The 132,093-nt window shown below is 45.0% G+C and overlaps 2 protein-coding genes and 3 pseudogenes across 6 annotated transcripts in view; 4 read left to right on the top strand and 1 right to left on the bottom strand.

Annotated features, from left to right (window-relative positions):
- The first annotated feature begins 34,012 nt into the window (after positions 1–34,012).
- Positions 34,013–115,216, top strand: PTGFRN (prostaglandin F2 receptor inhibitor). The gene is made up of 9 exons (XM_032249617.1): positions 34,013–34,344; positions 69,796–70,164; positions 73,384–73,797; positions 78,193–78,573; positions 90,651–91,076; positions 96,014–96,433; positions 103,273–103,380; positions 109,837–110,142; positions 111,643–115,216. Exons 1-9 carry the CDS (start codon positions 34,296–34,298, stop codon positions 111,807–111,809), a joined length of 2,640 nt encoding a protein of 879 aa, XP_032105508.1. The 5' UTR covers positions 34,013–34,295; the 3' UTR covers positions 111,810–115,216.
- Positions 105,074–106,499, top strand: LOC116531020 (annotated as a pseudogene). Its single transcript, XR_004260221.1, has one exon. The product of XR_004260221.1 is annotated as an RNA-binding motif protein, X chromosome-like (transcript).
- Positions 115,217–118,177: 2,961 nt separating the features above from the next.
- Positions 118,178–119,759, top strand: LOC116531017 (annotated as a pseudogene). Its single transcript, XR_004260219.1, has one exon. The product of XR_004260219.1 is annotated as an L-lactate dehydrogenase A chain-like (transcript).
- A 3,158-nt stretch (positions 119,760–122,917) lies between these two features.
- Positions 122,918–123,571, bottom strand: LOC116531018 (annotated as a pseudogene). The gene has a single exon (XR_004260220.1). The product of XR_004260220.1 is annotated as a 60S ribosomal protein L12 pseudogene (transcript).
- Positions 123,572–127,411: 3,840 nt separating this feature from the next.
- Positions 127,412–132,093, top strand: part of CD101 (CD101 molecule) — a 38,704-nt gene continuing 34,022 nt past the window's right edge. For both annotated transcript variants that reach the window (XM_032249616.1, XM_032249615.1), the window contains exon 1: positions 127,412–129,350. In XM_032249616.1, the coding sequence (XP_032105507.1) occupies positions 129,308–129,350 (43 nt within the window). In that variant the 5' untranslated portion in view covers positions 127,412–129,307. The remainder of the gene's footprint in view (positions 129,351–132,093) is intronic.

Here is a 132,093-nt window from a genome sequence, read left to right as displayed (position 1 = left end):
TATATATATATATATATATATATATATATATATTTTTTTTTTTTCTTCCCCGCCGCTGTCCCTGACCTCATATATTTTGAGACAGTTTCACATTCTGTCATCCAGGCTGGAATGCAATGGTACAATATAGCTCACTATAACCTTGAACTCTTGGGTTCGAGAAATCTTCCCATTTCAGCCTCCTCAGTAGCTGGGACTACAGGCACACACCAGCACCTCTGGCTAATTAAAAAAAAATTTTTCTTGTAGAAACAGTTTTACTATGTTGCCCAGGCTAGGTTAGTCGATTTAGATGGCACGCCAAAGGCAGAGAGCATAGCCTGTACCACTTTGCTAATATTTTTTTCCTTTTTGAGACATTGTTAAGCTCTTGTTGCCCAGGCTGGAATGCAATGGTACAATCTCGGCTCACTGCAACCTCCACCTCCTGGGTTCAAGCGATTCTCTTGCCTCAGCCTCCTGAGTAGCTGGGATTACAGGCATGTGTCACTATGCCCAGCTAATTTTGTATTTTTAGTAGAGATGGGGTTTTGCCATGTTGTCCAGCATGGCCTTGATCTCCTGACCTTGTGATCTACCCGCTTTGGCCTCCCAAAGTGCTGGGATTACAGGCGTGAGCCACCACGACTGGCCCACTTCCCTAATATCTTAAAAATTGGACAGATTAGAAAAAAATGGACAGATTGGCCAGGCATGGTGGCTCGCACCTGTAATCCCAGCACTTTGGGAGGCCAAGGCAGGCAGATCACGAGGTCAGGAGTTCAAGACCAGCTTGGCCAACATGGTGAAACCCCATGTCTACTAAAGATACCAAAAAGTAACTGGGCGTGGTGGCACTTGCCTGTAATCACAGCTACTCAGGAGGCCAAGGCAGGATAATCGCTTGAACCCAGGAGGTGGAGGTTGCAGTGGGCCTAGATCACACTACTGAATTCCAGTCTGGGTAACAGGGTGAGACTCTGTCTCAAGAAAAAGAACAGACTTAGCCTGAGTTTTCTACACTTCTGCTGCTCATGGAATTGAGGATTTTGTAACAATAACCACCACCTCCCAACCCCACTCTTGGTACTGAAATGAGAAAAGGTCCCCTGTCCCCCTTGCAAGGCGTGCAGTGGGGGTGTGCCTTGCTTATTTAGTGCCCTGCTGCTCAAACCTCTAGGGGAGCATACAGACGGGCACACAGTGGCGGTCCGACCCCATGGCACTGTCTAGGGGTACATGTTTACAGCTCCTGAAGTCCCAGTGGGCGTGTGTTACAGGGTGCTCTTTTAGTTTTGCCGTTTTTAGGCAGCTTGTGTTAACTGGCTCAATTAGCCCCTCTTTCTACCTTGTTGCAAGGACAGAGGGCTTTCTGTAACCCGAGGTTCTTGCCATGGTGTACTGGAAGAATCAGATCACACGTGGGCTTGGGGAATGAGTGCAAGGTTTTATTGAGTGGAAGTAGCTTTCAGCAGATCGGGGAGCCAGAAGCAAGATGGTTTTCCCCTGGAGTGGAGCTGCTCAGCGGCCCAGGCTCTCCTCTAACTGCCGCAGCCGAACTCCGCCTCATTCTGCCTGTTGGTGGCCTGCTGGCATGCCAGTGCCCGCCTGTGTGCTCCTCTCGACCTCCAGCCACCACCTGAGTATTCCTTAGCCGATGTGCTCCTCTTGCCATCCAGCTGCCTGTGTATCTGCCTGCTAGGGCCTCTGCGGTTTTTATAGGCACAGGATGGGGGTGTGGCAGGCCAGGGTGGTCTAGGAAATGCAACATTTGGGCAGAAAAACAAAAATGCTCGTCTCACCTAGGTCCATGGGAGCGGAGCCCTAGCCAGGCACCACGCCCTCCTCTACCCAGCACATCCCTTCCTTCCGCCATATAATTTAAAGGGACCGCCCTCTTCCCTTCCCAGCACTCTCACATCAGTACCAATAGATGGTCTAGTTAGGGTAGGCTAAATTGCTTCCAGTGGTAGACCTAAGATTTTAATCACTCTAATGCAAAAAATACATTTTAGTGGTTTTCTTTTTTCTTTTTTTGAGACAGAGTCTGGTTCTGTCACTCAGGTTGGAGTGCAATGGCACAATCTGGCTCACTGCAACCTCTGCCTCCTGGGTTCAAGTGATTCTCCTGCCTCAGTCTCCCAAGAAGCTAGGATTACAGATGCACACCACCACGCCTGGCTAATTTTTTTTTTTTTTTTTTTTTTTTTTTTTTTTTTTTTTTTTTGGGACGGAGTTTCGCTCTTGTTACCCAGGCTGGAGTGCAATGGCGCGATCTCGGCTCACCGCAACCTCCGCCTCCTGGGTTCAGGCAATTCTCCTGCCTCAGCTTCCTGAGCAGCTGGGATTACAGGCACGCACCACCATGCCCAGCTAATTTTTTGTATTTTTAGTAGAGACGGGGTTTCACCATGTTGACCAGGATGGTCTCGATCTCTTGACCTCGTGATCCACCCGCCTCGGCCTCCCAAAGTGCTGGGATTACAGGCTTGAGCCACCGCGCCCGGCCTTAATTTTTTATATTTTTAGTAGAGACAGGGTGTCGCCATGTTGGCCAGGCTAGTCTTGAACTCCTGACCTCAGCCTGCCTCAGCCCCACCTGCCTCAGCCCCCCAAAGTGCTGGGATTATAGGCATGACCCACCACATATGCAACTGTCCAGGACAGTTGCTCCAGAGATTCAGGGACCCAGACTACATGAGTCTATGTCTTCGTAAGAAAAGTGCTCATATTAGTGAGTAGTCTGACTAAATGTTCTATCTTAGGCATTTTCCTATTAAGAGGTATAGATTTGCAATAAATTCTACTGGTTAGTCAAAACTCAGAATTTTCAGCCAATAGAGTTTAGTGTATGTGACCGTAGGGCATCTGCATTAGAGAACGCCCATTTAAGGCTCTCTCAATTGCCCAATCTGAACCCACAACCCTGTAGGGCTCTTATGAGCTTTGCACAAACCTGGACTCAAATATCTCCATTCCTATTACTTACTACGTGTGTGACTTTGGGCAAATTACTTAATCTTTCTGAACCTTCTAATGCAGATATTAAAACAACCTACCCATTGTATGGATTTGATTTGTTATAACATATACAAAATAGATAGATAAGTTTGGCATTTAGTAAGTATTCAATAAATGGTAGCTATACTTAATTGAGGAGCACATGGTTATGATATTGGAACTTGGGTTTCAATTTGGACGGATCTGTGTTTGGATTCTCATTCTTACTAGTTGTATGTATGACCTGGGCAACTCTCTCCTTGTCATGTTTCTCATCTGTTAAGTAGGGATTATAATACCTTTCTCTAAGTGTGGTTATAAGGATTATACATGTGGCTCACACCTGTAATCCCAGCACTTTGGGAGGCTGAGGTGGGTGGATCATCTGAGGTCGGGAGTTTGAGACCAGCCTGACTAACATGGAGACACCCCGTCTCTAATTAAATAAATAAATAAAATAAAGATTATACACAAAAGACTCCTAGTATAGTAATTAACACAAATAGTCATTCAATATAAGGCTTCAGTTCTTGTTTTTTTTTTTTATTACTTTCTTTTCAGATTAAAAACGCAAGATATGCTCAACTAATTTTGAAAAATATAAAAGATTATGAAGGAGAAAATAAAAATCTACTGAAGATCCACTACCTGGAAGACATTGTCCATGTTATACCTTGAGGACTTCACTCCAGTCTTTCTTTTTTCATTAGGCTATTGTTTTTAAAGCTCCGGACTGTGGAGTTCCCTTTGGTTCTATACACAGGGAGTTCCCCACTTTGTGTTATGAAAGGGGAGCCAGAAGTCCCTACCAGTGTGAAAATAACTTCCCCATTAAAACCAAAAGGCTCCAGTTAATAATAGAGACCTTCAAGTGAAGCGAGAATAGCCCTTCCTAAATTGGGTTAGATTTGCTGCCATCTTGGAAAGAGGAATGAAACCCTGTAGGAATAGGAAGGGCTGGGAAGATCCGGGGTGTGTGTGGGTCTGGGGCTGCTGAAGACACTTGACCAATTTACAGTCTTGCCTTGGGCTAGTTCTGCTAGGGGAACGTCTAGTGCTGAATCCCGTCAATAGGGTATTCTAGTCACAGAAGGACTGTGAGATTTGGCAAAGACCACAAAGCAAGACATGCAGACAGAAACACTCAAAAATTGCAGCTTGGGTTAGAGCACGAGTAAAACCCCAAATTCTGGATTCACATATGCTGACATACCCAGTTTATCTGGAACAAGGATCAAAAATTTAAATTCGACAATTACCAGTCAGGACTTATTTCTTCCCTAAAGGGCTCTGCAGTATGGGCACTCAAGGAATACAAAAAAAAAAAAAAAAAAAAATCAGTGATAATCTGATAACAAAGTAACAGTCGAGTTTGTCATTTTTAATCTCTGTACCCCGCTTCCTATTATCACTACCGAGACATTTTGCCTTAGTCTTTAAAATGTAAATGTACCTACAGCTATTCATTCCGCCTATTCTAACGCCTGTCAAACCAAAATGAAAGAAAGCTGTACCGAGGCAAGTCTGAGATCTTCGTCTCAATCAGTAAAATCTTCCTCGGAAGCTTGCACTACTCAAGCAAGACAGATCTAAGCTCTTGATACAGTTAGGAAATGTGACCTACTTTAAAACCAAGCAGCGTGTGTGTGTGTGTGTGTGTGTGTGTGTGTGTGTGTGTGTGTGTGATGAAATGAAAGTGAATTGTTTTGCTGAAATCTGACACTAAAAATAGGGCACCGGATCCTTCCCCTGCTGGAAAAAGAAGAAAAAAAAACGCATTAAAATGAGTGTGTGTCTGTATGTCTGGGAATATGTCTCCATGGCAACCATTGTCCCACCTCCCCTATCAACGGTATTACCCCTCTCCACGGAAAGAGGGCACATAAACGCCTTTCCCAGCACCCCTCCCAATGCCTTACTCCATGAAATCTAATTAAAGAGTGAAATGAATTTTAGCGCTGGTTCCAGAGTCTGGGAGAAGTCCACGATTGGGGGGCAGGGTAAAGAGAGGAGCACTGGAGGAGGGACAGGGAGACCTGCCCTTCCACACTGGAGCAGCAGCACGCGACTCTGTTCTCATTTTTAAAAAGAGCCACAGCTCCCACGCCGAGGAGCTGCAAGGGAGCGATAAAACTGCCATGCAACGATGCTATTACTTTAATGGATACAGGACTGGTTGAGCACTTTATTTCCACCAGGGCTTTTCACTTTGCATCTTCCCTTTCCACAACATCCAGTTTTCCTCAGACACTCCCCCCGTTACTAATGAACGTTGTCCCCATTTCTAATGCCGCCCAGGTGAGGGAGAAAGAAAGCATTATTTGAGATAATAGGTCTGCCTCTGGGGTGAGGCGTCTGAGTCAATCACACTTGTGAACAATTCAACCCCAACCTCAAACATCCTTTTTGTATAGATTAGAAGCCAGAGAAGAATAGAGGGGCATGGAGTGGTGAGGAAGACACTCTGGGGAGGTTGAAGCTGATTTGGGCAAATGAGCTTCAGGGTTTTTTTTAGCATCTGCCAGGGACCTCCCTCCCCCCTTTCCAGCAGCTGCCTGCCCTCCCTCCTCCTTCCCCCACCTTTAGTGTCCAGTCAGCAGCAGCTCAGGCACCTCCCTCTCCCTCCTCTCTGGCCATGCCTGCCCTTGGCTATCTGGGCATCTGTTCCTCATTCCTGCATCCAAACGTTTTCTCCAGGTTGGCTGTCAGTCGGCATTGTGCGGCGGGGTTCTCAGCTGGCGCAGAATTGCCCTCACATGAGCATGAGCATTCGGACAGGTCTGGGCTTGTTCCCCTGACAATGGGGAAGCGGTGGCAGGAAACCTGTGGGCCCTCCTGGGAGAGGGGGAGAGGTAGTTTTACACAGCCCCAACCGTGTGATGTTTCCACGACAAGAAGAAGGAAGAGCATGACGAGCAACTCAGAGCCTGTCACTCAGACTTGTGTCTTCTGTCCTGGTGGACTGAGTGTGGTGGGCTGCAAGCAAATGGAAAGTCAAAGATGTGCTTTCACCCACAACAGGGTGGCAGGGCTGAGAGTCGATTGGCATAGGGCAGCCGGCGTGCGACTGTGGGCACCAGCAGGGGACAGTGCCAGCTGTGGCATCTGCAGTAGCTGCCACCTTGACTGCCAGCCCTGCCTCTTCAGCAGCAGGCACCTCCGTGACCTTGGAAGGGATAACTGGCCTCTCCACCTGGACAATGGGCCTTGAGGGAGCCCTCCCTTCTTGCAGCCAGCTGAGGCAGCCGGCACCCTCGCTTGCCAGATTCCCTGAAGCGTTCTGGAAAAAGTCAGGGACCACCCGCAGGCATGGGTCACTGTCAAGCCAGAGAAATTCCTCTGACTTTAGTCTTTGTCCAGGTTGATGTGGCTTAGGGCAATGGCTTATCCACGGTATAATCATGAGAACCAATATTTATTGAGTGCTCACTCTGGACCAGGAATTTGAAGCATTTACCAGCTCATTTAGATGTACAAGAGCCTGTGAAACAGATGTCATTCTTATCTCCATTTGCAGGTGAGGTAAGAAAATTCTCAAGGTTATACAGTGAGAAAGTGGCAGTGGCCAGGCGCGGTGGCTCATCCCTGTAATCTCAGCACTTTGGAAGTCCAAGGCAGGGGTATTGCCTGAGCCCAGGAGTTTGAGACCAGCCTGGGCAACAGAGTGAGACCTCATCTCCACAAAACTTTTTAAAAAAATAAATAAAAAGTAAAAATACAGCTAGAAAGTGGCAAAGTCATGGTCTCCGATCAGACAGTTTGAACCCAGAGCCCACGTGTTGGCTTCTCAGATGGGGATTCTACTCAGTCACTGGATAACAGCAAATCTCCAGCCTTCACAGATTATCTTATTGTTTTCAAAGTGCTTAGAAATTCTTTAAACATGAAAAAATTCATTATATAATCACTATGTAAATAACATCATTAAAATCATGTTCAAATGAGAAAAAGAAGCCACTACTAAACTTACCACCCCAAAGCAACTGATTTTAGACGTGCATGTTTTTCCGATCCCTGCACTCACATGTTTTATATGGTGAAATATAATTCTGTATTATTTCCTGATTTTATAATATTGTATTATACGTGTATTTTCATAAGGTTATTTTCTGACATTTTAATTGCTGGGTAGCATTCCTTCAAGTTGATGTACCATAATTGACTTAAGCCGTTCCCTATTTTGAACAATTAGATTGTTTCCATTTAAAAATTTGAAGAATAAACAAACTCATTTTTTCCTTTTATCAAACGCCTGGACTCTGTCCAGACACAGGAGAGACGTTTCACCTGTGCAGTTGAAGCTATTTTGATAACCTTTAGCCTATCCTTAAGGTATACGCAAAGGTTAAAAGTGTATGAGCTGGAAGAATAGCATTCCGTACGGTTCATTGCTGAAGGACTTGGAAGGAATGAAACCGTGAATGGTATTGCACTCGAAGCACGGCTGCCAAGGTGCTAGAATAGTGCATGTAACAGAACACAGGCCAAGGAGGCCAGGCAGCAGACTTGCAGAGACAACATTTTTAACTTGGTAACAGATGGCCCACTGGTCAGAGCTCAAAAGGCTGGGGCTCCTTAAACCAACAGGACCCAGGCATATGATTCAAATGTTCTCAGTAACCAGAGGGACTGCGGTGACATGTGTGAATATGCAAGAGACAGAAACTATTTATCTTCCCCTAACCTTGCTATTTCATTTTCCTAGCCTCAGATAGAGACTTTTTTTTTTAAACAGAGTTTTGCTCTTGCCCAGGCTGGAGTGCAATGGCACGATCTTGGCTCACTGCAACCTCCACCTCCTGGGTTCAAGCGATTCTCCTGCCTCAGCCTCCCAAGTAGCTGGGATTACATGTGCCTGCCACCACACCCAGCTAATTTTGTATTTTTAGTAGAGATGGAGTTTCACTAGGCTGGCCAGGCTGGTCTCGAACTCCTGACCTCAGGTGATCCACCCACTCAACCTCCCAAAGTCTTGGGATTACAGGCGTGAGCCACCGTGCCTGGCTGAGACTTTTAAAATTCTGAATCACCACTGACTGCATTCCCAACTCTACCTGGACACAACCATTTTGAACTAATGAGAAAACCTCAGTATCTAGGATATGCTTAGATTAGATGAGACTCAGCTTAAACCCTGGTAAAAGTTAGCATTCTCCGCATTTCCTGAAAGCTCAGTCCTCAGTGCTAAGTCAATCTAGACAGGCAAAGGAGTTTAAGCAAAGCCAGGGTTGGACAAGTGAGGTGCCTAGTAGGCAAAATTGAAGGAGGCATCACTGGCAGATGCCAGCCCTGCACTGGTGTGACCCCGAGAGTGAGGCCCTCCTTATGCTTTCTGCCCTGAGAATCTCACTTGCTCACCCTGCTCCTGGCCCCTGCCCTAAGGTCACAGCAAAGTTCTGGCTTAGTCATTGCTGTCCTTATCAAGCCCCTGCCCCTGCTAGGCTTAGAGTAACTGGTTGAACCTAGGCCTTTGATATTGGCAGGTGAAGAAATGGGCCACATCCACTAAGGTGGCAGTAGTAGACGGGCATAGGCTGACATCCTTCCCCGGACCAGGTGGAAGTGGAAGCCCATGTTCTCCAACCAACTGTGGACAAACGAAAGGACCAGACAACTGGAACCGTAACTTCAATCCGCACTGGCACTTGTGTTTTTAAGCCTGCTGAGAGAATTAACGTTCAACAGCTGTGCGTATTCACACTGCTGAATGGTATTACACAATAATCTCAGACATTCTCCTACGCAGAGCAGCAGTATTGGCCCATCGGGTGATTCATGAGGTTTCAACACAAGCCGCCAGAGAAAGGGAGCTATCAAGATTTTGGTGATGAGAGAAACTGTAGCACATGGTGAAAGAGTAAAACCGCGTATCTTTTCAGGCTGGATCAAGAAAAAGCTTTGACAGAATGAGACATGATTTTCCTTTATTTGAAGTGTCGCAGGTCTACGGATCTCAGTGCAATTTGTTCAGTATATGGAACAATGCAATGAGTATTCCAACCCTGAACAGCTGGGAAAGGAGGACGTGAAAACTGAGGAGGGAGCCAGGTGGGTTCACACTTGAATAATAGATTCTCTTGGTAATAAAACCACACAGAGAGCCAGTGCTTGCCCAGGTCTAGAGCTATTAAGAACTCCATTGAAACTCCACAGACTTAGAGTTCCTTCTATGCCAAACTTGCGCACACCTCTTCTGAGAGCAAGGCCCTCCTTTTCTATTATCTGAGTCAGTGGCTGCCAACGTGGGAATGTGCACACAAATCTATTGGGGTACCAAAAAAAGAGAATTTTCTTTAATAATTATTTGTCTTCATCTTCCTAAATTTCTATTCTTGAATAGGTTTTAGGATGTACATTATATATTAGTGCAGCAGTGATGAGTATTCATTTTGACAGAAAGTGCTAAAAAAATTCATACTAATGGGTTACATGATCAAAAATGCTTGGAAGAAGGACTGGTGTGGTTGCTCCTTCCTATAATTCTAGCACTTTGGGAGGCGAAGGCAGGCGGATCACTTGAGGTCAGGACTTTGAGACCAGTTGGCCAACATGGCAAAACTCCGTCTCTACTAAAAATACAAAAGTTAGCCGATTGTGGTGGCGTGTGCTTGTAATCCCAGCTACTCGGGAGGCTGAGGCATGAGAATCACTTGAACCCAGGAGGCAGAGGTTACAGTGAGCCAAGATCACACCACTGCACTCCAGCTTGGGTGACACAGTGACTCCATCTCAAAAAAAACAAAATGCTTGAAAGTCACTAAGCAAGAAACTCCTGACTGGGCGTGGTGGCTCACGTATGTAATCCCAGCACTTTGGGAGGCTGAGGTGGGAGGATTGCTTGAGGCCAGGAGTTCAAGACTAGACTAGTCAACATAGTGGGACCCCCATCTCTATCAAAAATTTAAAAATTACTCGGATATTGTGGCACATACCTGTGGACTCAGCTACTCAGGAGGCTGAAGCAGGAGGATCACTTGAACCTGAGAAGTCAAGGCTGCAGCGAGCCATGATTGCACCCTGCACTCCAGCCTGGGTGACAGAGTGAGACCCTTAGCCTGATGTTCCGGGTCCTCTGCAACTTACTAATTCAACCTCCCCTTTCATCCCTGTGCCACCCACTGCAATAAAATGGATCTGGTCATCCAGTAATTCCTGGGTGTTTTTACACTTCCTTTATATTTTGGCTGGTGGAATACCAGCAAATGAGGAGAGCTAATGAAGTTTCCTGGATACACTGAGCCTGCAATCACTGTACTAGCAGAAATTTCAGCTCTGTCCAGGATACCCCTTCCTAGATAAGCTCTCCAGGGGCAGCTACCTTATTCATAATTCTCTGTGAAGCAACCTACTGCTTTCTGCCAGAGAGAAAAATGGTGGCTCAGACCTATTCAACTTTCTTTTTTTTTTTTGAGATGGAGTCTTGCTCTGCCTCCCAGACCGGAGTGCAGTGGCACGATCTTGGCTCACTGCAACCTCCACCTCCTGGCTTCAAGTGATTCTCCTGCCTCAGCCTCCGGAGTAGCTGGGACTACTGGCACCCACCACCACACCCAGCCAATTTTGTATTTTTAGTAGAGACAGGGTTTCACCATATTGCCCAGGCTGGTCTTGAACTCCTGACCTTGTGATCCACCTGCCTCAGCCTCCAGGCATACACTGGCACTATCTCAGCTCCCTCCAAACTCTGCCTCCCAGGTTCAAGTGATTCTCCTACCTGAGCCTCCAGAGTAGCTGGGATCACAGGTACCCGCCACCATACCTGGCTAATTTTTGTATTTTTAGTAGAGACGGGATTTCACCATGTTGGCCAGGCTGGTGTTGAACTCCTGACCTCAGGTGATCCGCCCGCCTCAGCCTCCCAAAGTGGTAAGATTACAGGCATGAGCCACGGTGCCTGGCCAGATGTATTCAACTTACATGAACAAACATTACAACTACTGCCTCCCCCGCTGGCAGCTGTCCCCACTACTTGGTAGACTAAACACCATCAACATAATTGGAATTAATACTAACTGTGTGCCCTGCCACACCAGTGTTGGTGCTAAGGCCTTGGCAACGCAAAGGAAAAATGATTGCAGGAAGTACAGTATGGGGATCCAGAAACCACCCTCCATCTCTATAATGTACTCAGCCAGAGATTTCCCAAAGCAGAAATGCTGGTAGCAAGGGTGCTTCATGTTTCTGCAGTGTACATGGCACAGTGGTGTCAGGCAGGCAGTGGATCCAGCCCTCGATCCACTAACTTTTTCCTAAGGTATCCTAAAGCAGATTGCATTTTCCAAAGACGGCAGCCCCAATATCTCCCATCCCTCAAGGTCTTCTGACAATGTGACATTGTCACTTCTGTGGAGTAGTGAGGTCAGATGCCCCCTTCTTTTAAATTTGGGTGGGTCCTTGTGATTTCTTTGACCAACAGAGTATGGCAGAAATTATGGTATGTGACTTGTGAGGCTGGGCCATAAAAATACCATGCACTTCCACAAGGATTTCACGCACATACTCATCACCTGTGCCACCTAGCACAATATGCACCAAATGAGCTGTGTGTCTGTGTGTGGGCAAGCTGCCTAGGTTCTTGGAGCCTCAATTTCCTCATTCATAGAATAGGGATAAGATTAGTCCCTACTTTACAAGGATTAAATAAATTAATCCATGCAAGTGCATAGTATAATGCCTAGCATATAGTAAACCCTCACTGTTAGCAATTATTATCACCTGGTATTTGGTAGATGGCCAATTAATATTTGTTTATTAATTAATTGAATTGCCCTGTACACAGATGGAAAAGAAGATGGAGATCCAATTAGTATCCAATGGCACAGAAGGGTCTTCATGTCCATGCTCTGTTAATGTCTCCTTCCCCAAGCTGCGTCTGCACCAACCGCCCTGTGCACTGCCACAGGACCCCCTGCACCCTGCCCTAGTCTCCTCTGCATATTCCCTCAAGCTCAATTCTCTTTTCCCAAAGAATTCCCTTCAACTTCCTCATTCCCCTTTCAATTATTTTTTACTGGTACTTCAGTCCTCAGCCTGCAGGGCGCCCGTTTGGAGTCATTTTCTGACCTGGAGGCTTTATAGAAAATGTTCCTCTCTGTTAACCATATCATGCCACTGATTTGCCATAGGGCAATCGCCTGCTAATTTCTCTGTCTCCTGCATTACCTGGAAGCCCGTGGAGGGCAGGTTTTATATAATCTTCACCACTGTATTCCTAGAAGTTAAGAGTCCCCAACCAATAACAGTCACTCAATACATACTTTTTAAATAAATGGTTGCAAATAAATAGTAACCCTAAAACATTCAAGGTAACAATGTTCTGTAACATCACTGGAAGAAAACAGCTGTGTAGTACATTTTGAAACTATTTCCATCAAAACAGATTCAAAGAAAATCTTGGCACTTCATGGAATAAGCTTCAGTTAACTGGAAAAATAATGTGCTTGCAATGTGTTAACAGAAGATGTTAAATAGATGAGAATGTAGTTAGCTGGCTTTTACACTGACCTTTCAAATAGATCTGGGGATGGGAAAAAGGAACCAATTCTACAGTGCTAAGGATTGTGCCTTGATTACAGTTGCTCAATGAATATTTGATGACAGACTCAGAAATTTAAAGCTTAAAGGAACTTTGATGACTGAGGATTGTTTGATTAACACTGAACCATTTAGGACCCTGGGGATGAACCACAAAGCAGCTGTCACTGGCCAGCAGAAGAAGGGAATACCTGGCTGCTACTCCTAGGATCTGGTCCCAGGTGTCTGCACTGAATGACTTTCCAGGAACCCCAGCAGTGCCTGCCAAGACTGCATTTTCTGATTTAACTGCTAAGGCTTTCTGTATGGAACAAGGAAATATTTGCAATGCTTTTTGTCTAAATGTGATTAGCACAGCATTCTGTAGTATTCCTTTCCAAGGAAAGCACACCACATTTAGGCTGGGAAAATACCCCAAATTTCCATTGTGCTAGAATCCACCAGGGTGAGGCTGACAGCAGTTTTTAACATAACCAAGGCCACTTTAATTTCCCACAGAAGTCTTTCTAAAACCCAAGGCTCCACCTTGGTTTGTGTGGCCAGAAACTGTTGGAGCACTGCATGCCATAACCTGTGCTTCTTGGTGAGTTGCTTGTCTATTACTGAAAATCCCAAGACTATGACATCATGACAATAACCTTCAAAATGCTGAATGGGTTTCCTCCCTGCCTGGGAAAGCCCTCTTCTAGACAGGATAGGACGTGATGGTCTGGGAGATCTTAGGTTAAATTTTTCTGCCACCACTCAGGGCAATATGGAGGTGGATGTATCAACTCACAGACTATGCCTATCATTTCTTTTTTCTTTTTTGTGATGGAGTCTCACTCTGTCGCCCAGGCTGGAGTGCAGTGACACAATCTCGGCTCACTGCAACCTCCACCTCTTGGGTTCAAGCGATTCTCCTGCTTTAGCCTTCTGAGTAGCTGGGACTACAGATGCCCACCACCACGCCCAGCCAATTTTTGTATTTTTAGTAGAGATGGGGTGTCACCATATTGCCCAAGCCAGTCTCGAACTCCTGACCTTGTGATCCACCTGCCTTGGCCTCCCAAAGTTCTGAGATTACAGGAGTGAGCCACCATGCCTGGCCCATGCCCAACATTCCTAAGCTTTCCTTAGATTCTTTCTCCACAACAGATAATCCCACTGATAGTCCCACCCAGTGTTGTCTAGTATAGGTGATTCAAACACAGAATCAAGCTTTAGTACAATATGAAGAAACATGGGGTCTAAAGAATCTGAGCTGCCATGTCTCACAGCTCCCGGGGGCACCATTCACTCATGCTACTGTGTAAATCACCTGTTGCTGGCTGTCCCACGTTGTCTATCAGCTCTCTTGGCACAAATGTAAAATCTTTAACAGCAGCTTCCTAGTTGTCAGTCTCATCTTGGTCTACAGCCCCTTCGCCTAGGCTCTGACCTTGGGAGCTGACATTTTCAGCTAAAATAACAACACCTTACTTTCACTTATAATTGGCAAAACATTGTCAAATACTTTGTATCTTATGAAACTCAATACTCTTGTGATATAGTTTGTCCCCACTCAAATCTCATGTTGAAATGTAATCCCCAGTGTTGGAGGTGGGGCCTGGTGGGAGGTGTTTGGATCATGGGGGTAGACTTCTCATGAATGGCTTGGGCCATCCCCTTGGTGATAAATGAGCTCTCAGTTTACATGACATCTGGCTGTTAGAAAGTGGGTGGCACCTCCCCCCAACTCTCTCTCTTGCACCTGCTTTGGCCACGGGACACACAAGCTCCCTTCTGCCACGAGTAAAAGCTATCTGAGGCCTCCCCAGAAGCAGATGCCCCAGGGCTTTCTGTACAGACTGCAGAACTATGACGTGAGCCAATTAAACCTCTTTGCTTTACAAGTTACCCAGTCTCAGGTATTTCTTCATAGTGATGCAAGAATGGCTGAATACAGGGAGGTAAGGCAGTTATGAATGCCCTGTTTTATAAATGAGGAAACCAGCGCTCAGAGGTTTGCCGGTAGTCACCCAACTAGGAAAGAGCAGAGGTCCTGACTCCTAGTTTACTGCTGATTCTATCAGAACAAACAAGCCTTAGAGTGTAAACAGAATCACCCTCAGAGTGCTGTTGCTGGCGCCCAAGTCTGCGTCAATCCTCCTACTTATTCTTAAGACCCTGGGGAGATTTGTGCATGCTTGTGAACCAGCCCTCTGAGCTGCCCTGTGCTCATCCTTTCCCCTCCTCTCCTTCTCTAGTTCCCATCAGTCCTGTGATGGCTCCCTGCTGGAGCCTGCAGCCAGAAAGATGGAACCAGCGCTCAGTGCCAGAGCCGCCATTCTGGGTCAACTCAACTGCTCTGCAGTGGGAAGGCGAAGGGGATGCGGTCAGGAAATGTTCCAGTAGCCCCTATTGTTGTCCTGGGGCAGGAAGGCCTTTCACTAGAGAACAGGAGGTACTGAGAGGCAAGTTTCTGTGTCTAACTCTTTGTCTAGGATGACTCCTTTTCCAATAGCCTCTTCTTCCACCACTCTTCTTGGCCCTCCCTGTAAATAGTCTCCGGTGGTCTGTCCCTTTCATCCTCCAGATATACCTAGATGCATCTGAATTTCAGTCTAAGCTGGATTAAGAGGATCCAGACAAAAAACTGCCCAGAGTACCTAAACACCACGGATATAAATCAGAATGACTCTACTAATTTCCCCCAGTCATGCGAACACTGGTTTCTCTCCCAGGAGGACACAACACCTGTAAGTGGTCAATTAAAAACACTCTTTTCCAGAGTTGATCCATCCCTGTGAAATACATGCAGATAGATGTACCATATCCATGTGCTCGATGCATACCCTGAAACTGGAAATCATAATTGCATAAGTTTTCAACCCTAATAGGGCTTTGAACCCTAATAGTGCTACTTACTGAGGTCCAGTAATGTGATTATTTTTACTTACGTTTTAAGTCCTTTCATACTCCTATCGTGAAGTTGTCTTGTTTAGAAAATTGCAAAGGAAAGTTGAAGCAAGAATAAGAACATCGGAAAAGAGAAAAATATTTTGCCAAGTTTTATCAGTACCCGGACTCTGTTTTGGCTGCTGGGAATAAATTAATAATCTGTTTCAATATAGAACTTTTATTAATAGAAAATCAGTTTATTTCTGAAGTCACTAAAGAAACGTTGAGCAAATATTTCAAAAATACCCATTCAAGGCTGAGCGCAGTGGCTCAAGCCTGTAATCTCAGCACTTTGGGAGGCCGAGGCGGGTAGATCACTTGAGTTCAGGAGTTCAAGATTATCATGGCCAGCCTAGCAAGACGTCATCCCTACTGAAAATACAAAAATTAGCTGAGCATTGTGGTGTGCACCTGCAGTCTCAGCTAGTCGGAAGGCTGAGGCAGGAGGATTGATCGAATGAAGAAGGCAGATGTTTCTGGGAGCTGAGATCACGCCACTGCACTCCAGCCTGGGCAACAGAGGGAGACTCTGTCTCTGGGGGGAGGGAAAAAAAAACATTTGAAGGGGCACCAACTTGTTAGCCTTCCAGGACCCTCACAATTTTGGTCTAGCCCTGAACCTAGGAAGCAAATCAGAGCCGCTGCCTCCAGCCTCACTCGGCCATTGGCTTGCTCTTCTGTGAAATGAAAGAATTAAAAGTAGAAACTTAACAAGTGTTTGTTAACCGTGTGCCTGTGAAATCATATGAATCTCTGATGTTCTTTTTTTGAAAGAAGAAGTAAGCTGGAATTTAGAAATCTACTCTGCAAGGGATTTTGGCATGAAAATATTGCTGTGGTAATAAGATGCGATCTGAGGAAGTAGTAATGGTTCCATTGCCCCACCCAGGCAGGCTGGGATCCTCTCTTTACTGTGGCTCATTTTCCTCTACTTCTTACGTAAGCCCAGTTCAGCTGCCGTTTTGGAGGAAAGCTGTGGGCGAGCCTAGAGCCAGAGTGAGTGATCAGAGAGGATGTTTTCAGAGGACACCATTTAGGGCCTCCTCTTGGGGAGGTCAGACTGCACAAAAATCATGTGTGAACTCACACGCCCAGACACAAGCTCACCATCTACCTGTTTTAGCCTCTAACCCAAGGCTTTTGAAATTGGAATGTGCACACAGGTCAGCTGGGGATCCAGTTAGCATGCAGACCTTGATTAAATAGGTCTGGAGTGGGTCAAAGTCAGCACTGCTAATAAGCTCCCGGGGACTGCTGCTGCTGCTGGCCCTCAAGCCACACTTCGAGTGGCAAGCTCCATCCCACAGTCTCCATCTGACTCAGGCACACAGCATTCCCGGTGTTCGAGTGTAGCGCCAGGCTAGATCAGGAAGATGGGAGTCAAGAAGAGAAGGTGAATATACAGGCCAGTGATTATATCCCAATGTTATGAGGGTTCACATGGGTACATACAAATGCGTATAAGCATGTTAAAAGGGGCTGAGTAGAGAGGACCAAGGCTAAAAATAAATCTGGTAGAAATCAACGGACTTTTATCCATAGCTTCTCTTGACAGGATCTAGGAGGAAATGAAGGTAGTTTGGCAAGATTGTATATTTAGCACCTTGGATGGCAACATCCCTGGGGCAGATGGCTTACTCTCTTTTGTGTCCTGTCTAGTTCAATGCTGGCAAATAAATTCTCAGTAAATACTTGCTAACTGAATGAGTTCGTTAATTACTTATTACATTTCATTTTTTATTATGGTAAAATATGCAAAACATAAACTTACCATTTTAGCAAATTGTAAGTGGACAACTCAGTGGCATTCAGAACATTCATGGGGTTGGGTAACCAACATCATACCCATCGCTAGAACGTTTTCACCCTCCTAAACCGACACTCTGTACCCATGACACAATAGCTCCCTGGTCCCCCTGCTCTCCCCAGCCCCTGTAGCCACGATTTACTTCCTGTTTCTATTCATTTGACTGTTCTAGGTACCACACAGAACTAAAATCATACAGTATTTGTTCTTTTGTGTTTTGCTTATTTCGTGTAGCATATCTTCCATGTTGTAGCATGTATCAGAATTTTGTTCCCTTTTAGGCTAATATTTCATTGTGTGTGTATATATAGATATATATACATATGTGTATGTATATCTAGATGTATGTATGTATCACATGTTGTTTATTCATTGATGGATACTTGAATTGTTCTCATCTTTTAACTGTTGTAATGCTATGACACGTGTATACAAATATCTGTATAAGTACCTGCTTTCAATTTCTTTTTTAAAAATTTTTTTTATTGCATTTTAGGTTTTGGGGTACATGTGAAGAACATGCAAGATTGTTGCATAGGTACACACGTGGCAGTGTGATTTGCTGCCTTCCTCCCCACCACCTACATCTGGCATTTCTCCCCATGCTATCTCTCTCCTACTCCCCACCCCCTGCTATTCATTTGGCTGTTCTAGGTACCCTCCCTATTTCCCCTCGACAGACCCCAGTGTGTGATGCTCCCCTCCCTGTGTCCATGTGTTCTCATTGTTCAACACCCACCTACAAGTGAGAACATGTGATGTTTGATTTTCTGTTCTTGTGTCAGTTTGCTGAGAATGATGGTTTCCAGGTTCATCCATGTCCCTACAAAGGACACGAACTTATCGTTTTTGATGGCTGCATAATATTCCATGGTGTATGTGTGCCACAATTTCCCTGTCTGCTTTCAATTTCTTTTCTCTTTTTTTTTTGAGATGGAGTTTCACTTCTGTTACCCAGGCTAGAGTGCAATGGTGTAATCTTGGCTCACCGCAACCTCCACCTTCTGGGTTCAAGCGATTCTCCTGCCCCAACCTCCCAAGTAGCTGGAATTACAGGCATACATCACCATGCCCAGCTAATCTTTTGTATTTTTAGTAGAGATGAAGTTTCTCCATGTTGGTCAGGCTGGTCTCGAACCCCTGCCCTCAGGTGATCCACTCGCCTCGGCTTCCCAAAGGGCAGGGATTACAAGCATGAGCCACTTGCTTTCAATTTCAAATCTTTTGGGTATAGATCCAGAAGTGGAATTATACAATGTAAATATGATATAAATAAAACAGAATGGAATTACCAGATCATAGGGCAATTTTATTTTCATTTTTTGAGGAACCACCATACCATTTCATTTAATTTTTACATTTTAAAAAGTTTATCATTTGTAATATAGGAAATAATTTAAGAATCTAGATTCTCCTTGCTGGGAGAACATGGGAGTGACTTTTGAATCTGGTGATTTATGAAATGGGTTTTCCTTGCTGTACCTTCCCTATAAGATGTTGTGAAAGAGAAGCCGGAGGGAGCTATATGTTGGATCATTTCATCTATGCTGGAGGGGCCACTGGATGGGACTGTCAGGCCTTCAGATTTCTGGACCAACCAGCCCAAGTCATGACATAGCAGAGTGTCTCTCAGCAAAGCCTCTCTGCTGACCTTGCAGCTGCAGAGAAGAGAGATGGCCCTGAACCAAAGCTGCCTGGGTTTCTCACCATAGGAGAACCTGGGAAAAGCAAAGCCAGCAAGACCCCTCACACCAGAGGCTGGATGGTTTCTGCAAATGGTGACACTGGCAGTAACATTTTCCAGGGGGTTGATCTCAGAGGCAGCCAAACCTTGGGAGCACAGAAGCAGAACACTCAGAGGGCGCGGCTAAGGCCGAGGCTGGGGAGGGGCTGGTCTGCAGCTGGAGGCCATTAAAATGTGGCAAAGTCTCCCTTCTTTGTTCTTGGGATTAATTTAAAGTGCTGCCATCCTGTAGGGCAGGGAGTCACATTCCTGAAATGGGAGACCCAGGAATATCCAGACAGAATCCTGACTTTCAAACACAGGATGTCTTTTTCAAAGGAAGCTATTTATTGAAATAACAGACTTAAAAATCATCTATGATCCTCCCTGCTCCCCGCACTCCATTCACTGTTTCCATTTTTCCATGTTCTCGTCCATGGCTAATGCAATTTTTGTTGCTCTTTTTACTCATCAGTCATGCCCAGATTTCTCTTGTCTACTCTCTACTTCTGAAGACAGCTCTACCCAAATGATCGTCATTTTCAGGCTGCTGGGATTGGAAGAGAAAAAGGTGAGTCTCCTTCCTTTTCACCACCCCTTCAACACACACACACACACACATACACACACACACACCCTCCAGGTGCCCTCCCCTTGGTTGGTAATGTGTTTTCACTTATCACTCACTCCAGTATTGTCCAGCTTCTATGGGAAAGGCACCAGTTAGGAACAGAAATGTGCCCCTTTAGCCTTATGCCTGTTCTAGAGTTGAGAATTACAAAAGGCTGCAGCAGTGATGTTGGCCTCATGGGGCTCCAGCGCTGGGCATTTTGCCCCACCGCAGCAGTCCCGTCTCCTTTCCCTGCTCCCTCTCTCCCTCTCTCCCTTCCTCTCCACTGATCATAGCCCTCAGAAACTTCCCTTAAACAAAGTGGCTAAGGTAGGATTTTACTAGGAGATTTATTGTGTTTGGATGCCACCACCATGTGTTCCATTTTTTTGTATCTCCCCAAGTCTTAAAACTGACTTTGGTATTCCTGGCAGAGACAGGGTAAGATTTAGAGACAATGGGCTCTTTCTAGCATCTCTAAACTACGACCTTCAGGTTCTTGACCATAATAGGATCATGACATGGGTCTTGGGGGCTTCTCCCCAGCCACTGTTGTTTTGCATCTCCTGTGCCACTGATGCTGATTTGAAAACTTCCTTCAGCTCAGGCGGCCCCGGTGACACTTCCAGGCTGTATAGTTTGACCTTGCTGCACTTCTGATATTTCTGGAGACCTAACTGTAACTCCCATTGCCTGCTCAGCTTTCCCGTTCAGATATCCTTTATTATGATTAAGCTAGCTATCACAGCAGGCAGCACACACATCTTTCTGCTCTGAAACAGGCAGGCAGAAAGTTAGGATTAGAACTTTCTTTTCCCTATTAAGTCTGGGCAAACATTCAGGTGTCCTTGGTCCCTGCCTTGTAAGGTACTTTTTTCATTATTCAATGGGTTCTTCTAAGTGAAAATAACTATGATCTAGATTAAATTTACGGACTCGAAAATCGACATTAGGGAGACTAAATAACAGTGTAATTTTAAAGTCAGGGGAGGCTGGGACTGGATCCTAGCTGTGCCATAGGTTAAATTTGTAAGCTTGAAAAGGGTGCTCTTCTCTCAGCCTCAAGTGTGGCATCTGTAAAATGGGGTTAATACTACTACCCACCCCTTAGTTTTGCTATGACATTGAGAGAATGTACATGAAACAGTTCACCACGTAGGTAGCACAGTGTTTTATAATTGTATTTAAATATTACTTGCTAACAATTACGAAGCACTCACTATATTAGTATACTGATTTGTATTAAACCAGGATATTTTGACTTCAAATAATAAAAACCCCAGCCCAATTTATTTAAAATTGAAGAAAAAGCCTTTTTTCTCACACAGCAACAGTTGTCCAGGGTAGGATGGCTCCAGAGTTGGTTAGTTCAGTGAATCATCCATGTCCTTCAGGGCCCAGGAAATTTCTGTCTTTGTTTCCTGTCATTTTTGTCACACTCATTCTGTCAACAGGCCAGCTCCCTTGTGTCTGCAGCTTGGCTTACGCACATTAGCACCACAACCAGGTATAACAGCATCCAGGAAAAAAGAGACCGTGTGTGTATAGGTATTTTTAAAGAAAAAAGTCTCTTCCACTTCTGACCATCAAAGAGTGGCTGGTATCAAACTTGCCCTCCTGCCAAATCAACTAGAAAACTGGAAAAAATGTATGAGACAACTGTTTTCCAGCATTGTACACAGACATTACAGGGTAATCCCTGAGAGAAGGGAAACAGATGAGATGAGCCCTATAATTGTCCAACTTTCTTCCTGGAGGTACTTTCTGGACCACAGGTTATACCAAGCAGAGCATAGCAGGCTCTCTGAGTTTGGGAGAATGAGATCTGAGTTCAGAGAGGTAGAGGCTGGAATTTTGTGGCGAGGATACTGGGCAGGGGAAAGCTACACAGGGAAAGAACCCCCAGAAATATGCATAAAGAGAACCTTTAAATCTTTGGATGAATACTAAGGTGCACAGACTCAGATTAAAACTGCTCAAGAACTGGCAATAAAATAATCGTTGAAGATCTATGAGCTGAACAATTCCCAGTGTTCACGCAGGAATGATAACTGTTAGTATTCTAGTCAGGTTAGGTGGAGAGTTTTCACTGAATACCTGGGTATTCAGTAGAGACCCCAGAAAAATTGTGCCTTAGTAGTAAGATTACACTAGCCCTAGAGGAAAGGCGATCTGCCTTAACACAGCTTAAAACCAATCCTCAAAATAAGCTGATATGAGGGTAACTATCCATGCAAAGCTCATCACTGTTTTTTTTTTGTTTGTGTTTTGTTTTATTTGAGATGGATTTTTGCTCTTTTTGCCCAGGCTGGAGTGCAATGGCTGAATCTCAGAGGCAACCTCTGCCTCCCCAGGTTCAAGCGATTCTCCTGCCTCAGCCTCCTGAGTAGCTGGGATTACAGGCATACGTGACCACGCCCAGATAATTTTGTATTTTTATTAGAGATGAGGTTTCTCCATGTTGGTCGGGCTGGTCTCGAACTCCTGACCTCAGGTGATCCGCCTGCCTTGGCCTCCCAAAGTGCTGGGATTACAGGTGTGAGCCACCACGCCTGGCCTGCAAAGCTCATCACTCTTTAAAGGAAGAGAGCAAAATCTACATACTCAACAATATAATAGTCACAGTCAAAAATTTGCCTGTGAATGTTCATAATACCTTTATTTATAATAGGCTAAACTGGAAATAACCCAAACATGCCTCAACTGGTGAGCGGATAAACAAACGTGTTATAACTACGCAATGGAATGCTTTTCAGCACCAGAAAGGAACGATTCCCTGACACAGGCAGCCATGTGGGTGAATCTTAAAAGCATTATGCTATGTGAAAAAAGCCATATAGCTATAGGATCCAGTTCCTATGAAATTTTAGAAGAGGCAAAATTATAGTAATAGAAAGCAGATCGTAAGTTGCCAGGGACTGGGTATGGAGGGAGGAAATTGACTACAAAGGGTACAGAGAAGTTTGGGGGGAAATAGAAATATTCTTTATCATAATTGTGGTGGTGGTTATATGACTGTCTATATTTGTCAAAACTCATCAGATTGTATGCTTAAATTGGTAAATTTTATCATATGTATACTATACCTAAATAAAGCTAAAAATAAAAAAGAAAGCAAAAACATTTTTTTAAAAAGTGATTACCATAAGAAAGCTAGAGGAACTATAAAGAAAAAGAAGACCTTTCTAAGAATCCCAGAAGACCTTTCCTCTCATCTCATTAGCCAGAATTTCCCCGTATATTCATGCTTAAGCCCATCAGTGACAAGAAATAAAATTCAGAAGAATTGAAGTTTAGAACCCTATAGTGCCCAGGCATAGGGCACTCAGGAATCACCCACCGGGACTAGAGATTCAGCCAGTCTCCCTTAAGGCAGGTGGCTCAACAGAGGTTGGGTGGACCCCTCAATGACATTGAGGTTCTGTTAGAAAACAGGAGAGTTGGCCAGGTGCAGTGATTCAGGCATATAATCCCGGCACTTTGGGAAGCTAAGGTGGGAGGATCACTTGAGTCCATGAGTTCAAGACCAGCCCGGGCAACATAGCAAGATCCTGTCTCTAAAAAAAAAAAAAATAAAAAATAAATTAAAAAAAAAATTCAAAGAAAAGAGAAAAGAGGAAGCGAAGTGTATTACTTAGGGTAGCTGTAGCAGATGTAATAAGTAAGCGCCCACATTTCAGTGACTTAACAGCATCAAAGCTCACTTCTCCCTACCGTAACAGAACAGTGCAGATGTTCCTGGTTGGGGGCAGCTTTCTTCCACGTGGAGATTCAGGGACTCTTATTTCTCTTCCATCTTGTGGCTCTGTTATCTTATGCCTCTGCTTCTAACTAGCAGACCAAGGAAGAAAGTATGGAGAAGCCATACAACTACTTCTCAACCTGCCCACCATCCAAGTTATACATATAATTTTTGCTCTCACTCACTGGCAAGAGCGAACCATGCAGCCACATCTAGATGGAAAGGGAGCTGGAAACATAGCCCCTGGCAGGAGAGCTGATTCGTTTGATGTCACCACACTGCAGAATGGAACATATTGGCATTCTGGTAGACTGCTGATTGTCTGTCAAGATGGAGGTGGAGGTGGAAGCACTAAATATTGAGAGACAACCAGACAGCTTCTATTACATAAATACTTATTTTTTTGTATTTTATTTTGAGACAGAGTTTTGCTCTGTCTCCCAGGTGACAATGAAGTGGCATGATCAGAGCTTACAGCAGTCACCTCCTGGGCTCAAGCAGTCCTCCTGCCTCAGTCCCCATGTAGCTGGGACTATTGGCACATGCCACCATGCCTAGCTACTTTTTGTATTTTTAGCAGAGACTGTGTCTTGCCATGTTGCCCAGGCTGATCTCAAACTCCTGGACTTGAGTGATCTGTCTGCCTCAGCCTCCTAAAGTGCTGGGATTATAGGCATATAATCCCAGTATTTATGTGCCTGGCCTACATAAATACTTTTTAAAATCCTTTCTCAGTTATCCACAGAACAATCCTTTGCCATAAACATTATTATTGTCAGCCGGGTGCGGTGGCTCACGCCTGTAATCCCAGCACTTTGGGAGGCCGAGGCGGGTGGATCACGAGGTCAAGAGATCGAGACCATCCTGGTCAACATGGTGAAACTCCGTCTCTACTAAAACTACAAAACATTAGCTGGGCGTGGTGGCACGTGCCTGCAGTCCCAGCTACTCAGGAAGTTGAGGCAGAATTGCCCGAACCCAGGAGGCGGAGGTTGCGGTGAGCCGAGATCGCGCCATTGCACTCCAGCCTGGGTAACAAGAGAGAAACTCCGTCTCAAAAAAAAAAAAAACATTATTATTGTCTCCCTTTTATAGATGTGGAAACTGCACACAGAAAGCTTAAATAACTTGCCCAAGGTCAGCAGCTTTTGTAACTGGCAGAGCCGGGATGTTCCCCCAGCGTCTGTGGCTCCACATCTGCTTCTCGCAACCTCCATTTCACATTGCTTGGTGAAAAACTTCACAGCATCGCTCTTCATCATGTGGCTCAGGTGAGTGTCAGAAGGAACCCTTTGAGAGTGAGCCACACGGAGAAGGCTTAGGTGTCTGCCCGACACTCACCAAGCGCTTTTTCATCATGGCATCAAGGATCATGGAAATGCTACACCGGCCCCTCTTTTCTGGAACAATGTTGACCCATGTCTGGGCAAATAAGAAAAGTTTTGTATGAGTATGTCTGTTCAAATAAATCCTGGCTGTTTCATTTGGAAGGAATGACTAGCTCCCATGACTCACAGGACACCACCCCCGACTCCAGTATCAAGAATTTCACCTTTAAAAAAAAAAAATACTAGTACATAGTGAATAGTGGTTTTCTCAGTTTTTAGCATAAGTTTTGGCTGTCCCTGGCATTCTGTATGCCACACATGTGCCAAACGCTGCAGCACGAGGACAGGCTAGAGGCAGGAAGGGAGCACAGGAAAGGGGGAGGGCTGGGAGAGGGCTTTTATTAGGTCAGTGCAAAAGTAATTACTGTTTTTGCCATTAAAAATAATGGCAACCAACCTGCTACAATTTATTGAGATAGTAGTACATGCCAGACCTCATTTTTAAATTACAAATGAAAATGCTACTATCCCTATAGCTGCCATTGTTAGATGAACAGGTTGGAGTAAGAGAATGCAAAATGAGTTCATTCTGATTTAAAGTTCTTGGTACATTACCTGAAAATGTGTTTATAACCAGTGAATTTCTTCCCCTAGAAGAGAGAGCCTCACTCAAGCCATTCACCTCTTTAATCAGAGCTCGGGAGCTTTCCAAGCTAATTTATTTTAAGCAATTTCCTGGTGAAAATCTAGCACAGAGGTGGTCACACCCTCCATTTGAAGTGCTAGTAACTCACATTGTAACTCCAGTTGGCTCCCTTGTCTGCATTTGATGTACTCTGTGAAATCGTTTTAATATTCCGTAATCACTTTAATATACTGTGTAATCTTGGACAAGTTACTTAGGTTCTCTGAGCCTCAGATGCCTCATCCATAAAATGAGGGGGTTGGGCTAGATCAGCGGTTTTGGATTACTTTTTTCCCAAACAAAATTTTATGTGGCACTCCAATATATAAAAGAGATCAACGCAGAAGTATTGTAAGTACAGTCGAAGCATTTATTAAGCAGACCTGCTTTGTTTTGGACATTGTGCTGGGTGCCTGGGATACAAAGTTAAGGGGAGCACAGACTTTCATTCTAGTGGGGGAGACAGACACATAAACTAGGACAGATGCATAACCCTGAGACATGCATCAAATGCAGAACTGGTGACACACACAGGACATGGTGGAGACAGCAGCTGGAGAAATAGGGAGAGACCTCAGGGAAGTAATGCGTAGCAGCATCCCTTGGCCCCTCCTGTGGTTTCCATGTGGCCAGCAAACAGTTTAGAGGATGCTGGGATGGTCCACGGCCCGCACCCCTATCTCTCCACTTGTCTGCTTCAGGGCTATAGGCTCGGTTCCAACAGGTGCAGATCAGAGACCTGGAGGAATTGATGCCCTAGGGGCCACGCTCGGCTGTTGAGGCAGGAGAATCAGGGAGTAAATACCTGAGCCTCTTGTCCCTGAGGGACAGTTCTAAGGCACATTCTACAGTTTGTTCACAGCTGTGCTTACCTCAATAACACACATGTATTGACTTCCTCTTGTTCGCTGACTTGCTCTCCCCTTCCCTCATTACTGCTTTTTGAGATCACTTCCTAAATAAAGAACTCACAGCCAAATCAGTGTCTCAAGCTTTGCTTTCAAGGGAACCTAACCTACAGGAGTGGCCATGTGATGTGTGAAAGGCATTTCCGAGAGAGGGGACAGCAGGAAATGGCAGAGTACATAAGAGCCATAAGCAGCTCCGTGCTGGCTGGACCACGGACCACCTGAGCTGTTGACTGCGTGGAATTGGGCACACTGCGTCCATCTGCCATGGACACTCAGGCCACTCCAGCCCTCAACCACTGTGTGCTTAGAGAAAGCAAACGAATGCTAATATTTGCTAACCCAGTGCAGACAGAAGAGCAGTGCAGTTTTCTAGGGTTAGGAGAGTCAACTGTCTGCTGCTCTGGGAAACAACATTGTTTCAGGAGCTCCTGTGAGTCTAGTGGATGGCAGTGCCCTTTCTCATCACAAGTGCCTTGAGTTCTAGGGCGGCTGACACAGCCTAATCACATTCCGGTCTTTCCCTGGAAGCAGAGCTCATTGTGATTATTACCTCATTGCATTTAATCTGCAAATGAGGAGTTAGAATTTAAAATGTCTCTTGAAGGGCAGGAGGCGTGGAGTAGAATTTTACAGTAGGAAGGAGTTCCTGCATTGTGCAACTGCATGAACATAATACAATAAATAAAAATGAAAAAATATATAGTAAATGTGGGAAAGGGGAAATAATGATGGCAAGGTAAGCATGAGCTAGAAGGGAGGTTATGCAAAACTTATGCTACAAGTCCAATCCAAGGCTGGGCACTGTGGCTCATGCCTGGAATCACAACACTTGTGGTGGCTGAGGCAGGAGAATTGCTTGAGGTCTGAGTTCAAGACCAGCTTGGGCAATACAGGGAGACCCTGTCTCTACATTTTTTTTTTTTTTAATTAACTGAGCATGGTGGTGCGTGTCTCTAGTCTTAGCTACTTGGGAGGCTAAGATGGGAGGATCGCATGAGCCCAGGAGGTTGAGGCTGCAATGAGCCATGATTATACCACTGCACTCCAGCTTGGGTGACAATGCACGACCCTGTCTCAAAATAAGAAAAGTTTTATTCATTTGCTACAGGGAAGCCACAGAATTGAACATAACCTTTGTAATCACTACCATGAAAAGGAAAACACCACCAGTTATAATATTTACAGAATCAATAGGAAAAAAGAAACGAGTCACTAAGGACAAGCACAACTATTTGTGGTACTGAGATGGGAGTAAAATCCCTCCATGCGACCTAAGTAGAGAGGCTGCTGCCTCATTTAACGAAGAGTGTCTGTAAACCTGTCCTTCTGGGAAACAAAATGACAAAGGGCACAAAGCTGTTTCTTAGGACATCCTTCAATATAGGCTGATGGTATCATGACAAAATGCAATTCAGTAAAAGCAACTTTATGAGGGTGCCGATATAATATATGCAGGTACTAAGCTCGCTGATGTTCTACTTAATTCATAATTTAGGGGTAGATCTTTGGGTGTCGAGAAAAATGTACAGACTGCATTTACTTCAATAATCTTCCATAAACTGTTTCTCCCAGCTGATCATTTAAAAAATATTGAGGGGCAGTAAGTTTGAAATCGTCATCTAGATGGTGACTGTTCTAGGTGGGGCCACATCAGCACAGCCAGCTGTGACTCAGAAGTGGACCTTCAGTGTTCTCATGGGCAGGGCACCCAAGATTCTCCTCAGAAAGTAACTTTACCTTCTAACCCAGAGGTCAATGGGTGATCGAAATCTCATAAGCTTTATATCATAAAGCATGGATACAATAATTTTAACCTGAAAAAAATATTAAAGCAGGTGCAACAAACCTGCCTCTGCTGCAGGAAGATGAACAACCATTCATTAAAGTACCCATGAAATGGCCAACGTACTGTGCAAAACGCCATTCCATGTACACCCTCCAAGACAGAAAACGTTGCAAAATCGTGCAAAGTATACCTGGGCAACAAGTGACTGGCTGATGGGGATTGTGAGTTACAAAATAACTCATAATACAAAGTAACTCAAAAATCCCCAAAATGATGGCTCCATTTTAGAATAACTGATCTGTGAGTCCTCTCTAGTGGAGAGTACCTACGGAGCAGGAGTTGTAATCCCAGTTTTTCATAATAAAACCATGGCATCTATCTATGAGTTTCTCTGTTCTCTAGTGCTGGAGAGCACACCCTTCGGCTCAGCCCTAAGTAAGGGGAAGAGAAGTGCAGCAAAGACAAAGACTAAACTTTGGAAGACAGACTAGGAAAGAGTTCCTCTTGGCTGGACTTAGGTAAATCTCGAAATCTTGAGATTGGAAAGGATTTCCTCCAAGGTCATTTTCTCCATGGCTCCACCTCATGTCCCCTTAGAGGGGCGTTCATGCCTTAGAGGTAGGCATTTAACCTCAGGCTGGATGTTTTTTAGAGAGGAGAGGACACTGCTGTGTAATGTAACTCCCCTCATCGCTGAGCTAAGTGGTTATTGCAAACTAGGCCAATTTTGTCTCTTAGCAATTTTTACCCAGTGACTCAGAGTAAGACCTCAAATCAAAGTCTACTCCTCCTTTAAAGTGCAACACTTAAAAAACAATCTGAAGATAACTCCTGGGAGATCCCTGTCGCCTTCTCCAAGGCTTCCAGAGGAACCTCTTTCCATATAAGGTAACTCTTCTCTTGATGAGGGTTGCCTGATTTCACACATTAAAAATATAGAATGCCCAGTTGAATTGGAGTTTCAGATAAGCAAGGAATACGTTTTTAGTATAAATATGCTCCATGTAATATTTGGGACATACTTATACTAAAAATGTATTTCTTATTTATCTGAAATTCCAATTGTACTGGGCATTCTGTATTTTAGCCAGCAACTCTCTGTACTCTTGATGCATTTTCATTTGTAAATGTTGTTTTTAAAATATAGTTCCTTGGGCCGGGCGTGGTGGCTCACTCCTGTAATCCAAGCCCTTTGGAGGCCAAGGTGGGTGGATCACCTGAGGTTGGGAGTTCAAGACCAGCCTGACCAACATGGTAAAACCCCATCTTAAAAAAAAAAAAAATATATATATATATATATATAGTGCCTAGAAATTAAGATCATATTCTAGTTGAACCCGGAAGTGCAGTTCACGTGGGATGAGAAAGGCAAGTGGGGAAATGGTGAAAGGAAGAGGACATCTTCCTCCTCCTCTTCCTGACTCCCCTCCCAATGTATGTGTGAAGACTGGGGTAAACTCCCTTCCAGTGAGGGGATAAAGCCTCTCCTGGGCATAGCAGCTCAGTGACAGGGCACAATGTTGGCTTGATGGGGGCATCTTTGGGTATCACCCCACTTGGCAGCCCTAACCTTAGGTAAAAAACTTACTCCAACACCCCACAGCGCCTCCAGCCATTTCTAATGTGTTAGCCCCTCTTTTTCACAATGGGCTGCAGTCTCTATTTATTTGAGGAGATACTTCCAGCCCAGATGATGGCATATTTGCAGAATGTAACACATAATGACTTGTGCCTCTCTTACCTATTTACCTTTCTTTCCATTCCCTATGCTGTTGTGGTTTCCATCTCCTGCCCATCCTTCACTGTATTTCAGGGTTTTCATGCATTCAATTAGATGATAAGCTTCTCCAGGGCCAGGGCCTTGTCTGCTCGTAACACAGTAAACATCTCAGTCTTGGGGAGAGGCTTTATTGTAAAAGCCTTAACCTCCATCCATTTCCTTATTTTTTCCTGGTACTTCTTCACCCCAGTGTTCCTGCAGGAGTGATGCTATGTGGGGTGGGTGCCCAGGGAGGCACCTTTGGTCTGGCAGAGGTGGAATCTGGAACAGTTCTAAGTCATTTAAGAACACTTTCTCCACCATCTCCCATGTCAGTCTTTTAGGGCTGAAGAAAAGACTAGGAGGATTGATAGTTGGGTGGTGAAGGAACAGGACCAGCCCACAGGCGGGACCCTGCTTAGCCCACACCAAACAGATGGGGTCCCTTGCTGTTTTGAAACTTGTCGGATGAGCATTCTACAGCTTCCCCTGTAACCTCAGCAGTATTGCAGGAATCTCGCTCATGGGGAAATGAAGGCCTCCTCTCTCCACCCCTCCCTTTTTAACTTTTAATTTCATTCTCTAATCCTATAATTAAATCCTAATTTTTTTTTTTTGCTTAGCAATCCCTCTTTAACTTTAACTTGGGAAATATACACCTGGACACAGAATAAGGAAGATGGTAAGTGAAAGTGATTAGTGGGATGAAACCTTGCCATGGAACATACTCCTTCCCCTAAGCCCCTGCTGAAGTGAGGTAGGGATCAGGGTCCTTTGGAGACTGTGTATACAGGCGCCGGAGCGGGGCAGGGCCAACAACCCCAAGTCTAGGTGAATATTAGAACAATTGGCAATTTCATTCACAGGGAACCTTTCAACATTTTCATTCACAAAGTTAAACAATATGATGATGTGTTTGCCTGGTCTCGGCAGGGAAACTTGTTTGGCATAATAGTATGAGGACTTTTGTGAGGATTTAGGGGTATCACCTACAGAAAGACATGTGTAACCAAAGGATTGTAATGTCGGACTGCTGTGACCAGTGCCCCTGAGGGCACTATGACTGGATAAAAGCAACCCACGTCATAGCCTCCTTGGGGATGGGAGTGAATCAATTAGAATTGCTGGAGAGTGAGTCTTCCTGCCCCAGGCAAGCCTATAGACTAAGACAGGAGAACAATTAGTTGGGGCAAAAACCTATACCTGTATAGGTTACTCACTCTGGCAAATAAATGTCTTTCATAATAAAAGTATCATCAGATTCCAGAGTCATGAATTAACAAATCGTGCCAGTCTGTTGTGAGTGCTTCTTCCTTTATCCATTGGTAGTCAGCGATGTGCAAAGGGTGTGGTGGATAACCAACAGTCTAGAATTATTAACTTATGCTTATTTTTTGTTACAAAAATGGCTCTTTAGGTTGGCTCCCATGACAGGTAACTGCCGGCCACCAGCAGGCTATCCACTTCAGTCTTCATCCTACCTGCCTTACCTAGACAAGTTTATTTATTGTCATCATTTCAACTGTTAACTACTGTTATTTCCATGATGGTAAGATGCACCATTAATTTAATAACACCTGGGGGTGGGTGAGATGAGAAGAATCTCTATCACATTAAATACAGAACATCTATTGTGAGCTTATCCCTATACTCCACAGCTAAAGACCTACCAATTTTTCAAGACCCATTGCATAGTCATCCCATCTGGGAAGCTTTCTCTGACAGCCTCCTACTGCACTGACCACTCCGTTGTGGTGTCATGACTCTACCTTGTACATGCTACACAATGCACAAGCTGTAGGCTCCTCGAGAGCAGGAACTTCTGATTCATACCTGTACTTGCAGGATCCAGCCCAATGTCTGCCATTAATTCCCTCTATAAATATACATTAGGACCTACCATGGGCTAGGGACAGTCCCTGACATGCATTGCTTATTAAACAAAAGAGTTGTTAAAACGTCTACTCTGCCAGGCCGGCTGCGGTGGCTCACACCTGTAATCCCAGCACTTTGGAAGGCCGAGGTGGGTGGATCACGAGGTCAGGAGATTGAGACCATCCTGGCGAGCATGGTGAAACCCTGTCTCTTAAAACAAAACAAAGCAGGACAAAACAAAAAACATCTACTCTGCCATAAGGTGGGCTACAAGGCGAAAATGTGACAGCCTCTGAGGCCCATGCATTATTAGACAGACACGGGGGCAGGGTACATGTTTTGCTAAACTGAATGTGACTAAGTGCCACAATGTGTGGTTCAGACATTAGGTGTTCCGCGTGGTAAAGGAAAGATAGAGGATGAGCTGAAATCTGAGTTTCCGGAGGTGCCAGGCCTCAAACTTCTCTGAAGCTCCGCTGTCTTCCAAGGCCTAACGTTAGGGTGGCATTCAAGGTTGACTGAATGAAACTGGAAAACTTCCCTGCGAAATTCTAGGGAAGAATTGGGATGGGGCAGAGAAAGGAATTATCGTGTGTATGAACAGAACCAGGAAAGGCTTGGTGGCAGAAATAAATTAAAAATTATTGTGTAAAATGTAAATAACACAAAATGTACCATTTTAACTTTAAAAATTTTTTTAGAGACAGTGTCTCACTATGTTGCCCAAGTGTTCTCAAACTTCTAGCCAAAAAAAAAAAAAAAGAAAAAGAAAGAAAGAAAAGAAAAAGTGCCCGCTCAGTGGCTCAGACCTATAATCCCAGTCCAGTGCTTTAGGAAGCCGAGGTGGGGAGAATCATTTGAGCCTGGGAGTTCGAGACCCACCTGGGCAACATAGGGAGACTCCAATCTCTACGAAAAATAAAAAATAAAAACAATTAGCTGGCATGTGGTGGCACACACCTGTGGTCCCAGCTACTTGAGAGACAGAGGTGGGAAGATCGCTGTTGGGTTTGGGGTAAGCAGGGTCCTGCCTGAGGGCTGGTCCACTGCACTCCAGCCTGGGTGACAGATCGAGACCCTGTCTCAAAAACTAAAGACAGAAAGAAAACAAAACAAAAACTCCTAGCCTCAAGCAACACTGCCCCCGCCCCCCACCCCACCTCAGCCTTCTGCGTAGCTGGCATTACAGATACCAGTTACAATGCCTGGCTGTTTTAAACATTTCTAAGTGTACCATCCAGTGGTATTAAGTACAATAACGTCGCACCACCAGGAATGAATTTCTAAGCCTCTTTCCCAAGGGTTCATACCTGACTAATCACCTATTTGATAGTGGAAATAAGAAACACTTGTTGGTTGAAAGACAAACGCATTAAGAGTAAAAGCAGCGTTCTTCCCCAGTGTGGGCAGTTTCCGCAGGAGCATCTGTGGTCCGCTTTGCAGGTGTGAATGAAAGCCTGGTGAGGGCAGTGGGCACCAGTGCTGCTCCTTGCCTGTTTGAGTCATGCTTGCTAAGTTTAAGCAAGGAATGCTCCATTTCTCTCAATACCGTGGGGCCTTTTGTAATCAAATCAAAAGCACAAAATGTTGGGGGGGGGAGAATCTTTATTGGCAACCAGTTGTGTCCACTTAGAGCAATAAATATGAAATCTTAAGAGCACATTGTATACGAACTAGTACAGCTATTAATACACTTGGGTTTTGTTGGTGTGTTCGTTGTTTTAAATGGGTGTCTTTGTGGGGAGTTGTTCCAATCAGGGCCACAGGCGCCGAGGAGAGGGAGGGAGCTGGGCAAGGAGGAGGCAGGCACACTCACCGGGGTGTGGGCAGAGTCAAGAGAGCAGGGTTCGGATCTCGCCCCTTCCTGCACCTCACCAAAACACTTAAGGCCTCTGTATGACAGAGGTTGGAATCCGTGGCCTTTGAACGTCCTTTCAGCTCCTTCACTCCTATCTGGATAATTTTTGGCAAAGGCGAAGTGGCTGGTTGGTGGGGTGCTTAGCTCAGGACCACAGGCTGAACCAACGGGGAGTTGGCTGAGGACACACTAGACACGCGTGGGTGACTGCAGAGTGATGGAACGGGGGTGTCCCGGGATAGGGCTAAAGCGATGGGATTTCCAGACAAGTCTTTCACAGGCCAACTTTTAAAGGTCGGAGGAAAGTTTCTCGTGGGGTGGGGGCCCGGAGGGGAGGGCAGGGTGGGCTCCGACGCCTCCTCGCCTTTAAGCGGGTGGCCCCGGCCCTGTCTCCGTTACCTGGAGCGGGGAGGGGCTTGGGAAAGTTTGTGTTTGTTGCTGGCAAAGCGCCGGATGGGAGGCGCGGGCGGGCGGGCGCTGCGGTTCTTCCCTTCTGCTTTCGGGAAGCGGTCGGGGCTGCACACTCGGAGCGGCGGGGCCGGCTCCAGGGCCCGGCCGGCTGGAGGAGGGAGGGGAGGAGGCGGGAGGGAGCGAGCGGAGCCAGGGGCGCACGTACGCCCCAGCGCTGGGATTGATCGGCTCGCGGGGAGAGCGGAGCAGGCGCGCGGCCCAGGCGGAGGAGCGCCGACTCTGGAGCAGCCGGAGCTGGAGGAGGAGGAGGAGGAGAGGCGGCGGGGAAGGAGGAGGAGGGGGAGAGTCGCTCCCGCCGGGCGAGCATGGGGCGCCTGGCGCCGAGGCCGCTGCTGCTGGCGCTCCTGTGGCTGGGTGAGTGTGCGCGGGGCTCGGGAGGGCGCAGGGGGACTGGCGGGGCCCCGGGGGGCTCGGCGGGGCGCGGCTGCAGCACGCGGCCTGGGGCGCGGAGGGTGCCCGGGCTGCTCGCGGGAAACCCGGCCGGGGAGCGCGGGCGGCTCGGCCCGGAGGGGAGCGGCCGTGGGGCCGCCCGGAGCCTGGCGCGAATCCGCCCGGGCCCCGCGCACAGGGTGCAAGTGGTCGCTCCGCCAGGCCGAGCCTCGCCCCCCGCATGTGCCGGGGGGAGTGGCCCCGGGCCGGCTTTCCCCGGCCCTCCCTACCTGTTGGCCGCCCGGAGCCCGGCTCACCTTGAACTCCCGGCCCGGAAGGTGCTGCGGTCCCGGCGCGGGTCCCCGGCTCCGGAGCGGAAATGTGAGCCGGGATCTGCCCCGCCATAGCCGCCGCCGGCCGCGCCGCTCTTCCCCGAGCCCGCGCGGAGTTGCTTTTCCAGGGAAGCGAGAGAATCCTCCAACTTCCTTCCACGAAGGTCACAGCGTGGCCCCGAGCGTTACAATGGAAATCGGCGTGCGAGCCCTGCCGTCATTTTCCTCGTGGCTGGGTCTTGTGCCTCAGTCTTTTCTTTTAGCTTTTCTTGAAGCTGCCTAGATGCATATTTATACACAAAGACCTAAGAGCCTGGCTTCTCCAACTTTTTCTACCTGTTACTTTTCCTCCCTTACTGTCCCCTCGTCTTCCACCCTCCGGAAACCCTCGGTGCCCTGTGAGGTTTTGGCCCAGTGCCCTCCCCCCACCCAAGGAATCTTTTGTGGGTTTTTTCCCTCTCCATTTTCCATTCACTCCATACACAGACACCATCTTCACGTAGATCCACATGGTGATCCTAGCCAGCTACGGAAATATGTTTATTAAGTACCCACCATGGTACCCCAGGGCTGACCCTTAAACGCTTTGGTATTCTTGGATCCTTGTGGTCAGTGTCAACCAGGACGAGATGATTCCTGTGACCTGGCCTGGGGTTCTCTTCCAAGGCCCTAGAGAAGGCAGATCTGAGCCTGTTACAGAGCGCGTGCTGTGCGGTGTCCGTCCCATCCAGGTCCCAGCTGCACACAGGTCAAATGACTCCTCTGCACTTATGGCCAGAGGGCCCCAGAGGAGGCCTTCTACAGCCACTCCCCTGCTGGGAACACCTGGGGCCCACACTACTCTAACCCCCTTGACTCCTGCTGCTGGTGAACCAGCCTTGCTAGCTACTGTGTTTTCTTCCTTCACCTTGAAGGGATTTTCTGAACTCTCCCTAAGAGAGCTCGTCCAGCCACGTTGCCTTCAGCTTCAGCCAGTGTGCAGAGAGCTTCCATATCTTCCAGTTAGTTTTATGGCATCTCTTCTGTCGTTCCTGATTCTGGTGCTTTGCTTTTATCTTTGAAACAAGGTCTCACTCTGCCACCCAGTCTGGGTGCACTCCACAGCTCACTGAAGCCTCAAACTCCTGGGCTCAAGTGATGCTCCCACCTCAGCCTCCCGAAGCGCTGGGATTCCCGGCATGCTCCACCACACCCGGTGGTAATGCTTTTAATCTTTACTTTTCACTCTGGGACCCTATGTTTGTGGCACGCTGCTGTGATAGTCCACACACATTAATTGACTTTGTGTCTGGGTCAAGTAGGGCCGTGGCCTAGGTTTGCACACATTGTGCACTGTGCAGCTTCAGGAGCTGCTGTTCACTTTGTAGCCTATGTGAATGACTCCCCCTAGAGTTGTGCAGTTCTCTGAACAACCTGGGTACCAGTTAGAAGGGTGGAATGAGGTAGAACTTTGAAAACAATGCCCTTGAGTAATCATAATAAGGGGGGAAGAGGGAGGGGGCAAAGAGAGACTGACAAAAGCAAAATAGAAGTGGGGGAAGCACAACTTGGGGAAATCTTGATCGTACCCCAACATATCCTGTCCTGGTTGGAGACCTCCTGTGAACTCCACAGGGAATTTCTGTGGTGTCACCAGCCAGTGCCGTTTCACCTGACAGTCCTATGCCCCTTTGATGACTCTCCTGATAACTGCTGCCACAGAATCTCGCTCGGTGTAGCTTCAGCCTGACCTCTGGGAAGGTCTCTGTGTTACACTACTCTAGCACTGTACTGATCCCTGAAATGTAATACGTTGATCAGCAAGATCACCTGTCCTCCTGGGGTGTGACCTGGGTATAATCTTGGTATCACTGCTCTTTTTGATCTCCACATTCATATAGTTTCTCAATTCTTGGCTTTCCCCATAGCACAGACTCCAGCTTCTTCCTTTCCTTCCTGTTTCTACGGCTACTGTCTTGGCCCAGGTCCCGATGGTTTCCCACACAGTTGGTGTCTTCTTGGTTGATTATTTCTTCCAGCTTCCCATTTAAGCTCATCCTTTTCCTAAAGGATCATTTCTGAGGCTCCCACCTGTTCTTACTGGGTCCTCATGACTTTCCTCCAAGGAGATGTTGCCTCTTGTGTTGGTCTTCTCTGGCCCAGACACTTCATTCCAACTAACCTGTAGGCTCTCCTTTATGGAGACTATATTAAACCTTCTGTCCTCTTCTACTTCTCACCTTTTGCTTGTGTCTGAATATTTCCTTTTCCCCCTAAAACTCATTTTCTCTATGAAGCCTTCCTAAGCCTACCTACTGTGATCACACCAGAACCCACCCCGCCGCATAGAGCAGGTTTCACATCCATTGCCTGTGTCTGACTTGTCTTGCCTGTCCACTCAATGTGGCATTTCTTAAGTGGCCACTCTGTGTGTAACTATGTGTTCAATGCTGGGGGTCCCAGACAAATGACCAGGACACACATCTCCCTGAGCGGCTGGCAGGCGTGAGTGGACAGAGTAAAACAGCTAACCACAGGACTGAATGAAATACCTGACGTATTTCATTCAGTCCTGTGGTTAGCTGTTTTATTCTCTCAAACAAGGGAGGGGACGATTAATTTTGACTTGGGGGTTGGGGCTGCTTTTGCTGAAGAGGTGACATTTGATCTGAGCCTTGAGGATAATTAGAATTTTGAAAGAAAGGATAGAAGAGCATTCCAGGCTCTGGGGAAAAGCCTGAAGAGTGGATGAGTGAAAGTGCATGGCTCATTCAGAAATGGCACATAAGTTCCAGGTAGCTGGAGCTGGGGGAACAAGGAAATAATGGGGGTACAATTATTTGGGGGAGGAGGAAATAATGGGTCTAGAAAGGTGGGTTTGGTATATCCTGTGGGGTTTTTTTTTTTTTTTGGAGATGGAATTTCCACCCTTGTTGAGCAGGCTGGAGTGCAATGCTGAGATCTCGGCTCACTGCAATCTCCACCTCCTGGGTTCAATCGATTCTCCTGCCTCAGCCTCCCGAGTAGCTGGGATTACAGGCGTGTGCTACCACGCCTGGCTAATTTTTTCTATTTTTAGTAGAGATGGGGTTTCACCATGTTGGCCAAGCTGGTCCTGAACTCCTGACCTTAGGTGATCTGCTCACCTTGGCCTCCCAAAGTGCTGGGATTACAGGCATGAGCCATCACACCCGGGTGATCCTGTAGGTTTTGCATGCTGTGCTGAGGAGTCTGGACTGGGAGGGGTAGATTTGTTGGCGTGCTGGGTGCTGCCAGGCAGTTTGTGCTCTATCGTTAGAGCAAATATTTACTTCACTGTATGTAGTTGTCTGTTCCCTACCCTGATTGTTTCCCTTGGGGGCAGGGGCAACGTTGGTTTTGTTCACTACAATGTCCCTTTTACTAATAGGATATATAACCCATACGGGGTGTTCGATACCTACTGGCTGACTGAATACTTATAAATATATATGTCGTTTTTTTCTGTGGGGATGGGTAGCCATTAAAAGTTTGTAGGGCGAGATTAGCAGGACAGGATGATGTGTCTGAGGAGGGTAAACCCTCACCTAGTGCGACATACATTGGAGAGTAGAAGGCATGGAGATTGTGGGGTGGGATTAACATATTCTCTTTATTTAGGTCTTTATTTTTGCAGACCTGTTGAAATACTTCTTTAAATGTCAAAAGCTTTACGTCTGTATTTTAAAAGGACTTTGTATTAATTAAGTAGGCTAACCTGCTCTAACAAATAAACTCAAAGCATGGTGGTTCACACAATAGCTGTGTCTTATGTAAAAATGTGAAGGAGGTGCTTCGGAGGGAAAGTTTGGGTGGGGACCCTGCTTCACACAGTCATTCTGGCTCCCAGGCTGGCGGCAGTTCCTCTGTCTTCAACTCACGGTTTCTGGAATCTCTTTGGTTAGTCGTCATCAACAATCTAGCCCCTATAAAGGAGGAAAAAGCATGGAGTAGAATATATGGAGTCTTTGTGGGTCAAACTTGAAAGTGGCACACATCATTTCTACACACATTCTATCGGAGAGAATTTGGGTGTAAGCCACACTAGCTGTAAGGAAAGCTGGGAAGCCATGTGCCAGCTACTATGGAAGAAGGGAAGGACAGATTTTGAGGGAACAGAAGTCTCTGTGTTACTTATAAAGGATATAAGATTGAAAGAGAAATGTGGGCTAAACACAGTGGCTCGCGCCTGCAATCCCAGCACTTTGGGGTGCCAAGGCAGGAGGATTACTTGAGATCAGGAGATCAAGACCAGCCTGTGCAGCATAGTGAGACCTCCATCTCTACTGAGAAAAAAGAAAAGTTAGCCAGGTATGGTAGCTGTGGTTCCAGCTACTTGGGAGGCTGAGTGGGGAGGATCACTTGAGCCTGGGAGGTCAAGGCTATAGGGGGCCCTGATCGTACCACTGCACTCCTGCTTGGACAGCAGAGCAAGATCCTGTCTCAAAAAAAAGGAAAGAGGCCGGGCGCGGTGGCTCAAGCCTGTAATCCCAGCACTTTGGGAGGCCGAGGCGGGTGGATCACGAGGTCAAGAAATCGAGACCATCCTGGTCAACCTGGTGAAACCCCGTCTCTACTAAAATACAAAAAATTAGCTGGGCATGGTGGCGTATGCCTGTAATCCCAGCTACCCAGGAGGCTGAGGCAGGAGAATTGCCTGAACCCAGGAGGCGGAGGTTGCGGTGAGCCGAGATCGCACCATTGCACTCCAGCCTGGGTAACATGAGTGAAACTCCGTCTCAAAAAAAAAAAAAAAAAAAAAAAAAAAAAGGAAAGAAAATGTGTCCACCCTCCTGCCCGGGCATAATCACTCCTATTTAACGTGTGTATGTGTGTGTCTCTGCTTACTGAATATTTTGTTTGTTTTTTTTCCTTATAGCTTCTGTACAAGGCTCTGTACCTAATGGGCACAGTAATAATAGCTACTATTTCTAGTGTGCATATCGAGCGTCAAGCTCTGATATACATTCTGGTATTTATTCCCCACAGCAATACTTTGAGGAACTCACTATTATTTTCTCCTTATTACAGATAAGGAAACTGATGCCCAGAAAAGTTAGATAACTTGTTCAGAGTCATACAGATACTCCCTAGCAAACCCAGGATCTGATCTCAGGACTCCGTTCTGCCTCTGCTAATGAAAAGTTGACTAATGTTCGCTAGACCTTATGCTGTGTATTGCTTGAGATTAGCTTAGGCAAAGAAGGATGATAGTGGTTTCAAAGTGAAACTGCATTTCAAAATAGGAGGATCCAGGGTGAGTGCAGCCCAGGCACACTTCCTGAAGGGAAGGGCAGTGCCAGCATATACCTCGGAGGTGTGGCATCTCTGCAGCCCTAGCAGGTGGCCACACCTGCTCTGAGGACAGGGGCTGAAAGTAACTGCCTCTGGAAAGCACCAAAGGAGGAGGAAGGCCAGCAGGAGGAACCCCAGTGAATCCATCCAGCTTTCACAGTCTTTGAAGTACTGTGGGCTTCAGAGATTCCTTGGCACTCATTTTAGCCTTGTTAACAGAATTCCTGTATGTGCCAAGCTGATTAATGCCTGCCCTGGCTATAATTATTCTTATTAGCCTGCTGAATAGGAACTCTAGTTGTCAGTGATCGTTCCTTACAAGGCAGCAGGCGACTCGGCATTTATATGGCTATTTTGTTTCAGCGGTGAGCTGCGGAGCTGATGTTCCCCCCATAGATTGAATGTACATTTTCATATCGGCACTGCGTCTGGCAGTTAAATAAGGTGTGTGCTTGTCTGTCAGTGTGTGTCTGCATCTCACTTTATCAAATGAAGTTGGAGGGACGCTGTCCAGGCAGTTCATAGCTGTTTCGTTTAATTGCATTGGTTTCTTAAAGGCAGGGTTGCAAGGCCATTTGACTCTGCTTTGGGAAAATAACTTGAACTGGCAAAAATTCTTCATAATTTATCTTCTGGAAAAGACGAAGTGCTGCAGTTGGCACAGTTAGTGGTTTTTTCAATCTTGGAATATTTCTCCCCATACCAACTGTAGACTTTGGGAAACAACAGAATTAGACCCAGTAGTTAACGTCGTCACTCCCCAGCAATAGGCGTTTCCAGTGGGCTGGAGATCATGACACTGTGCATTTGCTTGTGTTCTTCCAATGCTGATTTCTCCACAATACTCTGTAAGTGTTTGTGGTAGATGATGGAGTCACTATGCAGCATGATTCAAGTGTAAGTAAAATGTTCTGGGACCTTAATTGCATCCTGTTTCACACCTTTATAAGCAGTTAGAATATGAAAATATTTACGTCACTTGGGGTATTCATAGGAGTGGAGAGGAACCCGTGGCTGGTGTTGCTCTGTCTAGGATGAATCTGGCGTAGAACGGTGAAGACTGGAATTGTGCTTAAGGGTTCCGGGCACATTTCAGAGTGGGTGCTACTTTGGAATCCTAATGAAAAAGAGATAGTGTGCAGACAGATGAGTTACTTCTTGGAGTTTAAAAGTGACACCAAGTCAAGTATCTTCTGATATTGGCCCTTCCTTGCTCTTATTTAGAGCTGGACTCGACAGAACTCCCCAGCTTGTGGGCCACGGTAAGGGACCCACATAGGTTTCAGGTGGGTCGTCATGATATTGATACCCACAGGGCAGGGGCTGCCTGTAAATCCAAAGACCTGCTTACCCAGAGAGCTGTGCAGATAGATCATTTCCTGTGTGTGCTATGATTTGACGAGGGATGGCAGTTCTCTCCACTTGGTGAGCTATCGCCCGTTAGCCCCAGCCTTGGAATGAGCTGTTTGAAGATGCAAGGTGAGCAGCTCGGTAACACGGCTAGCAGCTCATTTATTCAGCAAATATTGAGCAAGCGCCTGCTATTACATGCCAGGCATGGCTCTGAGGAATTCCTCTATGAACAAAGCAGGCTCAGATCTGCCCTCAAAGGGTCGGACAGGATGTACTAGATGTCAGAAAGTGGACGATTGAGATGGGGGTCAAGGGCAGGTTCTTGGAAATGCCTGCAGTGAGGAGACAGGAAATGAAAGGGAGAGTTCTGGGAGTAGTCGGGGAACAGAAGTACCAGGAGAGCACGCTGTCGGAAGCCAAGCAGAGATGGGTGTGAGTGGACTTGTTAAAGAGGGATTGGTCACATGCCGCTGCAGAACTGGAAGGATAAAGACAGAGGAGCCCTTGGATATGGGCACTGCAAAGTCTGCCCAAACGATGAAGGAGGAAGAAAAATCACAGGACTTGAGAAGTGGGTGGAGTGGGGAGGAACTCTGAGTCAGAAATGATCGCCACCTTTTACACGGCGCGGAGCAGAAGACCACTGTGAGGGCAGTGGCTCGGCACGGCAGAACTGACCAACTCAGACAGGATCCCGGAGTTGCCAAGCATGCCCGCAGGCCAGCTGGGGAGACTCTGGGGGCAAAGAACAGGCTGAAGAGCGGTGAGCAGGCATGACTACTGGGTGTGGACTCCAGATAAGGTGGCACAGGGGGTTTTGGGGTGCAAGTAGGAGCCCTAGCCTTGAGGAGCCGGAGAAGAGGGAAGGGAGAGGGAGAGGAGAGCATGGAGAGAGCACCGTGGTGTGGCATGCAGCCTCTGCAGCGCTCTCAGACTTCCCAGCCCTAAGAGTGACCCCAAGACTTCCACAGACATGCTAGTTAGAGGTTATCTATGTGTTCCCTTGTTCCCCCTCTCTGTCTCTTTAGAACAGGGTCTCACGCTATCACTGCAGCTGGATTACAGTGGTGCAATCATGACTCATTGCAGCATGAAACTCCGGGGCTCAAATAATCCTCCCACCTAAGCCTCCTGAATAGCTAGGACTGCAGGTATGCACCACCATGCCTGGCTAATTTTTTATCTTTTATCTTTTTTCTTTCTTTCTTTCTTCTGAGACAAAATCTCACTCTGTCACCCAGGCTGTAGTGCAGTGGTGCAATCTCAGCTCACTGCAACCTCCGCCTCCCAGGTTGAAGCAGTTCTCCTGCCTCAGCCTCCTGAGTAGCTGAGGTGCCCGCCACCATGTCTGGCTAATTTTTGTGTTTTTAGTAGAGACAGGGTTTCACCATATTGGCCAGGCTGGTCTCAAATTCCTGACCTCGTGATCCACCTGCCTCAGTCTCCCAAAGTGCTGGGGTTACAGGCATGAGCCACTGTGCCCAGTCATTTTTTATCTTTTTTCTAGAGGCAGGGTCTTGCTATGTTTCTCAGGCTGGCCTCAAACTCCTGGCCTCAAGTGATCCTTCTGCTTCAGGCTCCCAAAATGTGGTGAGCCACTGCGCCTGACCTGTATGTTCCCTTTCTGTATCTGCACACACGAAGTTTCCCCTACGTCCCTCAGGGTGTCTTCTTCCATGTTGATTGGTAGAATTAACTTACTCTCTGATAGCTTTTAGGTCTTTGGCTGTTAGGTGGAATCCCTAGCACAATGCAAAGACGGATTATGAAATGCAAGGAACTCTTGCATTTCATAATCCATCTTTCTGTCATTCACATCAGCTAAGAAGATTTTAATAGTTTGTATTACAAATAAACCATTACTTGTGCATTTTTAAAACCTACTTCTGTTCTTTACACCCTTCCATCCTTGCCTCATCTCCCAATTAAAAGAGGAAAAACTATGGTTCAGGCTTCAGAGTCAGCCTTTCGTTTGAATCCTGCCTCTCCTCAGTGTGAACCTTGGACAGGTTTTCCAACCTCTCTGAATCTCACTTTCTGTCTCTGTGAAATAGGAATAATACCTCACTGGCAGGTTTTTCATGAAGATCAAAAAACAACATATTTAGAAAAATGCAAACATTAGTATATGTAAGTTCTTAGAACTCTGCTACCCCAGGTGTGTTCTGGGGACCAGCAGCATTGGCAGCACCTGGGGGAATCTCAGGTCCAACCTTGTGAATGGAAGTTTGCATTTGAACAAGATCCCCAGGAGATTCAAATGCATGCTAAAGTTTGAGGAGCATGTCTGGAGGAGTGTTTGGCACACAAAGTATCGGTAGTCTGGGCTTTCTCAGTGGGTCTGAGGCAAAGCCATGGTCAGAGTCAGAGCTGGAGGAGAGTGGGCTAGGGCTGGACCCCACGGGAATGTGACGGGCATTCACTTAGCAATAAAGGATGGAGGATAGCGTAGGTCTGTAGTGGACGCAGTGGGCCTAGTTTTGTGGCTTTATCCCACCAAGTTTGGCAGTTTTCTCCATGGAATAAGGGTGGAAGGATGAGGGATAAAGGAACCAAGGGAACTGATGAGAACATCACAGACAAGACTGGCCATGGAGTACAGGTGGGATAGGCAGGTGAGTGGGGCTTCCAGGCCTGATGTCACTGCAGAAGGTCTGAGGGCCTGGAGGACGTGATGAGGGCATTAAAGCAGATTCTGAGGTGCAAGGGAGTGGGTAGTCTAGGAAAGTAGCAGGTGCTGGCCAAGAGAGGTAACTTCTGAGTTCAGGGTTTTGGCAGCACACATCTAAGGGGCAACAGGCTGGATGGCCAGTAGTCGCATAAGCATTTTTTCAGAGGTTTTGCTTCTTCCCCGATTTGGGCTGCTTGAGCTAATATCTGACTGGTTTGGGCCTGGGTGGATCACGAAAGAGGAGTGTGACTTAGAAGCATTAGTCCTGGGTGCTGTGGGAAAAGGCAGTAACCTATGACCAGGACGAACTGGGGGCTGAGGAGCAGGTGTGATGCGGATAAACCAGTATGAGCGTTCTTTTTTTCCCTAAGAAATTCCTGCCTGCCTTTTTTGTAGTATTTATTTTGTGCCAGGCACTATACTTTCTTTTCTTTGTTTAAAGAGATGGGGTCTCTGTCACCTAGGCTGGAGTGTAATGTGGCGATGATAGCCCACTGCAGCCTCAACCTCCCAAGTTCAAGCGATCCTCCCATCTCAGCCTCCCGAGCAGCTGAGACCGCTAATGCACTTCCCATAGATTAACTCACTTAGCAGGCTTCATAGTCCCATGAGGGTAGCCACTGTTGTTACCCCTATTAGATAGGTGAGCAAACTGAGTCACGGAGAGGTGAAGTCACTTGCTCAGGGTCACAGTGTAAGTGGCAGACCTGAAATTCAAATTCAGGTAGCGTGGCTCCAGAGTCTGGGTTCATAACTGCAGGACACTAGTCTGTCTTTCCATGTTAGCCAAAATATACCTTTGAAAACACTGAAAGGAATTGATATAATTAACTAAATTGTGGAAACAGTTGTACAGGAGGCTTGGATTTTGGCTCTTGTCCTTCTACTCACAAGTTTTGTGACTTTGGACAAGTAGCTGAATAGCTCTCAGCCCTTGTAAAAGGAGGATTGGGCCAGCTGATCCCCAAGGTCTCCCCTTCCATCTCCAGAATTCTTTGCGTCCACACTGACCTCTGCTGTTGGCCATGTGGCCTCTTGGCCCAGCCCTGGCTTCCTGCCCATCTTCTGAGCACTCCTTATGATTCTGTAGCCTGAGCCTGTTGTCTCACCTGTCTAGTGCCTTTTCACCACAGTGGGTCAGTGCCTCTGAGGGCTCTGGAAATTGTTCTGTTCTGTGTTGGTAGCTGCTGCCTCCTTCTGGCCCATTTCCTGTGCACTAAGGATCTTTTCCCTGTGGTTGTCTAGGGTACAGAGGTGTCCCCACCACCAGGCTAACTGGGCTTTCAGACAGACCTCTGGGGAAAGTCACAGAAACAGGAGAACCAATAAGACATTTCTAGATGACAGACAGTTTCTTATCATTACTGATTTTTGTGTGTGCATGTGCAAGTTTTGATTGAGGGTATCAACCATGAGCAAGCTGGGGCTGACTAATCAAGCCTCAAAATGTGACCTGTGTCTTCTCCCTTCAGCTTAGAAAAGAGCCTGGAAGATGCTCCACAGGTTGCCCTTTTCCCAGTACACCCCAGACCACAGTGAGAAGAGACGTAGACATCTTTAGATGTGTATAACTATTGCCACTACTTTGGATTTTACACCTTTTCTGAAGGGCAAAAGAGTTGAAATACTTTTTTTTTTCCCCTCAAGTAGGGTCTTGCTCTGTTGCCCAGGCTGGAGTAGAGTGGCACGATCTTGGTTCATTGCAACCACCGCCTCCTGGGTTCAAGCGATTCTCATGCCTCAGCCACCCAAGTAGATTACAGGCATGTGCCACCACGCTGGGCTAATTTTTATATTTTTAGTAGAGACGGGGTTTCGCCATGTTGGCCAGGCTGATCTTGAACTCCTGGCCTCAAGTGATCCGCCCACCTTGGCCTCCCAAAGTGCTGGGATTACAGGTGTGAGCCACGATGCCCAGCTGAAGAGTTGAAATTCTGACATCTCCAGTCAATAGACTCAACTGGTTAAAAAATGTGCCCCTAGCATTTGGGGACTTTCTTCCTTTTCATTGCTTCGGTCTAAACCAGGAAGGTTCAAAATGATGCTGGATAAATACCACCTCCTCGTACCTTCTAGAAGGGCTATATATTACAGAAGGAACTTGTGTGTGTGAGCTCAGTCCTCACTGCATCTTGGCTGCTGCCTGGCCCTCCCTGGCTGCTTTGAGGTGTTACTGTTGATGCTGCTGCTAAGCCCAGTGATTTCATCTCACTGGATTTGGATGCAGATATTTTTGAGGCTTACCAAGAACTTGTGAATTCTGGGCTGTGTTTGAAGTAGCTTGCTGTCTTGTGCTGTTCCAGAGGTGAACGGGAGGATAGTGCTTTGTGAAACCATTGCCCCTTTAGGATGTACTGAGAAGAGAATATTAGCTGATTTGGTGTCTGTCCAATGTATGCCACTTTGCTTATGTTGCAGTGAGGAGTTAAAAAGACACACACACTTTTGGCACAACTATTCATTTTTCCATTTTCTGAAAGCTGGCACATCCAAACATTTTCTTATTTATTAGAAGACATTAAAGTCCATCATCTTTGAGAAATCATTACAGTAAGTTCCAAGTTAAGACCATAGTGTCTAACTCATGGCATGGTACAGCACAGGGTACTTAGTCACATTAGTCAAAGTAAAAACAGTTATGACCTTTGAAGGAATAAATTATTTGTGTCCAACTTTACTCCTCAGTACAGGTCATTGCTACCTTTCTTTGTGATCTTATTTTTTTAGTGCTTCAGCAGCATTAAGGGAATATTGACTGTGTTTCTGGTACAAGATTACAAAGTCCAAAATGGAATGGAACCAGTTATAACTGAATGGCAGAATGGATCATAGGTGTTTTATAAAGGCCTGGGTGAATGAGTTATTAGATCACTGTACATATGCGGCTGTCAGAATTAGAGAGATGAAACTGAGGCTGGGGCAGTTATTACAGAAAAGCTCCGTGGAGCAAGTGGGGCTGGAGAGTCAAGAGGCAGGAACAGAAAATGCATTTCAGGTATGAAAGTGGGCAGTACAGTTTCTCAGAGGTGGGAGTAGATAAATGTGTGCGGGTTGGTGTCCCAACCTTGGGGATTAGCTGACTTAAGATGGAAAGTAATAGAGACCTTAGGGGATGTGGATATTAAACTCTGGGGAGCAGGGGTTGGTGGAGAAGAAGAATGTGAGCAAAGTCACCCTGAAAGATGTTGGCAGCATCGCTAGCGCCCACAGAGCAGCTAAGAGCCGGCATGTGTGAGTGAGGCTGGAGAGGTCCGCTGGGGCTTACAGGAAGCCAGCCTGCTAAATTAAGGTGATAAGTCAGGCCATAATCCTATTTTTGCTTGTTTCTCATAAAGAAAACAACTCACAAAACAATTACCGATGTTACCCCCCCGATAGTTTATCGGAGCATTTCTTCAAAGGACTGTCACCTGGTAAGAGACACAGATAAGTTTTAGAGCAATAATGGGGAATTTTAGTTGGTTTTCTATGGAAACAAGGTTTATGCAATCATGTGGTCTATTCATGGGAGTCCCACTTTCATTACCATTTATCCCACAATCAAGTATCAGTGGAAACAGCAGTATGAGTCCCAGAAAGCCTAGCGTTGTACCTGCCTAGTAAATAATAAGGAAAGGTACCTCTGTTAGCCCATCTAGGGAGGGCCACAGAGGTAGCAAGGTGGTAATATACTGATCAGCGGTACCCTCAGGGACTCCGCATTCCCCACCCAGTTAGCTTGCCCCATAGGCTGAAAGGTAGTTATCATACAGTAGGATGTGAGTTTGGTCTAGAAAACAGTAATGATGAGGCAAGCTCTGTTTTCCATCCAGAATATTCCTTTAAGGCATTTGGGCCTCAAGACAAAGAAGTGTGAAAACTGAGCTCAGAATCAAGTGTGGGTGACCCCTCTTGAGGTTTTCCCAAGTATACTTCACTCCAGGTCTTTAGAAATGACTGTAAGATAGATACACACAATACCTTCTTTGGTTTATCTATTTGTCTTGGAATTATTTCCTGTTATTTGATTCTTTGCATTTCAAGTAAAGCCTCATCTCTTCAGAGAAATGAGGACATGTTTGGACCCAGGAGTGCTGCCGCCCACAGCAGGGTCCAGCCTGCATCAGCTCTTGGTGAGCCACCTTCCTTCAGCTTCTGATGATCTGTTTATTAGGATGAGCGTTTGTGTGTCTCACCCCACGGACAGCAGCTCGAAAGCGGGATCATGTCTGTTTTTGCTTACCCCAGCATGTAGGAACTTGAATCTTTGCATAATTCAATTAATGTATGTGCTTAGAAAAATGCCTGTAAGATGTATATATTACATATATAATACATACTGTATATGATATATACAACACATATTTTAAATTGTGGACCTTAAGTTATAAAGGGGGCAGAAATGATCCATGTGTCTTTACTGTCTCTCATATGTGTGCTTATCTGTTTTTGTTGCTATTGTGGGAAGAATTGCGTGTGACTTCATTTCTAAGACAGAGGTTTTCGTGGCAGAGTAGGAGAAAATGAAATCTACACGTGAAAAAGAAGGGGTGAGAAAAGTCTCCATTCTTCTTCCTGTGGGTTTTCTCGTGTTTTCCTTGGCAGCTTGGGTGGAAGACGGATGACTCATGGGTTCTCATTATTGTCTCTCCACTGCCTCTACCCCTTCCCTTTGCGGGATTGGTATAACCATTTCCACCCCAAAGTGGCACGTGCTCCCTTCCCAGGCTTCGTCCTGGCTGCTCACAGCCTAGAGAAGCAGACTCCTTCAGTCCCAGCGTAGGCGTCAAGTGCCTTGTGGCTGGGTTCTTTCAAACCACGGACGGTCTGCTTGTCACCACTCTTCTAGGGAGCAGCCAGCGCTGAGCCACGTCTGAGCAAAGGGGCAATGGTGCTCACTGCCTAGTTCATAACCACTATTTATTATCTACCCCACGTCGGGCATTGTTCTAGATGCGGGGGTGCTTAAAAACAGAGCGACGCAGTCCTTTGACTCCTCCAGCAGCCAGTCTAAATGTGGAGGCATGACATACACACAGGAGGAGAGGTGGCACAGACAAAGTGTCCTCCAAGGATTGTTAAACAAATGGGGAAAAACTGAACGTTAGAGAAGAGGGAGAGGATTCTGGGAGCGCTTTAGGCACAGGCGCTTTTGCAGAAAAGGTAAGCATGATCCTCTGGATCCGTTCATATCACTTCCTATGTCTCGTCTCTACCTGTGCATGTAGTTTGAAAGGCACGTGCACTAAGCCATGTCCGGACTGGGGACTTTTGCAAGGATCCAAAGCACCCAGATAGTTGATTTTTACTAGCCCCAAAGAAGAGTGAAAAGAAAAGTGATGTGGTGAGTTTTGGGGTTTAGAATCTTGAGATTGTGTCACTTCCCAAGGTGCCGAGAACTGGTCTCTTGACTGATGCCGTGTGCCTCAGTTGCCCCAACCACATGCTCTTTGCTCTCTGTCATGAACTGGCAAAGGGCTGTTTTTGAAAATTCATTGATGAAAGGCTGTTTCTTAAATTATTGAGATTATACACTTTCTGTTAAGCCCCCTGGCTAGTGATCTGAAGATCAAATCTGGCCCTAACATTGCAGAAGCTCATTGAGATAGGAGTGATCACACTCAGTGCATCAGCAGGCATGCTGCTGGGCTGGGGGTGTGGTGATGAGCAGCCCCTCCAGAGCCTCACAGGGATGCTCACAGGCAGTTGGCTCCAGGTGATCATGGTGGCGAGCAGAGCCTCAGCAGGCACCTTCTAAACTCTGCCTGAGCTGGGGGCCGAGGTGGGAAGGGATCAGTAGAGCCTTCAGCAAGCTGGACTCACTTGAGCTCATTAAGTCTTGATGATCAGTACGTTTTTTGTCTGGCAGAGAAGGGGCTGGTAGTTTACTTTAGGCTGAGTGAAGAGCACAGAGAAAGAAATAAACAATCCGGCGCAGTGGCTCACACCTATAATCCCGGCACTTTGGGAGGCTGAGGCAGGTAGATCGCTTGAGGCCAAGAGTTCAAGACCACCCTGGCCAACATGGTAAAACCCTGTCTTCATTAAAAATCCAAAAATAATCTGGGCATGATGGCATATACCTGTAATCCTGGCTACTCGGACGTTGAGGCATGAGAATTGCTTGAACCCAGGAGGCAGAGGTTGCAGTGAGCTGAGATTGCCCCACCACACTCCAGCCTGGGCAACAGAGAGGGACTCCATCTCAAAAAAAAAAGAAAACTTTTTGCAGCTGGCATGGAGGGTTGAGTTGTGGGGTTTTAGAGGGAAAGGATTGAGACTGGAGAGAAAGCCCTGAGTGTAAAGAGCCTTGTGTGTCACTCAAGGAACTTAAGCCTAATATCAGAGATGAATTTGTTTGTTTTTTCCTGATTCTGCCTTCCCTAAAAAGCTGGACGTCCCTCCTTTCCTTTATTTACTTGACGTTTTTAAAAGGTCTTCATCTTGTCATGGGACTCACCTCCTCCCAACTTTTCTATAAGTCAACATACTGTTCCATCTTTATCGATTCTGATACTTGGCTAGGTTTTAGCTCATCAGCTTTCCGTGATGATGTGGTTCTGCACACAGTAGGCATGCAGCAAAAAAAATATACTGAATGAAGGAATGAAGTATCAGATTGTAGTTAAAGTGTTCCTTAAAGGGCAGATGAACCCAGAGTCTTTTTCTGTTGAATTCCCTCCATGCTAGACTGTTAAATAACACTGTACCCCTTACTGAGCCTCATCAGGGAAGCTCAGCATAGACCCCTCATCACCCATGGCTTCTGGCACTGTGTCTACAAATGACAAGGGCAGGTTTAAGGTGTTGTTGGGGAGGAGGGGTGGATGAGGCAAAGGAGGAGCTGACAGTGGATCTAGGGAATAGTCAAACGAGGGGAGATCCTTTAGCTCTCGTTTTTAGGCCTTCACTTCCCCAACTCCTTCCATAATTGTGTAAGGTCTAATTCCTCTAATAAACACATTATTCCACAGTATTTATGAGGGCTCACAGCCGCCCGAGGAGGAGAGTCGGGTGGGTGAGGGGAGTTCTGATTATCTCAGGTGCTTTTTATGATCATATGCAAGTTTAAACACAATATGAATCTCCCATTCTCATAAACTAGAGGCTAAAAGGAGGACCAGGTGTTCACACAGAACTTGGCAGATGATGTTGGCCAGTTTGAATGTGGAGAGGATTAAAAATGTCTGAGCAGGGAGGGATGCTGAGCGGTGCTTGGGCCTCTGGCAGCTGTTAATTTTATAGAATGTGCTAAAATAAACCTTGTGGATAGATCTTGCCTCAGCCTTTTCTATCTCTGGTCCTTGGACAGAGAATTGTTTAAATCATTTCATGTTTATTGAGTTATTTTGGTTAATCATCAGTACAGATGGCCTCTAAGTGGCTTTTGCATCTCTTTTTTTTTTTAATTATTATTGCTTGGTCACATAACTTCTCAGAACCTCAGTTTCCTTCTTTAATCTTCTCAAAGTTGAACATTAAATCATATGAACAGGATTTGCAAACTATAAAGCAATCCAGTGCTATGCATGTAAGGTGTCTTTTTTTTTGTCAATTACTGAGTCTTTAAGGGCAAATTGTCTACTCAATACGGTTTTCTGTGTTAGGATTCCATCAGGGAAGCAGAGCCCTTATAAATATTGTGGAATAACATTTATTAGAGGAATAAGACCTTACACAATTACAGAAGAAGCTGGGAAAGTGAAGGCCTGACAAGGAGAGTTAAAGTATCAGGAAAAGTCATGAGGCAGCTGCCTTGAAGCACTGCTATGTGGACAAGTTGAAGCTTGCAGAGGAATCCGGGAGCCAGGCAGAATGGGCTGGTTTAGGGTTCTGAAGAAGGGCCAATCATGTCTTCACTCAGCTCTGAGATTGCAGCCAAGCGTCTAGTGGTCTTGGGGTCATGTTGGTCCATAAGAATAGCATTTGGGAAGAAAACAGGAGCAGAAAGGGCAAGGACAAACTGGTGCCCAATAGGCCTTCGCATCTCTCCCACATTGCCTTTAACCATGAACTCTACCAGAGTAATGACTACTGCTTTACTTCCACCTCACAAATCTCACATGAAATTCTATTTTGTCCGACCCTAACCCGGAACTACATAGATAAGAGGACTCTGGGATATGTAGTTCCAGCTTAGCCAGGTGACAAAGCCTCACAATTTTATAATATAGAATTAAAGCCTTGACATGATTCTGGCCTACCAGGATTTCTCAAAGGCCACAAATTTAGAAGTAATGTCATAGTTATACCATCTAGTGTTTCACTAGTAAGAAGGAAGTCAGTTAGTTAATGATCCAGTCTTGAAGAAGTACCTGCATTTTTGTTCCTCACTTGTTGGTGGCACTGCATGTCTTTCTGCCTTCCTTGCCATTCTGTGCTTTTTTGTTTTTTTGAAACAGTGTCTCACTGTGTTCCTTGTTGCCCAGGCTGGAGTGCAGTGGTGGAATCATGGCTCACTGCAACCTTTGCATCCCAGGCTCAAGCCATCTTCCTGCCTCTCCCTCCCAAATAGGTAGGACCATAGGCACATGCCACCACGCCCAGCTAATTAAACTTTTTTGTTGTTTTTGAGATGAGATCTCACTATGTTGCCCAGGCTGGTCTTGAACTCCTGGCTTCAAGCCATCCTCCCACCTTAGCCTTCCAAAGTGCTGGGATTACACATGTGATACAGGAGATAATGGTTGTCTTGGCAGCAAAAACTAAGAGAAGTTGCATTAACTGTGAAGAGCCTGTCAGTACTGATGAAATGCAGTCTTTGTCGCCTCCTTTTAATCTTTTTTGATTTCGAGAACATGTGTGTGAAGGCTGAAAGAAGATTTCCAGATATAAATGGCAGGGTAGGTAACATTAAAGCCAGAACTACCAAGTAAATGTCACGTAGAGACAAGATTGAAGTCTCTGGACCACCCTTCTTACCCACTGTGGCCCGTTCGTCACACTGCCCCTTCCTTGTGTTTCTGTAGCCAGGCACAGGCTGACGAGGACTGAGAGAGTGCCTGCTCTAATCATTTTAGCTCCTGGGAAAAATAGCAGACTTTGTGAGATTTAATGCCCACACCTGGACCTTGCCGTCACTTAGTATTCTTTCACCTTTTTGATTGTCAATCCTGATATTTCCCTCTGTGACCACAACCTCCTCCCCTTACTCCTTTCAGATTCCTTCTCTGTTGACCGCATTCTTCATCCTGGTCGTGACTCCCCTGATCTTAAACATTCCTCCTTTCCAGTCCAGCAGGCCGTTCTCACTTTACGTGGCCCCTCATCCAGGGCAGACTCTGGTGGTCAGCGTTTCAGCAGTGAGCTTGTTAACATCCTGGAGCCCTCCGTGGTGTTTCTTTGCCAGACCTCACATTGTATTATATTTCAATAATTCACACCAATCGTAGTTTGTAAGCCTGAGCTTTATAATCTTGTTGGGGAAAATCTCAAAGCTTGTTCATTTGAGATTCCAACAAAGTCCTGACATCTTTACCAGCACCCAGCTCTCCTTTGTGTTCCTTTTGTGATGGTTTCCTATTATATTTCTCCTGATGTTTATTCTAAACCTTTGTCAGGGTCCTTAGCATCTGAACTCCTTTCTACTACTTTACGGAGACAATAGAGACCAAGCAAAGAATCTGCAAGCTTTTGCCTTGAAACTTTTAAATATTTTTACTCATCCTTTCCTCCTTCTAACCTGAAAAAAGGGGCTCTATCTTTAGCTCTCTTTTCTCTCTATGTATATTGTTTCCCTAAGTGACCCCATGCAACCTGTGGCTTTAAATACTATGTATGTGCTGATGACTCTCCAGTGAGTATCTCCAGCTTGGACCTCCCCACTGAGCTCCAGACTTCAACATCCAGCTGCCCACTCCACTGCACGTGCACTTGGTGCCTGGTAGGGATCTCACATTTAAAATGACCAGAAGGCAACTCTTGCTTTCCTTGGTACAAATTTCCTTCCCTGTAATTACTTCGCTGTCACTGTAAGTGGCATCCCCCTATAAGCCAGATGCTCAAATCAGAAGCCTGAATCATTCTTGATTCCTCTCTTCTTCACTCCCCACATTCAAAAAGTCAATTTGTCTTTTCATTTAGATACAGGTTAAGTCCTGAATCTGCCTACTCCTGAGAGTCGCCACCACTGTCAGTCAAGGCCAGTGCCCATCAGCTTTTGCTTGGTCTACGGTAACTTCCCCCATACTGGTGTCCTTGCTTCCAAATTGACCCCATATAATCTATCTTCCCCACAGCAGCCAGACTGAAATTTCTACAAAGAGAGCAGGCTGTATCATTTTCTCGTTTATGTGCTTCCCATTTCAACCAGAATCCAGGGCCCCTGCTCCTCATTCATTGTAACCGGTCACAGTGATCTTTTTTTCTGTACTTTAAACACCCAAGCTTGCTCCATCACAGTGCTTTTATATTTGCTGTTTTGTGTCTGGAACAGTTTTGCCCCAGAGCTTCAATCACTGTCTCTTCCACATTGTGGTCTAAACTCAGACATGACCCTCTCAGAGAGGCCTTTCCTGACCATACCTCATATTGTCATATTTTAACTGAATAGCATTTGTCAGTGGGTCTATTTCATCACTGTCTCCTTCCTAGAACACAGTTTTCCTGCAGGCAGGGACTGGTGGCCGTGTGTCCAGTGCCTGGAAGGTGCTCTGGGGGGCTGACTGGCTGACTTTGCAGGGTGGACCGCCTGCTTGCTGCTTCAGTGCCTTTTTCACGGTTGTGCCTTCTCCTCCCTACATCTTTGACTGTTGCTTCTCTCCTGGCTCTTACTTTCCAAATCCCATCCCTGTCGTTGAAAATGTGCTTTTCTGGAGGTTGCCAGTGACTACTTAGCCATTAGTTCATTTCTCTTTTCTCAACACCCACCTTCCTTGACTTTTCTGCATGTTTGACATTGTTGTTCATTTTTTCCAACAAAAGCATACAATAGGAGTCTGCTCTAGATATTGTGCAGGATGCAGATATTGGTAGGAAACAGCTCCTGCTTTAAAGGAGCTTGCAGTCTATCAGGAACAAGTAGATGAGTATGTCCATTAAAAACAATAGGTGTTGGCTCACGCCTGTAATCCCAGCACTTTGGGAGTCCAAGGCAGGTGGATCACGAGGCGAAGAGATCGAGACCATCCTGGCCAACATGGTGAAACGCTGTCTCTACTAAAAAATACAAAAATTAGCTGGGCGTGGTGGCGCACACCTATAGTCCCAGCTACTCGGGATGCTGAGAAAGGAGAATTGCTTGAACCCAGGAGGCAGAGGTTGCAGTGAGCTGAGATCGTGCCACTGCACTCCAACCTGGCGACAGAGTGAGACTCTGTCTTAAAAAAACAAAACAAAACAGTAGGTGTTACTCCAAACCCTTTCCTGAAATTCTTGCATCCCTTGGCTGCTAGGGCATAAGCCTTTCCTGGCTTCTTCCTAACTGGCTACTATTTTTTTCTTTGCTGGCTCTTTTTCTTCTGCTTGTGCCATAAACGTAGGACTTTGCTGTGATTTTTGTCCCATTCCCTCTTTTCTGTACAGTAATCTGTCTCCTGGTGGCCTCATCCACTCCCGCATCTTCACTGCTGGGCAGATTTCCTCTTTACCCACCTCCCTTCATGCATGTGACTCCACATTGATGTCAGGCTCAAATATCTTTTAGGGGTTTCCATTCCAGCTGCCCGGTAGACATTTCTACTTGTCAAAATCTTGCTATAAGAAAATAGATTTCACCAGTGATGAGCTTCCCTCTGGCTTCTCTCTCCCCTCACAGGTCTACCAGCTGATCCTTCCTCTGTTACGGCTCTCAGAGCTGCCGCCCTTTGATTCCTGCCGTTGCCCTTGCTTTCCTTCTTATCACCTCTCCCTGCCATTGGTAGAGGGCCTCTAAATGGTATCTGGGCCTCCAAGTCTCCTCTCCAGTCTGTTCTTGATATACTGCTTTAGTCACCCTGTCTTCACCACTACCTGCTGTGTTCCCTCGTGGCCCCTTCTAGGTCTTTGCTTATGCTACACCCTTATCTCTGGTCGCTTTCCTCCTTCATGTCTCTGTTCAACCTCCCCCACATCCAACCATTTTTCAAAGGCCCAATTCGAATATTGACACTGCATGAAGCTTTTCATAAACTCCTTTGGATGGAAATGTCCTCATTCTCTTTTGACCCCTGAGGCACCTGTTAGTGCCTGTCTTTGGTTATTTATATCCTTCCTTATACAGGTTGAGCATCCCTAATCCGAACATCCAAAATCTGAAATCCTCCAGAATCTGAATTTTTTGAGCACTGATACATTGCTCAGAGGTCACGCTCAGAGGAAATGCTTGTTGGAGCACTTCGGATTTTGGATTTTTAGATTGGAAATGCTTAACAGGTAACAACGCAAATATTTGAAAATCTGAAATCCCAAACACTTCTGGTCCTAAACATTTTGAATAAAAGATATACAACCTGTAAGACAGTTTCCACTTTTTTTTTTTCTTGAGACACCCAGGCTGGAGTGCAGTGGTGCTATCTCGGCTCACTGGAACCTCCGCCTCCCAGGTTCAAGTGATGCTCCTGCCTCAGCCTCCCAAGTAGATGGGACTACAGGCATGAGCCACCATGCCTGGCTAATTTTTTGTACTTTAGTAGAGACGGTGTTTCACCGTGTTAGCCAGGATGGTCTCAATCTCTTGACCTCACGATCTGCCCACCTCAGCCTCCCGAAGCGCTGGGATTACAGGCATGAGCCACCGCACCCGGCCGTTTCCACCGTTATACACCGCCTGATTCTTAGCATACCATACGTGCCTTAAAAGAAGATCCACAAGCTGATTTACCTTTCACTCTCACTCATCACCTAGCACGGGGACCTCTTGCTCAATGGTTGTGTGTTGAATGAGTTATCTTATCTTACATTTGTGTAGTGTATCTCAGTGAGGTCCTAGCTGAACTTATTTTTTTAATGATTATAAGCACTGCTTTAGTTGAACCTTATTTGCTTCTGGATGGGGTTTTGAAGTTCTGCCATATGTGACTTTATTACACATTCTCTGCTGGCTATAGCTTGTTTAATGTGCCTTGCTGCATTTTCATTACTTAGGGACTGTCTAGATGAAAGGTGGCATGATCCTTTCCTGCCAGACCTCTCAGCGGCAGACTTGAAGAGACAAAGATTTTTCATTTGTTGAGTCAAGTACTCCAATAAAGGCACTATAAGGTTTTATAAGTTTGACTTTCTGTGCATTCATTTCTAGTTCACATGTGGACTGGGAACTCCATGTGGAAATCCATAGGCCCCCAGTCTCTCCTAAAAGCCTTGTAAAGACTCAGAAAGTGGGAATTAGGCACCCATTTACAAGGCATGCTGAAATACCATAACCTCTTTAGTTTCAGCATTTCAACTCACCGGTACCACTGGATTGAATAACTGTGGATACTTATCTCACAAATGGTGCAGATTGGAAAGTCAGATTGCTTGCTTCTAGTCAGCTCAGTGAAATAATAAAATTTGAGCGATAATAGAAACAATTGCAAGAATTTTTAGCAGATATGCTGTACTCTGCAGGTCTTGATTTAGAATAATGTTGATGATAACCTGAGAAATAAAATCTGTTTCCCTCGGATATCAGGAAGAGGTGGAAAAGCGCAGATAAATGAAGTGTAGCCTTCATTGCCTTGTCTCTCTTAATGATTCCTCATGGTTGCCAATAGCACTTACCGAAATAAGCATTGCAGAAGTAGTTGTTTACCTTGAAGAACTTGCCTTTTTCTGCCTGTCCTCATCTTTTCCACCTGATAGAAGGAAGTTGAAGGCATTTAATTAGTTTCTTGAGTGTTCCAGGGGTAGGGAAATGGTAATCTGGAAACAATGAACCCTTGGTTGTTAATTTTCTACTGCTGAGAAGTCAGAGCAGAGGTCTTCTAAAAATCCCTTCCGTATGATTTTGGAATAAAGTTCTCTGCACCATTTTTGGGCATAAATGTGTGTGATGTTAAAGTTGGTATCACTTAAAATAACAGACATCAAATTTTTGAAGGAATTTTTAACAATCCAATTTCTCTTATTTCTCTCATCTATCTACTTCATATTGAAAATATATAATATTTCTTCTTTCAATGACTCATTTCTGTATTATTTTGCTGCCTATCTGGTTCCATTGCCCATGGAGAATATGAAATGTTTTTATAGGGAATTTTAAGCTGTTTCTTCTTCCTACTCAAAGACAAAAATCAACAGAGGGTGACAATGTTTAATGCAGTTGAAGGCAAACCAGTCCAACCTATCTTTGGCTTGATAGTGCAGCACATAGGCCAGATAATCTTGGGTTTGAGTCCCTCATGTTAAAGCTGTTTTGACCTTCAGGAGGGTATTCGACTTCTTTGATTCTCAATTTCCTCATATCTAGGATAGGGGCAATAATAGCTACCTTATGATTGTCTTCTGTGGATTAAGACAAGTTGTGGATAGTGCCTGGCTTAGTCAGTCAGTGGATGGCATGTAAGAAACACACAGTACATTATTCTTCTTCCACTTACTTTATCCTAATCTTGTGGAGAGAGACGAGGAGATTTGGTAGTAAATCAAACTGAATACATCATGAAATAAATACTTTGAGAAATGATTATATGATTTTAGCTGAAATGATGGAGTCTTCGATTAATCAAGTATTTTTTATTCTACCCCCACCCCCACCAATTAGCCTGTTATTCCGTCTTTCATTTTTGTGGTTACTCTAGAGATTAGAACATGTATCAGCGACCTGTTAGTGTCTGCTAGTGATCCTTTTACCGCTTCCAGGATAATGAAAGGCCTTACAACATTGAAGCTCCAGCGTATTCCGCCCCTCCCCTCAACTTTTTCTGCTATTGATGTCATATATTTTAATTATGTATATATTTTGAACTCCAGAAGACATTACCAATATCGTATTTATAGGCAATATTCAGTAGGTTTATCCACATAGTTATTCTTTCTGCTGCTCATTTTACCTTCTCACATTTCTGTGACTTCAAGTGGGATTATGTTCCCTGTATTTGAAGAACTCCCTTTAGTATTTCTCTTTGGTGCAATTAATTCTTTTTCTCTTGTTGAGAATTGGTTGAAAGCATGTTTATTTTGCCTTCCTATTTGAGGAATTTTTTTTTTTTTTCTGTATAGAATTCTAGGTTGGCAGTTACTTCCTTTCATCACTTTGAAGATGCCATTCTATGGTCTTCTCATGAGCATCATTTCTGTTGAAAGTTAGCCATCAGTTGTATTCTTGTTCCCTTCTCTGCCTTTCAGCAGTTTTGCTATGATTTACCTAGGTGTGGTTTTCTTTGTATTTATTCTGTTTATGATACATATCTTGAATCTGTGGCATGATGTCTTTTGTTGGTTTAAGAAAAATCTTAGCCATTTTCTCTGCAAAAATTAATTATGCCGAATTCTATGACAGTGTCTCCCTCTTCTCCTGGGTCTCTATGACGCCACATATGTTTAGCCTTTATACTGCATCTCATAAACTCTCATCTGGCTTTTTTTTAGTTCTTTTTTATACCCCGGGCTTCAGTTTGGATAACTTTTACTGACTTTTGTTTTATTTTTGTTTTGTTTTTTTGAGACAGGATCTCACTCTGTTGTCCAGGCAGGAGAGCAGTGGCACAATCATGGCTCACTGCAGCCTCCATCTCCTGGACTCAAGCAGTCCTCCCACTTCAGCCTTCTGAGTAGCTGGAACTACAGGTGTGTGCCACCATACCTGGCTAAATTCTTTTTTCTTTTTTCTTTTTTTTTTTTTGGTAGAGACAGGGTCTCACTGTGTTGCCCAGGCTAGTCTTGAACTCCTGGGCTCAAGCAATCCTCCCATCTCAGCCTCCCAGTGTGCTGGGATCATAGGTGAGAGCCACTGTGCCTGGATGCGGACTTCTTTTGTGCAGCATCTAATCTGCTGCCAAACATATTTATTGACCTCTTAATTTCAGATATATTATGTATTTGGTTCTAAAATTTCAATTTGATTGGTTTAATATTTTTCAGTTTGGGTGAAATCCTGTTTTCTATTTCTTTAGTAAATTAAGTGTAGTTAGTTTAAAGTCTATGTCTGATGAAAACAATATCTGGATCCCTGCAGGTCGTGTTCTATTGTCTGTTTTTTCTCTTTTGTTTTTACTCATTTGGTTCTGTCATCTGGGCTATCTGGTAAGTTTTGATTGAACTGAAAAATTATAGTGGCCCTGTGTGATGTTATCTTCTCTCTGAGAAGAATTATTTTTTCCTAACAGGCCAGTAGAGTAAGAGAAGGTCACCTTTATCCAATGAGGCCAGTGAGGAATTGAGATGCTTTGAAACTGTCTTTCAGTCTTGATGAGAGCTAGTTGCTTTTTCAGCTTTGCTCTTATTCCAAGAGCATAGCCCTTCCAGGGCTGTAACTGAAAATCTGAGTGTTTACCACCTTCCTTTGTGGACTCAGAATTCTAGTTTTTGTTTCCCCATATTGTGAGATGGTCAAAAATTTTGCTTAACCTCTCAGCGTCTTAGTGTTTATTTTCTGCTTAGCTTCTCAGCCACTTACCACCTCCCCATACCCCTCAATGTATCTTTCATAATGTCCGTTACCTTGCGGGGATAGCAATATAGTATGTCCAGCTCACTTATCTGCTGTTGCCTTTTTTCCTAGGATCTTGCGCATCAAACTCTAACCTTCTTAGTATCCCTGAACTTCAGTTGTCTTCTTGGCCCCACAAGGTGCTGGAAGCTCTGGGTTACTAACTTGTACTTGGTTTCTAGCCTGCACCACTTAAAAATGGCAAATATCTGAAGAGAAAAGTGGGTACTGTTGAGTCCACCTCAGTATCTTTCTGTTATCTTGGCCCCTTGAGCCTGGCTGCCTTGATTGCTCACCACTGCATTTAATTTGCTTTTATCTGTCTTTTATGGTTTCTGTCGTGGGAGTGCGTTGGGGGGCAGGGGGGTGGGTGATCTGATGTTAGCTACTCTATCAGAGCAGAAAACAAAAATCTGAAAGTGGAAATCTTCATTATTGGTCTTTTGAAATTTAAACTCTACTTACCACCCCCAAATATTTGAGTCAACTTCCAATGAAATACACATGCATATACATAAACACTGCACAGGGTGATAATTAAAGTGCCCTTATTTTGTCTTGGGTATCAAAGGTACTCTGAGGCTGTGGTAACTGCCCTGAGAAGTAAGAGGAACATGGGTAGTTCTTGTTGTTGGGGAAAGAATATACAATGGTCCATCAACAGGTGTTTTGTTTTTGTTTTCTGGTACTAAATTTTAATGGACTTTTATTGTATAGATTTTTATGTCATTGAACAACTCAGTAGTGTCCTCCATAGGACTTTTAAGGCTGATAAATGTTTTTCGTATGAAGGTTTCTTATACTGACCCCTGAAAACAAATGAAGCCACAATTCAAGATTGTTACTTAGTAATGACATTTTTATGGGGAACTAAACTAATACAGTTCAGCTACAGAAGTGTTTGGGACCTTCAATTTGAAACACTGGTAGGACTTGGAAAAATAGAGGAAAATTTTCTTTTCCCCTTTTTCCCTCCGTTATCAACTGTTACAAAAGGTTTTGACAAAAATTGGCAACATGCGACTATGTAGATATTCGTTTTGATTTGAAAAGAGCCATATGCTCTATTTTTCCAAGTTATATTTATTTTTAAATATCATTAGCTGTTATTTAACACTATTACAAGAAATCTGTGCTAAATACCACATTGCTTGGTGGCAATTTGAAATTCTGTTATCAAAATTTTAAATCTTGATTTGCATGGATGAGGGGACATCCTAGTTCTGCATGCAAGACGCTGCTCAGGTTTATATCTTTTCAGATTAGAATTTGATCTTTCACGCATCTGTTCATATCTGTTTTACTTTTCCCAGTGGCGCTATCACACAGCCGACATTGAAGGTACTTTTGCACGTTGAGTTGGAAAATGAAGGAAGTTGTACCTAAGTGATCCCAGGGGAGTTGGGGAAGGCTTCACAGACGGGGTGGTGCTGCACCCGCCTCTTGCAAGAGGGTGAAGAGATTGATGAGAGGGTATTCCAGGTGATAGAGGCATGAAAGCAGAGGCCATGAAGCACTAGAGAGCATGGCATTTCCAGAAAGTAAAGAGGTGTTTGTTTTGTGGGACAGAAGCATCAGAGAGTGGGAGAACAGCAGGAGATGAAGCTGCCGTGATCCAGATAGTGAAGGGTCTTGTATGTCTTTTATTCATTTGTTCATTCATTCAACAACTATTTATTAAACAACTACTATTTTACCAGGCCCTGTTCTAAGGACTGTCATTCAGCAATGGACAAAACAAAAATCACTACTCCTATGGAACTTACATTCTACTGGGAAAAAAAAAAAAAAACAGACAGTAAATAATAGTAAAAATATGTAAGTGTTCACAAAATATTTTAGTAGTAATTGATAAGGAGAAAGTTTGGCAGGAGCAAGAATGGGGATGTGCCGCTTTAGGGTGGTCAGGAAAGGCATCATTAAGAAGGTGGTGTTCTCATTGTTCAACCTATGAGTGAGAACATGCGAACACCACCTTCTAAAAAAAAGGACCCAACCAACTGGGGTCTGTTGGGGGGGAAATAGGGGAGGGACAGTGGGGGTTGGGGAGTTGGGGAGAGATAGCATGGGGGAAATGCCAGATATAGGTGAAGGGGAGGAAGGCAGCAAATCACGCTGCCATGTGTGTACCTATGCAACAATCTTGCATGTTCTTCACATGTACCCCAAAACCTAAAAAAACAATAAAAAAAAAAAAAAAGAAGGTGGTGTTAGAATACAGATCTCAAGCTGGTGAAGGAACCAGTGGGATGAATGTCTGAGAGTTTCCTGCCCTGAGGAAATGTGCAAGGGCCCTGAGGTTGCAGTAGGTGAAACCCTGGGAGAAGAGCATGGCTGGAGTGTAGTGGAGGAAGAAGAACAGACAGCAGGTCCAAGAAACAAAGAAGGCCAGCTCCCGTAAGGATTGCCTCTACAAGGATTTCAGCTTTCATCTGAGTGAGATGGGAAGTAATTGAGGAGCTTTGAACAGAGTAAGGTATAACCCAACTTACATTTTTCAAAGACCACTTTGCTGTGTTGAGAATAGAGAGCAAGAATGGAAGCCAGGAGACCAGTAAGGGACTTTGCAGTAATGCAGATGAGAGGGGTGCTGGACCGGGCCAGGGTGACAGCAGTGGGGGTGGCTGGTGGGTAGATTTTGTCCTGTAGGTGATAAGGTGCCATTAAAGCCCTTTGATCAGTGAAGTGACATTGGATTTGTATGTGGAAAATATGATTTCAGCAGCCCTGTGGAAGGACTGGAGAGTTCAGACAAGGAGATGAATCAGTTTCTAAAGCTCTGATCACTAAGAATAAAGATAGAAAGATAGAGAACTTACAAGGATGCAGTCTCATGCTTGTGGGAAGATTGTCTGCCCTGGCCAATTTCTCAACAGGGGATAGGAATGGAAAAGCTTGACACATTAGGAAATTCCTCTGTAACCCTGCCAAGGAACCAAGGTGAATGATTATGATCAGGTTTATCCTAGAGGTGGCCTGCCCAGCACATAAGTAACTGCAGCCCCTTGCCGCAAGCCAGGCATCGTGAGTGCTGTAGCATTTGTTCATTTAATCCTTACAGCCCTCAGGGAGTGTGGCGACAGATGAGGACACTGAGGCACAAGAGGGCTAAGCACAAGGCTGTTTTGCCTTGAAAGAGCCTCACCATGATGCTTTCTTCTAGATGATCTCTTTGGGAGATTCAGAATTGTCTGATTGTCTCAAAACTTAAATGTAAAAAAGTGATCACCTCATTTCTTTGTGAACTGTGGTAATGATGGCTTCAGAGAATGGGTCATTACTGGGTAGTGATATAGTATTTCAGTGCTCTTTGAGTTGCCAAGGACAGAAATTTCCTTTACCTTAAGAAACATAAGTGGTCTGGTGATGGTGGCTCATACCTGTAATCGCAGCAGTCTGGGAGGCCAAGGTGTATTAGAGCATTTTCACACTGCTGATAGAGACATACCCAAAACTGGGCAATTTACAAAAGAAAGAGGTTTAATTGGACTTAAGTTCCCCATGGCTGAGGAAGCCTCACAATCATGGTGGAAGGTGATGAGGAGCAAGTCCCATTTTACATGATGGTGGCAGGCATAGCCCATGACTGGAGAAGCCTCACAATCATGGTGAAAGCTGGGAGGCATAAGTCACATTTTACATGGATGGTGGCAGGCAAAGAGAAGAGCACTTGTGTGGGGAAACTCCCCTTTTTATAGCCATCAGGTCTCATGAGACTTACTCATTATCACAGGAACAGCATGGGAAAGACCTGCCCCCATAATTGAGTTACCTCCCACCAGGTCCCTCCCACAACATGTGGCAATTCAAGATAAGATTGAGGTGGACACAGCCAAACCATATCATTCCATGCCTGGCCCCTCCCAAATCTCATGTCCTCACATTTCAAGACCAGTCATACCTTCCCCACAGTCGCAAAATCTTAACTCATTTCAGCATTAACTCGTAAGTCCACAGTTCAAAGTCTCACTTGAAACAAGGCAAATCCCTTCTGCCTATGGGCCTGTCAAATCAAAAGCAGGTTAGTTATTTCCTAGATACAGTGTGGGTACAGGCGTTGGTGAATACAGCTATTTCAAATGGGATAATTGGGCCAGAACAAAGGGGCTACAGGCCCCATGCAAGTCTAAAATCCAACCAGGCAGTCAAACCTTAAAGCTCCAGAATGATCTCCATTGACTCCATGTCTCACACCCAGGTCACATTAATGCAAGAGATAAGTTCCTATGGTCTTGGGCAGCTCCTCCCCTGTGGCTTTGCAGGGTAGTGCCTCCCTCCTGGCTGCTTTTACGAGCTGGCATTGAGTGTCTGTGGCTTTTCCAGGTGGATCTACCCTTCTGGAGTCTGGAAGACAGTGGCCCTCCTTTCACAGCTCCACTAGGCCATACCCCAGTAGGGACTCTGTGTGGGGGCTCTGACCCCACATTTCCTTTCTACACTGCCCTAGCAGAGGTTCTCCATGAGAGCCTTGCCCCTGCAGCAAACTTCTGCCTGGGCATCCAGGTATTTCCATACATCTGAAATCGAGACAGAGGTTCCCAAACACCAGTTCTTGACTTCTGTGCACTCACAGGCTTAACACCACGTGGAAGGTGCCAAGGCTTGGGGCTTGCACCCTCTGAAGCCATGGCTGAAGCTCTGTGTTGGCCCCTTTCAGCCACAGCTGAAGCACCTGGGACGCAGGGCACCAAGTCCCTGGGATGCATTCAGTGTGGGGCCTTTGGGCCTGGCCCATGAAACCACTTTTTCCTCCTAGGCCTCTAGGCCTATGATGGGAGGGTCTTCCCTGAAGACCTCTGACATGCCCTGGAGACATTTTCCCCATTGTCTTGGGGGTTAACATGCTTCTTGTTACTTATGCAGATTTCTGCATCCAGCTTGAATTTCTCCTCAGAAAATGGGTTTTTCTTTTCTATTACATTGTCAGGCAAATTTTCTAAACTCTTATGCTCTGCTTCTTTTATAAAACTGAATGCCTTTACCAGCACCCAAGTCACCTCTTAAATGCTTTGCTGCTTAGAAATTTCTTCTGCGAGATACCCTAAATCATCTCTCTCAAGGTGAGAGTTCCACAGGTCTCTAGGGCAAGGGCAAAATGCTGCCAGTCTCTTTGCTAAAGCATAACAAGAGTCACCTTTGCCCCAGTTCCCAACAAGTTCCTCATCTCCATCTGTGACCACCTCAGCTGTACCTTATTGTCCATATCATTATCAGGCTCTTGGTCAAAGCAATTCAACACATATCTAGGAGTTCCAAACTTTCCCACATTTTCCTGTCTTCTTCTGAGCCCTCCAAGCTGTTTCAACCTCTGCCTATTACCCAGTTCAAAAGTGGCTTCCACATTTTTGGGTATCTTTTTAGCAATGCCCCACTCTACTGGTTGGTACCAATTTACTATATTAGTCCATTTTCATGCTGCTGTTAAAGACATACCTGGGACTGGGCAATTTGCAAATGAAAGAGGTTTAATTGGACTTAGAGTTCCACGTGACTAGGGAGGCCTCGTAATCATGGCGAAAGGCAAGGAGGAGCAAGTCACTCAAGGGGATGCTGGCTGGCAAAGAGAGGAGTGCTTGTGCAAGGAAACTATCAGATCTCATGAGACTTATTCACTATCATGAGAACAGCACGGGAAAAACCTGCCCCTGTGATTCAGTTACCTCCCACCAGGTCCCTCCCACAACACATGGGAATTCAAGATGAGATTTGGGTGGGGACACAGCCAAACCATATCACAAGGCAAGAGGATCACTTGAGGCCAAGATTTCAAGACCAGCCAAGATTTTGAGACCAATCTAGCAAGACCCCATCTCTACAAAATAATTTTAAAAATTAGCTGGGCATGGTGGCACAGTGCCTGTAGTCCCAGCTGCCTAAGATCATTTGAGCCCAGGAGCTCAGTGAGCTACAATTATACCACTACACTCCAGCCTGGGTTACAGAGTGAGTCCCTGTTTTAAAAACAGACAAAAATTTTAGAAAAGAAAAGAAACAAAAGTGGGGATGAATGGAACTGCAAGAAACTGAAATGACCAGGGAAAAGGGTGTGTGGGTGTGTGTATGTGTGTGTGGGTGTACATTCTTGCACACGAGAGTGTGATGTGTGGTTGCTTTGGGAGTGGTGTAGAAGGCATGGCTGGATCCAACAGCTCAGGTGCTGCCATTGCAGCCACTGGGGTGGCTCTCTGACCTCTCTAGTCTAGGTGCTGGGTCCTGGGCCTGGGTCTCTTCTCTTACGGGTGACTTCTCCTCATGTTCAGGAGGCCTGCCTATGTGCAGCTTAGAGTATTTCATCTTTATATTACCTTGATTACACTGAGAGCCAAAGCCTCTTTCTAAGAAGCTTCAGCAAAAAAGAGCCAGAAATTCTGATTTACCAGGTTTTAGCCCTGGTACCCATCTCTGGGACTGGGGGTACAGTCAGTCTCATCTGAGGCAGTTAAGGAATGCTAGGCAGCCACTGCGGGTCTGCCTCATGGTTGCCAGAATTAGCAGGTGTGACATCAGGGTGTCATCTTGAGCCACTAAGTTACCTTAGAAAGAAGTAGCATGGGCCAGGTGCACTGGCTTACGCCTACAACCTCAGTACCTTGGGAAGCCAAGGTTGGAGGATTGCTTGAGTCTGAGAATTTGAGACCAGCCTGAGCCACACAGCGAGACCCCATCTCTACAAAAAGTAAAACTAGCTGGGTGTGGTGGTGTGCGCCTGTGGTCCCAGCTACTCATGAGGCTGAGGTGGGAGGATCACATTAGCTCAGAAGGTTGAGGCTGCAGGGAGCTGTGGTCATACCACTGCACTCCAGCCTGGGCAACAAAAAAAAAAAAAAAGGGAAGAAGAAAGGAAGGGAAAGGAAGGGAATGAAAGAAGGAAGAAAGAAGGAAAGAAAAGGAAGGAAGGAAAGATAGATGGAAGGAAAGAAAGGAAAGGAAAAAAGAAGTTTCACATTCCAGCACTACCCCTCAACAGTATGTGGGCTTGGTGCTACCATTCTCTGCAGAAACATATGTGACTCATAGTTCTTCTAAGTTACCAGCACCCATAACTTTATTTTTATGGAGAGTAATGTGATTTAGGGTTCAGCAACTTTTCTTTGAGCTGGGGTTCAATCTGGGCCTGCCCCCAAGGTGGGCTGGGAGGAGAAGGCAGTCAGTCAACCCCTGCTCAGAACCCACACTCTTCCCCATCACCTCTTTTCTTACATGGATACTTCCTTTTTCCCTTCTCAAAGTAAATGATAATGGGTGGAGAAAGCAAGATATAGCTTTAATCCAGTGTTCTTTTCTTTTTTAACCCTGACTCAAATTAAGGTATAAGATTTCCATCATCTTCTGGTACCCACATACCTTTGTTAACAAAATATAATGAAACAATATTTATGTTTTACTAAATGTAATGTACTCTAAGATTTATTCTAATATTTTTTGTTTGGTTTAATTTCGTCTTTAAAAATGTGCACATGCTGGTCACAACTGCTATAAATTCATTTCACAACCCACTAAAGGGTGGCAACCCAGAATTTGAAAACATGAATTAAACCAATGGAAAAATAGTGACAGTAGCATATTAGTTTGCTGGAGCTGCTGCAACTAAGTACCATGAACCAGGTTGATTGAACAGACATTGATTGCCTCACAATGCCGGAGGCCAGAAGTGGGTGTCAGTGAGTGGGTTCCTTCAGAGGGCTGAGAGGGAGAATCTGTGCCATGCTTCTCCCCTAGCTTCTGGTGGCTGGCTGACAATTTGTGGCGGTCCTTGGCTTGTAGACATATCACTTTAATCTCCGCCTTATCTTCATGTGGCTTTCTCCCTGTGGGCATGTCTGTGTCCAAATTGCCTGCTTTTTAAATATTTTTTTGAGATGGAGTCTCGTTCTGTAGCCCAGACTAGAGTGCAGTGGCACGATCTCGGCTCACTGCAACCTCCGCCTCCTGTTACCCGCTTTTTAAGGATATAGTCATATAGAATTAGGGGCTCACCCTATTCCAGTATGACCTCATCACAACCAATTATATCTGTGACAGCCTGTTGCCAAATAATGGTCACATTCTGGGGTAATGGGGACTAGGACTTCCACACAGGAATTTCTAATGAGGACAAAATTGAACCTGTAACAAATGATAAAAATACAAAATTAATAAAAGGTTCCCATTTCCTGGAGGCCTTATTACATGGCAGACTCTCACCTAGACATTTTATTTGATTAACTCAGCGAAGCCTTCTTGTCCCAATTCATAGTGGCAGAAGTCAAAGGGAAGAGAGGTCTCTCAGACTGAAACTTGGGTCTCCTTGATTTCAGACATGCTTTCTCTTGTATATGTTATTGCTGTACTCTTCATAGAGCATCAAGAAGGCGCCATACGTGTTTATTTGATGCAATTGAAATGCTAAACAGAGGTAGTAAATACACTGCGAAATCCTGCTGAAGTTCATTGCAATGAGGACATCTTAAAGGACTCACAGGTGCCAGTCATAGGGTCCCTACAGAGAGACCTGGGAATTGTGCAGTCTTAGGGAAGGGAAGCCCGTGAACTCGTGTGTGTCCTCTGGGCTCATCCCCGGCAATCAGCTGCTACATTCCTAAGAGCGCCCGGCAACCGCCTGCATCTCCCTTTGTGCTTCCCCATCCTCATTCTGAATTTAGAGCAGAACAAAGAGTAGAGAAGGAAATCAGCCAGAAAATAGAAAATTAATACTTGGTAAAATCATCATATTTTAAAATTAATTTGTAGGCAATGTCAGATAACAGGAGTTAAATCATTTTATCAGCAGGCTGCTCTAGGATTTTAAAATTGGTGTCCGTCATTGTAAATCAGGTCTCAGGAGCCCCAGGAAATGGTCTCTAGGGATGAGGGTTGATATAGGGTGGGCAGAAATGTAAATACTTGACTAGCTCTGCCTTTTTTTTTCTTTACACAAAACCTAAAATATTTTTGTATCACATTGAGTGATTAGGGTGTGTTACATAGTAACGGGAGGGAAGAAGCTATTCAGGTTTATGGTTAGCCTGCTTTTAATGCTTATCTTCCTCCCTGTCAGTCCTGGGAAACTGGTTGTGTGAGAGGTGCTCATTTTAAGGTTGTATTCCAGGCTTATTATTAAAGGGACAGGCTTAACCTTCTGCATAGACACATTTTCCCTAGCGGTTTGGCTGTCACATTTCTGCCATCCCTGTGAGCAGGAGCATCCACAGGTTTGCCACATTTGTACTGGGAAGACTTCCTGTGATTAAAGAACTGCCTTTCGTCTCTTATCATTGCAGGTCTTTGTCAAGGGCGTGTGGTGAGAGTCCCCAGAGGGACCCTGGTTCGAGTGGTGGGCACTGAGCTGGTCATCCCCTGCAACGTCAGTGACTATGATGGTCCCAGCGAGCAGAACTTTGACTGGAGCTTCTCATCTTTGGGGAGCGACTTTGAGGAGCTTGCAAGCACCTGGGAGGCGGGGTTCCCAACCCAGCTGTACCAGGAGCGGCTGCAGAGGGGCGAGATCCTGTTAAGGCGGACTGCCAATGACGCCGTGGAGCTCCACATCAAGAACGTCCAGCCTTCAGACCAAGGCCACTACAAATGTTCCACCCCCAGCACAGATGCCACTGTCCAGGGCAACTATGAGGACACAGTGCAGGTTAAAGGTACAGTCCTCACATGGGCTTATTATGCGGGGGGCCAGACCTTTCTCTGCCACTGGGCTGTGGGTGACTTTTGTGTCAAGAGACTTAATTTCTCTTAATTGCTCCCTCCTCTGTCCAGTGGAATAGTCGTGTCTTAACTGATTGAAGGCAGGGGATGGGCCAGATGACCTGAGAAGGCCCTTTTCCACTCCAGTGTGGTTCTGAGCCATCCTCTGCCCAGCGAGCTGGAGGCAGCATGATGCAGTGGTGGAGAGCTGGCTCTGCAGCCAGGTTGCCTGTGCTTGTTTATAGTCCAGCTGCTGGCTCTACTACTTGTCAGCTGCATGGCTGTGGGCATGATCCATGCCTCAGCTTCCTCCTCTGTAACCTCAAGGGTTGTAAGGACAGGCATGGTGGCTTACGCCTGTAATCCCAGCACTTTGGGAGGCTGAGGCGGGTGGATCACCTGAGGTCAGACTTTTAAGACCAGCCTGGCCAACATGGCAAAAGCCTGTCTCTACTAAGAATACAAAAATAAGTTGGGTGTGACGGCATGCGCCTGTAATCCCAGCTATCCAGGAGGCTGAGGCAGAAGAATCACTGGAACCTAGGAGGCAGAGGCTGCAGTGAGCCCAGATTGCGCCACTGCACTCCAGCCTGGGCGACAGAGCAAGACTCCATCTCAAAAAAAAAAAAAAAAAAAAAAAAAGGATGTGAGGACAGGTAAGTTACCATGTGTAAAGCCTTAGAGCAGTGCCATCATAAGCATTCATTGGTTAGTGACAGGAAGGAGGTGATCATGTTGAGGATGCCCAGCTTTATAGGACTAACAGACACTTCAAAGTTTACTTTGTCACTTTCATGATTTAAGTACTTGTTTGTACCGGAAGTTGCATGTGTTACATGTAGAGAAGAAACAGGTGGTCTCTGCTAGCTTATTGACCTAGCTGTGCAAATAATTACACCTTACGCACCTGGAATGTTTTAGGATTTGTTTTAGAAGTTTTCTTTATTTGTTTCATTTTCCAAGTCCTTTTAAATTTACTCACACATTCGATTCTCTGAACCCAGTCAAAATAGGGCAGAATATTTCCCTCATTTATACATGAGGAAATGGAAGAGCATAGGTTAATTACTTGCCTAAAATCACACAGCTAATTAGTAAACGAGCAAGAACAAACCATTTTAATTTGGGGCTAAGAAAATAGAAACATTATAATTGTTGTTATTGGTACTTAATTATGCATTTATTTGTACCCTGCCTTGTTCCCAAGTGGATTTATGTCTGGGTCAGAATGTATGTAATTATCAGAAAGTAGAAAATGCACATGATGATATAAAAAGAGAGGGTTGATTGAGGCATTCATTCCCTCATGACTTGTAGAACCCTATCATAGCTCAGACACTGTTCCCTCACTAGACTCATCCTGGGATAAAACTGCCATGTCCATTAAGGAGGTAATGAAACACCCAGTCTACCCCTTCTTTATTCCTATAGAAAAGTGCCAAATATGTTTTTTAGAAAAAGACTTTCTTGCATTGGAGCTAAGTAATGCCACATGCCAGCCAGGCGTGGTGGCTCACGCCTGTAATCCCAGCACTTTGGGAGGCCAAGGAAGGTGGATCATGAGGTCAAGAGATCGAGACTATCCTGGCCAACATGGTAAAACTCCATCTCTACTAAAAATGCAAAAATTAGCTGGGCATAGTGGTGCGCACCTGTAGTCCCAGCTACTTGGGATGCTGAGGCAGAAGAATTGCTTGAACTTAGAAGGCAGAGGTTGCAGTGAGCTGAGATCGTGCTACTGCACCAGCCTGGTGAAAGAGTGAGACTCTGTCTCTAATAATAATAATAATAAATAATGCCACACGCCACCTTTTCATTAAATCAGACACACCTTGTATTCCCTGGGAGTCTCCTCTTGAGTGGGAGGAAGGGCAACAGGAGAATTTCGCCACCCCAGCCCCGCTTCCTCCAGTGTCTTTCAGCCTCTTCTGTCTTTGGATGGCAGGAGACACAAGAGGAGGCCTTTCTTGGGTGAGGAAAGCAATGGATGACCACAAGAGACTGCTGCCAGGTGGAGCTTTGATGGTTACCATGTGTGGTCCAGGGTCTGCCTGGCCTTCAGCTTCATGGGTCTTGAAGCTATTCAGCTGTGCCTGCCCCCAGAGATGAGCTGGCCTTGAGAACTGAGTCATATTAGCCAGACTCACAGACTAGAAGGTCATTATGTTTATTTTGCAGTAGACATGGGTCTTTGGGATGTGGCCTCCTAAAAATGTAGCAGTTTTTAAATGTTATCTGGGATAGCCCCTTCTCAAGCACACTGAATTAGTTTCTGAGTGTGGAATTGGGGGAAAAACCAAAGAGATGATGAACAGTGGTGTTGGAGGGTTCTCGTAGCCAGCTCATCGACAAGCCTGATAGATTTTTCCCTGCTCCTTGGTAGTGGCCCCGTTTCTGGTTACAAGAGTAGCGGCATCTACCACTTACTGCTTTTTACCTGAATAGCACCTCCAATACTTCCTTGATCGCTGCTCCCTTTTTCTAGGCTCTGTAGAAGTGCCTGAGCCGGTTCCTACCATGTGGATATGCCGTGGTCACCCTAGTCATTCGTGGGCATTCCCCAGGCTGCAAGCCACAGGCAACCCATGCCACCCTCTCTTCCCTGTGGATCTTGCCACTTTAAATCTAGAAGGTCATCTTATCTGCAAACTCTGAGGGCTCCCTACCCTAGTCCCGGTCCTAACCGAAGGAATGTTTGACAGTCATACCCAGTGATTTATCATGACTGCTAAGTGCCAGACACTGTCCTGGGAACTGGCCGTGTTTAACTTGTTTAATTCTCATGTCATCTCTATGATGAAGGTCCAGTTGTCATCCCCCTTTTAGGAAACTGAGGCACAGAGGGGTAAAGTAACTTGCCTTAGGGGTGACAGAAGCACATCCCTTCCCCAAGGCACGACTCCCACGGGGAGTTTTCACCGCTCAGTTCTAGCATGGGGTTTTATTGGTACGTCTTATTTTGCTTTTTCAAGTCAGAAAGTCAGATTACAGATGAATCCAAATGGGAAAACGTCCATCAGGGCCCTGGAAGGGGAGAGGGAGAAGGAAGTGGTCTGTGGTGGCAGCGATGGTCAGGGCTGTGGCCAGGAGGCCCTGGAACTGACGGGCCCTTACCGCGTGCGGGGGCGGGGGCGGTGTGGACGGGCTGCTGACCCAGCTTCCTCTCCCCGCAGTGCTGGCCGATGCCCTGCACGTGGGCCCCAGCGCGCGGCCCCCGCCGAGCCTGAGCCTGCGGGAGGGGGAGCCCTTCGAGCTGCGCTGCACTGCCGCCTCCGCCTCGCCGCTGCACACGCACCTGGCGCTGCTGTGGGAGCTGCACCGCGGCCCCGCCCGGCGGAGCGTCCTCGCCCTGACCCACGAGGGCAGATTCCACCCGGGCCTGGGGTACGAGCAGCGCTACCACAGCGGGGGCGTGCGCCTCGACACCGTGGGCAGCGACGCCTACCGCCTCTCGGTGTCCCGGGCGCTGTCGGCCGACCAGGGCTCCTACAGGTGTGTCGTCAGCGAGTGGATCGCCGAGCAGGGCAGCTGGCAGGAAATCCAAGAAAAGGCCGTGGAAGTTGCCACCGTGGTGATCCAGCCGACAGGTGAGCTGGAAACGCTGCGTTACAGGTGCTGCTGTTCTGTGACTGATGACAGTGGTCTAAAGAACTGGGCCAGGGAGCTCCATGGCCTTCTGACAGGAGCTGCTTCTGCTTCCCATGTGAGGCCTTACCATTAGGGGTGAAGGGAGTAGGGTGGTGGTGAGAGGATGGGGCGGGGTGCATTTGTTTTGTGCTGAGGATGCCTGTCGTTTTGGCACACAGCTGCTTTGATCTAAATTCATGTCCATGGAAAGCCGTGGCCTACACGTAACACGAAGGCAGTTCTTTCACTCAGAGTGTAGGTGCCCTACTCCCTCAGCCAGATTAGGTGGGGCTTGGTGCTCAGTGGGGCTTTGGGGTGAAGGTATTCACACTCTGCCCCCTAAGCTTTATTGGGTTTGGTGTTTCCCAGGTCCTTGGACCTGCCTTTCTGTGCAGCTGTTGGGATGTGTGTCTGGCTGATCCCAAAACCTTCCATCTAACTTGCATCCCCTAGGCCTGCCTTTTGGTCCCCGCGGATGTACCTTTCCTGGTAGGGGGAGGAGCTCTCTAGGGCAGGGCCACTTCTTGCTTACTTGTATCACCTGTGTGATACAGACCACAGGAGCATTCAGTGCTGGGGCCTATATAAGACGCCCTTTGTCCTGGCATCTTTTTTTTTTTTTTAGACCCTCTACTGCAACTACAGAAGTAATTAAGAAAATACAAAATGCATTTTAGAAAGCACATAAAAATAAAAGGAAAACATGCTATTGTTCACTCATTGTCCAACCAGCATCAATGGAGAACCGACTGTGTGCTCAGCTCTGTTCTGGGCCGTCTGTGTTTGAGACTCATTCTCAGGCCCTGCGGAAAGACCTTCAGCAGAGACCGGGTAAAGAGACCAAGGCAGGGTAATGTCATTGCTCAGGATGAATGGGTGTCCTTGGTTTTCTGTGAGTCTAAAGCTTCAGATCTCAGAGTACTTTGTTAGCTGTTGCTACTTCCTTCTGTTTTGTTGTTGTTGTTGTTTTAATGCAGAGTCTTGCTCTGTCACCCAGGCTGGAGTGCAGTGTTGCAATCTCGGCTCTCCGCAACCTCCGCCTCCTGGGTTCAAGCGATTCTCCTACCTCAGCCTCCCGAGCAGTTGGGATTACAGGTGCCTGCCACCACATCTGTCAAATTTTTGTATTTTTGAGAGAGATAGGGTTTCACCATGTTGATCAGGCTGGTCTCGAACTCCTGACCTCAGGTGATCTGCCCGCCTCAGCCTCCAAAGTGCTAGAATTACAGGCGTGAGCCACTGCACCCAGCCGCCTTTTGTGTTTTAAACTGGGAAGACTTTGGTTGGACTCATTTCCTGAGTATGAATGTGAATATGTGGCTGCTTTGTTGCTCAGTTGGGAAGGAAAACAGGAAACCATACACAGGGGGAGTAATTTGTCTCTGAAGCTGCCTTGTCCTGACGCTTTAGTCTGCACTTACACCACAGCACAGGACCTGGATTTGGAAAAGTGAGTGGTGGAAAAGCAGGTCTGAGGTTCTTGACTAACTGTGGCCGTTGAGGAGAGGAGCTGCTCAGTACCAGTCAGTCTGGGCTCCACTGGCTGCAGAAATCACTTCCTAGATGGACTTAGGTTAGCTTCCTGATCAGATGTGATCTCTCTGGAATCTGCCCTAAGAAACCTCTAGATATTAAACTTGCATCAAACAACTTTTAATGAGGCAGAAGAGTTAAGAGTTTCAGCTTTGCAGAAAGTTACGCTTTTATGGAAGAATTTGCATCGTAAAGACTTTCTTTTTGTTTCAAACATGACACAAGACCTATAATATCTATCTAAGAGACTTGAACACTCTGAACTTATTAGGTAGGTAATATCTGGCTCAGATGAAACAGCGTCCCTAATCTTTTTGTGCCATGAGACTTCTCAACAGCCTTTTGAGACCCACAGACCTTTTCTCAGAATTAACATGTTTTAATTCATAAAATACAGTCCACAAGATGACAAAGGAAAATAATTATATAGAAATAGTTATCAAAATGCTTGTAAAGCAAATTTGTTTTGTAGTAATATTATGCTGCTTTATTAATGCACTGATTATAAGATAGTGGCAGCCTTAACAACTGCTGTACTTTCTGAATAGTAATGAGTATACCTGATATTTCAGGATATCTGCAACAACGTGATGGGAAAATATCTGTGATTTCTATTTGGGGTAGTCTCAGACACAGGTAATAGCATACTGGTTTGTTGCTTACTTTCACAGTGGGAAGAGATGCTATATTTCAGGTACAGATTAATAAAAATAAAGATGGAATTTTTCTTCCCATCCAAGTTCACAGACTGTCTAAATTCTCTTTGTGGTCCCAGGCTAAGAATGGCCACACTAGGGTCATGGTCCTTCTCATCTTGTCCACACCTGCACTATTCATAGCTGGCTGCTTATATATTCTTATCAAATTGTTATGATAAATGGCACAGAGTGAAGCTGTGCTAACCATGTGGCGGTGAGCCTCCTCCTCACCCTCTCCTCCCCGTCATAGGAGTGGTCTGGTTACTGCAAACTTTGTGTCTGATTTATGGATTTAGTTATATTCAGGGGCAGAGAGCCTGCCCCACCACAGGCTTTGTCTGAGGTCCCTGCTTTCATTACAAACACTTAGAACTGGTTCTTTTTTTCCCTTTAGCCTACTCCATCCTGTCTCCCAGCAGTTAACTCCCACATCCGGAATGTGTAGGACCTATGGTTAGTGATGTGACAAGATATTGAGGCACTTGCACAGAGAAAATTACAAAGTGAACTACACAGCTGAAGAGACATCCCTGCCAATATTTTCTGAACCTGAGACTCTGTTTTCTCCATCCATACAGCCCACAGCTGCTTGTTAAGTACTTCTTCACTGACCCGACTCCCTCCTGAGTCGTCTTTTACTTCCAGTAGCTGAAGTCCTGGCAGAGGTGACTCCAGCAGGATTCCAGGGTTTCTGGCCACAAGCTTTGACTGTAGAATGGTTCAAACTGCAGATCCTGGCCCAGGGTGGCAGTTTCCATACTTAGTCCTCTCAAATGATACCCTCAGGTTACTTTTGGCTCTTTTAAAGAGGGGAGGGAGAGAAAGAATTAGAAGAGGTGGAAGGTGAAATTGGACTTTTAAATTCCCTTTTGTAGTACTGTGCCCACCTCATTTTCTGTCTCCTGTCTAGATGGATCTTGAACTCGACTTGAAATATTTGTTTGAGGTATTGTCAGGCTTTGGACATATTCATATGAAAGTAATTTACACTGAAGGGCATGGACTTTGGAGTTGGGTCTTTTCTGAATTGGGTCCCTGAGCTTCCTGGGGCCAGAGCCATGCAGTTGATGCCATCGACTTGCTTGAATCCCCTGGGAGGTGCCTGGTACTTGTCATCTAAGTAATCGTTCCCCAGGCATTTCACAAGTTGATGTTTTTCTATTCTGATTACAGATGCTCTTTTAGAATCTTTTGAATAAAATATTCAGAAGACAGGGGAAGGCTGGAACTAGATCTGCCTTGAGTTTGTGACACCAAATACTTCAGTACTTCATCTAAATAGAGTCTACTTTTAATTATCCACATTAATGAGAAGGGACAGTAATGCAGATAGTCCAAAAATTATTGTATTTTAGTTTTCTAATATGTTTTATGATTGGCTTTTAGGTGGATATGTCTAAGAAATAAATAACACTCTCAGTACATTACATTTTGAAGACTTGACTCAAGGAAAATTACCTAGTTTCACTTTCCTGGCCCTTCTGTTTAGGACTGTTCCCTTTTATCCTGAAGACAGTTTTACCCTCACTCTGCCGCCCTATTCCCTAGCCCCCAACTAACAATATGTACCAGTCAGAATTAAGCCTCCCTCTTCTATAAAATCACCTAAGTTTTATCATGCACATGGAGAAAGTATAATTTTAGTTTTGCAGTCTTCTGTAGACTGCTTAACAAGGGAAAGCAGAACAGTGAAGAGGAGTTCCTAAAGGCAGATAGTCTGGATTTGGATTCCAGCCCTGCCACCTACCAGCTGTGTGACCTTGGGCAAGTTACTTTACTTCTCTGTGCTTCAGTTTCCTCATCAGTAAAACAAGGATAATAGTACCTGCCTCTTAGGGTTGTTTTGAGGATTATTATATCTAAAACACTCAGAACACTGCCTGGCATATATAGCAGGTGTGTATAAATGTTTGCAGCTGTTGTTGTTTTTATAAAATAAAAAGAAATGTAGTGTGTTTTGTTGATTTATTCATGAAGTATTTCTCACGCACTTACAACTGTACAAAACCTTCTCACTTTCATGCTGTAAAGAAGAACTTAAAAAGAGATGCTCTGAAGAAGGTGGGGGATAGAAGGGGGAAACATAATTGGATTACCTAGATGTATTTGTTTTTAATTTTCAAGTCCTGCGAGCAGCTGTGCCCAAGAACGTGTCTGTGGCTGAAGGAAAGGAACTGGACCTGACCTGCAACATCACAACAGACCGCGTGGATGACGTTCGGCCTGAGGTGACGTGGTCCTTCAGCAGGACTCCTGACAGCACCCTGCCTGGCTCCCGCGTGTTGGCGCGGCTTGACCGTGATTCCCTGGTGCACAGCTCACCTCATGTTGCGTTGAGTCATGTGGACGCACGCTCCTACCATTTACTGGTTCGGGATGTTAGCAAAGAAAACTCTGGCTACTATTTCTGCCACGTGTCCCTGTGGGCACCCGGACACAACAGGAGCTGGCACAAAGTGGCAGAGGCCGTGTCTTCCCCAGCTGCTGTGGGTGTGACCTGGCTAGGTGAGTGGTTTGGAGAATGACTCTTAACCTTTCCAGCTTAACCCCTCCTCAGAGTTACCTGAAAGAGTTATCTCCGGAGCCTCTGCGCTTTGCATTATTTTGACATTATTTCTGTTGGTTCACGCGTACTTTGTTCCAGATAGATCCCAAACTGGGGGTGAAAGCAAAACTGGCTGAAATAGAATCTGGTTGGGAAGGGAAATGTTTAGATAATGTGGCCTCCGTTGTCTTAATACCCTCATTTGAGAGTAGATGGTTTCCTTTTGTTGTCGACATTTGCAGGGTCACGGCACTGCTGAGTGGCTCTTTGAAATGAATCTGTGGTGGAGGGAGAGCGCTGCCATTCTTCGTTTGTTTCTCTTAGACTCCTAGGTGCTCCCTGGCAGGAGCTGGTACTTTTCCAAAGCCCAGTTCAGAAAGAGAATTCCTTCAGTCATTGGAAAATGGGTTTTTTGTGTTTTTTCTCCACATCATACCCTGGAATCCCACAATATGTTTGCATATACCAGTTACAAGTCAAGGGCCTGCCTGCTTCTGTACGCTTGTTTTGTGGATGCTCTCACCCCAGATGTGATTTCCCCAGTGGAAGAGCAGAGTGGCTCTCAAATGTTGCCACCCATTTTATAACAACCTGCCATATATGTGAAGATCTTGGACATGTCCTCTCGTTTTATACTAAGCTCCTCTTCCCCTATTTCTTGTTTCCCGAAATGTTTGCCCTCTGGACAAAACTGACACTAACTTTTCCTAATTTTTGTGATGTCTTTTCATTGCAAGTAATCACAGGAGGGATAGAGTCAAGCTGGGTGTGGAAAGCTTTGCTCCCCACCCCCATTATTACAGAGATGGGACAGGCCTAGCAGTCAGATTCTTCTCTGTTTTGGCCTCTCTACCGTCCATGAATGCCTGAGCCCTGATGAAGGCATTTGGCATTGCTCTGATTATTAGCAGGCAAAACAGATCTTTAAAGGCCAGGAAATCACTTCCTCCTTTGTCTGATTCTTCTGCTGTGACCTCCAACTCATAAACTTATGTCTTCCTTAGCTCTGAATGGAAGTCTTCTCTGGGGTTAGTGGCATATTCACTGTCTTCTTTTTCTTAAGAAGGCTTTATTTGGCAAAGATGGGGAGTTGGCTGGTGGAGACAGAGGGGGCAGGGAGAAGAAGAGCAATGAGAGTAAGCAGAAGGGACAATCCAGTTCCGATGGAGACGAGGCAGGGTGTTCATCAGCCCTGTTAGCAAAGTGATCCTTTGATATCTGCAAAGTAAAAGAAGCGGGGTTTATCCGGCGAGCTTTTATTCCTGCTGTCTGAACCTCGTGCAGGAGAGTCACTATGAAGTACTGAACTGGAACAATGCTGGCCCAGCTAGAACTCTCCTTAGCAACCTTCAAAATAAAACAGATGTTGTCAGCACCAAAAGAAGATTTTTCATCTCTGGAGCTGAATTTGTCTCACAGCTCTGATCCTTGGTGTATTGTGTGGTGCTGTCAAATCCCAGCACTGGCTCTCCGTACCGCTCCCCCTTCAACTTCTGAATCCCCAGCTCGAGGACTTTTTTTTTTTATTTTTTTTTATTTTTTTATTTTTTTTATTGAAAGTGCTGCTTGCACTCCAATTTGAGGGCTTCTTTGAAGTACTTGTACATTGATCCCGGCATACCCGGGGGGAGATGCAGGGACTGTCAGACAACAGGAGGGGAGCTCTGGGAGGAACGGCTCCTTTAACTGGAAGGGATTTGTTGGTAGATGTGTTCTCCTGAGAGTGTAAAGAAATAGAGACTAAATTGTGGAAAAGCCTCAGTTATTATCCTAAGGATCCTGTCATTTGTTTTCCTGTGGAGTGCCACTACCACTGTGAAAGTCATCAGTGTGCTTTCCCTGACTGATGCTAACAGTTACAGAGCCTGCGCCCTCCCTGGTGCTTTGCACGTAATAAGCACTCAATAAATATTAGCTGAATGGGTAAATAAACCAGTACCAACACATGGATTATGTGAAAGTATGTGCATAGGAAAACCAGAATTGCTGAGAAAGCAGTGGTGTTCAACTCCTAGCATATTCAGAGATACTTGCCCCTGAGTAAACCTAATGAAAGTGTGAGCGTTATGAAAAATGATTGCTTTCTTCTTTTTTCTTCCTTGTAAATCTTCTCCTCCTGCCCTGTATGACTCAGACCATTACAGCTGCTTGGACACTTGTCAGGAGCGGGTAGAGTATGAGCACAGCAGCAGACCCTTCTCAAAGACTTACCTGCTGGACTCTGTCCGGAAGCCAGTGAGCCTGGCCTGACGTTCCATGGTTGTCTCTAGATATGTAACGTGCATGTATACGGGTGTGGGTACCGTACCACATACAACTTGGGACCAATATAAGGTAACTGAGAAGGGGCCAAAAAAGACAGACAACCTGCCAAGCACTCTGTTTATATAGGTCATCTTAGGTCGTGTAACTCTAGAATGTTGTCACAGAAAAGTTCTCGAGAGAGCTGGCTCTCTACACAGGTAAGATGCAAAACTCAATTTTGCCATTTGACAGATTAAAGTGAATAATTACCATTTATTGAGCATCTACTGTGTGCCAGACACTGGACTAAGGACTTTATATGCATTAAATGTTTAATGTGAAAATATTTTTGGCCTTGAGACTCAGCTTCATTCCTGAAACTCCAGAGCATAGTCTTGGATAGTTCTTGTCTTCATTTGCTTGGGGCTGGTGTACTGAGCCAGGTGAGGGGTTTGAAGCTGATTGGGGTCTTCTAGAGTTCCACTGTGCTAAGCAGGAAGACAGGGCGATGAGGTGAATGGGTCCGGCAAGTCCAGAGCACTTACAGCTATTGAGAGGATCATGATAATTTTTTAGAGGATGAGAAAAAAACCTCTTTTACCTAGAAATTATGTCCTACTTTGAAAGGGAAAGAAAAAAGATGTAAATTGGCTTGCAAAATGAAGTACATTTGAAAGCAGGAGACATAAAAATAAAATCAAGATCAAAAGGGTAAAAGAATAGATATTGCAAGGTGGTGGGTATGAATTAGTTATTATATTTGAGCACTGAATTTGCCTCTGAAGTTCTGAAGAGTTGAGACGAAAAAAAAAAGGGATGTGATTATACAGTTCTCTTCTGAGGAAGGAAAACATAAACGCTTTCAGAGAGACAAACTTTCTCTTGGCACTGAATTTATCATGTGCTTTTTCATTTCGGGGCATTGGAAAACATAATGGACAGTGCTTTCAACTGTTCTTCTACAAAAGGCCCTAAATGATTGTTTAAATGGATGTTCCTTGTATCCACCCTCTATAAAAGCCATGGATATAAATCTTAAGTGTGTGAAGGAGTTTCTGCAAGAAGCTGAATTACTATGGGGGACAAATGATGCTTTGTGTTGATCCAATTTAGTATATGTCTAAAACAGAGAACTTAGCAGAATGGCTAGTTAATCTGCACATTAAGCCATCTCCTTCTGCTATCAGATGTCTTAAATGAGCCTTTGGCAAGAGTTGGATACTAATCAGTTCAAGCTCTCTGCCTGAAGTACCAGACTTCTGTGGTGTTAACTGGAAAGGCTTCCACAGGCTTTGGGTGTAAGAGCTGGAGGAGGGAGAGCTGAGTTCTGCTGTTCAGTCTTAAGAACCTGATTTGCATTCTTCCCCACTAAAGGGCTGGCCCCTCTTCCAGCAGTGTGCCAGCAAGGAAGGTAATTATTTTCTTTAAACAGAGCTGTTAATCTGCTAAGTGCTTGGTAGAAACCTTAGAGTTCTGGGCAATTTATAGGAGATAAGATTTAGACCTATAGGTTTTTCAAGGATAACTGTTATTGGCTGTCTGTCCAGGATTATTCTGGAAGGCAGAGGAGCACATGGCCAAGTGTTGGAGTCAGGAGACCTGTGTTAATTCTCCTTCACCACCTTCTAGGTGTGTTTCCTCGGGTGTGTTGATGAACATTTCCAAGTAAGTTTTGGTTTTCTTGGTTTAATATGATAATGCATATAATGTACTTTGCCCAGTACCTACTCTTAAATGCTCAATACATTTTCCTGGTGGTGGTGATGATGATTTGTTAGTGTTTGAGGGTCTTCCCCCACCAAATTCTTAACCAAGTAAGACATAAGAGTATGTCTTAGGACATGGAGGAGCCCAATGTAGAGGAACTAGGAACATATGTGTTCTGGAAGCAGCTGCTCCCAAGAGGAGCTAGAGAATGGGGTTGAGCTGAGCACACCCAGCCCTTTTCCTCCCCCTACCCTTAAGGCTGGTAATTCACTTTTCCTTCTCTGGGAGGAGCAAATGAGGATGAAGAAAGAAAAACTTCATGAGTATTTGTTTATTTATTTTTATTTTTATTTTTTGAGACAGAGTCTCGCTCTCTTGCTCAGGCTGGAATGCAGTGGTGCGATCTCAGCTCACTGCAACCTCCCCCTCCCAGGTCCAAGCAGTTCTCCTGCCTCAGCCTCCCAAGTAGCTGGGACTATAGGCATTTGCCACCATGCCCAGCTAATTTTTATATTTTTAGTAGAGACAAGTTTGGCCATGTTGTCCAGGCTGGTCTCAAACTCCTGACCTCAGGTGATCCACCTGCCTCTGCCTCCCAGAGTGCTGGGATTATAGGCATGAGCCACTGCGCCCAGCCCTTCACGGGTATTTCTTTGGGTGCAGGGCATTGATATTGCATTTAAATGATGTTATTTTTATTGCTCTGAAATGGCTAGTGCTCCATACATCCTCATAATGGTTCTGAAACAGCAAGGTAAGGAGCCCCCTTCCCAAGAAGAATGCTCCTTATTTGTAGCCTTGACTGGTTAAATGTTGGTGAATATTTAATTGTTATGCAAATAATGATCATGGCATCATTTTGCCAATTGGTCAGTATGCTCAGCTGCCTGAGTAAAACCTGACATCATCAGAGGCCGAGCACTCCTTCTGTTTCTTCTAACTGGTACATGCAACCATTCATGTAATTAGCTCTGCCAAGTTAACTAAGTTTCAGAGGGGCTATTAGAACATGGCCCTGTTGTACACAGTTTAGGATTAGTGCTTCAGCTGTTGCCATCACTCTTGCCTTCTGGGACGTAGCAGGCTTTGAGAAAGATTAATAACCTGGGTATGTGGGAGTTCATAGTCAGAACCAGGCCATGGAGCCCAAGCCTGCCCTATAATTTTGCTTTCACACACTGTGCAAGGGCTTAGTCTTCTGACTTAGCTCCTCTGGGCTTCATTTTTGCTTTTTGTTTGTTTTTCATTTGGAAATGTATATGAAAATTGTACCAATCTTATAAGGTTGTTAAGGAGATTAACTGAAAATACAAGGAATGTATATAGCATGGTACCTGCCATATAGAAAGCCCTGATAAATGCTCATTGTTAGCGTTATTACTGTAAAATGGGGATAATGAAACCTTCCTTACGAAATGGTGGTATTTTGTATGAAAATCTCTAGATCAGGCTCCTGTGCATAGTACGTACACAGTACTTGTTTTTGCAAATTAGCCCGTGATTCTGAAAGCTTATCATTGTTTTAAAAGTTGTGACAAAGGAGTTTAATGGGCCGTTGTTTTTAAAGCCTCTCTTTCAGAGAGGATCAGTCTTTTGGAGGCTGTGTGTAGCTTTGGAGATGGTGTGGACACGAGCAGATACCTTCCTGGCATCCAGATTAGGGAGCAGATGCCTGCTTCTCAGAATTTTAGTGATGCCGCACTTGGACTGGCCTCAGTATTCTGTGAGAGGGCTTACAATGTGTGTTGTTGTTTGTTTTTAACTTTTAAAAATAGAAATTTACAAATATTCACAGTCGAAGAAATAACCACCAACTTCAACAATAATCAATATTTTGCTGATCTTATTTTATCTCTCTTCCCTCTTCCAGACACCAGACACACACAGAAACACATACTTTTTTCTTCTGGAAGAGGATAAAGTATATCCCAGACATTATGTCATTTCACTGTTAAACACTTTAGTATGCGTCTTTAATGATAAGCGTTTTTTTAAACATAACCACCATTGCATTCTTGGCTGATTTCTTGATGAGACCAAGCAGAATGTAGCAGTAATCAGTGGTGAAATGCTTGTACCCAAAATGAGCATTTTAATGCAAAATATTAAATTTAGTTCAATTCAGCCAGTATGTTAGTATTTTTTTACGTACAAGGCACTGCAGGCACCGCACGTGCAGAGAATCAAGGTGGCAGTCCCTGGCCCCGGGAACAGTCCTGTGGAAGGCGCATAAGACATACATACAAATAACCAAAGTTCAAGGCAGCATTCACATAAAATCCTTAGAGAGCAGGGAGCTTGGCAGGTGGTGGGATTTGTTGAATACGAAGTAGGAGTGTGACACTCGAGTTCAGAGGAGGCATTCTCCGTTGAGTAGGAGAGGATACATGGAAGTGGTGTGTGTGTGACAGACCTTGAAGAAGGGCACAATCTCTGCAAACCATTTTTAAAATTGTGAAACAGTGTTAAAGGACACTTTCTATATGTGCACCAAAACAAAAAAGAATTCAGAACCCACTCCTGCTCCTACCATTCTGACATGGCGGAATCGTATCTTCTCCAGGAATGCAAGTCTAAAGTTGACCTACAAGGCTGGTGGATAGTTCAAAGGAACCTGCCCCTCCTAAGTTCACAAGCCAAGAATCCACTTGTTTTTGTTTGCTTTTACATTAAAACTGAGGCCTCCTTTTCTGAGGTCTAAGGTTACTTTTAAGAGAGAATGAGACCAACTGTTGAGGTCAATGAAGAGATTTTTCTTTCTTCCAAGCTGGAATTCCTGTAGCTAGATACACATATTGTGCAAGGCCCGCATACTCTCATTCTGCTGTTTGGGTACGTAGGATTGAAACAGAGTTGTTTCAAGGTGGAGAATGGGGTAGAATGAAAGCATTTCTTAGTCATTTATAAAACTACTTACTAAGCAGGTGGCCCAGGTACTGAGGCAGACAGAACAGCAGGAAGGAAGGCAGAGAAACTGGAAGCATAGGAGTAGCTAGGGAGGGTGCGACTGGTGACATCTGAATGGAGCTGAGAAGGCAGTGGGTGCTGTGGTTGGGTACACGCAGTAAAGGACCTTGAATGCAGGTTACGGAGCATTTTCTTAACTCAGTAGGTGAGGGAAGAAGCCGTGGGAAGTTTGTGGAACAGATGCCCTAGCAGTCATGTCAGTCGTGTCAGGTGGCATTGGGAGGTGGCTAGTCCAGTCTTGGCTAGAGGGACTGAAGGCCAGGATGAAGGTGTCGTTTGTGAGGTTTTCACTTCTATTTGCAAATATTCATAAAGTGTCTACTATGCATCAGGCCTGGGAACAAAGAAATGGAAGAGACACTGAGGAGGTAGAATGTGCGAGACTCAGGAGCCCTTAGAGTGGAGAGGTGGAAAGGAAGGAAGAATGTTGAAGATGGCACACCTTTCACCATGGGAATGAATGGTGGGGATCTGGTAGCAGGAACAGCTGTTGAAAAATTTGGAGGAGGGGCTAGCTCTGTGTGTGTGTGTGTGTGTGTGTGTGTGTGTCTGTATCTGTGTGTGTGTGTGTCTGTGTGTGTGTGTGTGTGTCTGTGTGTCAGGGTGTGTGTGTGTGTCTGTGTGTGTGTCTGTGTCTGTGTGTGTGTGTGTCTGTGTCGGGTGTGTGTGTGTGTGTGTGTGTGTGTCTGTGTGTGTTTTTGTGTGTGTGTGTGTGTGTGTGTGTGTCAGGGTGTGTGTGTGTATATGTGTGTTTGTGTATGTGTGTGTATCAGGGTGTATGTGTGTGCGTGTGCGTGTGTGTGTGTGTGTGTGTGTTTGCAGAGGCAGATGTAGAGTGAGGTAAATTTGGTTGTGAGTTTGCTGCTGTCATGAGGCCATGGCTGCCCACTCAGAATGCCCAGACCTCAGCTTAGGCCAGTGCTTGGGTCTGGAGCCTAAGGAAGAGCTGGGTTTTCATGTCTGGGAGAGGGAGCTTTGGGGTGTGAGCTGGCCAGGGAGTAGGAGGAGAGAGAGAGCTGCCCAGGTGGTTGGCACAGGAGCTAGTTTTGACGACCTTTTTCATGTGTTCCATGATCTGACCACTAATATGTGAGTCAAATCACTCTACCATGTTTTTTCAATTGACGGATTACAATTGTATATATTTATGGTGCACCACATGGTGTTTTGAAATACGTATACATTGTAGAATGGCTAAATCAAGCTAATTAACATATCTACTACCTCACATACTTATAATTTTTTGTGCTGAGAATGTTGAAGATATATTCACTTAGTTTCCAAGTGTACAATACATTGTTATTAACCGTGGTCACCATGCTGTACAATAGATTTCGGGAACTTATTCCTCCAGTCTAACTGAAATTTTGTGTCCTTTGACTAGCGTTCTCCCCTCCCCGCCCCCAGCCCCTCATAATCACCATTTTACTATCTGTTTCTATGAGCTCAGCTTTTTAGCTCCCACATATGAGTGAGATTATGTGGTATTTGTCTTTCTGTGCCTGGCCTGTTTCACCTAACAGTGTCCTCCAGGTTTATCCGTGTTGTCGCAAATGGCAGGATTTTGTTCTTTTTTATGGCTGAATAGTAGTCTATTGTGTAAGTATACCACATATTTTTTTTTATGAAGATGAAGTAGTCTATTGTGTAAGTATACCACATTTTTTTTTTCTGTCACCCAGACTGGAGTGCAGTGGTGCAATCTCGGCTCACTGCAACCTCTACCTTCCAGGTTCAAGTGATTCTCCTGCCTCAGCCTCCCAGGTAGCTAGAACTACAGGTGCATGCCACCACACTCAGCCAATTTTTTGTATTTTAGTAGAGATGGAGTTTCACCATGTTGGCCAGGCTGGTCTCAAACTCCTGACCTCAGGTGATCCACCTGCCTCAGCCTTCCAAAATGCTGGGATTCCAAGCGTGAGCTGCTGTACCCAGCCGCCACATTTGTTTAAATCCATTCATTTGTTGATGGACACAGCTTGATTCCGTATCTTGGCCCTTGTGAATAATGCTGCAATGAGCATCTACTGTCTTTCATCATAATTTGACAGCCTTTGAAAAGGTGCCACTTTGAAAGACTCTGCACGGGGGTGGAAGTAAACCATGAAGGATCAAAGGGTCTGTCACCTGTGAGGTGACAGAAGAGGAGTTCCAACAGGCAGATTCATGGTGTTTTGGATCACACTGGTCAGTCAGGCTGAGGCGATGGCCTGCAGGGAGCTGTCTTCTGGGTCAGATTCCCTGTGGCAGTAACTTAGTGTCATGGCAGCACCGCAGCCAGTGTTCCTAAAGATCACATGTCAGTCAGTGGAACTTAGAAAATACCAAGCTTAGAAGACAGTAAGTTTGGTTCATCCCTGAGATAAGGATGGGTCTGTTCCCATCTGCCACTTTGAAGCCATATGGGCAAGTCACTAACTTCTTTAAAGCTCTCCCCTCAGAAATGGGAACTGTGAATAGTAATCACAAATACACACATGTGTATGTGTATATGAATATGTGTGGACCTGAGTACACACACACACCAGGTACCAGTCCAGGCACTTAAAGTACAGTATATTTTAACTCTTAACTCTCACAATGCCATTATGATCTAGTTACTGTCATCACCATTTTCACAGGTGAGGCACCAGAGATCTGAGTGTCTACCCAACGTCAATAGCAAGTAAATGACAGAGCCAGGATTTGAACACAGTCTGGCTTCAGACCTCAGCTCCTCACCACTGCTCTCTGCTGCCTCACAGTTTGCTGTGCAGGGTTATGGGGAAACACACAGGAAGGGTCTTATGTGCTGTGCTTGAAATGGACTTGAGGCTCTGTGTAAGTAACAGCCGCCGCTGCTGCTGCCTGCAGATAGCTGGTGTTCAGCGTTCCAGGGCAGTCTTGCCCTATGCACAGCCGGTGCCAATCTGTCCTTTCCACATGAAATGGACTTAGTTATCCTGCTCTGCACCCACATTGCTGCATCCAAAATTCGACGTGAAAGTTTGGATATGAGGTAATTTGAGCATTCCTTACCTTTTACTGCGCATCTGGTGGTGTAAGCGCAGTTCAGTGGTGTGTATCCTTCCGTCAGTTTTTGCTAGGGTGATGTGTGGTGTGGTGTGTTAGCACTGTGCCCGGGGCAGGACAGCTCCTAGCAGTGCTGCAGCACACAAGCCTGGAAAATGAGTAGTCAGGGTGGCCGCTGCCCTCCCCTCCAGACCTGGCAGTCCCACAGCCTGTGGATTTCTCTATGGTGTCCACATCACAGCACGATGTATGCCCATGGATGGGCACAATCAATTAAATACTTGTGAAGATGACATTTGAGGAGTATAAGATGTTGAGTTCTTTCCATTTCCTGGCCCACTGAATCATTCTTGGAGACATGATGATATTACAAATTCCATTAGAGGTGTAAATAAGCAAGAAAAGTTCCTTGACCTCAGCAGTTTGTAATCTGTATGTCATAAGTAAAAACGATGTTAAATAAAACTAAACTTTGATCAAAGTGATGCAGATAAAGATAGTGTCGATAAATGGAAAGTTCTGTTTAGGTAGAATTAGTTCTCTCTCAGAAGGCAAAGTGCTATGGAGGAAAAATGTAGCCTTTTATAGGCCAGGCAGGGTGGCTTGTTCCTGTAATACTAGCACTTTAGGAGGCCGAGGTGGGCAGATCACTTGAGGTCAGGAGTTTGAGACCAGCCTGTCCAACGTGACAAAACTCTGTCTCTACTAAACAAATACAAAAATAAGATGGGTGTGGTGGTATGTGCCTGTATTCCCAGCTATTTGGATGGCTGAGGCACAAGAAATGCTTGAACCTGGGAGGCAGTTGCAGTGAGCTGAGATTACGCCACTGTACTCCAGCCTGGGTGACACAGTGAGAGTCTGTCTCAAAAAAAAAAAAGAAGAAGAAGAAGAAGAAAAATATAGCCTGAGCGTTAAGGCTGTAAACATTTATTGAGTGCCTACTGCATACAAGGCAGTGTATTTGGAGCTTGAGGATGAGACTGTAAGCAAAGAGTCAGTGTGGAATGGGATAACTGACATACAAGAGTGCATGATGGCTTATGGAGCACAGAGGATGTGTCCAGGTGACACTGAGGAATAAGCAGCAGTTTGTAGTGCATCACAAACAGGCCATCACAGTGGAGTCAGACTGTGTGGAGACTGGAGAACCTCAAGTCATCAGGTGTAGAGAGGCTGGGGGAGCGGAGAGGAAGCCACGAAAAGGTTCCAACACCAACTCCTTGGCAGGTGTCAAGGAAGCCTTGGGGCCAAGGAGGACAGAACCGTGGAGGTGCAGAAATGGATTGAATTGATGCAATGAACTCCAGAGGAAGGGGTTTTTTTCCCGGTGAAAACGGGACTGTGGCAGAGAAAGGGGATGCTAGGAGAATGGTAGCTTCCCTCCTACCCTTCCCTGAAAGGACGTGGGTGTTCACTAGAGCCAGATTCATGACACAAGTCACATTGGCAGTAACAAGAATGTCTTGAGAGTTTGAGGATGGGAGTGCTTATTGACCACTGAACACAGATTCAGCAGAAAAAGTCAGAGGAACAGTAAACTGAGGACAGAAATATGTAGGGGGAATGATGACCTGAGGGCCTTGCATTTGGGGCATGGCCAAGGATGACAGGAAGCTGAGCCACTGTGCAATTGACAGGCCTCGAGTTCTGGAATTTACTGTGGTGTGGAGTTTTCCAGTACTGCTCCAGTGGGGGCATTGGAGGTCCGTGGGCTTGCTTGGCATTCCAGAGCAACCTTGGTAGGGGGTGGGCACTGAGCTTCTTAAGAGATTCTTCTCAGAAGACCTTAACCTTTTGGGGAAACTGACAGCAGACCCCAGTGCCATGGAAAGATCAAGACTGGCCTAGGACATTGGACACTGGGCATCTGCACTTGAGAGGTTTTCTTGGGGTAGGAGGTATGAGAGGCGGTGTTTTACAGGTTTTGCAAAAGCACTGTTACAGGATCCTGTCTAATGAAGTGACTGATTTCTGTCTGTGTAGTCTGACAGGAGAAGCATTTAATTCTTAAAACAAGAGCAGTCCTTGTCTCATTCCTTTTGCTAGTTCTTGCCATGTTGTGCTAATTATTTTCCTATCCTGCTTTCTCTCTCTCTCTTTTCAGAACCAGACTACCAGGTGTACCTGAATGCTTCCAAGGTCCCTGGGTTTGCCGATGACCCCACAGAGCTGGCGTGCCGGGTGGTGGACACGAAGAGTGGGGAGGCGAATGTCCGATTCACGGTTTCGTGGTACTACAGGATGAACCGGCGCAGCGACGACGTGGTGACCAGCGAGCTGCTCGCAGTCATGGACAGGGACTGGACGCTAAAGTACGGAGAGAGGAGCAAGCAGCGGGCCCAGGACGGAGACTTTATTTTTTCTAAGGAACATATAGACACGTTCAATTTCCGGATCCAAAGGACTACAGAGGAAGACAGAGGCAATTATTACTGTGTGGTGTCTGCCTGGACCAAACAGCGGAACAACAGCTGGGTGAAAAGCAAGGATGTCTACTCCAAGCCCGTTAACATATTTTGGGCATTAGAAGGTAGGAACTTTATTCTTGTTTGTTACTCATTTTTGTTTTGTCTTTGCTTAAGTCATGCCGCTGTGTGTTCAGATGCGCAGTCACCCTCTGCAGTTTATCACTTATGCTAGGAATGCGCGTCCTGGACACTGATCACCATGAGACCCTCCTACGCCTCTTTGGACTCTCTGTCACCCCTCCTCTATGCCCAAGCCCCCGAGAGGGCCCTCTCGAACTCACTGTCATCAGCCAAGTCTCCCGTTTCCTGAACTTTGCCTCTGAATGTTCCTTTTCGCTTTCTTGCATTAAACATGATGACTCTGAGGACACTCTTTCCATTGGAGAAATAGTTACCTCTCCGAGGACAGTTTCCCCCAGAGCCCACCTACGTGCTGTCCATTTTCTTCCCACACTTCTCATAACTGGGCCTGAGGTGGTGCGGGTGTCCTCCTTGGTCTTCCCTGCAGCTTCCAGGCCATTTTCGCTCACTCCTAAAAATATCCAGCTTCCAGGCTCGTGTCATCATCACCCCACAGCGCCTCTTCTCATTGCTGTTGCCTGTTGCCGCCTAGGTCCTCTGTGCATTCTTTGAAGATGTCAGCTTTTGTTTCACAGGCACTCTGCCTGACGCTGCTCCCATCCTGCTAACTTCAGTATCCATGTAGAGCACTAGGTCACCATTGGAAGCACCCTGGGAACTTTAAAAAAAAAATGCTGGTGCTTTGTTTCACCAGAAATTCTCCCATCCAAGTACTAACCAGGCCCGACCCTGCTTAGCTTCTGAGATCAGATGAGATCGGTCAGGTTCCACCAGAAATTCTATTTTAGTTGGTCTGAAGTATGTGAATTCTGGGCACTGGAGATTTTAAATGCTCCCACGGTGATTTTTATGTGCAGCCCCCGTTGGGAACTCTAATACAGCTAATCCTGTCATTCTTAGGAGCTTGTCCTCCTCTCTCTAGTCGTCATGTCCTCTGTACTATTTTGGTCGTGCACTCCCATGCTTGTATGCTACCTTAGACCGTCTCCCTTCTGATAACTGAACCCCCTGCAGTCTCCTGTTCTCTAAACGTATCTCCTGTCTTTCTACACCACTTCCTCTAGTACTCCAGCAACAATCCCCCGACCCTGCTGGGGCCAACAATCTGTTAATCCTGACATTGTCCTTCACTCCCAGTGTGTCTTCCTGTCTCTCTCACTAGGGTGCCCATTTGTATCCAGTGGACACCTGGTGTAATTATGCTAGCACCTTTTTTCATCCTCGGAGCTAAGGCTGGGAGGTAGGGGTAAGGCATATGGTTACTTACTGTTACCCAGCCTAAATTCCCAGTCAGCTGTAATCATGCCATGGCATACCCCTAGCTCCCTTGCCCCTCTCTGTTTGCGGTAGACTCTGGCCAAACCACAACCCAGTTCACAGGCAGCCTTCTGCAGCCTCCCTACCTGTGCCCACAGAGCTAATGTGGGTGGAGAGAAACATTCAAGTGTGCTGACTGGGCTCCCTTGAAGTAGTGGTCACTTGTGACAAGTGGGCTCTCCGCACTGCCTGGGAATTATACTGCATCTCCCTAGTCTGGTGATCTCCCCACTCTCCTAAGTGATTGCTTCATGCCACCTTCTGTCTCTGCAAACCTCCTCCACAGCTTCTCTCTCAGCTGTTGGTCCTGCTTCCTACTCTCCTAAAAGTAGAAACAATCAGGAGACTTCTCATTCACACTGCCCCAGGGCTGAGCCTTGGCCACCCCGCGTATGACCTGGCAGAGGCCAGCCCCTCTCACTACTTAGGCCATTGCTGCTCTTCTCTTACATCTTCAGTAATTCTCTCCCTTCTGGATCTTTCCCACTGGCCTGTCAATGTGCTGTTAGATCCAGGTTTCCTTGGGTTTTTCTTTTGCGGTGGGGGGAATGGAGAATAGGGGTTGTACTTTTAGTTTTAGTTTTAGTTTTGTTTTTAGAGACAGGGTCTCACTCTGTTGCCTAGGCTGGAGTTCAGTGGTGTGACTGTAGCTCACTGCAGCCTCCATCTCCTAGGCTTAAGTGATCCTCCCACCTCAGCCTCCCAAGCAGCTGGGGCTACAGGTGCTTGCCACTACATACAGCTAATTTTTTTTTTTTTTTTTTTTTTGAGACAGGGTCTCACTGTGTTGCCCAGGTTGTCCTGAACTCCTGGCCTCAAATGATCCTCCTGCCTTGGCCTCCCAATTTGCTGGGATTACAGACATGAGCCACCAGGCCAGGCCCCCTCTTTTTTTATGCTAAACTGGTCTTGATCTTGCTTCTTCATCCATCTTTCTGTTTCCCCCAACCACGTGTCTACCTACTCCTTTTTCCTTTTATAACAACAATATTTGATGTGTATCTACTCCGTGTCTCTGATTTTTCTCCTGCCATTCTCTCTGGTACCTACGCTCATCAGGCTTTTCCCTCGGCTGCTTGTGGTAAGATGGCCAGTAATCAACGTATTGGAAAATCATATTGTCAGTTATTTCATTTGACTTAGCAGAATTTAACACAGGTGATCCCCTCCTCCTGGGAATGCTGTGCATTTTCCCTTGGCTTGTGGGACAAGGTCTTCTCAGGGCTTTCTTTATTAGCCATTTCTCAGCCTCCTTTGCTGACTCTGTTCATTTTTTGGACCCTGGACATTAGACTACCTCAGGACATAGTCTTTTGATGTAGTCCTTGGACTTGGACTTCTTTTCCATTTAACCTCATCGTGTTGGTGATGACTTCTAATCTCATGAATTTAAATACCATCTAGACAACAGCCAGATTCTGGGAATTTCTCATGAAATTCCCCAGCTCTGAACCTTCAAAGCCTCCCTGTCTCACTCACAGCAAAACCCAGTCCTCTCAGTGGCCTTAGATGTTCTGTACCAATTGGTCCTATTACTTTCTGGCCTTACCCAGCACCCTCCCCAGCACCCACTCCATCCAGCCACTCTGCACTCCCAGGCTCCTCACATACTCCAGGTGTGCTCCTGGCTTGTAGCTTTCTGCCTGTTTTTCCGTCAGCCTAGAATGCTCTTCCCGAGCTGGATAGGACTTGCTCCCTCACCTCCTTCAGGTCCTTTTTATTTGTTTTAAATTTAATTTTTTTAGAATCACGGCCTTGCTCCATCACCCAGGCTCTCTCACCCAGGCTGGAGTGCAGTGGCACCATCATAACCCATTGTTGCCTCAAACTCCTGGGCTCAAGCCTCCCAGATAGCTGGGACTATAGGCACATGCTCCGTGGCTGGCTAATTATTTAATTTTATTTTTAGAGACGCGGGGTCTTGCTGCGTTACCCAGGTTGATCTCAAACTCCTGGGCTCAAGCAATCCTCTCATCTCGGCCTCTCTAATCATTGAGATTACTTGCGTGAGCCCCCACACCTAGCTCAGGCTGTTTTTAAAATGTTGCCTTCTCAGTGAGGATGTCCCCCGATCACTCTATTTACAGTTGTGACACACACACCTCCCTTCCCATATACAAACCCACGACTTTTCTCTTCCTTGCCTGCCTATTGTCTCAAACGTTTATCACCATCTAACCAACCATACCATCTATTTTACTTATTTTATTTGTTTTCCTTCACTGGCACCTAAAGGGAGGGATTTTTTATTTATTTGTTCACCATTATATTTCCAGTAGCTGGAGTATGGAAGGCTGTCAATAAATACATGTTTACATTGATGAATGAGTGACCGAATTCATAGGAAAATCGAGAAAGAATGTGGCGGCTCAGTAGAAGCTGAGCAGTCAGTGGTTCTGGAGAGAGTTCCTAATATGTATGTTCTGCTAATCGGTTTGGTGGAACACGTGTTCCAAAAAATCTAATGTGAAAATCTCACCTTGTAACTGGATGGATTATAGGGTTAATCATCATATTAACGGATAAAAGCAATGTATCTAATTCATTTATTCATCCACTCAACAGATTCTTAAGCACCTTCCAAGTGCCCGACACTGTGCTACTATAACAGATGAACTCCAGTGTGTACACGCGTAGGCATTGTTGTTTTGACAGAGATGCGGGGAGTAATCCACTTAAACCAGTTAGTGTAGCCATAGACACTTCTCAAAATGTTAAAACAGCATTTTTGAAATTAAAGTGTAAACCAAGTGGAAATTATTAGATCTGCAAATACACACACTGCAGTCATTTTAGCAATAAATCTGTTCTGTAATTTCACTATCATTTGATTAAACAGAGAGATCTCATTTCTCCCTTGCTGTATTCCTCCCTGCAGGCTGGCTTAGCTAAGGGCACTTTCCCTGCACTTAGCAGACCCTGGGGAGGAGAGGCAAATGGTATGGGCGGGAGCCTGGCTTGGATGTTACGGTGTTGTGTTCAACCATGTCTTTCCCACCTTGCTGGCAGTGCCCTCTGCCTTGCATCCTGTGGGGCACCCGTAGCAGGTTCCCAGATTCTTCCTGGTGAGACTTCTCAAGAACTTAAAAATCCTGAAAACCAGTTCTCACCATAATTTCCTCTCTCCTGACACCCACTGATTCATTTCAGACTATTACTTCCAATGGGATGGTTTCAGCCTGCTTATGGATACACGTGATTCCCTTTCCAAGTTGCCAGATTTTTGTAGGTGCTTTTGTGTGGCAATTTGCAATTAAGTTTCTATTTCTTGGTTATTTTGCCTTTAGTAGCATTTTTATTTATTTATTTTTTTACAGTGAAAAAAATTTTTTTTATTGTACTTTGGGCTCTGGGGTACATGTGCACATCCTGCATCCTGCAGGATTGTTGCATAGGCACATACATGCCATGGTGGTTTGCTGTCTCCATTCCCCCCCACCCTATGTCAGGCATTTCTCCCGGTGTTATCCCTCCCCATCCCTCCCATTCCCCACTGTCCCTCCCCTCCCCTCCATACCTCCACCTACCCCAGTGAGTATTGTAGCATTTTTATTTTAACCGATCTTGTTGGAAATCACATCCTTCTGGTCCTTCATTCCAGATTCTGTGCTTGTAGTGAAGGCGAGGCAGCCAAAGCCTTTCTTTGCTGCAGGAAATACATTTGAGATGACTTGCAAAGTATCTTCCAAGAATATTAAGTCACCACGTTACTCTGTTCTCATCACCGCTGAGAAGCCTGTCGGCGACCTCTCCAGTCCCAATGAAACGAAGTACATCATCTCTCTGGACCAGGATTCGGTGGTGAAGCTGGAGAACTGGACAGATGCATCACGGGTGGATGGCGTTGTGTTAGAAAAAGTGCAGGAGGATGAGTTCCGCTATCGAATGTACCAGACTCAGGTCTCAGACGCAGGGCTGTACCGCTGCATGGTGACAGCTTGGTCTCCTGTCAGGGGCAGCCTTTGGCGAGAAGCAGCAACCAGTCTCTCCAATCCTATTGAGATAGACTTCCAAACCTCAGGTGAGCAGGGAGCACTGTTGAATCATAGATGGAGCTAGAAGAGACCCTAGGGTTTTGATCAGATGCCCTCATTTTTAAAAACAGCTTTGTTAAGATGCAGTTCACATGCCGTACAATTTACCTGTTTAAAGTGCATAATTCAGTGGCTTTTCATATATTCACAAAGTTGTGTGATCATTACCACAACCAGTTTTAGAACATTTTCATTACCCCAAAAGAAACCTGAACCCCTCAGCCAATACCCTCCAATCACTCTCCATTCCCCTCCTCCCGTTCTGCAGCAACCATTATCTACTTCCTGTCTCTGTAGATTCTGCCTATTATGGACATTTCATGTAAATGGAATGTAATATGTGGCCTTTGTATCTGGCTTCGTTTTTGGAGCAAAATGTTTTCAAGGGTCATCCATATTGTAGCATGTTTCAGTGCTTTTGTTCATTTTCATGACTGAATAAGACTCCATTGTATAGATATGCCACATTTTGTTTCTCCATTCATCAGCCAGTGGACATTTGGGTGTTTCCAGTTCTTGACTATTATAAATAATGCTGCTATGAACATTCATGTACAAGTTTTTGGACAAATGTATGTTTTCATTTCTGCCTTCCTTTTAAGAAGATGAACTGAAGCTCAGCTACTCCAGATTCCTTAGGGAACATGGTGGAGTATAAAGAGAGAGAGGAGGGAATTGAGCCTCCGAAGGCATCAAGTAACTTGCCAAAAGTGGAAGATTTTTAACGTCCTGTCTGTGTATGTGTGTGTTTCAGTAGGAAGATGATTTAATAGTATTTAAGCCCCAATCTTATTTAGAATATTAATGTGAAGGATTATCATTTGTGAGTTTAAGACTAAATGTTTTCACTAACTCTGCCCTGGGTCCCGGGTCTTAGTTAGAAATTTGTGAATGTGTAAATTAATACTCATCTGTAAAAATTCAGGTATCAATTAAATTCAGTATAATGAATGCAAGATATTTGTTGAATTAGATGATTAGCATTTATATTAAAGGTAAACTAGACTAATAACGTTTGTTTTCTATTATTTTGTATTGTTATAACCTTTTATGGTATATAGTGAAATCATCTTCTAACATCTCTTGACCTTTAAATTAATAAAGGGTAAATATTGATTTAAGCACTTAGATTTGGAAAGAGCAGAGAAAGCATAGGCCTCCTTTATTGTGTATCTGTTTATTTTTAATAGCAGCTTTATTGAGATATAACTCATATACCATAAAATTCACCATATAAAGTATACAATTGAGTGGTTTCTAGTATATTCACAAAGTAGTGCAACCATCACCACTAACTAATTTCAGAAAATTTTAATCACCTCAAAAAGAAACTCCACCCTCATTAGTAATCATTCCCATACCCGCATGCCCCTGTCCCTGGCAATCACTAATTCACTTTGTCTCTGTAGAGTTGCCTCTTCTGAGTATTTCAGATGAATTGAATCATATTATATGTGGACTTTTGTGACTTGCTTCTTTTCACTTAGCATAATGTTTTCAAGGTCCATTCATGTTGTGGCAGGCATCAGGACTTCATTCCTTTTTATGACTGAATAGTATTTCATTGTATGGATATGCCCCATTTGTTTATCCATTCATCTGTTGATAGACATTTAGACTATTTCTACTTTTTGGCTTTTATGAATAATGCTGCCATTAACATTATTATTGGAAAATATCTTCTCCCATTCTGTGGGTTGTCTTTTCACTTTTTAGTGATGTCTCTCCAAACATCAGTTTTTGAATTTTGATGAAATCCAGTTTATCTGTATTTTTTTTCCTTTTGTTGCTTGTGTTTTTGCTATGTCTATGAAATTATTGGCTAATCTAAGGTTGTGAGGATTTACATCTATGTTTCCTTCCAAGAGTTATATAGTTTTAGCTCTTACATTTTAGGCTGCGACTCTTGGTAAGTTAATTTTTGTACGTGGTAAGAGGAAGGGATCCGACTGTATTATTTTGTGTGGAGATAGCCAGTTGTCCTAGCACCATTTATTAAAAAGTATATTCTTTCCCCCATTGACTTGTTTTGGCACCCTTGTCAAAAATCATTTAATCATAAGTGTAAGGTTTATTTCTAGACTGTCAGTTGTATTTCAGTGGTCTAGATTTCTGTTCTTATAACAGTACCACACTGTTTGATTACTGTAGCCTTATAGTTAGTTTTGAAATTAAGAAGTTGGACACTTCCAATTTTGTTCTTTTTCAAGATTGTTTTGGCTATTTTGGATCCCTTGCACGTCCATGTGACTTTTAGGATCAGCCTGGTAATTTCTAGAATCCAGGCATCTGGGATTTTTTTAACACAATCTAGGGATTGTGTTAAATCTGTAGATGAATTTGGAAAGTTTTGCCGTTAAACAGTATCGTTTTTCAGTTCGTAAACATGGAATATCTTTCCATTTATTTAGGTATTTAAATTTTTTCCATGGTGTTTTGTAGTTTTCAGTATACAAATTTTGGTTTTTTTGGTTAAATTTATCCTAAATATTTTATTCTTTTTGATGCTGTTGTAAATAGAATTGCTTTCTTAATTTACTTTTCAGCTTGTTTATTCATAGCAGTTTTATAGAAGCACAACTGGCTTTTGTATGTTGATCTTGTATTCTGTGACCTTGCTGAACTTGTTTATCCTAATTCTAAATTTTGGGGATTCGTTCTAATTTGTAAAATACAAGATTATGTCATCTATGAATAGAACTACTGAATAGTTTTACTTCCCCCTTCCAGGTTGAATATCTTCTATTTCTTTTTCTCGAGTAATTGCCTAGCCAGAACCTCCCATACAGTGTTGAATAGAAGTAGCACAAGTGGACATTCTTGTCTTGTTTCTGATCATGGGCAGAAAGTGTTCAGTCTTGTTCGCCTTTAAGTATCATGTTCACTGTAGGATTTTCATAAATGCCCTTTATCAGACTGAGGAAGTTTCCTTCCACTCCTAGTGTGTTTCCTTTCATTCTTAGTTTTTTTTTTTTTTTTTTTTCATTCCTAGTTTGTTGAGTATTTTTGTCATGGAAAGGTATTGAATGTGGTCAGATGCTTTTTCAGTGTCTATTGAGATGAGTTGATTATGTGGTTTTTGTCCTTTATTTGCGTATTTGTTTTGCTGCCTATACGAATCTGTTCCATCTTGTTTTACATTTGTTATTTGATCTTTCTTTTAAACTCTTATGTGGAAAAGGGGAGACACAAAGTCTTTTGTATCTATTTCTGGGTGAGGAATGGGTATTGAATTTATTCCTCAGTTCTTTAAATCTCAGCAAAACAGATAAAACCACTGTAGCTTCCAGGTTGAATAGATTGCCTAAGGTTTTTATTTTATTTAATCCACAGAGTTGTCATGGCCAGTTCACATTTTAATTAGGAGAAGCTGCCATCAAATTCAGCACTCAGCACAATACTATAGCCCTGAATAGCCACCAGCAACCATTGATTTCAGACTGAACAGCGTTTGCTTCCTAAAAAGCAGTGGCATACCTTAAGATACACAACGAAGAGGTCCTTCCAGTGTTCACCTTCCTGTCCCCTGATTTCAGGGCACCTGCCTTTTGGTATTGAAAACCAACGGGCCCTCTTGAGTGCTGGGTTTTACTGATTCAAAGTGTCAAGAGGGCAAATGGTATTTAAATATGATAGTGTAAGCTTTGGCTTTTTAAAAGAATAATAATTTTTTTCTTAATATAGAAAATTTGAAAATATAATAACATAGAAAGAAGGAAAACAGATTCATTCATCATCCTACCGGAGATGGTTAATTTATGTTGTTCATCTTTCTAAAATTTTTTTCTTGTATGTTTTCTTCATGACTTTGAGATCAAGCTGTATATACAATTTTAGGACCTGCTTTTCTTTCTTTAGTGTTATAAGATCAGCACTTTCTATATTGTAACCAATTCTAGGTGAATATCAATACCACCTTTAATGACTTTACATAGTAGAATTTGCTTAGCCACTACCCTATTGATGGACATGCAGATGGTCTGCAATTTTTGCTTTCATTAAAAAAACTGCCACTAACATCTTTTTTAGAGGCCCAGGTTGGACCATGGTATATGTCAGTGTTTGCATTTAAAAGTTAAGTAGTCCTGTACTCTGTGCAGACTAGGAATCGGGGGACCCCTAGTGACTCTGGTTGTTCAGTTAAACTCTCTATACCATAGTCTGTCATCTGTGAAGTTAACCAGACAAATCCCCTCACAAAAACAGCATTACCACAGAAATTGACCATAATGAAAATATTTCTAAGCCTGGGATAATGACCCATATTAACAGTGAGCTGCTGATTTCATTAGGAGGAAATGCACTGCTGTGAATAGCTCCCCACAATGCAGGCCTTTTCCCCAATCCTTGTCTGCCTTGGAAGCCACAGCACAAATGCTCTGTTGATTCCCACGTTCAGTAGGGGAAGTGAGAACCGTAACATGACCTAGAAGGTATTTGAGTTTTTTTGGAAATATAAAGAAAAACTGAAATTTGTTCGAATTAAGTAAGTCGTCTTTGCTGCTTCAAAGTAAATAGAAACGTAAATCCATGAGAATTTCTTAATGTTTGTCATTTTATGTTCTCTTAGAAGGGGCCTGAACACGAGAAAAGCCCCTCAGTGTAGTTCTGTTTATTACCATGAGATTTCTACTCTGAGAAAAATGTGACCCCCCACCTTGTTCACCATGGCTGCTGCTAACCTTTACTCACTCACAGATGGCCGTCCATGGTATAAGTGTCCCCAGTCACCACACAGAGCCTATTTAGGGCAGTTTGGCTTAATCCTGCCCCACCTTGCCACTCCAGGCAGAGCAAGTCCAGGGTATAAGGCTTGAGGGAGCCAGGGCTGAGAGTTGAGTTAATTGAAGGGGATGATGTCCAGAAGTAGGTCAGGCTTCCTTGTCTTTGCTTTCATCCCTTCCCCGTTTCCTGGAGCAGCCATTCAGTCAGTTGTTTATCCCCTTAGAGTTACGTACGCCCCTGCTGTTCCCTGAATAATCAGAACTCTTCGCAGTTCCCACCCAGAGCTGCCTAACCCCTGTAGGGTTCAATATTCCACAACCATCCTTCACCTTTCTCCCAGGAAAACACAAATTATGTATATACTTGGTTAGGAAAGCAATCTGATGCATTCGTCTTATTAGTCATGTCAAAATGAAAATATAGTCCTTTCATCATCTTACTCTCTCTGTCATGGTCATTTCTTCTGCAAGTTTAAAGAGGTACTTTGGGATACTTGTTTTTTTCTGGCAATCTGAACAAGAAGTAGTAATAACTTCTAATGAGTTTTACAGTCAGCACCTAGGGCCTTCAGTCGTTGCTTCCCAGAAAACCCAAGGGGAGTCCCATAGCATTGATGTTCTGTGAACTTCTTTTAGGTGTGCCTGTTCCTAGACTTTAGGAATTGGGATAAAGTAAACATTGAACTCTTAGGATTAGCTAGGCTAAAAGCTATGAAATGCTCTCACCTAAGAGGAATTCGTGAGTGAGTTAGAAATAATAATTCTGCCTACAGTGTCAGGGAGGCATGTAAGACAAATCCTGTCTGGGTAGGTGTTTTGTTTTGTTTGTTTTTTACCAGACTTTATTTTAATTTAAACTTTTTTTTTTTGAAAACTGGATTTTGCTCTGTCGCCCAGGCTGAAGTCCAGTGGCACGATGTTGACTCACCATAGCCCCAACTTCCCAAGTTCAAACAGTCCTCCTCCTACCTCAGTCTCCTGAGTAGCTGGGACTATAGGTGTGCACCACCGTGCTTAGCTAATTTTTGTATTTGTTGTAGAGACGGGATTTTGCCATGTTGCCCAGGCTAATCTTGAACTCCCGGGCTCAAGCGACTGTCTGCCTTGGCCTCCCAAAGAGCTGGGATTATAGGCATGAGTCACTACGCCCAGCCTGGACTTTATTTTTTAGAGAAGTTTTAGGTTGCCAGTTTTTGAGTAGAATGTACCAAAAGTTTCCATTTACTCCCTGTTCCCCCACAACACACAGCCTCCCCAACCTGAGTAGCCTCTTAAAGACATATCCACCTGTAATCTCAGCACTTTGGGAAGCCGAGGTGGGCAGATGACATGAGGTCAGGGGTTTGAGACCAGCCTGGCCAACATGGTGAAACCCTGTCTCCCCTAAAAATACAAAGATTCACCATTCAGGAGGCTAAGGCAGGAGAATCACTTGAACCCAGGAGGTGGAGGTCGCAGTGAGCCGAGATCATGTTACTGCACTCCAGCCTGGGCGACAGAGTGAGATTCCATCTCAAAAAAGGGCATATGCAAGCTGCCTCCATTTTCCCTGGTAGGCTGGAGCTGTGCCTTAAGTGCTCCCACCACACCTTATAGAAGCCTCGTTACTGGCATGTCTGTCTGCTTACCGGATTTCAGCCTCTTGGTAACGGGGTCCCTTTCCCCACCATCCAGCGCAGTGAATGAAGCCACTCACTCCATTGAGACCAAAAGCATTCTTGCTTTAGTCACTGTTCCTTTGATCTCTACCCAAGCATAGAATTGAACCATGTTGATCGGCCCAGGCTGTTCCAGGGTGGAGGGTAGCTTTCGAATGAGGTCACTGTGGGCATCAGAAAAGAAGTGAAAGAAAACCAGAGCAAAAGTTAACTCTTTAGGAAGAGTTCCATTTTGGTTGTAATCTGAAGGTGAAGCTCACTGGGAGGTGCCTAATGCCCATGTGTCTCTGAGTAGAAGAGAGGCAGCCTGGAAACACCTATTTTGTGAGTTTCTAGACCAGTTCCCAGGAAGGGAACCACATTTTGATGCCCCTTAGAGCGCAAATAATGGAATTTGATGAAAGTGTGAAAGAGAATAATGAGGCTGGCTTTACTTTTTTCCAGGTCCTATATTTAATGCTTCTGTGCATTCGGACACACCATCAGTCATCCGGGGAGATCTGATCAAATTGTTCTGTATCATTACTGTCGAGGGAGCAGCGCTGGATCCAGGTACCTCACTCCATCCTTTCCCCTTCACCATACTGCTTTCTGTAGACGCTTCTCATATCGTCTGCACTGTGTTACACAGATGTGGGTTAGGGACAGAATCATCTATTTGTCCCCTAACTGCCTGGCTCAGTACTTTGTACTCATTAAGTGTTTAATAAATACTTGTTGAGTGGATGCATCTATCCGCTAGATGATTTGGACATGCATCCACACATTTGAATCTGAGCTGTCAAGACGGTTAGTGGGTCACTTCCAGAACCGTTTCAGGCTGATTTGAAACCCAGCGGCAGAGTCTCGCTCCTTCTCTTGTGTCTTTCATTCATTTATTCATTCAGATATTTGTTGAGTTCCTTTGGTATACAAGTGCTGCTCTAGGTGCTAGGAATACAGGAGTGAACAAAATGCCCAAAGTCTGTCCTCATGGAGCTTGCAACCTGATAAGGACAGACGCAAGAAATAAAGTGCTCTGTAATATCACAGCAGTTGATGCTGTGAAGACATACAGAGCAGGGGAGTAGCCAGTGACCAGAGGGTGCTGTTGTAGTTAAAATTCTTAGGAAATCATTATAAATACTTTCTTTGCAGCAAATATCAGCATTGCCAACAGGATGCCTAAGAGTTGTGGGACCCATCAGTCTTTCTCCTTCTCTGCTTCTGCCATTCAGTGACCAGTTGATGTCCCTCTCTCACTCTTTGACTGTTAAGGCTTGAAAGAACATTAAATACACTCAGGGGGTCTCTGTTACTGAGCAGGACTGTACCCACCGCTGCCTTTTCCTAGAGGACTCGTGAAGAACCTAATTCCTTATGGGCGTCCCTTTCCTCCTGCATGCCTTGACCCTCAGCAGCCTTCGCACTGCGCTGTCCCATCACAAGCAGAGCTGTGGCTGCTGGCAGAAATCTTGAAAAGGCCAAATTGTAGAGGGGTCACAAGTTTCTCTGTGGAGACTTCTGGAGGTGTGGCCCTGGGAAAGAAACTAAAAGCAGTTTTCCATTCTGTATGAACGGGCAAGCTCCAAACAAGGGCGGTGGCCTGCAGTGAATCCAGGGAGCCCCTGAGCGGGGGACTGTGTAACATTAGTGTCTGAAGCAGAGGCCTGGATACCGCACCATCCAGGTGGACATCTGGCTCCTGCGGGACTTCCAGTGGAATGTTCAGGTCAGCAAATACTTTCTGTAAAGGACCTGGGTAGGAAACATTTTGGCTCTGTGGGCCAGATAGCCTCTGTGGTCACTATTCAACACTGCCATTGTAGTGTGAAAGAAGCCGTAGATAAGAATGTAAGCAAATGGGCATAGCTGGGTTTAGTGAAGCTTTGTAAAAATAGGTAGTGGGCTCACCTTGGCCCGCAGGCTGTAGTTTAGTTGATTAATACCAAAATTGGCTCCAGTAGGGTAGCTGAACATGGTTGACCTTTAGAGGTGGGAAACAGGAGGAGAATTTGTGGGAGATGTTAGAAAAGGAAAAGAAAGAATCCCAACTACATCCGTGGAGTTGGTTAGCTCCATTCACAGGGAAGAGGAATGAGAAGCCATTCCTCTACCTGAGATGGGGAAGACTGGGACACAGAGTAAGATTCAGAAGAGAAAAGCAACGTAAAAGTGGAAGAGACTACCAGGGAAAGGGGAGGAAAATCCTTTTCGAAAGTTGGAAAAATGTAATCCCATGTTTGCCGTTAAAGTTCACTTATGGATCGTTGCGCAGTAGGGCTAGCGGCTTCGTGTTTTGGTACTCGGACCCGGCAGCCGCTTTTGGTGCTAAGCTGCTAGGAAGCCCTTCTCAGCGAGCTCGTTGGAGCTTGAACCCATTGTCACCCCTCGGACTTAACGACAAAACAAAACAAAAAAATGGTTGAAGCAGATCGCCCAGGAAAGCTCTTCATTGGTGGGCTTAATACGGAAACAAATGAGAAAGCTCTGGAAGCAGTATTTGGCAAATATGGACGAATAGTGGAAGTACTCTTGATGAAAGACTGTGAAACCAACAAATCAAGAGGATTTGCTTTTGTCACCTTTGAAAGCCCAGCACACGCTAAGGATGCAGCCACAGACATGAATGGAAAGTCATTAGATGGAAAAGCCATCAAAGTGGAACAAGCCACCAAACCATCATTTGAAAGTGGTAGACATGGGCCACCTCCACCTCCAAGAAGTAGAGGCCCTCCAAGAGGTCTTAGAGGTGGAAGAGGAGGAAGTGGAGGAACCAGGGGACCTCCCTCATGGGGAGGACACATGGATGACGGTGGATATTCCATGAATTTTAACACGAGTTCTTCCAGGGGACCACTCCCAGTAAAAAGAGGACCACCACCAAGAAGTGGGGGTCCTCCTCCTAAGAGATCTGCACCTTCAGGACCAGTTCGCAGCAGCAGTGGAATGGGAGGAAGAGCTCTGGTATCACGTGGAAGAGATAGTTATGGAGGTCCACCTCGAAGAGAACCGCTGCCTTCTCGTAGAGATGTTTATTTGTCCCCAAGAGATGATGGGTATTCTCCTAAAGACAGCTATTGCAGCAGAGATTACCCAAGTTCTCGTGATCCAAGAGATTATGCACCACCACCACGAGATTATACTTCCCGTGACTATGGTCATTCCAGTTCACCTGATGACTATCCATCAAGAGGCTATAGCGATAGAGATGGATATGGTCGTGATCATGACTATTCAGATCATCCAGGTGGAGGTTCCTACAGAGACTCATGTGAGAGTTATGGTAACTCACGTAGTGCTCCACCTACATGAGGGCCCCCGCCATCTTATGGTGGAAGCAGTCGCTATGATGATGACAGCAGCTCACGTGACGGATATGGTGGAAGTCGAGCAGTTACTCAAGCAGCCGAAGTGATCTCTACTCAAGTGGTCGTGATCGGGTTGGCAGACAAGAAAGAGGGCTTCCTCCTTCTATGGAAAGGGGGTACCCTCCTCCACGTGATTCCTACAGCAGTTCAAGCCGGGGAGCACCAAGAAGTGGTGGCCGTGGAGGAAGCTGATCTGATAGAGGGGGAAGCAGAAGCAGATACTAGAAACAAACAAAACTTTGGACCAAAATCCCAGTCCAAAGAAACAAACAAAAAGTGGAAACTATTCTGTTATAACTACCCAAGGACTACTAAAAAGAAAAATTGTGTTACCCTTTTTTTTTTTTTTGAGACGGAGTTTCGCTCTTGTTATCCAGGCTGGAGTGCAATGGCGTAATCTCGGCTCACCGCAACCTCCGCCTCCTGGGTTCAGGCAATTCTCCTGCCTCAGCCTCCTGAGTAGCTGGGATTACAGGCACACGCCACCATGCCCAGCTGAATTTTTGTATTTTTAGTAGAGATGGGGTTTCACCATGTTGACCAGGATGGTCTCGATCTCTTGACCTCGTGATCCACCCGCCTCGGCCTCCCAAAGTGCTGGGATTACAGGCTTGAGCCACCGCGCCCGGCCTGTGTTACCTTTTTTAAATTCCCTGTTAAGTTCCCCTCCATAATTTTTATGTTCTTGTGAGGAAAAAAGTAAAACATGTTTAATATTATTTGACTTCATGACATTGCTTTTCAACAAGCAAATGTTAAATGTGTTAAGACTTGTTGTACTGGTGTTGTAACTTTCCAAGTTAAAGTGTCCCTAAAGGCCACTTCCTATATGATTTTTCCCAGTAAGTGAGGCAAGCAATTCTAAGATCTTCCACAAAACATCTAGCCATCTAAAATGGAGAGATGAATCATTCTGCCTTTACAAACAAACTAGCTGTTACAGGGTGGTTGAGGTATGCCACTCATAGGATTTCAGAGTGTCTTCCAACTAAAACCTCCATGATCTCAGTATGAAAAACCTGAAATCAGATGCCTATTTAAGGAAATAATCACTCAGTAAACCCAAAAATGCAAATGGATAATGCTGGCCATTTTGCCTTTCTGACATTTCCTTGGGAATCTGCAAGAACCTCCCCTTTCCCCTCCCCCAATAAGACCTTTTAAGTGTGTGTTAAACAACTACAGAATACTAAATAAAAAGTTTGGCCAAAACCAAAAAAAAAAAAAAAAAAAAAAAACTCACTTATGATGCATACAAAAATAAATCCTTTAAATGCTCTTTCTCAGTAAATTAATAGGTCACCAGTTGTGCCCTTAATAGAAAAGTCTTTTCGTCCAGTGTAATTAATTGCAAAAGCTGTAGGTAGCTGTTATCTTTCAGATCACAATTTTCAGTACTTTGCACTCTTGGACTGTGTGGGTGGAAGATTCTGAATTATTAAACACAAGTTGTAATTTAGTTTTTCCTCACACATGCTGTGGGCTCTGAGGGAATGCTCTTTTGTGAAGGACACATTGTGTAAATGATTTGTGGGCCAAGGTGCTCTGTGCGGAGCAGGGGTGGGGACAGCAGACTGTGGCCCTTCTGAGGCAGTATCTTAGGTCAGGTTCTCCCCAAGCAAAGACAGACAAGCGTGCGAGTGATGGATTGAGGGAGGGCTCTCAGGAGAACACCGAGGGAGGGAGGGACTCGAGATGGAGCTGGAGAAGAAGGCAGGTGGAGGCGTTAATTCGGAGCAAGTTCACCTCCCCACGGGGAGCTCTGGAGCGCGAGTGTTCCGCAGAAAAGGGGGCTGGGCTTCTCTGCCCCTTCACTAGTCAGTCATTGTCCACAGGCTGAGTGGCCAAGGAATGAGATTGTTTCATAACCCCCAGGGGGTGGCTACAGGTGTGTGAGTTTTAACAGCCAGCACCTGCAGCCCAGAGGCTCAGGCTGCCAGCTGGTGTGGACCAGCCACCAATGGTATTCGCTGCAGGTGGTAATGCCCTTCCCGTTAGTGTAGGAGCATGTGTGTTGAGCTGTGGAGATAATGGTGTTCATGGTGACCAACTTTTATTGAGCACATACTGTGTTCCAGGTGCTGTTTTAAGCATTTTAATACATGTAGTTAATTTAACCCTGGGTGCTGTCATTTTCATTTTGCAGATGAGGAAACGAAGTCTCAGTGAACTTGGGAAACTCGCCCAGGTCACATGGCTCATTAGTGCTGGTGCTGGGATTCTAGCCCAGGCAACCTGGCCCTGGAGTCTGAACCCTACACCCTGAGGTGCAGTGGGGATCAGGGCTTAGAGTCCGGGAACCTGGTTTGGCTTTTTGCCCTCAGCAACCACGCAGCACCTGCAGGTGACAGCAGCACTGAGTTCAGAGTTTTCAAGAAGACATGAGAGTGATGCAGGTGTCCACTCTGCCCTTGGCCCCGCGAGAGCATGAGGCTGCTTACGGCACTTCCTCTGCCCCCAGGGAGCTGGTTTCTTTGGAGAGACACTGGGAACAACAACAAAAAATTATACTCAAGTGCCACAGCGGGTCAATGGGAGAAAAATAAGATGTTCCATCTTTAGAGTGAGCTGAGAAGGAATTATCATTTGGATAATTTCTTAGAAATTCTTGCTTATAGTTTTGCTTACTTTTTTAATATGTAAGCATCTGAAAATAATTTGCCTTATAATGTGTTTTTTCGAGGTTATTAGTGTATTTTTACTACATGACCAAATGTTATCTCTTGTTCAGCAAAAATTGCCTTATTTGACATTTATACAAAATGCTTTCTCAAGTGGATTTAAGACAAAACAGTCTTGTGGCTGTTGTCCTTTGTTGCTGGTTGAATCTCATAGCCGACACGACTGATAGTGGTTGGTACCAGTCAAGGGAAGAGGTCAAGGGCTTATGATGTGTGGTCTGTTTTCCCATTCCATGAGAATTACCACTTGTGCCAAAGTCTTCTTTCTCTTATGCCCATATTAATTTATTTGAGGCTGTTAGAACCTTAGTTTTGCAGAGTACTTTACGATTCCGTATTACTCTCTGGGACTGTTAAACTGTGTTCCATTTTCTCAGCTTGACATTTTTTTTCCCTCTTGTTTTGAACTTAAGCACTTCTGCAAGGAAAGAAAAACCACAGTGCACAATAAAAGCTAAACTATTTACAACTCTGTATTCGGTACAGTTCGTTTTATGTACATTTTGTTCCATACGACTTTAGTGTCCTTCCAGTCTTGGGTTCTTCTGCCTGAAATGTCAAAGGAGTTGCTTTCTTTGGGAGCAGAGCCTGCAGTATCCCCTCCTACCAGCTTTCCGACCTGTGTTCTCTGTGGGAGACAGTTTTTGGCCCTGACTCTTCTTCCTATGGCCCTTAGTCTGGGTGGCAGCAGTGCAATGGTTAAGAAGCTGGGCTCCAGAGCTGTACTCCCTGGGTTCAGCTGCACTTCTGCTACCTGCTGGCCACATGACCTTGAGCAGGTATATAGTCTGGTAATGATGCCAGAATAAAAGCACGATAGTGCCTCCTCATAGGGCTTTTATGAGGATTCAGTGAGACCTAAGGCACGTAATGCTGTGCTTGCCATACGTAGTAAGGGCTGCATACATGGATGGCAGCCATACATATGACTTCTGCCTGTTGCACTGACCCCAGGGTTTTGGCTTGGTAATCCATAGATGACATGGCCTTTGATGTGTCCTGGTTTGCGGTGCACTCCTTTGGTCTGGACAAGGATCCTGTGCTCCTGTCTTCCCTGGATCGGAAGGGCATTGTGACCACCTCCCGGAGGGAGTGGAAGAGCGACCTCAGCCTGGAGCGTATGAGTGTGCTGGAATTCTTGCTGCAAGTTCATGGCTCCGAGGACCAGGACTTTGGTAACTACTACTGTTCCGTGACTCCATGGGTGAAGTCACCAACAGGTTCCTGGCAGAAGGAGGCCGAGATCCACTCCAAGCCCGTTTTTATAACTGTGAAGATGGATGGTAAGCATGTCACCCACATTTCTCAGTGTTCGGGAATGTCTTCTCTCTGTGCCAGGCTGTAGCTGACAGAACCCAAGTGGCCACAGTTTGAGGAATGTGCCACAGCACGTCCTGGTTTCTTTGTACACCTGGCCTGGGCCTGCACCCAAAAAGAGCAGCCCTTGCTGTTATGCAAGCTTCGCTATTATGTGCTGGTGCCACCATTGAGAAATGGTTTTCCAGACTTACTAGAAAAATTTTCAAGGCTTTGCCTCTTCCATAAATTCATAGAAACCCACTTACTGTGTCCGAGGGTTGGCGTGGATTCTGCCGGGCACAGGCAGAGAGCAGCCTTGAGAGAGAGGGTTCAGGTCGATAGGGGAGGCTACAGCTTAGGGACCTACTACTGTCACTACTACTGGTTTCACTTCTTAGAGAAAAGAGACTCCTCTTGAAGTCACTGTACAGAGTGGGTACTTCACAGAGCCCCAGGATGGGAGGGTGAGCTCCCAGCCCCACTGACCCACGGTGAACACCAGGGTCGGCCTAACTAGACAGGCAGAGCTTTGTTTGCTGAGCACCCCAGAGTGGGGACGGTTGTTCCTTGGTTTACAAGAAATGTGTCTCCTTTATGGAAAACTTCAGAAAGTACATGTTCGCTAAAATGACTCCGTGGAGAGAATTAAAGTCCCGGGGCCTCTGAGGCTGAGGAGAAAGCTTTTGAGTGTCTCCCTAGTGATTGGTCAGGTGGAAATCGGAACCCGAGGTCTTCCACAGACTACTTAGCTTTTCTGATCCATTTTCTCTCATAAAATGGAATACCAGTCTTCCATCGGGCTGTTTTGAAAATAAACCTTAGCAAATGTAAGGCACCTAACCCAGTGGCAGCATCCACCCAAGGCGCATGGGCACCTATGGGGAAGGGCAGGTGGATTTCAAGGGTGGAGTCTAGATGGTGTGTGTGCATTTCTGACACTTCAGTCATCTGTACCATATTTTGCATCTTAGGAATTCCTTGCTTGAGGTAACTCCATATGAAAACCCAGATTTAACAAACAAGGGAGTGATTATTCACTTTGCTAGATAATTTACTATAGTGTTACTTAAAATAGCTTCCTTAGTACACTTCAGTTACTTGATGCATAGGATTGATTTATGCACAGTTTTTTAAGGATGCATCTGCTGCTGAATGTGCAGTGCCCTTATACTGACTTTTAAAAATCAATCTTCTGCCAAAACCCTAAAAAGCAAGTTGACATTCAAAGGCATCAAGTGAAATCTTCTTTATGGTTTTTATTCTCCCCGCAGAGCTGGGTAGGAAGAAAGACATTTGCTCATTTTTGTGACAGAGAAGGCTGAGCTTCTCCTGTCTCCAGTGCTGTGCTGGGTGCTGGGTGCGGGAGGAATGAGATCTTATCTGTCGGGGAGGTCCTGCTCCAGTGGGGGAAGGGAGGCAAGGGCACCCCCAAGGTGGCCTTCTTGGAGCACTGACTGGCTTCCCCTTTGATCTCTCCCTCCCAGTGCTGAACGCCTTCAAGTATCCCTTGCTGATCGGCGTCGGTCTGTCCACTGTCATCGGGCTCCTGTCCTGTCTCATCGGGTACTGCAGCTCCCACTGGTGTTGTAAGAAGGAGGTTCAGGAGACCAGGCGCGAGCGCCGCAGGCTCATGTCCATGGAGATGGACTAGTCTGGCCCGGGAGGGGAGTGACGGAGGGACGTTCTAGGAGCGATTGGGGCAAGAAGAGGACAGCGATATTTTAAAACAAAGTGTGTTACACTAAAAACCAGTCCTCTCTAATCTCAGGTGGGACTTGGCGCTCTCTCTTTTCTGCATGTCAAGTTGTGAGCGCAGACATGTTTACCAGCACACGGCTCTTCTTCCCATGGCACTTTCTGATGTAACAATCGAGTGTGTGTTTTCCCAACTGCAGCTTTTCAATGGTTAACCTTCATCTAATTTTTTTTCCTCCCACTGGTTTATAGATCCTCTGACTTGTGTGTGTTTATAGCTTTTGTTTCGCGGGGTTGTGGTGAGGAAGGGGTGATGGCATGTGGAGTTCTTCATCTTCAGCGAGAGTGTGCCTGCCCGCCTGAGAGCCAGCTTCCGCGCTGGAGGCATGGGTTCAGAGAGCTGCCGAGCCCACCCTCCACCCGGCCGACCTGAGCGACAACACAGACCTGTGCCGAAGGCTGATTTGTGGCTTTTACGACCCTACCCCAACCCCTATTTTCAGGGGTTTAGACGACATTTGAAATCTAAACTTGGAATATATAACTTCTTATTGAGCCCAAATGCTTTTTTCTTTTCTTTTTCTTTCTCTCTCTTTTTTTTTTTTTTTTGCTTCTTTGCCCCTTTTCCATTTCTTTTGTATTTGTTTTCTGTAAGAGCGCTGAGATGGCGGCCCTGGAATCTAGAATTTGGCTCTCCACTGAGCACCTTATCTTGCCACCTTAGCCTTAAGAATGAGTATGAAGAAAAATACACAGCCACCTCTGTCCAGGGCAGTGAGAAGGGCTGCAAGGAATGGGAGGTTGGGGACAAGGAAAGGAACAGACACCTGCTCCAGAAGTTGTGAGGCCACTGTGCCTCAGGGGTCCCCAGGGAGAGCAGAATAGGGATCCCAGGAAGTTATTTTTACGGAGATGGAGCTGGGAGGGTCAGTGGTGCCAGGTACAAATTAGTCTGAAGAAGCCACCTCCATTCCTCTCTCTTGCCCACTGTGAGAGGCAAAGGCACTGGTCACCAAGACACTTGCAGGGGGACCCACAGATATGCCACCCCCTTCACACGCTGCTTGGGCTCTTTAACGTGAAGACAAATTGCTGCTTGCAAGACGGACTGACTTCAAGGAATTAGAAATTACCTAGAAGCACCATGTATTTTCTGTGACCTTTTCAGTCCTTCAGGTCTTTTTCAGATCTGCTGCAGGGGGTTAGTGAGAAAGGGTAGACTTTGTGGTATGTTTACTTTCCTAATAGGGACATGAAGGAAACCCAGCAATATACTGTCATGTGAACGGCCTGTAGACGGAGTCAGGAGCGGTCTGCTTTGCCTGACTGCGCGCATCAGGAATAGGGGAGTAGACAGAGATCTTCCACGCCCCGGGCTTCTGCTGCTGCTTTAAAAGCTCTCCCCTCTGAGCCTCCTGCTCCCTGAAGCGTCTCGCCCCCTGCACAGCACTAGCCTTTTGGAAGCATCCCAGTGGGGTTTTCTGAGGCTCACTGGTGACTCATGCCCTAATTGCAATCCTCTGCTTTTATCCTGGCTCTGAAGGATCTAACACTGCTCTGTCTTCCAAAACAGAAAAAAAAGGATTCATTTGTTTTGAGCAATAAAATAATACAAAATGATGGCCATTCATGTGCAGCTCTTTGTCAACATGGGCCGGACGAGTTGTGCTCGTCCTGGCTCACCATTTCCCCTGCTCCCCCACGGCTCGTTCTGCACTTATCACAGAGTCACCCCTGGAGGCAGATTCCCATTGAGTTTTCCCCACCAAGGGGACCATCCACGTGATAGAAACATTACTTTCTGCATTGACAGTAGCCTTTCTTTGGCCCGGGCCTGTGGTAGGAAGATGGCCAACAGGTATGCCCCACCAGGGCCTGAGTGACTAGAGGAAGAGGACGAGGCCTTGTTGGCACTAGATTTGGTATTTTCTGCATGTCATATCCTGACTGCTGTTTCAGAAGAGGTAGCTTGGAGGTGATTGTACAAGTGAGAATTAAAGAGAGAACAAATATATAAACAGGTGCTGTATTAGTGACAGCCAGTGTCCTTTGAGTCCTTGCATCCATTAAAAGGAGATTCAGGATTTTATTGGCACAGGCCCTTCTTAGTAGGAAGAAAGGGAGCTTAGCTTTGGACGTGACTAGGTAGCCCAGGGTGTGTGTAAAACCGTGGACTGGGTCGCAGCAGACACTCGATGGTGATAAATGTGACGGGTGCTTACACACTGTACCTTTTCCTTTCATACTGATGCTGCAGTTCAGGCCTGGAGTTGCTAAGGCATTGACCTCCACCCACCTGCCCCACATGCATTGGGCTGCCCAAGCTGCATGTCACCTGGGGGCTGCGACGAAGGGGCGAGAAATCCCAGGGCATTGTACCAAGGACCTAGTTCCTTCTAGCGATATAAATTTGCCAGGAATGTGTATTTTTAACATGGTGAGATGCACTCTTTCATTGTACCAAATAGGGCTCCCTTCCCCTCCCTTGCAATAAGTGCTCTTCTAGAAGAGGTTCCTACCAGTAGCACCGGTGAGAATGAAAGAGGGACCCGTCCGCGTCTCACTCAACAAAAAGGAACTTTATACAGTTTGGGTTTTTTTTCCTAATCATAAAAAATAGCCCCAGAAAGAGCCTGAGCTATGTTCAGATAGAAGCCTCGAAATTCCTGTAAATTGTTTACTTTATGATGTTTACATACACGTTTCACTTTAAAAAAAGAAGAAAAATGCAAATCAACTTTTTAACAGCTTTTCAGAGTTTTCATGGGACAGTGGAACTCTGACTCACCAACTGGGCTGAATTTTAATTTAAAAATGTATTTATTTGAGTGTCTTTCCTCCCGTCACCCCCACCACATCTGAGGGGCTCCCTGAGATCTTGGTAAAGGAGGCCCCTCCTGCCCAGACCTTGGTCTGTTTCCCCGGTGGCCCTTGCTTCTTGCTTTGCAGACTGCCTGCAGCCATGATTTTGTCACTGACATCTGTGAGCCAAAGACTGAGCCTTTTTGGCAGGACTAATAAGCAATACTACACAACTTGCTACTTTCAGAAAACTTTTTTTTAGCTTCACCGATGACAACAGAGGAAGAAGGGAACTGGGATTTGGGTAAGTTCTCCTCCACTGTTTGACCAGATTCTCAGTGATAAATATGTGTGCAGATGCCTAGAAGAAAAAAAGGTGACTTTCTTTTTAAGTGTGGCACATGAGGATCTGCAGAATTTTCCGTAGACAAAGAAAGGATCTTGTGTATTTTTGTCCATATCCAATGTTATATGAACTAATTGTATTGTTTTATACTGTGACCACAAATATTATGCAATGCACCATTTGTTTTTTATTTCATTAAAGGAAGTTTGATTTAACTGAAGTCGTGTGAGGAACTTGATGTCGGTCTCTGTTACCCTTCCCTATCTTCAGCATTAGGGATTGTGACTGGATTCCAGCAGCAACATTAATTAGCACCTCTGATCTCTTTGAATCCTGTAAAAGCACGGTAGATGTTCACTAATGATAACAGGAGAAATGGAGTTGATAGGATCAGTGTCGAAGTTCCACCAGGTGGAAAGGTGAGGACTAGGGTCCTGTTGTTTACGGAAGACCTCCTGATCTTACAGGGAATTCACATGACCCGACAGGACTCCTCTCAGGAAAGAGAGAAGTTAGATATTGTTCCTCTTTGCAGTTGAGGAAAAACCAAAGTTCTGTGGCCATATCATGCCTGGAACAGAATGGTTTTTCTGACTCATGATGCAGTCTGGGGCCAAATCAGTCCAGAAGGTAGCGGCCCCTGTAATATAAAAACAATCCTCGTCCCTCGGCAGCTGGTGTCAGCAGGCCTGGGCACCAATGAATACTGAGAACCCAACTCCCTACGGGCCCCTGGAACAGCTGCATGCCCTTGGCTGGCCTCTGCCGTTGACTCTCCTGCTGGCCTCATTTGTGTTCTTTTGTGTCCTGTCCAGGGACTACTTCATGCTGTGGAGTTATTCAAGGGCTGCTTCTGTGTCCCAGTCACTAATGTTACCCAGTGACTGGCACTATTCCAGGCATGTAGAAGGCACTTGCACTTTGTAAATGCACAGTTAATGCCCTGCTCTAGGAAATGACCCATCATTGCATGCTTCTCAGTGAATGAGTACGGTTCCACTCATGTCACAATGCTGATACAGTCAGAGCTGGTCGCTAGCAATCCTCCACCTATTTGTGAACCCATTCCTGCCTAAAATTTAATTTAAAATTAATAACGTTAAATTAAAAACAAAACAAAAACTTACTTGTATACTTTTTGTGTGCCCAGGCATTGTGCTAAGCACAGCTGCTGCTGACTTGTCTGCAGGCCTTGGCACATAATGTCTGCTTGCCTAGAAACTTCTTTCTTTCCAGCCTTGTTTCTTCCTAACTTGTACTTCTCTTTCAGGACCCAAGGGTCATCTTCTCCCTCTCTAGGTAAAATGAAGATCCCTTGACAGATGGTCTGGTAGTCTGAAAATGATGGGAGGATAGGAACCATCACTGCTGTGGCTTCAGCATCAAATTGTGACAATTGGATTCTTACAATGTGCCATGCGCGAAGACAAGTACCTCGCAGATGTGATTGCAATCTTAAGTGACCAAAAGGGGTTTACAGCAGAAGCACTCTTGCCTGTTCTTCACAAAACTGGATCATTCAAATACTACCACTCATTTCCTCTAACCCACGCACCAGTGTGCATGACACACTTTTAAAAGTTTTAATACTATTTAGGTATGGCAGGGCCAGCAGATCAGGAGTCAATTGGCATTGAAAGACAGTTTTTTATATTCATAGAGCCCAAGAGGAAGGGGCATACCACACTATGGGAGGCCCTACAGGGAAGCACCAGGGTGAGGGCACAGGGGAAACAGGCATGGGGCTTTATTGTGGTTTTGCAGGAAGGAATGGGTGAGGCAGAGTGGACAGGCTTAGGAGTGGCTAGGTTGAATAATTTTAGCAAGCTCTAGGGCATAGGGGCTGTCCCTAGTTGTCTGGTACCTAATCCTGGGGTGATTAGGGAAAGGGGGTAGTGGTCCTCAGTGCAAGAACTCAGTGGAGGAGGTTGTGGAGTGTAGGCTGTGCATTGGCTGGTATGCATATGAAAGGCTTTTCTCAAGAGAGTCCTTAACTAGCTCTAGGAATTGGCTAGCCCTTGTAGGGCAGTCTCTCCAAGATTAGGAAGAGCCCAGATGTTAAAGCATCAATAAACAGAAAATAAAAATAGGTGATTATTGCATACACTCTGCTTAGGGCTTGGAGACTGCTGAGGCTTATAGACACCTGGGTGGCTCAGCTCCACTGAGAGACGTGATGATGGTCACTTCAGTCTGTCCTGTTCTGTGCATTCTCCAACCTACCTGTGCCAACAGTTCTGGTTACTGTGATTATATGCATTTGTTAAATAGTATGTAAACCAGTGAAATATGAATGCCAAAGGGGTGTTCAAAAGTGCCGTTGGTAAAACTGCATGTCCACATACAGAAGAATGAAACCGGACTCTTACCTTACACCATCCACAGAAATTAACTCAAAATGAATTAAAGACCTAAACATAAGACTTAAACCTATAAACTCCTAGAAGAAAACATAGGAGGAAAGCTTTAATACTTTGGATTTGGAAATAATGTCTTGGGTATGACACCAAAAGCTCAAGCGACAAAATGAAAAAAAAAAAAAAATAGACAAATGGAACTACACAAATTTAGCTTCTGCATACATGTCAAAGAAAAAGACCAACAAAGTAAAAAGACAACCTACAAAAGGGAAGAAAATATTTAAAAATCGTATATTGGCCAGGTATGGTGGCTCATGCTTGTAATCCCAGCACTTTGAGAAGCCAAGGCGGGTGGATCACGAGGTCAGGAGACTGAGACCATCCTGGCTAACATGGTGAAACCCCATCTCTACTAAAAATATATACAAAAAAAAATTAGCTGGGCATGGTGGCAGGCACCTGTAGTCCCAGCTACTCGGAGGGCTGAGGCAGGAGAATTGCTTGAACCTGGGAGGAGGAGGTGACAGTGAGCTGAGATTGCACCACTGCACTCCAGCCTGGGCGACGGAGCGAGACTCTGTCTCAAAAAAAACTTAGGTATCTGATAAGGAGCTAATATCCAGAATATATACGTGACTTTGTTGTATAATAAAAAGTAACCTGATGTTAAAATGGGCAAAGCATTAAAAGGAGTGAAATAAGGGCATTTGCAGCAACCTGGATGGAGTTGGAGACTCTGAGTGAAGTGCCTCCAGAATGGAAAACCAAACATGGTACGTTCTCCCTTATAAGTGGGAGCTAAGCTGTGAGGACACAAAGGCATAAGAATGATACAGGAGTGCTGGAGCAGCTGCCGCCGAGTCCGGATCCCACTGCTGTGCGCCCCCGACGCCCGCCCGACGTGCATTCCTGGTTCCTTTTGGCTCCAAGTCCAAAATGGCAACTCTCAAGGATAGGCTGATTCATAATCTTCTAAAGGAAGAACAGACCTCCCAGAATAAGATTACAGTTGTTGGGGTTGGTGCTGTTTGGCATGGCCTGTGCCATCGGTATCTTAATGAAGGACTTGGCAGATGAGCTTGCTTTCGTTGATGTCATTGAAGACAAATTGAAGGGAGAGATGATGAATCTCCAACATGGCAGCCTTTTCCTTAGAACACCAAGATTTCTCTGGCAAAGACTATAATGTAACTGCAAACTCCAAGCTGGTCATATTATGGCTGGGGCACGTCAGCAAGAGGGAGAAAGCCGTCTTAATTTGGTCCAGCGTAACATGAACATCTTTAAATTCATCATTCCTAATGTTGTAAAATACAGCCCGAACTGCAAGTTGCTTATTGTTTCAAATCCAGTGGATATCTTGACCTATGTGGCTTGGAAGATAAGTGGCTTTCCCAAAAACTGTGTTATTAGAAGGGGTTGCAATCTGGATTCAGCCCGATTCCGTTACCTGATGGGGGAAAGGCTGGGAGTTCACCCATTAAGCTGTCATGGGTGGGTCCTTGGGGAACATGGAGATTCCAGTGTGCCTGTATGGAGTGGAGTGAATGAATGTTGCTGGTGTCTCCCTGAAGATTCTGCACCCAGATTTAGGAACTGATACAGATAAGGAACAGTGGAAAGAGGTTCACAAGCAGGTGGTTGAGAGTGCTGACGAGGTGATCAAACTCAAAGGCTACACATCCTGGGCCATTGGACTCTCTGTGGCAGATTTGGCAGAGACTATCATGAAGAATCTTAGGCAGGTGCATGCAATCTCCACCATGATTAAGGGTCTCTATGGAATAAAGGATGATGTCTTCCTTAGTGTTTTGGGACAAAATGGAATCTAGACGTTGTGAAGGTGACTGACTCCTGAGGAAGAGGCCCATTTGAAGAAGCGTGCGGACACACTTTAAGGGATCCAAAAAGAGCTGCAGTTTTAAAGTCTTCTGATGTCATACCATTTTACTGTCTAGGCTACAACAGGATTTTAGCTGGAGGTTGTGCATGTTGTCCTTTTTATCTGATCTGTGATTAAAGCAGTCATATTTTAAGATGGACTGGGAAAAACATCAATTCCAGAAGTTAGAAATAGGAATGGTTTGTAAAGTCCTGCAGCTATGTCCTGAGGCTGGATGGTGGTAACCTTGTGTAGTCCTAAACTGGTTAGTGTGAAATAGTCCTGCCACCTCTGAGGCACCACTGCCAATGCTGCACATGCTGCAGTTGCCCCTTGAGCCAGAGAGATGTTCCTTTGTTATATAACTTCCTGGCTCCTTCACTGAACATGCCTAGTCTAACATTTTTTCCCAGTCAGTCACATCCTGGCATTCAGTGTATAGATCCGATATCGCATGTCTTGTTCCAAAGGATCTTATTTTGTGAACTATATATATCAGTAGTGTACATTACCATACGATGTAAAAAGATCTACATATAAACAATGCAACCAACTATCCAAGTGTTACACCAACTAAAACCCCCAATAAACTTGAACAGTGAAAAAAAAAAAAGATTGATACAATGGATTTTGGGGTGGGAGGGGGGTGAGGGATAAAAGACTACACACTGGGTACAGTGTACACTGCTCAGGTGATGACTGGACCAAAATCTCAGAAATCACCACTAGAGAACTGATTCATGCAACCAAACACAGCCTGTTCCCCAAAAACCTGTAAAAAATTTTTTTAAAAAAATGGGCAAAGGACTTGAATAAACAACTCCCCAAAGAAGATACAGAAAGGGGAAGCAAACCTATGAAAGGGTGATCAGTATCACTCATCACAGGAGAAGCGCTAATCAAAACCGCAATGAGGCATCACTTGATGTGCCTTAGGGCGACCGCTATGGAAAGAACAGGAAATAGCAAGTGTTCATGAGAATGTGGAGGAATTAGAACTCTTGTGCTCTGTTGGTGGAGATACAAGATGGTGCAGCTGCAAAGGAAAACAGCGTGGAGTTTCCTCAAACAATTAAATGGAATTACCAAATGATCCAGCCGTTGTACTTCTGGGTATATATCCAAAAGAATTTAAAGCAGTATCTCAAAGAGATAGCTGCATACCCATATTCATCACAACAGTATTCTCAGTATCAAAAGGTGAAGGTAACTGACCCCCTGTTGATGCAACGGATGAATAGATAAAGGAAATGTGACAATGGAATATCATGCAGCCTTTAACAAGGAAATCCTGTAATACATCACAACGTGGATGAACCTTGAGGACCTAAGTGAAATAAGCCAGTCACAAGGACAGATATGTATGATTCCACTCATATATCACAGAAGAAGGAACGGTAAGGTTGAGAGCTTACCTTTTCACCTTACACTAATTTCCCCTCCCCCCAGCTCTTGTATCTTGTGAAGGGGGAGGGGAAATTATAGTGGGTCTAGAGTTTCAGTGTGGCAAGGTGAAAAAGTTATGGAGATCTGTCGCACAACAAGGTAACTATACTTAACACGACTAAGCGGTACATTTATAATGGTTACGATAGTAAGTTCAATGTTATGCTTTTTACCACAATGTTTAAAAGTAAGAGGTGTCAATAAAAACAGGAATTCTCTGAAAAAACTCAATAAAAGCAAATTGCTTTTTTTAAAAAAAATGCTATCAATTTAGGCGTGGGCAAAATAAGTGTAAAAGATGGAGTGGATGGGGGGATAGCAAAAACATTGAAGGGTTCTACATTCCACTGGCTCCACAAATGCTTACGTTCTTACCCCAGTTTAAAGAAGTCAAACTTGAAATTTGTAGAGAAGACATCATAGGTTTTGTTTATCCAAGAAAGTGGCGAGAGACTCCAGGCAGCGACCCATGTTCAGCAGAAAGGCCTGGGCCTGCGTCAGGAGACTGAACGAAGGGGCGTGTATAGGTTGAGGTAGAAATAAAATGTCTAAGATCCATGGAAGTCTTTTTATATTCCCACATTTACCTGACATGCTCCCTTGATCAACTAACAGCCCGAATTGTGTCAGATAAGAAAGTTTCTACTGTTACTGTCCCCATTTTTATAAATGAGGACATGGAGACATAAAGAAGTCAAGTAATTTGCTCAATATTTGAATCCAAATCTTTCTGACTCCACAGTCTATGCATGTTCTAAATCATTACACCAGCCTCAGTGCCTGAATATGCCAGGCATTTGTTAAATATTTGTTGCATAGATAGAAAAATGAGTAAGAACTAGCCCCCTGCCTTTATGAAATTCATGGTCTTACAAGATAGGGAGTTATATAAATAATTCATTTTATTACTATATAATAAGTAAACTTATTCACTGACATAGCACAAACCTTTCTTTAGATTTCTATCCAAAGTGTTAAGAAAGTTTTCACATAGGAGATGCAAACCCAGATTTTAAAAGTTTTAAATGAATAGGCATTTACCAGGCAGGGATGCAACAAGATTCTAAGCAAAGGCGGTAACATTTGCAAAGTGAGAGAAAGAAAAAATGGTAAGATGCATCGAGAGAAATATAAGTGATTCTGTACTTCTGAAGGTTGGAAGTTAAAGGATAGGGTGGTAAGAGCATTCCCCAGGGCCAGCTCACAGGGATCGTGTCAAAAAGTTTGGACCTGATCCTCTAGAAATGTTTTGGAGCTACCGAAAGAAAAATTTGTAAAGCTAATGGCTATGCTTGTATTTTAGATCGCTCTGTCAGCAGATAGCAGGGAGAGACAAAGCTGGAAGACCAAAGGGGCTACATTAATCCAGATGAAAACTCAAGATCCTCAACTGTGATGGCAACAGGCAGAATTAATTCATAAAAGATTTTAGGGAGAACTGATAGGATTTCATAACTGGATGTGAAGCATGGAGTCCAGCCATGGGTCTGCATTGACGCTGGTACATTCGGCCATGATGGATAATACCTGTGAAAACAGAAAACAATGATTTCAGCTTTAGACTCAAGTTTGAGTTTCCTGAGGAACCTTCAAGTGGAGATATTCAACACCAGATAGATGGTCTAGAGATTAAGGGGGAAACTGAATGGGAGATCTATTTGAGATTGTCATTATAGGGATGGGGAATGAGACGCAGCAGTGTGGGGAAAGAAGGGTTAAAGACAGAACCTCGGAGAAGATTATAATGTCAAGTGGCCTGGAGAAGAGAAACCAGCGAGAAGCAGGCTGAGAAAGAACTTCCAGAGGGGTGAGTGAGACAGTGGTGTCAGAGGGGGAAGGAAAGAATTGCAAGCAAGTTTGCCAATGGCCAGCCACACCTGATGCCACAGAAAGACCAGGTCAGGTGAGCAGTGTTCACTGTTGTGACCCAGGGAGTCTGCGTGGATCCATGCCCAGATTTCAGTGGGCCCAAGTGGCAGTGAGAATTAGGAAATCACACAGAATGCAGAACACCAGGAAACGGTCAGAAGTTTGAAGACAGGAGGGGAAAGGAGGTGATTTGGAACTAGGGTAAAAATGTAGCTATTTAGTAGGATAGGAGACACTGGAGCTTGACGGGCTGAGTAAGCAGTGGATGGATGTCTGGCCCCAAGGGGGTAGGAGAGCTCTAGGGTCTAGGTAAAGGGAGCTTCCTGTCCCCTCTCCTCCTTTCTGCCTTTTTTTTCCCCCCACCAGTTGTTAAATGACCTTTATTGACATATTTTCCTTTGTGCTTCTTAACTAGCTGGGCATTCCACAGCACCACTGTTGATGTCATCTATGATGTCGTGAGGATGGCGGCCATCAACATGACAGCCCACAGACTGGGCAGTCCCCAGGATCTCTTTAATGGTTCCAGAGAGTTCTCTGGCTAAAGATCGGTGCCACATCTGTCGAGCAATGTTGACAATCTCATCGAAAGTGATATTCCCGCTGTGTTTAATGTTTTTCTGTTTCTTTCTGTCTCTTGGTGGTTCCTTGAGGGCTTTGATGATCAGGGCAGAGGCAGAAGGCACCACCTCAATCTGGGCCTGTCTATTCTGAACGGTCAGTTTCACTGTAATCCTCAGGCCCTTCCAGTCACCCGTTGCCTTGGCAATGTCATCACCAATCTTTTTTGGAGACAGACCCAGGGGGCCGAAATTGGGGGCAAGCGCAGAAGTGGCACCGACTTCACCCCCAGTGCACCTCAGGTATATGACTTTGATCTCGTTGGGGTCGAACTTCAGCAGCATGGTGGAGGTGGCTGGTGTCGGATGAACCCGGATTCGGGACAACCGAAGAAAGTTGCACCTTGGCCTCCTCCGAGCCGAAAGCCGAAAGCCCTTTCTGCCTCTTTTTAAGACCTATTCTGCTCCCCTCCCCCAATTTTTTTTTTTTTAATCAGATCTTGTTGTCAATGGACCCTCCATAAGAAATTTAAAGAATAGCACTTCCCAAGGAAGCGTCCCCTTAGAAAACAGGAGACGGTCTGGGAATCCCATCTGTTTCTCTTTCTCCTCTTTGGCCAGGAAGCTAAATTCGCCCTATTTTATACCCCATGCTTTTTGCCTCCTCCATAGAAAGCTAGGTCATGCCTTCCCCACAGATAGGAAGAGTTGTCACCCACCTTGAGAACCCCTTCAGCCTTGGTTAATTCATCAGCTCCTGGTGAAGCCAGGCCAGTGGGAAGGAAGAGCAAGAAGGCCGGGGAGTTGGGACCTGGACTTCATCCTCCATCACAGGTGCCAGGTCACGACTGGGCTATGCAAGGCCTCCGTTTCTTCCTTTGTTGTATGAGGAAGTTGACTGAGATCACCAAGGTCCCTTCTTGTAGTGTGACTGCTTGGTGTTATACACATGCAGAGGTGAGGCTCAACTGCACAGCCTCCCTTACATGGGCAGGTCCAGGCCCTGTGGAGCAGGAATCAATTTGACCTGAATTCAGACAGCTCAAGTGGGGAAAATGATGAAATCATGATCAGCCTCCTGCTGACCCCTTAGGGCTTTTCCCCCTCCTCCAGCTCTTCACTGTCTTATACTCTACCTCCTGTAAATCATGAGCAGCTAGCTAGGTTTGTTAGAAAGAGCTATGAACCAAAAGTGAGAAGGCAGCCTTAGAATCCAGCCATTTTCCAGCCATATGATATTGATATACTCTGAGTCTGTTTTCTCCTCTGTAAAATGGGATTAGTAATACCTACCACATAGTGACCTGAGTCATTCTATAAAACTGTATCTATCTGTAAAGTGCCTTGCACAGAGCCTGATGTGTAAAAGGTCCCTGTTTACATATTTCTTGGGCCTGAGTGCTTATGCTCAGAGACCATAACACCTGCAATGTCTATGGTTCTATGGAACTGATATTGGAGCATATCAACCTGAGAAAAAGAACTCTTTATTAATCTTCCAGGAACTAAAACAGAACAGAATTTGTTTTTCCTTTAGTTCATTCCTGGTTTCGTTGTCCGGTACTGTCTCTCTCCCCCTCTATCTGACTCAGGAATTACATTTTTACATTCCTTTCAAATGATACAATTGCAGTGCAACAATTCCCAAGGTAATAGAATAACTGTCTCTCTTGCTGGCTCTATTTTTTCTTTTCTTTCTTTTTTTTTCTTGACAACAGAAAGCTGCTTTTTTCCCTCCAGAAAAGAAGCAACAGCACCCTGTCAATGTTAAATTCTGGCAGAGATGAAGCCACTAAAATGGAAAGAGAAAAAATATTTTGGCAACAGCCAGGAATGAGAAATCGCATAGCATTTACTGGGTTATATATATTTTATGGATACAGGATATTCTCTATTATTGGCAATGATTGTCTCTGTGGTCAATGCTTATTTCTAAAATAATTCCCTTTTCAGTGCACATGGCAGATCGATTGCATTGATGACCTCGGTTTGTTTGTGTTAATCTCTCCCTTTGCTCTGTCACTTTGCAGTTCCCCTCCATAAAGGGGCAGAATATATCTTAACCCATCTCTTGGTTCTGGACTTGGTCGTGGCTTGCTTAGGCCCATGGTGGTCACGATGCAAGCAGAAGCTTTAAGAGATGCTGTTGTGGCCGGGCGCGGTGGCTCACGCCTGTAATCCCAGCACTTTGGGAGGCCGAGGCGGGTGGATCACGAGGTCAAGAGATCGAGACCATCCTGGTCAACATGGTGAAACCCCGTCTCTACTAAAACTACAAAAAATTAACTGGGCATGGTGGCGCGTGCCTGTAATCCCAGCTGCTCAGGAGGCTGAGGCAGGAGAATTGCCTGAACCCAGGAGGCGGAGGTTGCGGTGAGCCGAGATCACGCCATTGCACTCCAGCCTGGGTAACAACAGTGAAACTATGTCTCAAAAAAAAAAAAAAAAAAAAAAAGAGATGCTGTTATGTTTCCACTAGTTCTTTTGCACCCCTGACATTACCATGAAAATGTGCCAGTCCAGCCTGCCAGAGAGATGTGAGAGACATGCGGAAGAGAACTGAGTTGTCCGATCCAAGGCCATCCTAGACCGTCCGGCTCCTGTCAGCAGAACACAGCCACATGCACAGAGCCACCCTTGTCAACAGAAATAAATGTTTACTGTTGCAAGCCACCGAAGTTTTGTGATTGTTACACGGTAGTAACTAATCCATTCACCACATTTGCTTAAAGTGTTGGCGCCTGGGGGTGACCCCCAACTTCTCCAACTGAAATGGTGAATAAATTCCTGTAATTTGAGCCTCACTGATTTTACAGTTAGCACCCTGGAGAGTTGGTTTGAAATCTCCATCCTAGGCAGACTGCCCTTCAATTGTTCCCTAAATACAACCTGCTCGTCCCTGCCTCTGCCTCTGTACGTTGTATTTATCCACACTGAAATGTCCTTCCTTCTCCTCCCTGCCTATTTGCATCATACCAGATGTCCAAGGACCGACTTTAAAACCAGCCTTTTCTGAATGACCTCCTGCCGCTATTCCCTGCCTTTTCAGCCTATTAATTCAGGTTATTTCTTGCCTGAACAATAAATCGGATACCAGACCGATGTTTGCCATATATGGCTGCTGTTTTTTGTTTGTTTTTTTTTTTAAATCTCAGTTGTTTATTAAAGTAGATCCCAAGTTCCTGGAGGTCAAGGCCCTCTTACACCTCTTTTGTCTCCCAAGCCTTGCATAGTACCTTGAAAAGGGAGGTACAGGGCCTTTCACTTAAGACTTTAATATTTGTAACTTGACCCTCACTGGGGGGCTAATTGTTAAGTATCATTGCTAATGAATAAAACCAGAAGAATGGATGAGTGAATGGAGGGATAGATGTATAGACACACAGACAGATACATAGGTAGAATAAATCGATAGACAGATAGATAGATACATAGATACATAGATAGACAGATAAAGTTAGATGCTTCCAGACCTGAATTTGTAGAATGTTACCCCATTCTACTATAATTCTCATGAGGAAAACAAATTTTACTTTAAAATGCCACCTAGCTCCTAAAGATTTTACTGACCTCTCATTCATCCTCTCCAGATTAGACATGCCCTCTTCCTTCTCTGATATCTCTGATGTGACAGTCAAGTTCTTACCTGCTCACCTCCACCATGCCACATGGCACAAACAGCAGGTCCTTCAGGCTGTATCTTAATTATGTATGGAAATCCAGCACCTGGCACGGTGCTTACTGCACAGGGAGTACTCAGTAACTTTGATTATTTTGTCTATCCCACCTTTGTCTCTATTTTAAATGCCCTGCTTCAGGCCCTTATGATTGCTCACAGAGACAACTGCAAAAATCTTGTAACTGGTCTTCTTGCTTCTAGCCTTGTCTCCCTGCTTTACCTTTCAACCTGTTAGCAATGCACACATAAGGAATTCAACTTAAAAGGAAAATCCAACCAGGCTGTACTCCTACTAAAAATCTTAGAAGGCCAGGTGCAATGGCTCACCCCTGTCATCCCAGCACTTTGGGAGGCTGAGGCGGGCTGATCACCTGAGGTTGGGAGTTCGAGACCAGCCTGACTAACATGGGGAAACCCCGTCTCTATTAAAAATACAAAATTACCCAGGCATGATAGCACGTGCCTATAATCCCAGCTACTTGGGAGACTGAGGCAGGAGAATCGCTTGAACCCAGGAGGTGGAGGTTGCAGTAAGCAGAGATCGCTCCATTGCATTCCAGCCTGGGCAACAAGAGCGAAACTTGATCAAAAAAAAAAAAAAGAAAAAAAATCTTAATAGCTCCCCTCTTCTTCAAGGTATTAATAAAAGCCAAGCTCTTAGGCTTTGCACACAAAGCCCACTAAGATCTGCCCATCCTACCTATATAGATCCTTCTTTCAAACTTTATTCCAGAAGATAGTACAGCCTGTGTGTTACATAACCGTTTATGCTAGACGGTTTCTCCCCAACTGTACCTTGGCTCCCTGCCTCTCTAGATGACTCATTGACTCACCTGGCCCAGCTCAATCCATCCTGACCTTCCCTCCTGCCTACAAATTTTCACCACCCCCATAGGTGCCCCACTGATTGTTGACACGTCGCCTTGTGATTATCTGATTTAAGTGGAAGCTTCCTGAGAAGTCTAACACTAGCATAGTATTAAATTAGCCTATGTTCAGGGCCGACTGTTGCATTTAGGCATTCCTCTGCCACCTTTAGCATCTGGGTTCACATCGGTATAACTGCCCATTATTGCAACTGCCCGATGAATTCTCCTTGCCTGCTGCCCTGATAGAACTGATTTATCAAGACAGGAGAATTGCAACAGAGAAAGAGTGTAATTCACACAGAACCAGCTAACTGGGAAACCAGAGTTTTATTACTCAAATCAGTCTCCCTGAAAATTCAGAGTTTGGAGTTATTAAGGATAATATAGCAGGCCAGGGAGTGGGGAGTGCTGATTGACCATTTTGGAGATGACATCACAGGGGATGGAAGGGGCCTCTTCTTGCAGTCTTCTGTTCCTGGGTGGGATCAAGGAACTGGCTGAGCCAGATTATCAGCCTGGGTGGTGCCAGCTGGTGCATCAGAATGCAGGGTCTGAAAAATACCTTGAGCACCAACTTAGGTTTTATGGTAGTGACATCCCTAGGAACAACTGGGGAGGTTGGAATTGTGTGGCTTCTGGCTGCATGACTCCTAAACCATGATTTCCAATCTTGTGTCTAATTTGTTAGTCCTACTAAGGAAGTCTGCTCCCAGGCAAGAAGGGGATTTGTTTCCAGAAAGGGCAGTTATCCTCCTTGTTTCAAAATTAAACTGTAAGCTAAATTCCTCCCAAAGTTAGTTTGGCCTACATCCAGGAATGAACAAGGGCAGCTTGGAGGTTTGAAGCAAGATGGAGTTGGTTAGCTGAGATCCCTTTCACTGTCATAACTTTCTCACTGTTAAAATTTTTGCAAAGGTAGCTTCATAGGGCAGATGAAGATTTACTTGAATGTCTCACGATGGTGATGATGGTAGCTAATATTCACTGAGCACTTACTATGTACCAGGTATTGTTTTAAGTGCTTTAAATAAATCAGCTCATTTGGCATTCACAGTAATCTTATGGGGCACATACTATTAGTATCCTCATTTTAGCAATGAGGGTTAGAAAGGTTAATTAAGTTTTCTAAGATTACATAGTTACTAAAACCAGAAACTGCATGCAAACCCAAGCAACCTGACTCTAGAGCCTGTAACCTTCACCACCACCTCGTGTTGCCCCACGTTCATGTTTTCCAGGGGCCTTCTCCAATTTCTACTCATTTCCTTTCCTAAGAAACAGAGAAGTAGGGCCACGAAGAGAACATTTCTGATTGCTTTTTTATTCATTTAGTTTACTTAAATTCTCTCACCATTACCAAATGACACATACTGAGCCAGGTTGAGGCCCATCTTTTCTTAGTTTTATCTATATCTGTTGGCTTAACCATGAAGATAACTTTTGTACTCTCAAATTTGAGTGATTAGCAAAGAGCTACATAATGTAACCGGTTTTGCTTTTTGCAAACCATCTCTGCTGCTCAGCGGGCTGGAAACCACACTATTGCTTCCTCTTTACTTTGCAGTGAGAGCACAGCATTTGTCACTCAGCCTCTGAAGGTTAGTGACACTGCGGGGACAGGAAAGGACTGTGCTGGCCCAAATGGCAGGCATCTCATATGTGGCATCTTTCTTTCTCTTTCTGAGTAAGTTTTATAATCCTTTATGTTTCTATTGTCACAGGAGGTGGTCAACTCGGGGTGCTGGGTGATGGAACAGGACAATTTAGTCACTACAGAAATAACTGTGCCATATATTTCTGATGTTAGCAATAAACTTTGACTTATTGATGACAGTTCTTGGCTTGCCTAGACATCCTTGAGTTCCAGGGAGGCGCAGTGCTCAGTTGAGTCCCATGCATGTAATTCCAGTGTTTTTTACATTTGCGTGTGTTGCCAGATCTGCCAGTTTTGCTTGGCCCTGGCTTTACTCATCTTCCTGGGCCAATTATCCCAAGAGACAGTAAAAAAGCTTTGTGCTCCAAACTGAAAGGAGACCTCAAGCTTTGCCTGATATTAAGGTTTGATGGGATAAATATGCCTTGCCGATATGACTGGATGGAAAGAAAGGTTATGAAAGTACTTAGTAAGCTAAAAGAAGATTCTGGATTTCACCTGTGAGTGGAAGTGGAAACTGACTACGGAGAGACCTAGAAATGCAGAAAGATTCTCTTGGCTTTGCTGAGGGCCATACAGAGGGACTTGCCTGATCTAGAGGCATTTATCTATGTTAGAATAGGATGGAAGAAGAGGAAATTTGGAGGTAGAAGGGAGAATCATATGAGTTGAGCAGGTAATGGAATACTTTCAAACCAGATAGCAGGTACTTTTTGTGGGACAGTTTCCATTAACATCTGGTAAACCAAATAGACCCCATCTCAGAATAATGTTTTAAATGCATAAAATAAAATGCATAAGATTATAGAGGAAATCGATCATATTGAAATGCAGGTATCAAAATATTTAAATAAATTGTAATGCAGTCATTTGCTTCTTATTTATGCATTACATACCAAATCTAGAGGTAGATCTATTAACCACCAAATTTCAAAGTAATGATGAGCATAAATAACATTTCAATATATCTTCAGTAGCTGTGATATGAAAATATCTGTGGTTTATTGTCTACATTCATAACTGAAGAAAGGCTAAATTTCCATTAGAGGTAAAAATGACAATAAAGATGTAGGATTATTTTCACCCTAGTTTATGGACCCCTTAACCCTACATGTGAACCCAGGTTAAGAACTCTTGCTTTATAGCTAAGCATGGTGACATACACCTGTGGCCCTAGCTACTTGGGAGGCTGAGGTAGGAGAATCGCTTGAACTTGGGAGGTGGAGGTTGCAGTGAGCCGAGATTGAGCCACTGCACTTCAGCCTCTGCGACAGAGTGAGATTCCATCTTAAAAAAAAAAAAGAACTCTTGCTTTAGGGAGACTGGATGGGGTTACTGCAGAAACCCGAATGTCTGGGAAGATTGGGGAACTAAACCAAGCTGTACTTGGTGTGACTGGGACTATGGCTAAAGAATTAAAAGGAAAGAATGTGGTATTCAGCACAAAGAGGTTGCTTAATAATCATTGGTTGCGTTGAATTGTGCTCATGTCTCTAGGGACATATGATAGTGTGAAGTAGGAGTCAGACCTGGAGTCTACAGGAGAAGTTACTAGGACCACTTGCTGGGTGATGGATGCCTGCCAGACTGGGTTGGCAGGGGTTGATGAATACGTGCATTGGTGGTATCCTTGGGGGCTGGTGTGTTTCTGTTGTTCGGTTAAATTGTCTGAGTGTGACTCTCAAGTGTATGTGCTTTGTGTATTTGAACTGTATGTTCGCCACATCTATAGGAGGAAAGTGGGTTTACACTGTGCAATAATTCATAGAATTGCAAATTCTCTTTTTTTGGTAAGCAAGCTAGAAGGCCTGGGGGGAGGAAAGTAGTAATCAAGGCTCAAAAAGGGGAAGCTGAAAGCTTTTCCTTAACCCATTTAAACAATTACCTAAACTGGGTTATAGATTTACGTCTTCTAAATTCTGACTCATCCGAAGCACTAATTTTGTGTAGAAGCACAGTTTTGATGTGAAGAATACATAAACCAGGAAGTTACTTGAAAAAGCTTTGGAAGTCTGCTATTTGTCCTTACAAATATAGTGGGGAAATGAAAGAAATTATTAAAATAATGATCAACTAATCAATTACATTGCTTAGCGAATGTATACTTTGTCCCAATTTTTTTTTTTTTCAATAAATATAAGGACTGAACAATCCTGATAGAAAATGGTGCTATATGAGGTTACTGTCCTGGGTACATAAGTTCTTGGACTTAGCAGTTCGCTTTGTCTGCTTGATCTATTTCCCCAACCGTAAGTAGCTGCCCTACAAATAAGGGCAGTTCATATGGGAGGGTTTGGGGGAAGGGCTGTCTGTGTTATTGAGATTGCATTCATGAAAAATAAAAAAGATTCCACTTAGTATGGATGGAAGCTATCTCAGCCTCCAAGCATATAGGGTTTTTGAATGTGCAAAGGGAAAGAAGCTGCTTGTTATGTTGGCTCTTCCCGAGGTAGGTTTTGTATAAGGTAGCATTATTTGAAATTGCTGTTTTTTTGATATCAAAAATGATCAAGTATGGGCCATTTCATATGGTTCAACCTAATAGTTTTCATTGAAATAATACTGCAATGGTAAATTTGACAATTCCAGTGATTTTTAAAGAAAGCCAATACTGTAAGGGAATTTTTTAGTGTTTTGAAAGCATGATTCCAATGTTAGTATGTCAGTACCAAGCTGTGTACTCATCAGCCAACAAGAATGTGAGCTACTATTCAAAAGTAGCTAACCAGGCCGGGCGCGGTGGCTCAAGCCTGTAATCCCAGCACTTTGGGAG

This window comes from Sapajus apella, unplaced genomic scaffold (genome assembly GCF_009761245.1).
Source record: "Sapajus apella isolate SASKATOON/1434 unplaced genomic scaffold, GSC_monkey_1.0 scaffold69, whole genome shotgun sequence".
Taxonomy (NCBI): domain Eukaryota; kingdom Metazoa; phylum Chordata; class Mammalia; order Primates; family Cebidae; genus Sapajus; species Sapajus apella.
This window is presented reverse-complemented; position numbering and strand designations above follow the sequence as displayed.

Excerpts from the sequence above, each read along its gene's own strand:
- PTGFRN (XM_032249617.1), top strand. The coding sequence starts at position 34,296 with ATGGGGCGCCTGGCGCCGAGGCCGCTGCTGCTGGCGCTCCTGTGGCTG. Across the intron at positions 70,165-73,383 it reads GGACACAGTGCAGGTTAAAG|TGCTGGCCGATGCCCTGCAC; the intron begins GTACAGTCCTCA and ends CTCTCCCCGCAG. Across the intron at positions 78,574-90,650 it reads TGTGGGTGTGACCTGGCTAG|AACCAGACTACCAGGTGTAC; the intron begins GTGAGTGGTTTG and ends CTCTCTTTTCAG.